A 143,197-nucleotide genomic window follows, 5' to 3' on the forward strand; every position below is an offset into this window, starting at 1 on the left:
GGACAAAAAATCAAAACTTTAGATATAGGCTGATGGTTCTGAGCTATCTGTGACAGATCAGGAGAGAGATCTTGGGGTGGTGGTGGACAGGTCGATGAAAGTGTCCACCCAACGTGCGGCGGCAGTGAAGAAGGCTAATTCTATGCTTGGGATCATTAGGAAGGGTATTGAGAACAAAACGGCTAGTATTATAATGCCGTTGTACAAATCGATGGTAAGGCCACACCTGGAGTATTGTGTCCAGTTCTGGTCGCCGCATCTCAAAAAGGACATGGTGGAAATGGAAAAGGTGCAAAAGAGAGCGACTTACAGGGCTAGGGCACCTTCCTTATGAGGAAAGGCTACGGCGTTTGGGCCTCTTCAGCCTAGAAAAGAGGCGCCTGAGGGGGGACATGATTGAGACATACAAAGTCATGCACGGGAAGGATAAAGTGGATATAGAGATGCTCTTGACACTCTCACATTACACCAGAACCAGGGGGCATCCACTAAAATTGAGTGTTGGGAGGGTTAGGACAGACAAAAGGAAATATTTCTTTACTCAACGTGTGGTCGGTGGAACTCCTTGCCGCAGGATATGGTGACGGCATCTGACCTGGATGCCTTTAAAAGGGGATTGGACACGTTTCTGGAGGAAAAATGCATTACGGGGTACAAGCCATGATGTGTATGCGCAACCTCCTGATTTTAGAAATGGGTTATGTCAGAATGCCAGATGCAAGGGAGGGCACCAGGATGAGGTCTCTTGTTATCTGGTGTGCTCCCTGGGGCATTTGGTGGGCTGCTGCGAGATACAGGAAGCTGGACTAGATGGGCCTATGGCCTGATCCAGTGGGGCTGTTCTTATGTTCTTATGTCCCTTCTCCCATACCGTTCCTTGCCTTCTAAGGTCTCCTTCCATCTCTTCCTCTTAATGCCTTGGCAGAAGCAGTGCTGCTGAAAGAGTGCCCATGGGGGGCAGTGTTTGGGGATGTGTGCTATGCTACCCTGAAAATGGACCCACAACCTGCCACCTGAAGCTGCCACTTCCCCTTGCTTCATGCGAGAGCAGGCCCTGGGCGCATGGATGCTTCTTGTCCCTTTTGCAGACACAGATCAGGGCACGGCCTGCCGTTCAACACAGTGCCGTTCTACACAAAAGTCTATTTTGAAGTGTTGATAATACATTGAAGGGCAATTGTGTTTTCCTCATACATCTTTATCAAAATTGACTTTTTGGCTTTTAGATCAGCGCGGGGGGCAGGCTGTTGCAGACTGAACGCGGCAGAGTAATTCAGAGCAATGAAGCCATGTCTGCAGTGTGTCGTGCTGGTGGGAACAGAGCTCTCAAAGTAATCCTTGACACACTAATGGGGGTGTTAACAAGCATGTTCCTATTTTAAATTCCCAAATGTCAGAGGTCGTGTCCCAGCGTCGAAAGGGATTAGCTCTAAGCATCCTTTTGTGGTGGGCAGCCCTAATTAAGAGGGCCTGCTAAAAATACACACATCCCCTGTGCCCTTCCATTAAACAAATCTTTCATTAGCTTTGATTTCATCGGTGACCGATTACCGCTTGCAGCCTTATGGAATTTGCTAATAGTTCTCAGCGGGCTGAGTGATGTTCCGAAAGCAACAGAAGCAAAGGGCATCAGTCCCTTCCTGGTGATAAGGGCTGGTTCTGCAGTCCCTCTGGAGAGACACAAGGCTGCTGACATCAAGGTACAAAACAGACAGGGCTGTTAGAAATGTTTATCAATGGTGACAACTCCATCAGTGCCACCCCAGTTAATGGGGATCAAGCAGACAACATTCCTACTACTTCTGGAATCTTCTTTAATCTGACCTTTAATGACTTCTATGGCTGGCAGTGAAGGTCTTTCTAGCACAAGCATCCTTGAGGACCTCGGAAGTAGAGACTGGAGATATCCAAATTATTTGTCACCTTGGACACCCGGCTTAATCAACTGCAGCAAATATGACCAACTTGGTTTGAATGCTGTTCCTCAACTGGGAATGCAGAGGGGGGAATAAAGCTTCCCAGGTCCCAGCAATAGAGACCTGGCTCTCACTGCAGTGCTGAACCTGAGGTTGGCCCCCGTGAGATTTCGTGTAGGTCTCAAGCGGCTGAATGTTCCTCCACACAACTGTCATGGACTAGATCATTTCTGATCCACTCAGATATAAGCCACACGGAGTTCACCCATCTGTCTCTATCATAGCAATTTTGGATACTAAAGGGAAGGCGGTGCTCTTGCAGCAGTTTGCGGCAGCAACAGGGTCCAGAGAAACCTCTCAGGGCAAGTGGTTCTTGGGCATTTGAAAAAAACAAGAGCTGAACCACATTGTGTCATTCAAAACATTTCGACACACAGCTTCAATTGCCTTCAGTTGTTGAGCTTTTTATGTGCAGATCTGAGAACACCATTCTTGCAGAAAAGAGAGGTATTTGTCATAAAAATGGGCATTCTGCCCAATGAACACTTTTACCTCCTCCTAACAGAACAATTAGAGGGACCAGATTGCAAGGTGGAAAGTTCCCCTGGACCTTTGCATCTGCCTTCAAACTGGGGCTGCACCTGTCCATTCCCTTCTCTTGGGAAGGCACACACCCCCAACTCCAACTTTTACTTGACCCCTTTTCCCTGCTGGATGTAGCAAGCAAGATTCCAGGTGGGCTGTACAGCTGGAGAGAAAGAAGCAGGTGATGGGAGGATGGGCAGAAGAAGCTGCAGCAGCTCATTCTGATGCAGGTATGGCTTGAAAGGTATTTGGGGGGATCACTGGCAACTATAAAAGCAATTCAAAGAAAAATTGATTGGAACCCCCTCTGTGAAAAAGTCCTTCGGTCTTTGCACCAGAGGCAAAAGCAGCTGCCCACACACAGAATTCCTTTTCATCTCTTATGAAGATGAAGTGCATTTTCCAAAGGGGAGGGGATTGCCAGGCTGGAAATGGGTGCCAGTGTCAGCCAGTTAAGTGTTTTCCAAAACAGCTGTTTTACAAACGCAGTGGAAAAGGAGAAGCGCCTTGCAGGCAGCTTGTCCTATTCATCAAACTGGCATCCTCATTTCCAGCCTGGCGTCCTCCTTCCAGCTCTGCCAGCAGCACTAGGCCTTTCACAGGCATAGCGGCACACTCTTCCAGGTGCTGCAATCCCTGCTTATAAATCTACAGAGACTGCCATCAGCACACACCTGTTTACTTAACGGAGCCCATGACGTGCCAGGAGAGCAAACAGTGATTAAAGGGAGCAGGCTGTAGAGGTTGCCATTTCAACAATGTTGACTGTAAGATCCTTTGGAGTGTGAGGATGTCTGCCTGCCCACTGGACCCATGCCCAGCATGGCTGATTAGATCTGCCCGGGAGGGACTGGCCGAGTGGACAGAGCAGTGGCGTCACTAAGATTCGCGTCACCCGGTGGAGGAGACCTGTGCGTCACCCCATGCAGTAGGCGGGGCAACACCCCAGGTGGTGGGCATGGTGATGTACTATCGCCCCGCCCCCACTGGTTTTTTGGCTGTACCTTTTGTTAGAACACAGAAATTTCAATGTGGTTTTTTTCATTGCATTCTGCATGAAATTACGCATTGATTGATATATAACATGATGGTCTTATTCCTCCAAACTCTGATTTTAAAAACTTGTAGAGTCACACACACACAACCCGTGTCAACTTACTAACACCTTATTGCAGCAGTTCTCAAACTTTTAGTACTGGGACCCACTTTTTAAAATGACAATCTGTCCAGGACCCATTGAAAGTGATGACATGGCCAGAAGTGACATCATCAAGCAAATTAAAATAAATAATTATAAATAATTAAATTAAAATAAAAGAAATAATTAAATAAGGGGAGCCAGTCCTGTTCCACCAAGTGAATTTTCTCTGCCTGCAATAACACCCCCCCCCCAAAAAAGAATCAGTAAGATTTTCAGCTCTCCCCAGTACCCAGTTTAAAGTTCTTCTATTTCAAGCTGATCAAGAAAAAGACCCTCCTGGCTTTGCAAGTGCAAAATAGAAAACTTTCCCCTTACCAGTTCAAGCCTCTTCTTTTGTCCTTTTTAGTGAGGGGGAGACTGCCTTCTGGAGCATTTGTTACACTCCAGTTCCATCGGATCAGGACCATTCTGGTGTCCTCACATTCCCCTTTGCCTGGCCTGATCACAAGCCAAGGCACACCTGCCTACTCGCGAGTAAATGCGACCGTGTGGCTTAGTTTCGTTTTCCATAGGGCTCAATATATTCGCAGCTGGGAGGGAGGTACCTTCTTGGTGTTTTGGGGGGCATTAATTGGATAGGCACCAATCAGGTGTCGTTGGATTCCTCTCAGCCTGCCCTTTCCAATGAACTAAGGCAAGTACAGCTACTCCCAAGTAAATGCGCGATACGGCTAGGTTTCACTTTCCATGAGGCTCCATGCATTTTTTCTTTCCATTTTTTTGGCCATAACTTTTGAAGGAAAGGAGCTATTTCACTCTGGTTTTTTGCATTGCATTGCATTGGAAATTCCACATCCAACGGTATATGGCATGAGGGGGTTGCTCCTAAAACCACAATTTTAGCACATCAGCCTCCCAGTGCGCATCACCCCCCCTTGCGTGTCACCCAGTGTGGCCCGCATCCCCCATATGCTCCTAGTGACACTACTGGGACAGAAAGGGTAGTAAATTAATTCTGGAGGGAGGGGGTGTTGCCACTGGTTTTAAAGCAGGCTGTGATTCGCCCGCTCCTGAAAAAGCGCTCTCTGGACCCTTCTATATTAGATAATTATTGACCAGTATCAAACATCTCATTTCTGGGCAAAGTCGTCGAGCGGGTGGTAGTGTCTCAGCTCCAGAGGGTCTTGGATGAAACGGACCAAGTTCTGCTAGTGCAGAAAGCACTCGTGTGGTTGCTGGAGGTCGGCGGTTTGACTCTGTCACACCGCTGATCTGGTGGCTGCACTGGCTACCGGTTTGTTTCCAGGTTCAATTTAAGGTGCTGGTTTTGACCTTTAAAGCCCTCTCGTCACCAAGTCCCATCCCTCAAAGTCTCATGGGCCCTTTTCACCCAAGACACCTCGTTCTCACTGACAGGGAACCTTTCCCTGAGTTGTGTCACTTCAGACTACAGGTGGAAGCTCGTGTTGTGAATGCTCTGTTTAAAATAAATGCCAGGCTGGCCCATCCATGAAGCCAACTAAGGCAGATTTCTCAGACAGTGAATCAGTGGGGATGCCCACCTCCATCTGCCCACCACTGCTTGTCCTTAAGCTGGTTTATAAAGTCTCTTATGCTCCACAGCCCTTGTCTTTTGCCAGTCTGGACGGTGGGCGGAGCAGAGGCTGGCACATCACCAGAAGGTCAAGGGGACACCTCTGGCACCAAGAGGTCAAATTAACACATCAGGCAGAAGCCCAGGGTGCTATTCACCCTCACATGTTTTCTCCATGGAGAACTTTTTGCCATGGAGTATTCCACGGTGTACTTTTCTCCACTGAGAGAATTTGTATCATGTTAGCACTGTTAGGACTGGTGCGCTCAGACATGAGTCTCGCCATTAACCCAAGAACCAAGTTTTCAAGTGGTCTTTGCTTTGGACTTGTGATGTGGCTGTCTGGGCAGGGCACCCCCCTTATTAGGGCAGACTAAAATATCACAATTTGTGTGAGCAAGCTGTCCAGTTTGCAAGAAATCATCTTCAGGCTGGGTGTTCTGAAACAAAACTGAGGAGGAGGAGGGAAGGTCTTTGGGTAAACCAGGCTGAAGTTTTTAGCAGAAAGAAGGATACAAGCTTGATCTGAGTAGCTGCGGCTGAATAAAAGACAGATTTCACTTTGTACTGCAGGCCACTGGGACAAAGAAACAAACAAAAAGGACTATTCCTTCATTTAAAAATATATATAATCTTGCATCTCTCTCCCTCTCTCTCTCCCTCTCTAGCACTAATAGAGCCACACAGGATCCTTGTAAGGCAAAGAACAGAAAAAAGAATAAAAGAAAAATGAGGTATTTTTTGTATTAGCAAAGTGGGTGATTAGTTTCAGATGGTGCACTAGGTCAAGAACCAATATAAGCCAAACTGGGTAGTACAGTATTACCTGGTGAGGGGGGCATATAACTACTCTTCTCCCCCCCCCCCAAGTTAAGTTCCATTTTCAATGGGTAGAAGATGTGCTTTCCTCATTTTAAGATCCTTGTCTGATCAAACCAGTTTTGATGCCCTCCAAAACCTACAGCAACAAAGAGTCTTCACAACATAGACAGTTACGCTTCTGGCAGATCTTCAGCACTCTGGCAAAAAATCTCAGTGCCTCTATCCAACACTCTGTGGGCATCTTGGGTTTCTAGCAGTCTGCAATGCGTCTGTCTCGCCACTCTTCACTTGGCACTGGGCCAGCCCTATTTTCACCTTCCCAAAGAATTCAATTCTCCTTTATCTAATTCTCAAGCCCCTGATCCCCCTTGCCTCCTTCGAAGATTCAAGACTTTACCAAGCTAAACCAGCAGCCTTATCTCATTTGATTATGCCTGTCTTTTCATCTAAGGATGGTGTTTGAAAACAGCCTTGATTACACAGGCCTACAAAATTGAGGGTCAGAAAAGTTTTTCCCAAACTTTATGGTGGGTTGATATGACTTTGGGGTGCTGATTCCAACAATGGTGTAGGCTTCCTCATGAGGAAGCTGCTTGAACCATTCACTAATGAGGCTATACTATATCTCCAAAACTAGACGCGATAGGGCAAAACGGATTCCATTTTTGGAATCAGCAACCCAAATATACCCAGGAATTGGTGTAACATTTAAGGAAGCAAAATGTGTGTCGGCCTGTGTTACCTGTGAGGCAGAAGAACACCTGTAGCAAAACATTCAACAGCAAAATTAACTTCTAGCAGTGATGTCACTATGGGGTGTAGGGGGTGCAGATTGCACGGGAAGACACTTCAGGGGAGGGTTGACACCATTAGTGGCGGAAATCTTTTGAAAAATTTGTATTTATGAAAAAACCGTCATTATATGGCATTGGAAAGGTTATTTAATGCAAAATGTAATGAAACAAACCGTGTTTATTCTGTATTCTATCAAACATTATGGCTGATTAACCTGGAAAAGAAAACACAAACTGCCTTATGTAACAAAAAGTGGTTCTCATTAATTAACCAAAATTAACCAATGAGACTAATGCTACAATCCTATCCTATCCTACAGTCCTATCCCCACTTAACCTAGAATCAAGCCCCGTTGACTATAATGGGACTTACTTCTGAGTAGACATGCATAGGCTTGGGCTCTGATTGTTCTGAGAGCCAATGAGGTGTTATTATGACACAGCAGGGAACCAATAAGGTGTTAATATGAGTCAGCTCTCATGGTCACGTATCAGAGTTAATACTAGAACTCTTATTCAGTTGTGTGATTATCATCAAGTTGGCAACTGGTTTTTTGGTTGGTTACTGATTTGTTGGATTACCTGGATTGATTGATTGATTGATTGATTGATTGATTGATTGATTGATTGATTGATTGGCTGGCTGGCTGGCTGGCTGGCTGGCAGATGTTGAGCATCATGAATAATCATTACCAGGAAATGTTGTTGGCAACCTTCAGTCTCGAAAGACTCTGGTACTGCGCTCTGAATGGTGGTTCTGGAACAGCTTCTAGTGTGGCTGAAAAGGCCGATTCGGGAGTGACAATCCCTTCCATGCTGGGAGCAAGTGCAGTCTGTCCCTGGTCTGTCTCCCTGGCTATGGGCCTTCCTTCTTTGCCTCTTAGCCTCAGACTGTTGGCCAAGTGTCTCTTCAAACTGGGAGAGGCCATGCTGCACAGCCTGCCTCCTATAAACAGAAAAGGTAAACAAAAGAATGAGTGAAAATGATGTCAAAAGGGTCAGATCAAGATATGGGATAGATAGAGAAGGAAGGAAGGAAGGAAGGAAGGAAGGAAGGAAGGAAGGAAGGATGGATGGATGGATGGATGGATGGATGGATGGATGGGGGTCATACCAACCCTAGTGATGCCCCTGCATTTAGGCTGTGCATATAATATTGTAATTTATTCTGTGTGATCTGATACAGGAGGAAATTCATCATGGGAATGACACAATAAGCTTTCACAAATCCTACTGACAATCATCACTCGGAGTTGCTCCAATCACCGACAAGTTGAGAGAAGCCCAACTTCAGTGGTACGGCCACGTTCTGGATGCCAACAGCGATACACTGCCGCAGAAGGGCCTTCAGTTGGAGGTCATTGGCAAACGACTGAAGGGCTGACCGAAACAGCGCTGGCTTGACACGCCGCACGGCGACATGAAAATCACCGGCCGACACCTGGACGAAGCCTGCGATCAAGAAAAACGGTGACTCCGATCCAAAATAGCAGACCCCGTCACCACACAGGACAAACGCTAAAGAAGAAGAAGATGCAAACCCTCGTGACACATCTGCCTCCCAGCAACTGAACAGGACATGCCCCTCATTTCTGGGCAGAGCTGCAGGCAAACTGCTCTACCCTCTTCCCAACCCTGTTTGAATTACCATTTGAATTGGGGATTGGACAGGTTTCTGGAGGAAAAATCCATTACGGGGTACAAGCCATGATGTGTATGTGCAACCTCCTGATTTTAGGAATGGGTTAAGTCAGAAGGCCAGATGCAAGGGAGGGCACCAGGATGAGGTCTCTTGTTGTCTTGTGTGCTCCCTGGGGCATTTGGTGGGCCGCTGTGAGATACAGGAAGCTGGACTAGATGGGCCTATGGCCTGATCCAGTGCGGCTGTTCTTATGTTCTTAAACTACAATTCCCAGGAGGCCTTGCAGGTCTCTTGTTATCTGGTGTGTTCCCTGGGGCATTTGGTGGGCCGCTGTGAGATACAGGATGCTGGACTAGATGGGCCTATGGCCTGATCCAGTGCGGCTGTTCTTATGTTCTTAAACTACAATTCCCAGGAGGCCTTGCAGGTCTCTTGTTATCAGGTGTGCTCCCTGGGGCATTTGGTGGGCCGCTGTGAGATACAGGAAGCTGGACTAGATGGGCCTGTGGCTGATCCAGTGGGGCTGTTCTTATGTTCTTATGTACCCCACACATGGTGTTCCCTCCTGCCATGCACTATAACTGCAGGAATTGTTTTGCAGAACCACAAACAAGACATGCTCTGCAAATTCTCCCCCTCCCCTTCAGAGTCATTGAGGTGGGGGGGGGAAGAGCAAAATGGAGGCATTTGCTGCTGGGAACGGCTCCCTTGCACACTGCGGTCAGGCTCCCTGAAAAACTTAGGGTTCAATCCTATCCTGCGCTGGAACAGGCAAGCCAAGAGGCTTGCGCTGTATCCAGCGCAGGATAGTGGCCATAAGCAACTTAACCAGCAGCAAGGGAAACTTTTTCACTTACTTCTGGATATGGGCCACTGGCCCCTATGGGTCTCCTCAGACTTACGCTGCCTCTTGAGGTGGCACAAGTCTGAGGTGAGCGGAGCGGCTTGAACCCCCGGGAACAGGGGTTGGGATCTGGCATGCCCCGCTCCCCACCCACCTGCCCCTGGGGTGGCCCACTGCCTGCCCTCCCCCACCCAGGAACGCCTCCCTCCTGCCTCCTCCCTGCCTACCTTTGCTGCTTGCATCGGCCCAGCCAGGCGGATGCAAGACTCAGCAGGTAGCCGCCACGGAGGCTGCATTTTTAGATTGTGAGCCCTTTTGGGACAGGGAGCCAGTAGTTGTTTGATTTTTTTTTTCCTGTAAACCGCTTTGGGAACTTTTTGTTGAAAAGCGGTATATAAATACTGTTGTTGTTGTTGTTGTTGTGTTCAGCCACTGTGTGTCTGCCCACCTCTGTGTGTCGACACAGCTTCCTCCTGAGGAGGCGTAAACGTGCCTTATGGCATGTTTGCAACCCTCCTGGGCCAGCACAAGGGACTTGTGACGGCCAAAGTCATTTCTAGGATTATGCCCTTAGTGCTTTGCCTCCCCTCTAGTTATGCCACTGCATGACCACACAGGTCAAGAGTTGCCCAGGCTCTGAATTTGACCTGAAGTGTCACAGCTTTATCCTTTCTCTGAAGGTCTTTAGGGCAGGGAGTAGTATCTCAGCATTTTCCAAACACAGGGCAAATCTCCAGGTTGCAACCTAGCACTCCGAAGCAGGCGCCCCACTGCATCAAAGGATTTAAAACACCCCACATCTTCTGCGAAGTAACCTGGCAATATATAATTAAGTCATGATAGGCATTGCTCATCATTAGATAAGCCTAGCCTAGAGCTTTCTTGGGAAGCCAGATTTTAATTTCCTTTTTGCTTTGTTTTGGTCTGGAACTTTTTACTCAGTTAAACTTTGAAACAAACTTGGGTTTTTTTTAACAAACCTAAAATCCGATAATTTGAGACAAGAGCAGGCCATTCTCTGTTTTCCTTTTCCAATAACATCTGGCAGCCACAAACCTGGGTCCCACAAGGATTCACTCCCCAGAGAGGCCAGCTGTTTTCATTAGGTAAGCAGTTGGCTCTGCCAGGCTGGCATCATTGCAAAATCTGTCAATCACCCAGGCAGGGATGAAAACAGCCATCATGGAAATCTTTGGGAAACAATAACCAGAAGAAGGAAAAAGGCTTCTTCTCTAGCCACCTTTCTCTCCTTGTTAAGGATGTTTCCAGCCAGGCCTCCTCACTCAGTAACAGGGACTGGGTGCAGAACTCCAAACAAAAAATGGAGGAACCAACAGTGTCCAAGAAGAGATCTCAAAGTCCTGGATGATGATGATGCTTGTCCCTCCCTCCTACTGTCACACCCTGTGGATTCCTCTGGCCCGTGCATAAGAACTGCAAGCAGGACCTACAAAACCGAGACTCATAGTTCTTGAAAGCACGTCAAGCCCATTTCCTTGAGTCCATAACTGAGACTAGATCATGTTTGAAGATAATTTATGTAAATGTACCTTGTAGCATCCTCAAGCATGATCTACAATTTAGCTTCAATTGTGTCCTCAAGGAAATGGGCTTGTAGCACCTGGCCTTGGGTGTCCCCTTCCACTACCCAGGACAACAAGGTCTCTCCCACAAGTCTGGCCTACTAGTCACTCTCCCGCATCCCTGCAACATGACCTGCTTACTAGCATTGATCTCTGCTTGGGTCTTTTGTGCCCAAGTAGCTGGGGGCTGATGTGACACACTCATTCAGCATTTTGACGCATCTTTCCAAAGCAGTTCACAGTCAAAATTCTTTTCTTAGGTCATTTCCACAAGTGACACAGAAACCCATTCTTGCATTTCTTATATAGCACTTTCAATTTGCCAAGTGCTTTACAAGCTTTATTGTTTGCCCTCACAACAACCCTGTGAGGTAGGTCACTACTAGTCCCATTGTAAAGGTGAGGAACTGAGGCTGACAAAACAGTGACTCGTCCAAGCCCTACAGAAAATTCAGGACACCAAACCCAACCTTTGACGCACAACCATCCCTACTTCCTCTCCCCATATGCATCATTCAAATGCAAGACCTACCATTGTTTAGGATGTACATTCCCTACAACATTTGCAAATCATCTGCTTTCTATCCCATAATGCATAAATACTCCTTTCCAGATTAACGACCACTTTACATGTGAGTGGAGTGCAACTGTGAGTCCAATTTCCATTTCCTTGTGTACTGGCAGTCAAACTTCCTGCCCTATATAAAAGGCTGACCCAGTCACTTGCTGAGTCAGACTTTTGGTCCACACCGACTGCCAGCAGCTCTCAGGGATTTTAAGTGGGGATTTTTCCCTGTTCAGCTCTGGAGAAGTTGCCCCAACAGGGTTGGAACCGGGGACCTCCTGCAGTACAGAGCACAAGCTCTACCACCGAGCTACAGCAACAGGTTTCCGGGCCTATTAAGACAGTTTCCTGGATCCCCTGCCTGCTTCCCCACTGATTACATTACTGTTAGCAGATCAGTGCCCACAGCTGCCCTCAGGGAATGCATGGCGGTTGGCATGGGGGGGTGGCAGAATCTGGAGGTTGCAACAGTGGCATAGCTGGAGGGCGGTGGAGCTCTCGGGCTAGCAGTGGGGCAGGCAAGCGGCCCCTCCCTTCGGAGCCATTCCCAGCGGGGGGAGCAAAACGGAGCCGTACGGCTCCGTTTTGCTCCCCCCGCCGGGAATGGCTCCGAAGGGAGGGGCCGCTTGCCCGCTTGGAGGGGCCGCTCCACCCCCTCCAGCTAAGCCACCGGGTGGCAACATGGCCTGCGCTCTTCCTGTTGTAGGAGAGGGCAGGACTGCATTTTTTAAAATATCCCTCCACATTTAAAACAACCCTTCTCACAAGTAGAAAACTAGCATGTCAGGGAGAAAGTCCAAGCTCAGCCTGGCGATAGTTTTGTAGGGAGCAGTTAATTTGGGGCAGCATTTTTTTTAAAAAGTGATTTCAACATGTGTCATCTGACTGGCATAAGACCCCACCCCATTTCGTGGCCCCATTCACAAGTTATGAAAGGGAAGGCACTATTTGAGGTCAGCAAGTTTTGCTTACCCCACCCCAAATTTACTCCCCAGCTCTCAACAACAACTGGCCGGGTGGCCTCTTTTCACAGCGCACCCCTTGAGTTTGCCTAAAAATTCTCAAAGAGCGTTGAGCTCTAAAGACATCCCATTTGACCACCTCAGAACCAAACCCGTCTGCTGCACATGGCGCAGTCCTCAGGGCGCATGTGCACAGAGGTGAATGTATGAGAACTACTTCCTCATTCCAGTGAAAGGACTGCCACCGCCTAACCTTGACGCCATGAGCAGAACCGGTGAGCGTTCAGGTCACTGCAGACCTCGTGAATGTGGCTTCAACAGCAGCGTGAACAGACTTCTGGGTTCCGCTTGTGGCAAATGAGAATTTTGGGTTGTTCACAGAAGGGAGCAGCCACAGAATGCGAATCACCAGTAGGCAGTCGTGGTCACCACCAACCCCTTTTCCATCTGCCACACTGAAATATGCAGTCTGAAAAAAGAACAGGAGGATCACCTATCAAGTTACCAACGATTACAGGTGCTGTGGATGCCCCGAATGCTCCCGTGACTGGTGGGCACTGTGAGGCCTCTGGATTGGCCAGGCCTGATATCTAAATACCAAGAGCCTGACCTATACTGACTGAGCACCACCTTCTTTCTGCGACCCTTCAGACTCCAGCTTCTCTCAGGAGCGGTGACCTGGAGAACATGTGCTCTGCATCCAGATTTGGACATGGCCGCCCACAACCCCAACAAGAGGCTGGTCATTCCAACTGATCTTCTTTCCCTGGCCAGATTGGCCTGATTACCATCGACTGGGAGCCTGGGCCAACCCCCCCCCCCGATCCTGGGACACTGTGCCAGTTTCTTGCTCTCAGCAAATATGCAGCACCTTCCTTTCTGATGCAGTGTAGCTGTTACGGGTCATATTTGACAGAAGTTACTCACTGTGGACTAGAAGTGGCTGAGCGGGTCCCCTGGATTGTCTTAGAAATGAGCTGAACTGGTCCTCCCATGCCCTATCCCTCCTTGCCTTCCACCCATTCCCCACATCCTCTCCCCTTCCAGCAAAGTTCACCCATCTAGTGGCAGTGGCTCTTCTGCAGTTGGAACAGGAAAGAAGAATGATCAGGTCTCCCCTTTTCCCTGTCCAACATGCTGTGCTAGTGCATTAGAGACAGACATAATTCTCCCAAGCCTTCCTGCTATAGCAGTGGCTCTTGGGAAAGCTGCACTTCCCAGGAGTCACTGGGGCCTTTCTCCCTCTGACTTGCAGCCCGCCAAAGACATGAGGAAGAGTTTGGTTCGCTCTCCTTTCTTGTTTCAGTGGCAGGACAGACACCACCACCAAGCCCAGATAGCCAGGTGGGTTTCACTGAAAGGAAAGGGGGGCTGGGGATCAGGGTTGAAAGACAGAGTAGTTCTCCAGCAGGTTCTAAATCCAAGCCAGAGAAATATATGGATACAAGTTCGCCTCTACTGAGCTTCACATTTGCTCCAAGGTCTTTTCTGGGCCTGAGCATAGATGCACAGTGTGCATCTCCACTGTGGACTAGAAGCCGTAAATCTGGCTGAAACGCAGAGCTCTAATCAACTTCATCCTGCTTCTGTCCTATCCATCATTATGTCCTGTCCATCATTGCCTACTCTTTACCCTCTACTTAGACCTAGGCTTATTTAAAACCAAGGGAAATTGCTTTATCCGGAAACCAATACCAGATACGGACACCAAAGGACTGCCTTCAGCCTTCCCCCACCTCTGGTTGGTGACTGTTGCCAGGCTCTGGCCTCCAAATCTTGGCCAAGTGGTCAGGATCCTGGTCTGCAGTTTACAAGGTTCATGCTTAGTGTCCTTCTCTAGTCCAGTCTCCTTCATACAGCTGTAAGGAGGATCGGAGAAAGCGCAGACCAGTTGAGAATGGTTTTGATGAGGTTCAGATGATTGTGAATACATGCACAGCGCACATCTACCAGACTAAGTAGTGAGACCTTACCAGGAAATGATGGTGAGCTCCAGCTTTAGACCCTGGAGTCTCAAACCATGTGCTGCAAGAGGAGCTGAAATATGTCACGGAGAATGAAGCCGCCATCTTGGCAAATGGCCTTGAAGATTCAGAACACGGTAATGGAAATGCCCATCGCTCTATATGGAAGCCCGAAATAACAGGGATCTCCCAGCCTGTCAATATTTGATCAAGGATGGCATCCTGGAAGAGGAAACAAGGACACATTGGGAGTCCCTGCCCCACTGTTGGCAGGTCAGAGGAGTCCTAGCAGGTGCTGCACCGCGCCATGTAAGTGGCCCCTCCCACTCGCCGTTGGAGCCGTTCCAGGCAGTGATGAAAATGTGCAGGAGACGCCTTTCAGCACATTGCCGTTGCTGCCCAGAATGGCTCTGTCAGCAAGCGGGAGAAGCCGCTTACATGGCACGTTGATGAGTAAGTCCTTACCGCACTGCTCCCCTGTAGCTACGCCGCTGGGAACTACCACCTTAGACTTGGAGCTGGTTCATAGTTACATGTCCATCACTTGATGACCTCAACACCACGTGACAGCCTGCATGTCGGAATGAGCCCTCACCGACCCCATGCCATCTACATAGCACCCCAAACACAATCTGTTTCAATGCAGACGGTTCTCGCATCTCCAACTGTGAGCACTGAACAGACAAGGGATGAACCTCCATGCAAGGGTGGCCCTTGCAAGGCCCCCAAATTGACGCATGCTCCCACAGAAGCAAGCCTCACCGAGTTGCAAGACTTGTTCCCAAGTAAGCGTACAAAGGATTTCAGCCTTAGTCTATGGATCCGGTTGGTTGCTGCTGTTTGGCTGTTCTGATAAGCAGCTCTCCACTGTAAGCTAGCATGCTTAGAGGCCCAAACTAGTTTGTTACACAGGAGGTGCGTGAACGGTCTCCAATGGGCAGCAGATGCCATAACTGAGCAGATGAAAAGCAGCATGGGGGAGAGGGAGAGCAGCTTAACCCTTTCCCCTCTGGCAAAAATCACACTCACCAAAATGGCTTTTCTCCCCAAAGGAGGATGCTGTACCATTTTTCCCCAACAGATGAGAATGTGGCTCAGGGAGGTTGCAGTACTGAGCAGAAAATTGGCAGGAAATGAAAGGGTGGTACACCTCCTCCACCGTTCTTCTCCTCCCAATCACAGCCTCCAAACTGCTTTTCAGTTTCAAAATAAAACCATTTGGGAGACGGTTCGCATGTGTCCTGCATAAGGTCTGCTTTGGCCCAAAGAGTAATATACCAGACATACTGTAGTATTAGGTCTATTGGTTATATCCAGCGTCGTGATTACGCCTGCTGATGAAGGTGGGCTGTTTAAAGTTGGCACTTCATTAATTAAACAGAGCAGCTAATTTTAGAGACTGATGAACTCCAGTTCAGGTAACGCAACATTTCCATCATAGCTCCCCAGTGGAATAAAGACAGAAATCTGGGTTGAAGACTGGCCTCCCCAGAGACTGTCACGGTAACAAGGACAGCTTGATTGCTATGGGCTGAAATGAAAATTAAAACCGAAGGATAATTATTGTCATCCAGACTGTCGTGCCCCTGCACTGTGACAACGCTGCCTATTTTGCATTTGAAGGGGGTGCAGTGCATAAAACCAAGTGGCACTATTGTAGATCTTTTAGAAAAGGGCATCATTGTGTATGACGCTTGGGCTGCAGCATGCTGTGATTGAGTTTGGGGTTTTTGAAATATTTGGAGGGGGGGCAGGAGGTGTAAACCACCACTGCCCTGTGAATGCAGCAGCTGTGATGCAGTAGAAATCCTAGCTACTCACACACTTCCCTCTGCAAAACACAAAAGCAGAAAACAGAGGAAAAGTCACCAGAGAGCACCACTTGGCACTGCAGTCTGCTTCAAAATTCATCTTCAGAGCTATCTGCTAAAAGCATCACTCGGTCTTGCATGCTGTTAAATTCTCTCTGCTAAGGGGAGGGGGAGACAGACAGACAGACAGACAGACAGACAATATCATTAGTTTCAAGGGAACAACCCCTCCTTCTTTGTTCTTCTTGATCCACTTTCCCAAAATACATTCCGCCTAGTACATTGCTGCATTTCACCCCTGGGGGAACCTCACCCCCCCCCCACACACACACAATTCCAGTTCTACTTATTACAATTTCTGATTGGGCTGGCCTGAAATGACGCAGAAATAGTATGTGTACATAAAATGGCAGCAATTTTCAACGGGTGTGTTGTGCAGACCCATGCACTTTGTGCGCCATGAAAGATCTGCAGGTGTGCCTTGGGAGTTTGGAACACAGTGGTTGAAAATTGCTGAAAAACTGGTGAAAGGCCTGGTCTGACAGGTGAGCTGGCAGAGGAAGAGGATCAAACCATTTTTATTACAGACAGTTGCCCTAGAAACAAAGCCCAGAACATGGAAGGATCTCCCAGAAGTGACGTCTCAAGAGCTGAAGACCATAGAGGTCAGTGTGCCATGAGAAGAAAAACATGCTGGCTCCTGTTTTCCTCCATGCTCTCCTCCAGACAGTGCTCCATCATGAGGAGTGATGTGAAAAGTTGGTGTCTCACAGCTGGGGGCCACTACAGCTATTTTGCCTGCCCACTTTTGCCCCTCTCCCCTCAAACTTGGTTGGTTGGCAACCTTCAGTCTCGAAAGACTACGGTATAAGCCTACAGCACCCAGTATTCCCAGGTGGTCTCCCATCCAAGTACTAACCAGGCCTGACCCTGCTTAGCTTCCAAGATCAGATGAGATTGGGCATGAGCAGGGTTGCTCTGCTTTATTTTCTTGATCACTCAACTTCAGTGATTGCTGGCGCTCAATTACAGGGTCCAAAGGGGACGACTTCCTTTTACTTTTTAACAGCTCCCATAGCAATTGTTTTTTGAAGGTTAGTGGGGGCATGACAGAGCAAAAACTGGGGGAGCTTGTTAAAGGGCCCCCATCTGGGTGTCATTACTGTTGTTTGATGTAAGCTGCTAATTGGGTAAAAGGCACTTTTTCAAGTGGGTGCTCCTTTTTTTAGCAGGGGGAGAGTAACTGGCCCACCTCACCCCAGCACTGTCTGTTCTAGTGGCTGTCTGCTGGTATTCATTTGCATCTTTTTAGATTGTGAGCCCTTTTGGGACAGGGAGCCATTTAGTTATTTGATTTTTCTCTGTAAACCGCTTTGTGAACTTTTAGTTGAAAAGCGGTATATAAATACTGTTAATAATAATAATAATAATAATAATAATAATAATAATAATAATAATAATAATAATAATAATAATAATAATAGTAAGCTGCCTTTCCATCAGGAATAAAGTGGGACAGAAAGAAAACCACCAGATCGGGGGCGGGGGGCGGTACCTTCCGCTTATGCCTTTTGAAGCCGTTCCTGCGCCTGCGGTTCATAATTTTGATGCTGTAGAGGGCACCCAGGATGAAAAGAGCTCCAGCGATGCCAACGCCCACTGGCACCAGCATGCCAGACATGTAGCCTGCCTGCAAAGGAAAGGAGAAGAAGCTATGAAGATCAACTCATGATTTTCACTATTATTTACACCATTTCTCACTTTTTTCACTATTTTTTCACTATTGTTACAACTAGTTAGAACAGCAGTTAAAAATAAATAATATACTTTCATATTTATACAAGACCACTACAAACTAACAGTACATATTTACTCAGAAGCAGGCCCCACTAATGGGACTTACCCCCAGGTAAGTACTGTACTTATAGGATTGAAGCCTAAAGTCAATCACGGCACATTCTTGTTAATTACACTGTGTTCTTGAATCAGATCATAAGGAGAGTCCTTTTGGATCAGATCCTGGAACCATCTATTCCAGCCTCCTTTTCCCCAGTGTCCAACTAGATGCCTCCAGGACTCCCAGAAAGCAGGGCATGAATGCAACAACCTTTTCCTGTTGTTTGCCAGCCAGGAATGGGTATTCAGAGGTACACTAACTCTGAACTTGAAGTTCTAAGTAGCTACCAGACCTATCTTCCACCAGTGTGTTTAATCCCTCTTTAAGACCTCTAAGCTAGCGGTCACCATCACGTGTTATTTATGTATTATGTGAAGCCTTGTTTTTCATCTGTCCTAAATCTAGTGACAATCCACTTCAGGGATGACCTTGAGTTCAAGTCCTATAAGAGAAAGACATTTTCTTTCTCCCCACTATGCGCAGTTCTACGACTCTCCATCATGTCCCCCTTCCCGTCTGCCATCTTTCTTTCTAAATTAAAAGCTCCAGGTGGAAACAGAGCCTGGTCTAATCAGCAACACTTGTACTTCTGCCCAGCTGTTGTTTCATTAACAATGCAAAAGCGATTGTACATATTGGAATTCTGTCTGCCTTTTTGTGCACCAGTGGCTTCACTAGGGTTCACGTCACCTGGTGCGGGAGGCCAGAGCGTCACCCCCCATACAGTGGGCGTGGCAACACCTCAGGCAGTGTGCGTGGTTATGTACCATCGCCCTACCCCCACTGGTTTTTTGGCTGTACCTTTTGATAGAACAAAGATAGAACACATTCTGCATGATATCACGCATTGATTGATATATAACATGATGCTCCTGTGATTTGGGTCACTAGTGATGTCACCCCTCCCCCCTCGGGTGTCAACTTACTAATACAGTATTGCAGCAGTTCTCAAACTTTTAGCACTGGGACCCACTTTTTAGAATGACAATCTGTCCAGGACCCACCAGAAGTGATGTCATGGTGGAAGTGACATCATCAAGCAAATTAAAATAAATAATTATAAATAATTAAAGTAAAACAAATAATTAAATAAACAGAAGCCAGCCCTGTCCCACCAAGTGAATTTCTTCTGTAGTCTGCCTGCAATAGTCAGCCCCCCCCCCCACAATTCAGTAAGGTTTTCAGCCCAACTTAGTGCCCACTTCAATTTAATATCTTCTTTTCAAACCAGATCACTGGCAGGATCCACCTGGTTTTGTAAGTCTAAAAATGAAAGAAGTTCACCTTACCAGTTGAAGTCTGTTTCTTTAATCCTTTTTAGTGGGGGGGGGGGCTGTCTTCTGGAGCATTTGTTGAGCTCCAGTCCGATCAGATAGGGACCATTCTGGTGGCCTCACATTCCCCTTTGCCTGACCTGTCCACGAGCCAAGGCACATTTGCTTACTGGCGAGTAAACGCAACCATGTGGCTTAGTTTAGCTTTCCACAGGGCTCAATACATTCTGCCTGGAGGGAGGGACCTCCTTCTTGGTTGTTTATGTGGAGCTACACTCATTGCATCAGGACCATTCCGGTGTTGTTGGATTCCTCTCAGCTTGCCCTTTCTGAGGGACTAAGGCACATTTGCCTACTCGCGAGCAAATACACGATATGGCTCAGCTTCACTTTCCATAGGGCTGCATACTTTTTTTTTTTTTGCTTTCTGGTTTTTTGGTCATAACTTTTGATAGAAAGGAGACATCTCACTCAGGTTTTTTGCACTGCATTCAGCTGGAACTCCCGCATCCAACGGTATATGATATGATGGTATTATTCCTAACCACCACGATTTTAGCACGTCACCTCCAGTGCGTGTCACCCCCCCGGGGCACGTGCAAAGCGGCCCCTCTAAGTTTTGCAGGCACCTGAATGCGCTGTGCAAGCGACCCCTCCCCTCCTCTTTGGAGCCATTCCAGGTGCTTCCACTGCCCGTAATGGCTCCAAGGGGGAGGGGCCACTTGCACAGCGCGTTCAGGTGCCTGCAAAACTTAGTGCTTTGCACCCCCTCTAGCTACGCCACTGCCTGACTTTATAAAACAAATGGAACAAAAATGAAGAGGTTCCTACCTTATCTTTTAGCTTTTCCATCCAGCTTCTCACTAGGAAAGCAACAACAGATGCATTAATTACAATCAAACACTCTTCAGCAAGGGACCCATGCGCAGCCCCCAAATAATCCTGTTACATGTGGAGATTCATAAACTAAAATATTATTTAAAAAGAGTCCTGTAAAGTCAATGCAATGAATTCCTCTAGGGATGTAGAGAAAGCTGGGCTGGTTCCAGGTTCCCTTGCCATTGCCCAGCCTCTTCCTCACCTCCCCTGCAGGTTCATTACTAACCACCACATCCCCTAGAGGCCTCTCTCTGGGCAGTGTGGCAGTGGAGACTGAGCTCAGCAGAGAGGGCAAGCAAGCACTGACAGCAGCAAGGAAGAGGGGAGAGAAGGAGGGAAAGCACCAATGCGGAAAGCATGGAACAGACATGCTTTCTGTTCCACTGTTTTGCCACTGTACCCTTGAACACTGTGCCCTTGAAGGAGAATCTTTTCTTGAAATGTGTGGGATTTAAAAAACAGCAGATTTCTAGCACATCACAAGGGTTGCCCTCATAAGAACATAAGAACAGCCCCACTGGATCAGGCCATAGGCCCATCTAGTCCAGCTTCCTGTATCTCACAGCGGCCCACCAAATGCCCCAGGGAGCACACCAGATAACAAGAGACCTCATCCTGGTGCCCTCCCTTGCATCTGGCATTCTGACATAACCCATTTCTAAAATCAGGAGGTTGCGCATACACATCATGGCTTGTACCCCATAATGGATTTTTCCTCCAGAAACTTGTCCAATCCCCTTTTAAAGGCGTCTAGGCTAGACGCCAGCACCACATCCTGTGGCAAGGAGTTCCACAGAACGACAACACGCTGAGTAAAGAAATATTTTCTTTTGTCTGTCCTAACCCGCCCAACACTCAATTTTAGTGGATGTCCCCTGGTTCTGGTATTATATGAGAGTGTAAAGAGCATCTCCCTATCCACTCTGTCCATTCCCTGCATAATTTTGTATGTCTCAATCATGTCCCCCCTCAGGCGTCTCTTTTCTAGGCTGAAGAGGCCCAAACACCGTAGCCTTTCCTCATAAGGAAGGTGCCCCAGCCCCGTAATCATCTTAGTCGCTCTCTTTTGCACCTTTTCCATTTCCACTATGTCTTTTTTGAGATGCGGCGACCAGAACTGGACACAATACTCCAGGTGTGGCCTTACCATCGATTTGTACAACGGCATTATAATACTAGCCGTTTTGTTCTCAATACCCTTCCTAATGATCCCAAGCATAGAATTGGCCTTCTTCACTGCCGCCGCACACTGAGTCGACACTTCCATCAAACTGTCCACCACCACCCCAAGATCTCTCTCCTGATCTGTCACAGACAGCTCAGAACCCATCAGCCTATATCTAAAGTTTTGAATTTTTTGCCCCAATGTGCATGACTTTACACTTACTGACATTGAAGCGCATGTGCCATTTTGCTGCCCATTCTGCCAGTCTGGAGAGATCCTTCTGGAGCTCCTCACAATCACTTCTGGTCTTCACCACTCGGAAAAGTTTGGTGTCGTCTGCAAACTTAGCCACCTCACTGCTCAACCCTGTCTCCAGGTCATCCACCCGACAACCATTTCTCTGCAGCAAAGCATCCTCAAGAGGAGAAGTTCTGCAGTGGAAAGGGGCTGGTGGGTGTGCTGGACAGGGGCATCAGCCGTCTCTTTTCTTCCCAATCCCACCTGACTAGTTGGCAACCTTCAGTCTCGAAAGACTATGGTATAAGCCTACAGCACCCAGTATTCCCAAGCGGTCTCCCATCCAAGTACTAACCAGGCCTGACCCTGCTTAGCTTCCGAGATCAGACGAGATCAGGCATGTGCAGGGTAACAGTTGCTGAGACAAACACAGGTCTGGAACTCAGCAGAGATGAAAAGCACTGTGGGCAGGGGTGGTACCAGCCGATATCAAGCTTTGAGTCTAGCCTGCCCCCTCGGCCCTTTACTGGCAGACACTTTTACATGGATCTCCTCAGGCAACCCACTGCATGCTGCCCCCACAGCTTACCAGGCTCTCCCTTCCATCGGATTTCTGTTAACCTCCATCTATTTCTTTTTAAACGACCAGGAGGCAGCCTGAAGGTTGCTATGAGCTGCTAAGCTTGTAGCGACCTTGTTTAAGCCAGACTCTGCAGCCGCGTGGGGTAAGTCTTTGAATTAATTAATGTGTATGGGGGATGTGCGACGTATCCACCATTTCTGGTATCTGCAGGAGGTTCTGGAACAAGATTCCGGTCTTTAGCCATAGGCACTGGGCATGAGTCTCCAGCTTGGGTCATCACTGATGCCAGCCCTGACTGTGGGAGGGCTTTGGGAGAAAGAGCTGGGCACAGGGAAGAATTACCCCCACACACTCGCCCACTCTTCATTGCAAATTGTTCCCTCCCGCTGACGCCTGGTGGCAGAGTAATGGCCACCCTTAATGTCAAATATGGCTGTATTGTTTGGCCCAAGCATCAGCCATTTTTATGGTCTTTCTGAAGTGGCAAACACTTTAGGGGCACCCAGCTTCCTCTGGCAGCAGCTGGTGCGGAACAAGGAGTTTTGAAGACTGCTCAGTCCAGGCCGTGGCAGGGCGCTCATCTGCTCCTGTTTTTTCCCCCTCTGTCAAATCACGGAGCCTTTCCAAAGCTGGGCGGCCGGAGCTGACAGCAGTAACAAGGACTTGGCAGCTATTTATAGCAGAGTGGGGGAGGCAGGGCAGTGCAAGGCCTATCTGGAGATATTTGCACAGGACCTGGTGCCTTCTAAGTTATTCATGACTTATGCGGAGTCAGGTATGAGTAACAAGGTACCTGAGCTTACAGAGGCTGCCAAATTATGCAGAACAAGTGGAGGCCACAAGAAAAAAATTGTGTGTGTGTCAAATGCATTATTCATGTCTATTCACCCTTCACCTTTCTCCACACTTCCTTCACACATACACACATTCATATCCATACCTCCTATTCATACAGCTCACCTGTAAAACTCATATATTTACCCATGACCCATGTATGTCTTTCACGCACGCCTCTCATTCACACACGCAATTGGCTGATATTTGGTCAAATCTCACTGCTCCTTTCTCAGTTGGAGCCCCTTGCACCAACAGCACACAGCCTTCTGAGAGGTTGCCATATTCATGGACGTTTCCTAACTCAGCAGCTGCAGAAAAGGACTCATTTCAGCCAACAGAAGCCAAAGCTCTCACAGCGATCAGGGTAAATTTTTGTGCTTGCCTTTATACATGCACAAGATACAGGCTTATGAGTAGTGTAAGGGGAATGAATGGGGGGGTCACCCCTTTCATACAATAGCACAGCAATTTTCAGCCACTGTGCCATGGCACACTGGTGTGCCACAAATTGTCCACAGGAGTGCCATGAGAGTTTGGGGAGGGTCATATCTTAGTAGGGCCATTGGGGGATGTGAGCACCCAGACCGCAGTATAGTGTGCCGTGCCAGTTGGCAAAAAACTGATGGTGTGCCTTGGCAATTTTAGCACCTTCTCAGCATGTCATGAGATGAAAAAGGTTGAAAAATCACTGGAACAGCAAAACCAAAATGAAATCAATTTCCAGTAGGTTCAGGAAAGATGCACACAAGATGCAATATTACTTCTAGCAAAGAAGGCTTTTAAACAAGGATTAGACAAACGTACAGCAAATATCAGCTACTTGCTCTGAAATATTAACTACTAGCTGTAACAGCTAACTAGAACAAAGATGTTCAGAGACAAGAACATGAAACTGACAAGCAATGGCAGATGGTTGCTAGCTTCGTCGGTGGTGGAACTAGGGTGGGGTCAGGGTGACCAGATACAATGGACGACACAGTTCCTATACCTTTAACCATTGTATAGAAGAGGGAATTTTGGCAGATGCAGCTCAGCCTGGAAGAGTTTTAAAAGGTGCACCTGCCAAGATGCCCACTTTTATACAATGATTAAAGGTATAGGCACTCTGTTCTCCATTGTATCTGGTCACCCTGGGTGGAGTGCTCAATATCAACAAGTTATTAATGTCAAATTGTGCAGTGTCAGGGCATGACAGCTAATCAGAAAGGGTCACAAGACAGCGCTATTCTGATTGGCTGGCCCCGGAGTGTGTGTGTGTGTGTTTGTGTACTGACTTAGACTGCCTTATCGTGACTATGCCTCTCCGTATCCCTGACTTCTGGACCGCTTGACTGACTACTCTTCTGCCTGCTCCTTTCCAATACCTGCTTCTGCAACAAACAAGCCTGAGTCTGCTTCTTTGGCTCCGTTTGGGATTGCCTGCTTCTTGTGCTGTCTCCCTGCGCTCCTGTGCCACTCTGCTATCGGGAAGGCAAGGGCTATCCTCCCCTGCTGCCCTGACATGCAGTATATTCTTTTTGGTATGGAATAATTAGGCATGTTTTCAAGATGGTGGAAGAAAAGCCAGATATAAAGCCTTGCTGAGAGGCTGAGTGAGGACAGCCAGTCAGATACAGGGGCATCACGGAATGCGTTCCTATTCATGCTTTCCTGGGAGTAAGCCCCACTGAACACCATAGGACTTACTTCTAAGTAGACATGCCTAGGATTGCACTGTTACTTGTTTAGGTTGCAGGAACCTGCATGATACACTCTGCATGCAAGAATGTCCAGTCAGGTGCCTTTAGGAAGCTCACAAAGTAATTATTAGACCCAGAAGGGAAGCTTCCATTGCTGCCATTCAAGGAGTTGTGACATGTTGTTGGTTCCCCTTTCAAGTGTACACATCATGAAAAACCTGAGATTGTTAGGTTGTAATGTGCAGGGATGCTGCTGAGGGGTAGTGGAGCTCCAACACTTCCCTGAAAGGAGAGCTCAGATGCTATCTTTGAAACTTCTTTCAAAAGACCTGAGAGGAGAAGAAGCATCAGGTTCAGTACAAGGAAAACTCAGATTGCTGCCCAAGGGCATCTGTTCAAGTCTAGAATGATCATCATCTTTCCCAAAGAGAGTATGCAGTTCATGCTACATTAAGACTATGCTCCTATACACCCCTACATTTACTTGCGAGTAAGTCCTGTTGAACACAGTGGAACTTCCTGACTAAACATGAATTGGCTAGCACTTAAAAATACTTTTTATATTGAGATAATTGTAATTCCGGTTTTTTATTTTTACCGCCTAAGCCAAGCGGTTGGAATGAAATGAGCTAGATCTTTAAATGAAGTACAATAGGTTAAAAATTAGTAGAAGTGAGTGGCAAGAGATTAAGGGCACAAGCCTAACCAGGTCTACTCAGAAGTAAGTTCTATTGTGTTCAGTGGGTCTCACTCCCAGGAAAGTGAGGTTAGGATTGCAATCTAAAACACTTTAAAGAAGAAACTGGTGTGTGACTATTGGGGATGTCATGATGAACTCTTGTCCTTTCAGGTTTACCACTATCTCACTGGTAATGTGCCCCTTGTCAGTGGTTCAGGCCTGACCACCAACTTCAGTGGCCTCTGAAGTGGGTTATGTCAGAATGCCAGATGCAAGGGAGGGCACCAGATGAGGTCTCTTGTTATCTGGTGTGCTCCCTGGGGCATTTGGTGGGCCGATGTGAGATACAGGAAGCTGGACTAGATGGGCCTATGGCCTGATCCTGTGGGGCTGTTCTTATGTTCTCTTTGTGATTTTCCTTACAGCAGAAGCGGGAGAGCTTCTCTTGCAGGAGCACCTGCTTTTCATATATTCCTTGTCACGGAGCTGCACGAAAGCAATAATTATGTTATTTCTCACACCGTTGCTTTGTAAACATGGAATGGTGTTAATGTGCAATTTCCCACCAGTGCTGTAATTAGGACTGCTGCTATTCATTAGCATTCAAAGGGATAATGAACCCAAATCATGATCGTGCAGTTGAGCTAAGGGGCCAAAATTAAAAGGAGAAAAAAGTCCCACTGTCTCCAATATCCCCTGAGTTCTTGGATGAAATTGAATTTCGTTGCTGGGAAGTGTCCCAAAGTGAGGCAGGCAAAGGGCTTCTATTTTCAGATTTACTAAACTGCAAAGGGAATCTCTGCAAAGAAAACCCAAATGGTTACTTTGAGTGGACTGAGTTGGGGCTCAGTCGGGGTTACTTTTTTTTTAGTTAGGGCTTTTCGCAGGGCACGTTGCCACAGGGCAAATGTGTATCAGGCAAATCCTGTCAAGTTTCACCTGGCAAATTCCTGCCTGCTTTTCAGCTGTCAGAAGGCATCAGAGTGCAGCCTTTCATCCCCCCCCCCCAATATTTTGCCATTCTGCCACCATTTTTATGGAGAGAGGCTCTGTGCCTTGAATAGCAAAATAACCAGAAGAAGCTCAGGAAATTAACATTCCAATCCTATGCACTTACATAGGATGCAATCCTAACCTCACTTTCCTCGGAGTAAGTTCCACTGAACACAATAGGACTTACTTCTGAGTAGACCTGCTTAGGCTTGTGCCCTATTGAAGTGAGTGGGATTTAGATCAAAATATACATACAGAATTGAGCTGCCTGTCCTTTCCCAACACTGTCAAGAAACACTGCACTTTTTCAACAGAGAGAGGTGACATTTCTTGCTTCTAATTTCCATGGTGCAATTCATAAAATGAGCAGCCTCAGGGTATGCCAGTGATGTATTCAAGTACCTAACCCCAAGTCTCTAGTCAAGTCTCAAATTGTGAGTCACTGCCTCTCGGTCCCAAGTCAAGTCAGAGTCAGTGATTGACAGGACTTAAGTCCAACTTGGAAGTGAGTTAATAATAATAATAACTCGGTATTTATATACCGCCTTTACGGTCATCGGATTGCTCCTCTGACTTTATTCAAGGTGATTTACATAGGCAAGCGTTTCTAAATCCCTCAAGGGGATTTATAGAGGTTCTCTCTTTCAAGAACCAACAACATTTCAGAATGGATCTTCCTGGTTTGGTCTCACTTCTGGCCTCCAGTTCTCCCAGGCAGGCTGACAAGCAGCTCCATCTCTCACTTGGAGGCAGCCAAGACACTTCTTGCTCACACCAAGAGCAGGTGGAATCACTCAGCTCGGCTTGACAGCTGCTTCAAGGTCTCGCCGTTCAGGGAGCTGCCAGTGTCCTTGAACTGTCAACCTTCTGATGTTATCTTTGGGCTAACTGAGTCTCTACCTTGAGTTGTGGGACTCAAGTCTACATTACTGGTGTATACTGTATATGGGTCCTAGCTCATATATATATGCTACTAGCAATCAACTGATCCCCATCTCTTAGCCTATCTGACCTCACAGAGTCACTGTTAACATAAAAGGTGTGAGCTGAAAAGCATAGGAGTTGCCCTGACCTGCTGGAGAAAGGGCAGGACACAAATCTTAATTGACAGCAGGACCTGGAACTGCCCCGTGACCCTCCAGAGATCCTGCTAGGCATCCAGTGCAAGATAAAGCAGCACCTTGTAACCCTGACTGCTTGAACGCAGTTGTAGTTTCGACAAAATCAAGACTGAAAAAGCACTAGGGCCGGCGCACACCGTCCAACATTCATGTAGATGGCTGCACAACTAGGTGGAGAAAGGTTAGGGGGTGAGCCCTCTTTATCCCCAGGCTTGGTATCCGCAGATTTGAATATCCGCAGATGGCAAGCCCGCAGCTGGAGAGCATCAGAGGACCTCCCAGCCATGGCCAGAAGTCCCTTTCAGAAGTGTCCAAGAGGTCTTCTGAGTCAAGGGAGATCACGTGCTGCCTCCCCGTGCCTCAGAAGGCCTCCCAGATGTGACTGGAACACACTTCTAGTTTGCCAGCATAAACCAGAGGTGCCTTCCAGAAGCATTTGGGAGGCTTCTGAGGAGACCAGGCAGCCCTGTGTGACTTCCGTGTGTGGGCCCCAGATCGGTATACTATAATTGCAGAACCTCACAGGCCCCTCCTGAATTTCATTATCTGTAGAATTAGGTGTCTGCAGGTGGGTCCAAGAATGGATCCCCCGTGGATAACAGGGGCCCACTATACATATCCCAAAAACCACAATCACATGTGGTTTTCATGTGTGATTTCAATCACAATCAGTGCAGTCTTGTGAGCCTATGAAGTGATCTGGCAGAGAATCCAGAGAACGGATTAGAAGCAGATGCATGTAATGAGAATCATCAATCACAAGGATGGCTGGGGATTAATAAGCCTTGTCCCCTTACCCATATTGGCAGTAAAACCTCTACTGATTCTACCTTACTAATAGGGAACTGGGAAATCATTCCTTCAGGGCTCTTCCTTGCACTTCTGAGTTCCGAAGGAGCTCTGATTTAGATTTATTAGAACTCAAAGGCAAAACCCCCTCACGAATCATATCTGCTGTATCGGTGCCCCTTGTTGATTAACACAGATTCCAAAGTCTCCGAAGACAATAGTGGCTTGAGGTGGGAAGCAATTATGTAGCTACTGGAAACCAGGAACAGCTACACTGATAGATACTCCTCTCTCTGGATCCCAAAGCAAAAATGTGATTTATTTGTTTACTAAAAGGGAGTACTTCTGCGTTGATTTCCCTTGCTCTTAAGGCAGCTTTCTTAAGAAAAAGTCCTTAAGCTTTCATGAAAAGCAAAATGGACAAATGAGGAAGACAACATCCAAATGATGGGGAAGAAGGAGTCTTGCTTTTGACAGACCGTCTGCCTTTTAAAAAAATACCACACGAACATGAATGCATTTTTCACAAAAGAACTTTTGGCTCAATATAAGCGGCTAATGGCCCAATCCTATCTGGGCCTTATGCTGCTGGAACTTGTGTTCTTTGCAGCAGCACACTGTGCGCTGCAGATGGGCAGAGGAATGGCGCACATACCAGTGGCTCCTGGAGGCTCCACCAGTCTCAGTAAGCTGGCAGCAAGGAGAGAGAGGGCAGGGGGTGGAGACAAGGCCTGAGGTGATGGATCTCAGTGGCAAACGTGCATACCATTCTACCCACCCCACCCCCCATTTTTCAACCTGCCCTGCCCCCCCTCTCTCCTTGGACTTACATCAGCTACATAGTTGATGTGGGTCTGAGGAAACACAGAGTTGGCCAGGAAGTAAGAGTTGCTTGTTTATTTCTGAATGGCCTTCTGATTGCCCCTACCACCACTGGATGTAAGCAGAGCTGTAACTGGGGCAGAGCCTGAGGGGTACCTGCCCCAGGCACTAAGCCAAGGGGGTGCATGACCAAGATTTCAGACTCAGACTTCCCTTCTGGTGGACAGGGCACTCTGCCAAATAACTCACATGCTGTAGAGAAGGAGTTTTGCTTACCAAGGCCTTGGTTTTGCTGTTCCCATTCCATTGCACTTGGAACCTGGTAAGATACTCCAGAGAGCTCTCCCACAGGGTTCTCCAGATCTTCCAACGGCTCTTGAGAGGTCTCCCCAGGAACAGTGAAGCTGGACAGGTCAACATCTCCATCCAAACTTTCATCCATGGAGTTTGTATCTTGGTCATCATCGTCATTGTCATCTTCATCTTCTTCTTCATCTGGCTCTTCCTCCTCCTCCTCCTCTTCCTCCTCTTCCTCTTCCTCTAGATAGGCCCAAAACAAATAAAAGACAATACTAGGAAAAATACAGAGGTTTCATTCACTGATATCATAAGAGTTCGTGAATCAGATCTGTGTTCCTCTCTTCTGGACCACTGGGATGCTAGAGGATTCTTTACATGCACTATTTATTATCTCTATGAATGCTGCATTGAATGTATTATTTCTCTCTGGGCATCTACTCACTAAATTTTGGAAAGTTCAAAAAGATTTAAGCTCCTGGATTCATGCAAACTGGAGTCCAGCACCCCATAACTAATATGGTGCCTGTATGAAAAGGATCTAGGTGTCTTCGGCTTCTATACACACTTTCCTGGGAGTACGTCTCACTAAATTCAGTGGGGCTTGTTTCTGAGTAGTCATGCATAGAGTTGTAGCATCAGTGGACCACAAGCTGAACACAAGCCAGCAGTATGATGCCACTGCAAAAAAGTAAGTGCAATAGTTCCACTCTCTTCTGCACTAGCCAGATCTTACTCAGAATATTGCATTCAGTTTGGGGCACCACATTTTAAGAAGGACATTGATAAGCAGGAGTGAGTTCAGAGGAGAACAATGAAGATGCTGATTGGAATCCAAGTCCTATGAGGAATAGTTAACAGAGCTTGGTACGTTTAGCGTGAGGAAGAAAAGATAGACTACGATTGTTGTCTTCAACCAAGTGTAAAGACAGTGTGGCACTCCACAGTGACAGCTGCTTCAGTCTGAGACACCCAATGGGGATGTCATCACTGGGATGCCACAGAAGAGGGGATACTGGCCAGCCTCCGTAGTTGGAGGAGGAAGTCCTTTAAAGGAGCAGGGGGAGTTCAGGAGAGTGAGATAGACAGGTAGGGGGAATGAGAATGAAGGGACAGAAGGTGAGCGAAAGGACGAGGATGTGGACGGAAGGAGAGAGGAAGAAAATGAAAGGAGGACAAGCCCTTAAGGGTCAATGTGGAAACCAGGAAGAAGGATCAGAAGAGGGAGATGAAGGATAAGGAGGAAGAAGACAAAAATTAAGGCCCAAAATGGAGGGAAAAGGAGTCCACTGAACCAGCCCAGTGGGGCAGAAAGAGAGAACCCCCTTTACCAGGCCTTGGATCATCACTGGGCAGAGGCCTCAGAGCCACTGCTCACCTGCTGGGTCCCAGGGAGACAGTGGGGAGCTCTGAGAGCAACCACCAGGTCCTGTGGGCCTTTGAAACAAAGGAATTATACCCAAGTAAAAGCATGGATGCAAAAACATGTGGATCGTGCAGGTACATTTATCAGGAAGGCTGCAGAGGTGTTCAGAATTATGGACAGAATTTAAACACATGTGCAGTTAACCGGAAACATTCCATTGTGCGCAGTATGTGGAACAGCCCAGCCTGCCGGTAAAACACCTTTTTGGTGGCGTAGCTGGAGGGGGGTGCGGAGCACTCAGTCTGGCAGGGAGCCTCAGTGCGGCGGGCAAGCAGCCCCTCCCTTCAGAGCCATTCTCGGTGGGGGGAGCAAAACGGAGAGGCCGCTTGCCCGCCGCACTGAGGCTCTCTGCCAGACTGAGTGCTCTGCACCCCCTCCAGCTACACCACTGCAATTTGTCCCATGATCTCCCACGTTAAATGCATCAACACAAGAAGCAGTAGGCAGCACTGCCACCTCTTGGTCACTAGGAGGTGGTGCAACCTCCGTGAAAGACTCACAACCAGAACGTTTTGCTGCGGAAGGAAGGAAAGTGTGACCAACACAGGAGAAAATGCATAAGAATTTATCCAATTAAATTCCGTAAGATTAAGAGCTGGGCTTCCCCCATTAACGAATAATGAATGACAAGGCCCAATGGACACCTGAGAAGATTTCCCCCAAACCCTCAGTTCAGCAAAGCATCACAATTCCTCATTCACAGAGTGTTGCAAGGGTTGAGATGGCATAGACTGGTTGGCCATCCTTGCCTTTTCAACATGGATATGCAAGTGCACACATCCCCCGCCTACAGACCAGTGATTTTCAACCAATGTGCCCCAAAAGGTCTGCAGGTGCACCAGGGAAGTTTGGAGCACAGTGGCTGAAAATCAACCGCTGTGCTCTAAACTCCGATGTGCCATAACACACCAGTTGAAAATTGCTGACCTACAGCGCTAGACTGGCACCAGAGACTGGTGGGTTGCTATCCACAAACACATCCAGCCTCCATGACTTCAGTGAACTTCAGTTTGCTTAAAAGTTTATGCTTGATCGTGACTGTCCCATTCACACGCATGCCCATGTGGAAATATATTTTGCTGAGTTCAGTGGAGCTTACTTTGATCATAGAAAGGAAAGTGCTTTTAAAATTAATTTTTTTTTTTTTTTGAAAACTCAGTCTGAAACAAGCTTAACTGCTCAGTCCAACTCCTAGGAAAGGGATGGCAGGCCAGGGGCTCTGATTTGACTTCCAAGCAAGTTAGATTGCTTGAAGAAAATCAAAAGACTTAAAGAAAAATATATATCCAGTACAAAAAAATTTAAAACTTAAGTATATTTCAGAATGTAATTCTTAGATCTTGATTATTTTTGCAGATTTTAAAAATCCAGGGTGGGGGAATTTGGCTGCAATACTATGCACACTTTCCTATGAGTAAGCCCCACTGATTTCAATGAAACTTACTTCTGAGTAGACATGCATAGGAACATGCTCTTAGAAGTGGTCTGAGCCAAACTTTTCTCGCTGAAAATTCATTTCTATTATTAATTGCATTGCAGTGATTCATCGAGTGGAGTATTTTTTTAAGCAGTTGCTGTTTCTCTTCCTTTACACGTATTCCCAAATGCAATTTGCATTGAGAAAGCAAAAAGAAGAGGGGGAAAAAGAAAAGAAAAACTAGAAGGCATCAAAACTATTTGAACAGGGTGACCAGATACAATGGAAGACAGAGTGGCTATACCTTTAACCACTGTATAGAAGAGAGTCGTGGCAGGTGCCGCTTTTTAAAACCTTCCATGTTGAGCTGCACCTGCTAGCTCTTCTGTATAGTGTTAAAGGTACAGGCACTCTGTCCTATATCTGGTCACCATGTATCTGGACCTATACCTGGTCACTGTTGAGAATCATGTAAAAAGAAAACAAATCCATGTCACACAATCACTTTTGGAATGAGTCTAGTCCTCAGTGAGGAACATCACTTTTGCTTGCTTTGAAGTACATTAAAAAAAAAAAAATGCAGTGTATCACTGGAGGATGGCCAAAGCAGTAAGTACTGCCAAAGCAGTAAGGGTTAACTACCCGGATATGGCCATCATAGGGCACAGCAGCTAGGAGTCCAGTAGCTGGAAAGTTACCAATGAGATCAATTGACTGATACCTACAAACCCTTCCCAAACCCAATTCCCCATCTCCAACAATAGACGGCACTCCACCAGGCCCTAATATATACTGCAGGATTTGGTGATGTTTCCCCCACTGTGTAGCAATAACAGAGCTGTACATTCTCTCTGCGGTCATCAGAATATTGATTGCGGCTTTTAAAAAAAACACACACACAATTGGCTTTAGTTAGAAGGCACCTAAGGCAGGCTATTGAAAGAAAAACTCAAAATGAAAGAAGGAAATACAACTGCCAGACTGTGGGGGGGGGGGGCATAAAGCATCTCCTGGTGTTCAAACCCCCTGCAGCAGCACTGACTTGTCACAACTTACTGATCCAGGACAGTAAAGGAATCATTGTGAGGCCTTGTGATGAATGCCCTGTCTTTCTCCCTATTTTTCTGCCCATTTTTCCTTAGTTTTGGACATTTCCAAACCTCTAGAACAGTGATTTTCAACCTTTTTCATCTCATGGCACACTGGCAAGGTATTAAAATGATCAAGGCACACCATCGGTTTTTTGATAATTGACAAGGCACACTGTGCTACCAATGTGGGGCTCACAATCTCAATGGCCCTACTAATAAATGACCCTCTCCCAAATTCATGCGGCACACTTGGGGACCATTCGCGGCACACCATTGTGCCACAGCACAGTGGTTGAAAATGGCTGCTCTAGAAGCTTCTGGGCAGGTTCTGGGCAGGTCTAAAAGAGGGGTGCTGGGACATCCCTCTTTAGCAATGCTGGCCCTTTGTCAAAGCACCACTATCAGCTAGCCATGCGCCTTTGTCTTAATTTGAATTGTTCTTCCCTGTCTGAAAGCAGTTAAACCTAATTGATTAGGCAGCCAAGCCTGTCTAGGTAAAGGGGTGGGATGGAGTGACCAGATAGACTTCACTCTTCCAATCAGATAGAGACATAATCAAACATAGGATACTTAACTCCAAGCATAGGGATACTTGTATGTTTCTGCCAAACATGAAATCTAATGCTGATTTGCAGAAGACACACCCATTTATTCTCCAGTACATGCAGGGACCAGGATTCTTGGACAGTGTGGGTCACTAGCAATGAGGCCTATATTTCCAGCTAGATGTGCTGGGGAACTTCTTTTGCTTCCTTTGCCATTTTCCCACTCCAAGCCAGCTTGCAAACACAGCAGCCCTGTGGGGTGTGGGGCATTAGTATTCAGCTGCCTCCCAGCCCCATCTGCTGGGTGTTACTAAGTAATGCGCATCACTTTGTTCAGAGTAAGTAGTGTATTTCAATGTGTCCGTCCAGCTGAGCTCAGGCATTTTCCATCAGCCTGCTTGTACATTTTCTACACCCACCCCTTTTGCCCCATTTGGTTTAATTCCCTTTCTTTGGGAAGTTTAATAAACTAGTTGCTCTTACCTGCCTAATCCATGTGCATGGGTAAATCACTGGATTGCCCCCTCAGATCACCCTTGCAGACACTGGTGTGGTTTTGATCTTTCATTGGAATCCTTGGGGTTCAGAACTCTCCTGGGAGGGAAGGTTTTCCCAGACACCCCCCCCCTTGCCTAGTCTCCGTAGACTGGAATGATGGTAATGGACAGAAACCACCAGATTCTTCCCATTCAGCTGCTTACCCAGTAGAAAGGGAAAGTAGGATACAGGAAAGGGTTGTGAGAGCTAACCACTAGGCACTACTCCCTTGGACAGACTGCCTTCTCCTGGTACCTTCCCTGACAGCAGGGAAGCCTTGTAGGCTGTGGCAGCTCTTAATAAAGTCACCAGGGAGCAGTGGCATAGCTACGGGGGGGGCACGGTAAGTTCTGCAGGCACTGCAATGCGCCATGTAATCAGCCTCTTCCACCTGCTATCAGATTCTGGGCAGTGAAATGCAACGCCACTGCCAGGGAAATGGCCCTCTTAAAAACAAATATCAGGGGAAGATATCCGTGGATTCCATATCCATAGATTCAGTTATCCGCAGATCGGGTCCACGGGGCACCTGCACTTGCACCCCCTCCGGAGGGTCCTCTGAGCCCAGCAGAGGCCACGGACATCCATTTGCGGCCTCTGCCAGGTTCATACTCAGCCCTAGAGGTTAAAAAAAAAAGTCACTTCCGGTTTTTCCGTGAAACCGGAAGTGACTTTGCAATGCCTTATAAGGCATTAGGAGGCCCAGGGAAGGTGCAGGGAATGAGAGTTTCTGGGCAGGGAATGGGGTAGGCAGGAGGTGGAAATGGGAGAAGGATCTCGGCAGCACTGTTGTGTTCTGGATACTACATTCCCCATCCCTTTCTCTCTCCCTTACTGTCCTTGGACTTGCACCAGCAGAAGACACTTTTCTGGCCATCACTAATGTGAAATATGACATATCATCCCAGGATGATCTTTGGTCAGATTTATGGTGTTGTGGAAGACCCAGCTTCTTACACCTGCACCCACAAGGGGGCCAGTCAACATGCCTTATGGAGACCCCAGTTTAGCCCACTTGATGCAAGTACCTTCTGATTCCAGCCTGTCCAGCCCATAGGTTGCAGCTGTGGTGATTCTGTGGGCCGCTGGGGCGGTGGGTTCCCTTGCAGGAGATGTCGAGGAAGGTGGAGCTGTAGGGGCTACCGTAGTGCCAAGAATCTCTTTGGTCTGCATTCTTAGCCCCTCCAGAGTCACGGGAGCATCTGCCACAGAAGCCACATCTTCCTGGCTCAGAGCAGCGACAGTCCCTGCAAGTTCCAGACAAAGAGGAAACTGGCATGTGCCTAACACCAGCACGACAAGTGGTTGCAAATCAGTCTTGCAGCAGCAGTAGCGTAGCCAGGGGGTGGCGCAGTAAGTACTGCAGACACCACACCATGTAAGTGGCCCCTTCCACTCACCATCTCCACCTCCCACTCACTGTCTCCCGTGCATTACCATCACTGCCTGGAATGGCTCCAACGGCAAGTAGAAGGGCCACTTACATGCACACACCCCAAGCTCTGGAGCCCAATATAACTGCTAGGCATGGAAAACATCTTTGCCTGAGATCTGCTATTGCTCATCAGGGTGGACAATATCAGGCTAGGAGGAACCCCAAATTCTGGCTCAATACAGTAGTCCCTCAGAATCCACAGGACTTTGGTTGCTCCCCCACCTCTCTCTCACAGATACTGATATTTGTGGACACTGGAATCCCCTTTTACAAACATTTAAAACTCAGTAAGGAAATCGTTTTCCCTACCTTTGCACTGCAAAATTTCACCATTTGCAGGTCTGCAGGGCAGTCTTCTCAATGATCGGAAACCATTCTGGAATGAGGTGCCTTGTGTCCTACAACCAAGAAGTGGCTTCCAAGAGCACAGTAGGCTGCCCTTCGGCCCTGCAAACAGCACAAATTTTGCACCGTTTGCAGGCGTGGAGGCACGGAAGGCTATTTTTCTTATTGATTTTTCCTTTTATAACGTTTTTAAATGGAGACCCCAGCTGATCTGCGGATGCCAGGCCTATAGATAAGGTGGGTTCACTGTAGCTCCTTTAAGGTGGGACCACTGTAGACCCTTGGGGATCTCACCTGGTCTTTCTTTGCATATCGGAGACAAAAGACAACTACTGTACTAGTTTCCCCCTTTATCATAAGATCAAAATGTACTGAAAAAAGTAAAGCAGGTGAAAACCCACAAACCTTCAGTAGTGGGTGTTTTAATGACAGGGAAATGGGTTGCAGGCAGAGCTGTAGCCACTGCAGCACCTTCCGATTCCCATAGCAGCTTGGTTGCACTGGAGATAGTTGATCTTTGGGTTGTTGGTTCTCTTCCCTCCTCCATCACTGCCCCTTCTCCTTTAGCATCCTGAGTAGTGAGATGTCCTGGTGTCACAGCAGCGCCAGTTTTATGGGTGGTGGTTGCTTCCTTTTGAGTTACATCTAGGGAGGGAACACAAAGTTGATTTTAAAAAACCATTCGGGGGGGAAAGGTCCAAAAGTATCAATCTTTGGGGGCTTCACAGAATTCTTTTAATCTGGCAAGAGGGGATGGTGGCAACATTTTGCAAGCAGGCTGGGTTATAAGAAGAAAGACTCTGCGTGACTAAGAGTGGAGTATTTATAAAGCTGAAGATGCCACACAACTGGGCCATGATTTTCAAAGCCTTCTGTTCGTTAGCGCATTAGACAGGATGAGCAGCATGTGAACAGCCGAGGCGTGCAAAATCTCTCCCTGCGGGTGTAATCCCACCTTCCCACATGCTGGCCTTTATCGGTGGATGTTGGTACAATGATCAACATCTCCACGCAGAGCCCAACTGGTATTTTGCACAATGGCAAAGCTAGAGGGGGGGATCAGCACCCATTGTCTACACTCCTGAGAAAAGCACCTCTCCCAGGGGCTGGCACTCTCCTAACCTCAATGAAATTAGCATTCTAAGCGGTCAGGCACAGCCCTGATGCTGACTCACATCCCCTTCCTTTCAATCTGGCCCTTCTAGTCTATTTGGCCAGAAAGGAACATGGAGGTGCTGGTGGGGGGGGGAGGCATACATTTGAGCAGAGTAGGCAGGAGTCCTAGTGATGGCGAAGGAGGTAAATGGGACATAAACAACAAGTTAGTCAGCTTGTGCGCATTGAGGAAACCAGGCCACCAGCATTCCACTTTGCCTATGCAGGGCCCATGAGATGGGGTAAAGGGGGTAATTTGTACCCAGGCACAGGGTTAAAAAGGGGGCAGAAATTTCTTGGGATCTTACATTTTCCAATCTCACCCAGACTCGCTGCCTGTGCAGGATGCTGAGGGCACTACCGTGGGCACATGGCAGTAACTACTGCTACAAGCCATACACACTGTGCCCAGGGATGCATATGTTCCTTGACAGTGTCAAATCTGGGAGGCAACTGGCCTGCTACAGTAGCTCTTTCGCTGATGGACCCACTTACCACAAAGCAGTGTGTAGGAGCTGTGACCCTGAGCTCCTATATACTCCTTCATGCTAAGTGGATGCTCAGGGACACAGTTGCGGGACTACAGTTGCTGCAGAAGTCCGTTTTGGTGCACTCAGGACACTTTCCTTTCTAGTGCGAGTCTCAATATGATGATGCTGATTTTCTGCAACCATTTTCTATATTTGAAAGATTTCAGAAAGATTTAGAAGTGTGTCTGGTTTTCTGTATTACTGTATCTAGCAGCCAACACTGGTAGACCTGGGCTCTCCATTGGGAAGCTGGTAGTCCTGGGCTCCAAAGACTATTCTGGCTGTCACCACTCTCCCCCTACCCTGTTTCACTCCCATTCTGCCCACCCCAATTGCTACCCTCCTCCACTCTGTTTCATCTCCTCCCCCTTTGGAAAGGGGCCCAAAAGGAACTTTGTATCCCCTAATAAAATTCCTTTCAGGAGCCCTGCTCTTCTCAGAGCCAAGCAGCTCCACTAAGTCAAGCCCCAGAAGGCTTTGGGGGAACGCAGTGGTGGTCACGGAGAACACCTTGGAATGCATCTTAGCAGCAACAATGGTGGGCGCCATATTTTTTTAGCAGGGTCTCCGGGGTTGGTCACGGACTCTTTGAGGTTCCTGGGCCGCCAGCCAGTGCCCTGGTTGGCCAACCACCGATTCAGGCCTTGCTTGGAGACAGTATTCTTGAAAGTGAGAGAAAAAAGTGGCTATGTCAAACTGAAATAAAGAAGGCCCTTTAATAATTCTGATGGAGGGGAGACATTACAAAAGAATTTTCTTTGACTTTCTGCACTTTTCCCCTTTTTTTTTCTTGTTAGATCTTGCAGTTGCTGAAACATTGATCAAAGATTCCCCTAGCTGTAGCTATCCACTGCAGGAGAATAGTGAGACTGCACTAATCTGTTTTCTTTCACAAGTCTGTGCGTCTTATACTCCAGTACATTCTCATCACACATGATCACCATCAATCATTCTGCCTCTTCTCTGGAAAGCGTGTGCAATGCAAACTGCAGGATTTTTCTCTCTGGCCCCCCAGAGTCCAGTATGACTCAGGCTCACCTCCTGAAAAGATTCTTTTTCTCTTTCATTCATTTGAGGGTAGTTTTGTCAAAACAATTTGGTTCTTGTCTGTACATGGGCCCACCCACTGCTCACTGCAGTGGCTCGGGAACAGCCAAACAAAAACTGGAGCCAGGCTGCAGAAATCTGAGCTGTCTGCAAAAATCACATGCACAGCAGCAGTCACTGCTCCAAAGCCTGAAGGTCAACGGCTTCTCCACTTCCATGCTATCAAGGCAGTATCTGTGAAGGTCACCAGCTAGAAAGGAAAGCCATTCAGGAATTTTCAAATCATGCAAAAATAGCAAACACCTTCCTCCCCCCCCCCCAGTTTTCCAGGAAAAAAACATGGAAAATTTGGAGAAAAATTAAAAAATACGCATCACTCAAACTTTATGCAGACAAGATAATCTAGATTTATGTTTCCCAAATTGTGGGTCGGGACCCGCCAGTGTGTCTCAACCTGATTGTTGGTGGGTCATGAACCCGAAACTAACAAGCTAATAGCTGACAAGGAAAATGAATTGAGCCCCATTGGAAAGAGAAACTGAGCAGCCCATGCACATTTAATTGCAAGTAGGCAAATGTGTTTCAATCTGCTTCAAAGGCTAGGCCAAGAGGAACGCAAAGGAACTTCAAAGGCCAGGCCAACGAACCCAGGCCCCCAAAAACACTCAAGAAGGAAGTTCCCCACTTCAAGCTGACAAGGAAAGATCATTGAGCCCTATGGAAAGTGAAACTGAACCGCACCTATGTTCCTTAGCTCCTTAGTTCCTTAGTTGCCTTAGCTCCTCTTGAAGGCTAGGTGAAGGGGAAAAAAACAACACCACCAGAATGGCCTCAGTCCCATGAACGTGGAGCTCAACAAATGCTCCAGAAGGTCCCCCCCCCCCCCACCATAGTAAAAAGGATAAAAACAGGAACTTGAGCGGCTGGCAAAATGAAACTTTTTCTTTTTTTAGTCTCATAATGCTGGGTGGGTTCCGAAAGAGTGTCATTTTTAAAAGTGGGTCCCAGTACAAAAAGTTTGGGAACCACTGCTGTCTAACATGAAAAGAAGGGGAAGCGTTGGAGTGCAGCCTCAACAATTCTTCCGACCTGAACGAACATTGCTAAGGTAGGGTGGGACGAGCTTCCTTTCCTCTGCCCGGAGGTGTAACTAGGGCAGAGCCTGCAGAGCACCAGTTCCAGGGAGTTCCACTGGAGGAGGTTCATGACTGCCCCCCAGGCTCCACTCTCAATGCAGAGGAGAAGCTGGCGGCCTCCGCAGGAGAAGGAACAGAGAGCAAGAAGCTGCTGCAGTGAGCACCTCTCCTCCAGGGGGAAGCCGGAAGTGACACCACGATACACGCGAGTTATGCCTCTGCCACATGTCATGGGCAAACTTTCCCCAGCTTTGTAGCCCAGCCCCATGGAAGGGCAGCTTTGCACTCTGCAAACTGATAGAGGTGGTTATGACTCGACGAGGACATGGGGATACTAAATGAAAACCTTTCCGTTTGCAAAGGTTTTGATGTTTAACCTTTCTGTTGTGTTTATTTCAAGTACCTGTTTGACTCCTTTGCTGTTTGAAAACTTAGCAGCTGTTTTTGTCTCATTATGTGTTGCAAGAGGGCGATTTTATAAAAGGTTTGAGCAACAGTCTCATCTCTTTCAGCCAGTGGCCTAGCTAGAGGGGGTGCAAAGCACTAAGTTTTGCAGGGAGCCTCACCAAGGTGTGCAAACGGCCTATCCCCTTCCTCTTTGGAGCCATTCAGGCGGGGAAGCAAAATGAAAGGGGACACCTGGCTCCAAAGGGGAGGGGCCCCTTGCACGTCACGGTAAGGCTCCCGGCAAAACTTAGTGCTTTGCACCACACCAGCTACACCACTACTTTCAGTCACAGGTCAAAACTAATTCAAATTACAAATTGCTGTGATCAATTTAAACATAAGACAAAACAATCAAAATTGTGAAAAATGCAAGAAGGCAACATCAGAAACCCCACTTATGGCCTACAACAGGGGTGCTCAATAGGTGGATCGTGATCTACCGGTAGATCGTGAGGCAAAATGAGTCGATCGCGGAGTGCCGACCCCCCCCTTCAGGTGCCTCTGGGAGGAAACGCCGGGAGTAAGCCCCATTGTACTCAATGGGGCTTACTCCCAGGTAAGTGTGGCTAGGATTGCAGCCTCACAGCCTAATCCTAGGCATGTCTACTCAGGAGTAAGTCCTGTTATACTCAGTGGGGCTCAAGGTACACCAACATACATTGTACACATAAATGTTATATGTTATGATGGCGCGAACATTGTAAAAAAAACTCTGGTAGATCTCCGGGCCTTGCTGGGTTTCAAAGTAGCTCTTGAGCCAAAAAAAGTGTGAGCACCCCTGGCCTACAACATCTCGGCTCCCTGTAGCCGCCAGGACTAACAGCTGTTGAAAGACATCCTCGAAGGCAGTGGTTCCCAAACTTTATTGCACCAAGACCCACTTTTTAAAATGACACTATCAGGATCCACCTAGGTTTACCAGACTTTTTAAAAAGGATCTAGAAAGAAATATTATTACTTATAAATAAATATTGACCAGTAAAAAACCCTCAAACATTCATCTCCCTATGTTTACACATGCTTGCAAACTGTAGGAGCTGAGCTCTTTGCAGGACAATTAACAGCTACAGTTTCTGATTTTTGAATAGCCTCAGGCAGTGGTTCTTTAACTTTTCCCCTGCTCCTTGTAGCCATTGGCCACGGCTCCCCATTACAACACCTCACCTCAGTTACCCCCAAAATGGGGATGAAGGTGTTATAATTATACACTGGAAACAAAAAAAAACAGCTGCCAGCACTCCGTGGCTGCAATCCTAACCACACTTACCTGAGAGTAAGCCCCATTGAACAAAATAGGACTTACTTCTGAGTAGACCTGGTTAGGATTGTGCCCGGAGTTTGTTAGCAGCACACCTGGAAGGTTTTGGAAAGGGAGAAAGGGATGAATTTGCTGAGGGAGGGGAAGACTTTGTTTTGTGTGCATCTGCTAATTGCAAATTGATGCAAACTGAGACCTAGAGACTGTTTGGCTGAAATCCTAACCCCACTTTCCTGGGAGTAAGTCCAGTTGAACACAATAGGACTTACTTCTGAGTACACCTAGCTAGGATTGTGCCTTTTGTCTTACAATAGCAGCCAACAGAGTATCGCCCCCCCCCCCCGCCAAAGGAAGCAGGAGGAAAAAGGGGATGGCCAAAAAGGAATGGGGATTTTTATTTTTAATCAATTTTTGGAGACAAAGCCATCAAGAGTGGCTTTTTTATCTTTTTGGGAGGGGGAGGAAAAAGAGAAAGGTGAGGATCCTGGGTTAAGCTGACACAGACCCCAAGCCTATGTAGGTCTACACAGAAGTAAGCCTCATTTGAGTCAATGGGGCTTACTCCCAGGAAAGTGTGGGAAGGATTACAGCCATAACCAGCAAGATTACAACTCACCCCCAAAGTAGATGGGGGGGGCTGCTCACACACATACACCCAGCATGCAGATGCCACCCCATTCCCCCCAGCCAAGACGGAGGGATGCAGGCTGGGGCATTTGGACACTAAGAGCAGGCTGGGCTCCCCAAGTGGAGGACTTACTCTTCCCTCCCACTTTGAAGCCCGCCAAGAGCACCCCTGTGCTGCTGAGATGCAGCACCTCCACACTCTTCTCTCCTCCAGCCTTGACCAATCCCAGGATGGCGAGGGGCACACTGGGAAATGCAGTCCTTGGGGCGAGGGTGCACATGGAGAGAGCTCCATGCTAAGATGCGGCACCTCTGCCTGCCCAGCCAGCCGTCTCTCCCACCTCCCCCCACCATGTTTCACACGCCCTCCCAGCCTCACGCTGCCCCACCCACATCGTTCACAGCTGCAGAAAAGCAGCAAGGCAACAGGTGCAGCTGAGCAGAGCAGCCCAGTCCAGCCTCTCTCCCCAAGATGCCTGGCAACACCCCTGGAGGCCAGCCACACCTCACTAGGGAGGCGGGACGCACAGATTGAATACCTCAGGCCTCAGGGCTTGAGTCAATTAGTTATCTGATCTTTCCACACCCTTTGGCGACCCACTAAAAATCAGGTTGTGGCTCCAGACCCACAGTTTGGGAACCACTTCTCCACAGATTTGTCTGATTCCCTTCTAAAGTTGTCTAAGGCAGTGGCCATCAGGCCTCAGCCAGACCTCAGGCAATGAAACTTAGTGGGATCACTTGACTCGTTCAGACCAGATCTCTAGTGGATATTTGGGACAAATCAGAACATGGCACCAAAGATGGATGGACAACGTACAAAGATGGACTCACATTAGGCCAAATTCCCTTGTACCAGTTAGCTCACTAAAAGTAAAGTAAGTAAATGCTTAAAAAGAATAACAGCAAAGGGAGCAGAGATGAGGAAAGAATTACCTCTTGGGGTTTGGAAGGCGTCTGACTTGGTCACATCAGTTGTCGTCGCAGTCTCTGGAAACAATCTGGAATGGCTCGTCACGATGCCATCTACCTCTTGGACTGCACTTCCACCAGGAGCTTTGGCCTTTACTGAGGGATCAGTGGCACGGAGAGGCTTCAGGCTAGTGGAAACTGTTAGCCAGTCTTCCCCCTGGACAGATGCCTTGTCTGACCCAAGCTGCACATCTTGCCTTTCTTTCGCTGGGGTCGCTGATAACCTCGGTGGCAGGGCCTTCTTCACGTCATCTTCTTCTTCCTCTCCTCCGGCTGCCAGATTTGGCTCCGTCATCATTTGCCGCCGATCCCCCGGCACAGGTTGCAAAGCACTCACCCGATTGGCAGACTCTAATTTTGTGTCATCCCAATCATCACTCTGCAACGACACGGCCACAGCAGCCATGGCACTGGTAGGCATGACTTTCAAGGCCTCCCGACTAGTAGAGACATCCACATTTAAGATGGCACCAGTAGGAGATAATGTGGATTTCACCATCGCACTAGTTCCTGTTGCAGTGGAGAGCCTGTCTCCAGTGGATCTTTGTCCAGCATCAATGAACTGACTATCCAGAGGCAAAGAACTTGCAGAGTGATCACAGAGGACTGTGGTAGGGAGCAAGGATGGCAAATCTTCTGTAGTCAGCTGAGGTGTGCGTGAAGGGTCAGCACTTACTTCTTTTTCTGGGGTGCTTAGCATTAAGCCACCACCACCACCACCACTCAGGATTCCTGTAGAATCAAGCTGTGGTCTACCACCATCCCCCTCTGTCGTCTCAGCTGCAGGGCCACTAAGTACATCCCCACTGATGTCCGGGATTGGAGCTGTCACAACCATGGGGAGCAGGGACTTGTGTGATGCATTTTCATCCAGCTCTTTATTGGGCCCGTTGGAAACCAGCTGCTTTTCACTATCCTCAGCCCCTGGGATGGCAGTGGTGTAAACATCCAAACTCTGGCCTCCCAGGAGACCATGAATACCCAGAAGGGTTTGTAGTGTCGCCTTAGCCAGGATGGCTGTGCTTAGTGATGCCCCTGCTGAGGCTCCATGCAGGCTTTCGGAGGCAGCGGTTTGCACAGGCAAGCCTACTTCACTCTCCGGGTTCGACAGCCTAGCGCTCTCCACTCCTTCAGAACGGCTGCCTGCCCCTGCAGCCTGCTGCAGTTGCCTTCTGTGCCTTTCCTCTGTGTTTCGCAAAGCAAAGCATTGCAGGCTGCAGGCGTTGAGCAGAACCAGGCAGATGGCAATGCACACTGGAAAGCCGGTCCGTGGGCTCATGCTGGAGGGAAGCTGCACATGGAAATGAGGAGAGCAAATGGTGCCAGTGCCCTGGAAACAAGAAGCCAAACAGAGCCATCATTTTGTTTTCCTTGCAAATTAGCACTTTGAATTGCACTGAAACATTGGATACGGTTCTATCAGCTACTGCTAGCTCCCTACCATTAGGGAAATCAGCTGTGCAGTGTGTCTTGGCTCAGGCCAGTTCTACTGGAAGTACTTACCACCAATTATCCCTTGACTTTATCTGATCAGCAGTGGAATCACTACAGGATGCAGAAGTGCGGAACGTACCAGGTGACACCCTTAGCGGGAGTGACACCACTATTTACTGTGAAAATCTTGGTATTTTCAAATAATGTCATCATGTCATATGTCCTTTGATGGGTAATTTAATGCAGAATGCAATGAAACAAACTACATCAAGATATCTGTAACCTATCAAAGGTTATAGCCAAATAACCAGAAAATGAAAACACAACTGCCTTATGTAACAAAAAGTAGATTTTTTAAAACTCAAAACTGACCAGTGAGACGGATTGTTCTGAGAGCTGGTGAGGTGTTATGACACAACAGAGAACCAATAAGGTGTTCGTATGAATCCACTTGTGTAGCTAAGGGAGGGCTGGGGGGATGTTGTGCTCCCAGGCAGCACTCTGTTGGGGATGGTGAGACAGTCCTCCGAGTGGCTGCCTGCTTTATCCGCTTTAAAAAAAAATGATGAAGATGAAGCAGGTGTGCAGCCACTCGGAATCTCCAATTTTAGAAATGAGTTATGTCAGAATGTCAGATGCAAGAGAGGGCACCAGGATGCAGGTCTCTTGCTGTCTTGTGTGCTCTCTGGGGCATTTGGTGGGCCGCTGTGAGATACAGGAAGCTGGACTAGATGGGCCTATGGCCTGATCCAGTGGGGCTGTTCTTATGTTCTTAACTACAATTCCCAGGAAGCCTTGCAGGTCTCTTGGTATCTGGTGTGCTCCCTGGGGCATTTGGTGGGCCGCTGTGAGATACAGGAAGCTGGACTAGATGGGCCTATGGCCTGATCCAGTGGGGCTGTTCTTATGTTCTTAACTACAATTCCCAGGAGGCCTTGCAGGTCTCTTGTTATCAGGTGTGCTCCCTGGGGCATTTGGTGGGCCGCTGTGAGATACAGGAGACTGGACTAGATGGGCCTATGGCCTGATCCAGCAGGGCTGTTCTTATGTTCTTAACAGCGCGCAGCCACTTGGGGCAAACGCATGCCACTCTGAGAAGCCGGCCACTTCATCTGCTTTGGAAAAAGAGCAAATCATGGATGGCCTCTCTCCCCTTCACAGCGACTAGCTCCATCTGAATGGCTGCGAGGGATTGTAATGGCGAGGAAGTAATGGCGATGATGTCATCACGTCATCACAATTATTTCCTGGTGGGGAGCAGGGTGGCAGGTGTGATCCAGAGCGGCGGGTGTGACCCAGGGTGGCAGGGTCATCAGCTATGCTGCTATACAAGTCAGCTTTCATTTCCATGTATTCAAGCTAATACTAGAACACTTATTCAGTTGCATGAGTGTCATCAAGTTGGCCACTGGTTTTCTGCTGGTTACTGACTTGTTGGGTGACCTGTACTGTTGTATATCAAAACAAATAAATTCAATCAACCCAAGTGATGCCACTGCATTTTGGCTGTACGTATGAAATTGTAATTTATTCTGTGTGGTCTGGTATGGGAGGAGGTTCATCTTGGGGGTAATGCAATGTGCTCTCACACCGGGGGACATAAACCTTAGCGACGCCTCTGCTCATTAGCCCTTAATTTTCTCTTCTCCTCAACTCTATCACTCTGCTAACAACTGGTCCCTTCAAGCCTCTGCAAGACAATCCTCTAGTCTAAACCAGCCATTTTCAACCACTGTGCCTTGGCGTACTGGTGTGCCGTGAATGGTCTGCAGGTGTGCCATGGGAGTTTGAGGAAGGGCAATTTATTAGTGGGGCCAGTGAGCCCCCCACCAACAGCATGGTGTGCCGTGTCAATTGTCAAAAAACTGATGGTGTGCCTTGACAATTTTTGTACCTTGTCAGTGTGCCGTGAGATGGAAAAGATTAAAATCACTGCTCTAAACCCTGATTTCCCCCTCCCCTTCCATATTACGTTATCTAGTTGCCGTATGGTTGGGTGGACCTGGGCTCTACCATCACCAAAGGCTACTGAAAAAACTCCACAGTCAGGGAATTAGAGGGCAGGTCCTCTCCTGGACTGAGACCTGGTTGAAGACCAGGAAACAGAGAGTGGGTGTCAATGGGCAATTTTCACAGTGGAGAAAGGTGAAAAGCAGTGTGCCCCAAGAATCTGTCCTGGGACCGGTGCTTTTCAACATCTTCATAAATGATCTGGAGACAGGGTTGAGCAGTGAGGTGGCTATGTTTGCAGACGACACCAAACTTTTCCGAGTGGTGAAGACCAGAAGTGATTGTGAGAAGCTCCAGAAGGATCTCGCCAAACTGGCAGAATGGGCAGCAAAGTGGCAGATGCATTTCAATGTAAGTAAGTGTAAAGTCATGCACATTGGGGCAAAAAATTAAAACTTTAGATATAGGCTAATGGGTTCTGAGCTGTCTGTGACAGATCAGGAGAGAGGTCTTGGGGTGGTGGTGGACAGGTCGATGAAAGTGTCGACCCAATGTGCGGCGGCAGTAAAGAAGGCCAATTCTATGCTTGGGATCATTAGAAAAGGTACTGAGAACAAAACGGCTAATATTATAATGCCGTTGTACGAATCGATGGTAAGGCCACACCTGGAGTATTGTGTCCAGTTCTGGTTGCCACATCTCAAAAAAGACATAGTGGAAATGGAGAAGGTGCAAAAGACAGCGACTAAGATGATTACGGGGCTGGGGCAGCTTCCTTATGAGGAAAGGCTACGGCGTTTGGGCCTCTTCAGCCTCGAAAAGAGACGCCTGAGGGGGGACATGATTGAGACATACAAAATTATGCATGGGAAGGATAAAGTGGATAGAGAGATGCTCTTTACTCTCTCACGTAACACCAGAACCAGGGGACATCCACTAAAATTGAGTGTTGGGAGAGTTAGAACAGACAAGAGAAAATATTTCTTTACTCAGCGTGTGGTTGGTCTGTGGAACTCCTTGCCACAGGATGTGGTGACGGCATCTGGCCTGGATGCCTTTGGACAAGTTTCTGGAGCAAAAATCCATTACAGGTTACAAGCCATGATGTGTTTGTGCAACCTCCTGATTTTAGAAATGGGCTGTGTCAGAATGCCAGATGCAAGGGAGGGCCCCAGGATGCAGGTCTCTTGTTATCAGGTGTGCTCCCTGGGGCATTTAGTGGGCCGCTGTGAGATACAGGAAGTTGGACTAGATGGGCCTTTGGCCTGATTCAGTGGGGCTGTTCTTATGTTCTTAACTACAATTCCCAGGAAGCCTTGCAGGTCTCTTGTTATCTGGTGTGCTCCCTGGTGTGCTCCATTTGGTGGGCCGCTGTGAGATACAGGAAGCTGGACTAGATGGGCCTATGGCCTGATCCAGTGGGGCTGTTCTTATGTTCTTATGCTCTGCATCAAGAAGCCTACTAGACCTGGGCGCCAAAGATTTTGAACTAATAGTCCAAAGACCACTGTGGCTGGCAGTACCCTCTCCCTGCCCAATTTTGCCCCCCCCCCAGTTCTGCCTGCGCCCATTGCTCCCCTCCCTCTTTGGGAAGGGGCCCAAAAGAAACTTTGTACCCCCTGATAAAATTCTTCTCATAGGCCCTGGATCAGACTGCTAAAATTTACTGATAAATCTGACCAAGAACGGTACCCAACAGTTTGCCTCCTTCCTCTGTAATTTGCCTGCAAACTAGGCTCACAAAACAGAGTTTGCACTTGCTTTGTGGTCAACCTTTTCTCAAATTAGGAAGTTAATGCATGAAGCCTGCAAGCCTGATCTTGTCTGATCTCAGAAGCTAAGCAGGGTCAGGCCAGGTTAGTACTTGGATGGGAGACTGCCTGGGAATACTCGGTGCTGTAGACTTACACCAGTCTTTTGAGACTGAAGGCTGCCAACCATTGGGAAGCTATGAACACTTACATGGAAATAAACCCCACTGAACACAGTGTGGCTTACTTCTGAGTAAACATGCAGATTGCACTGCATGCTGAGCACATGATGAGAGGAAGGATACAGGCCCTGATCATGGCTATGTAGCCACTACCTGGGAATAGGTCACAAGACTACCAGATCTGACTGAAGCTATTCCTGGAGACATTTCCAACAGGATGTATTGTCATTAACTGCCCAATCCTACCCCCCCCCCCCCGCTGGAACTAGTGATCCTGAGGCTGGGCATGCTTTACAGTCCTCAGAAACAGCCTTCCATGAAGCACACAGAGCCACATGCTTCTGACCTGCTACTGGAGAGGCCACAGAAGTCTTGCGCACAGTGGCAGGGACAGAAGCGCCTTCCAACAAAGCTTGGTGGTGGGGGCAGGGGGTGGGCTGTAAAGGGGTGGACCAGGGGCATGACTGGGCAGTAAGGGGGGAAGGATTGGGGGCATGGAGGTAGCAGGAGGGGGTGGTTCTGGTAGCAATGAAGCATGTCAGATTCTAACCTCTCCTTTTTGAAGCTACCCACCTCTTTTTTTCTCAGCAGATATATGCCACCAAAAATGGTGGTGACCATCCGAGAAGACCCACGGGCAACTTCCAGGTCTACTGGGAGATTACAAGTCTTTTATACTTACTGCCTGTTTGCCCTCGCTTCACCCATACGCATACCCCTTTAGATGCAGCATGCGCCTTTTGGTGCAGTTGCATCTGTGAGGCTGGCAGGAGATAAGGTTGGACTCTAAGCCAAGGAAGCCCTGTTAAAATCTCCAGGATTGCTGTCCATTGTCACCTGGAAATCAAAGCCAATCCTGCGAACCCCCAGGCCAATCCTGAAGCATAAGCAGCCCTAGTGGGCAACACAGAAGCACTGCCCTGAGCCATCTCCAAGACAAGTCCAGTACTGGTGAAAACTGCTGCAGAGATGGAGCTGGAGTGAGGATTTTGGCTGGCACAAACCCAGCTCCTGCCGACCGTGCCTATAAACAGAACTGCTGTTCATATTCCACAAAAACACCTCCATCCCTGAAGCACAGAGAACATGACATCCTGTTGGTTCACTTGATGGGAAAAGCTGTGGACAGCTGTCAGCTGCCATCTCTCAACATACTGCCCTATGGAGGGAGGCTGATTCAGAAGCACCAGAAAGGTTTGGTAATTAGGGGCTCAAACCTATCCAACCTTCCAGTGTTGATGCGGCCATGCCAACAGGACGTGCACTGCATCTGTGGTGGGGAGGCAGTCATGGAGATCTGCCCAAGGTAAGGGAGCGTTTGTTCCCTTACCTTGGGGCTGCACTGTGGCTGCATCAGCATGGGAAAGTTGGATAGGATTGGGGTCCTAAAATATCTGAATACAGTGCCTGACTAAACTACTTTCATTATTTATCCAAGGTCCGCCAATATGGATGGACAAGTAGGAAGAAAAGAAATGATTTTGTTGGATGATTCTCATTACTCCATAACACAACCTCTTTGTACATTCCTCTGCTGTCACAGGATAAAAAAGTCAGTTTCGCACATGATCTGAACATGCGTTTGGAATAAACGTGCTTATGGTTTTTTGGTGTACATGTGAAACATTTCAGGTCTGAAAAAATAAAACGTGAAATGGCCTTCAGATGCCCGAGACGAGCAACAGATATTAAATGAGTGGAAAATAACTGACTGCATAATTCCACGCTTATTCTTCCATTAATATCATCATGTATTAGGGTATGAACATTTTTCTTCTCATGGTACACTGACCACCGTAGTCTTCTCTATGGTTTTCACCTCTTGTGATGTCACTTGGGCTGCAATCCTAACTACACTTTCCTGAGAGTAAGCCCCATTGAACAAAATAGGGCTTACATCTGAGTAGACCTGGTTAGGCTTGTGCCCTTTCATGCTCTGGGACATTCTTCCAGGTTCAGCAGCTCTGTTTCTAGAGCAACTGTCTGTAGTAATGAATTCCCTGTCCCCATTCCCCCGCCAGCTCTGCCAATTCGTTACTACAGACAGTTGCCCTAGAAACAGAGCCGTGGAACCCGGAAGAGTTTTTCATCTATTTTCAACCGCTGTACTCCAAATTCCCATGGCACACCTGTGGCCCTTTCATGGCACGACAATGTGCTACAGCACACCAATTGAAAATCGCAGTGTTGGGGGCTTCAGTGTGTTTGAAAGTGTTATCACGCATGTAAAAAACAAAGTGTGAAAAGAAATTGAAACAGATCTCCCTGCACATACAAATCTATTATATTGTAGAGAAGGTAAGACTAGAAAACGTATTCCTTGAAAGATCTGCTTTCCACACACAGAGGGTTTTCTTTGCCATGGGGTTTTCTTTGCCTGCATTCTGAAGTGGTGCAGACTGAAAAGGGCTTATACCAGGCCAGTCTTCTCCACTGGTAGGAAGAACCAATGAAACACGATAGTCTCCCCTGGCTTCACAGTTCAGCAAACTCTATGCCCCAGTTTAGAGAACTGATCTGAAGGCCTTAGGAGTGGACCTCAACAAGTGGGAAACCCTGGCCTCTGAGCGGCCCGCTTGGAGACAGGCTGTGCAGCATGGCCTTTCCCAGTTTGAAGAGACACTTGGCCAACAGTCTGAGGCAAAGAGGCAAAGAAGGAAGGCCCATAGCCAGGGAGACAGACCAGGGACAGACTGCACTTGCTCCCGGTGTGGAAGGGATTGTCACTCCCGAATCGGCCTTTTCAGTCACACTAGATGCTGTTCCAGAACCACCTTTCAGAGCGCGATACCAGAGTCTTTCGAGACTGAAGGTTGCCAACTACTACTAGAGAACTGATGTACTCTATAATGAAGTTAGCAGAACAAAAGCCCCAGGTTATTCAAGAGAGAGTCAGGAAGCCAAGCACAGCTGAAGACAAACAATAGCCGGGAGAGGCACAGACCAATCCAAACACAAGGAAAAGTGTTCCCTGCCCTGGTTATTCAGAGACATATGACCCAATCCTAAAGGCACCTAGCGCCACTGAAAAAAAATGTGGCGCAAAGTGGCGCAAAGTGCTTTCTAGCTGATGCAAAAGGCCACATGCCATTGTCCACAGCCTGTCCACTGTGGCAAACGGAGTGGTTGCTTCCATGCAACAGCAGACTTCAGATGCCCACTGGCCCTAGTGAATATGCACAGAGGATGGTGGGGAAGGGGATCGTGGGGAAAAGGGCGGATTGGGACCAAAGAGGGGGTGGTTTGGGCAGCAGTGGTACACACCGAAACCTGACCCCTTTCCTGGACTCAGTCTGCCTTCCCCAGCCCACATGGACTTGCGCCAGCAATATTGAGTAGACCCCCTTGCCTTGGGGAGGCCTCTGGAGGCTGAAACCACCCTGCAGGATGCAGGGGGTGCAAAACTGGTGTTGCTACATTGCCGCATGGAGATCTTTGGCAAATTGGGCTACTAACTCTCAGGAAGTGGTGCAGATTCTTCCACAAGTTTAGGTCAGCCTGTTTTAAAGGGGTTAAACAAAAAGCAATAGGTTCAAATTTAAGATGGATTTAACAAAATGCCCTTATCCATTAAAAAAAAAACAACTGAACAGTTATTTTGGCACAACATCACCTACTGGCAAAGTTGTGGAAACCTTTTCACACAAAGTCCAGAGACCTCTGTGACATCACAGAAGCCTGTGGGGCAGGGCTGGTCCAGCCATACAGCCCCTAGAAGCAGGCTATGGTATATGGTTGGCAACCTTCAGTCTGGAAAGACTATGGTATAAGCCTACAGCACCCGGTATTCCCAGGCGGTCTCCCATCCAAGTGCTAACCAGGCCTGACCCTGCTTAGCTTCCGAGATCAGACAAGATCGGGCATGTGCAGGGTAACAGTTGCTGTCAAGCAGGCTATGTTGGTGGCAGATTGCCAGGAGTCTGAGGGGGCAGTGGATTGGGGGTTCCTTTCATTCCAAGTCTTCTGCTGCTGTCTTCCTACAAACTGCCAGTCAATCCAAGAATGATCTATTTCATGCTCACTAAAGCACAAGCACATCATTCTGTTACTCACCATGCTTCTCATAGCACTGCCTTGAATCATGGAAGTGCAGGACTTCCAGTTTCATTTACAGGGAGCATGGTAAAGGTTTGGGGTATTTTTTTAGCCCAGGGGCAGTGGACCAAGATGACTTCCAGTGGCATTCCAAGTCGCACTGCCCCTGCTTTGGGGCGTACTTCACATGTGCTAGCACAGAAGGAGATATGCAGCCTGGCCTCTTGCCCAACTCCTCAATAGGAACTAAACCCCTCCAAGTTGGAGGAAACAGAGTGCAGGGCTGCAGTGGAGCACAGGGTGGGAGAAATGATGGGGTGGAAGGGACAGGACTAAAAGGAGAGAGGGGCTCAGTCTGGCGCACCATATAGGAGCTGAGGGTGAGAGCGCTGAGAGAATCAGAAGGAGGCTGCTGACATTCAGTGAGAAGAGTGATCCCGGGTGGAGGAGAGAGAGGGTGCAGTGGACCCCCACCCCATCACTTCAGAAGCTGCAAGGGGAACGGGTGCAGGAGGCAGAGGGTGCAGTATACCACCTCCCAACTCTTCTGAGCCCCCAGGGTGAACAGGAAGGGGCCGGCCAGGGCAAAAGACTGCGTAGATGGATAGAGAGAAAGATGTCCGGGGCAGATGTTCTTTCTCCTTCCCTTCTTGTGTGCCATGAACGGAACAGGGGACCACAGCTCTCCCTGTTCCAGGGAGAGGACCACAAGAGGGCAGGGTGTGACAGCTCACAAACATTCAACTGCTGAGGGGGCAAGTTTGGTTTTGGAATATTAGTTAACAGTTTAATTGCTCTAAGGAAGTAGAAGGTCAGCTTGTGCAAAAAGAAAAAAAAGATCTCACACAGAAGCCATGGGCAGGAGGATGTGTGTGCTGCTGGAATGCTGAAGACAGTGGCATAGCTAGACGGGGTGTGAGGTTTTGCAGGGAGCCTCACCCCAGCGTTCAAGCAGCCCCTCGCCTCCCCCCGAGTCAGGCATGTGTCTCCATTTTGCTCCCAGAATGTCTCTGAAGGGGATGGGGAGGACGCTTGCACACTACGCTGAGGCTCCCTGCAAAACTTAGTGCTTTGCACCCCCTCTAGCTACCCCACTGGCTGAAGAGACAAAGTGCATGGGGAGCATGGGGCTGACGAAGTGTGAGGAAAACGGACAAAACCCTAGAGCTGTGTGCTGTTGGGAAGATGAAACACGGAAAGGCAGAGAGGACTGGATTTGCCATATTGATTGAGAGCATTCAAAAATCTCTCTGGCTTCGAATAAACAGAGCTTCAGGAACATCAGCTCATCTCACAACCATCTCCTTTAGGGATTTTTAATTGCAAAAAGATGGAGGCGCGTATATTGTATAAATTAACTACTCAATAATGCCCAGTCATATATGTCCACCTTTTCTCTAAGAATGCAGATCATTTCACCTGCCCTCTTTGGCATTTCCCAGTGAAGGATGCTTGGAGACTGGGGGTGGCTGGGGAGTCACTGTATGCTTCTAAGCGATCCACTAGGCCCAATTCATCTCCAGCTACAGAATGTTGGGCATCAATTTAGATGTCCCTACGATCACATGATTTGGGCCAGAGTGCTTGGTTTTTATACCGTAAATCTGGATTGGAACTGTGGGGGGTAGAGGGTTCAACCTCTCTCCTCCATGCCATGGTACTGATCCAGCTGCTACCTCCTGAATAAAACCAAGCCCACGAGCCCCACTCACATACCTAAAGTAATGTCTAGTAGTTGAATACCTAGCAGGGTCAGCCCATCCATAAGGCCAACTGAAGAGGTTGTCTTGGGCAGGAGATTTGCCCGGGTGCCCTTCTCCTTATCTCCACTGCTCCACCTTCTCCTTCCTGGATTGGAAAAGGAAGATGGAACCAGAGAGGAAGAGGATATGTGGAGGAGAGGAGAGTGCTGAGCTAGAGCATTGGAGAATGGGAGGAGAAGAGACTGGCACATCATTGGATAATGGCACATAATTTATTGCATACATATCTTAGCTTTCCTCCATGGAGTTTAGGAGTTACTGTATTAAAACTCACTTTCTATGTTTATGTAGTGATGCCAGCAGACATCAAGGATTCTGGAGGGTGGGTAGTAAGGGTGTTTTGATATACAAATCAACAACATTGGGAAACACATTTGAGACTTTTGCTGGCTGGTCCTGGAGATGACCACACACCGGACACCCAGAGTTGTCTACTTCCTCCTGGAGAATCCAGTTCCTCAATCCAGGAGAGAGGGTATTTAACCCTTTACCCACCACCCAGGTTGTTATTCAAAATCATGATGCCCAACTTGCTTTCCCCCTCACAGGGTTCCAGAGGCACATCTGTAATAATCACCTGGAGCCTTAGTGTCAGGGAAAACAGCATTGTAGCCAATGGGGAAAGATGTGAGCATCTCGGCTTACTCCCATCCCCTCCACTGCTTCTCAGCTCACAGACCTCCACCTCCCGTAGCTGCTTTTCAAAGAAATGTGGGGTTTTGTTACACGCATTCGAGCACAATGTGTGATTTCCCCCTAAAGGAGCAAAATGCAGGAATTGCTTCTGTTCATTCTCAGTTCCTGATGAGGATCAAAACAAAGGCAGAAAACATGAGTAGAGAGATCACGCTTTGGGCTTCTGCCTCTTGGGGCCAACTGGTCACGTGGAGGAGGGGAAGCAGTTAGCAAAAGGCCAGGGCTCCTTTTGTGACCGCCCGAAGCCACAGGAGGGAGATCTCTTTCTCAAGCAACTTTGTAGGTAAACATTAAAAGGTGCCCACAGAATAACTGGTGAACTTGGGCCAAGGAGACCTGGGTTCCAAACCGCTCACCTTGTTTTAAAGATAAAATGGGCTCACCACAGGTTTTTAGGCCAGGTCAGCATAACACTTTTATGGTTTTTAGGCCAGGTCTGCATAACGTTTGGGGCCCAATCCTATTATCTACTGGCATGTCTCTTCCACTGGCACTGACAGCCATAACACAGTCAGCACCAGTCATAAAAGGTGCTCTGGCAGCACACTCTGTTTTTACACTTCCAGGAAAGTTGGCCGGCAGGAGCCTTCCTGGTGCACCAATGGATCTGGAGTCACCCACCATCAAAAGTAAGGTGGCAGGGGAGTGTGGGGGAGGGGGAAATGGGCAGGTCAGGTCAGGTCAGGTGGCAGTTTCAGTGATGGTGGTGGCCGCCGAATCCTAACCCCCTTCCTGGACCCAATCCAGCAGCATGGCTCCACATGGACCTGCGCTACCTATTTAGCTAGCTCTGGTTGAAGTAGATCCCCCCCCCCCCGAACCTCAGAGATTTACTCCTGGGTATGGGAAAAATTGTTCCCTTACCCAGAGGAGACCTCCGCAACTGCTCCTCCACTGTAGGATGCCATGGTAGCTATTTTGTCACCACTGCATTGGCGGGGGGGGGGTGTAGGATTGGGCTCTAGGTTTCTTAAGTCATGTATGAGGACTCATACATGGGGGCTCAATCAGCTTCTCCTTTTCCCTGCCTGCCTGGGACAAAATATGACTGGAGGACTGGGTTTAGCTTCATTGGCCACAACTTAAGTGGGCCTTGTGCAGACACAGAAGGAGCGACAGGCCCAGGACATCTGCAGTTTCTGGAATCAGATCAGCAGAGGGCAGAGGTGCAAAAATATTTTTAAAGAAAGTAGCTACTGTACTTCTAAGCAAGAACTTCTCTTTTGCCCTCCCCTCCAAATTCGTTATGGGAATAAGCACACATAGCAGCCAATGACTTAAAATAGGAAATATTTTCTCTCTCTTGAAGCAATTTTGAAGCAAACCCCTTAATTTCTAGGGTATGCGTTCATTCATTCATTCATTCATTCATTCATTCATTCATTCTCTCTCTCTCTCTCCAAAATACTACCCCCAAATTTCAAAGCATCACAACACTGAAGAACAGGACACGTATTGATCATTGCACCAGTGTGGCTCTTTCTGTTAAAACAAATAAGGCGACAGCCCTAGTCAACACTGATGCACAACAACAGACAAATCATGGCAAATATCCTGAAGTTGAGTCCCCTGTTCTACTTTGTTCTCTCAATTTCACGGCTCTTTTGAACATAAAAAATCCAGCTTTGCCCAGAGAATGGGGGGTGCAAAACCAACTCACCTTCAGCCCTGTCTCTGGACAATGGTTCAATGGCCTTGGAATTCCACCAGCCAGTTGACCCACAGCCAAAGGAATGAATGGACTCAAAGCCATGAATTGAGGGAAATTTGATCTTTGGGCGACAGAGAGGAGGGGGGAGAGATGAGGAGGGGGAGAAGCACAAATCCCCAAACAAAAGGCAGAGCTGGCAGCAGCAATGGGAGGCATCCTCCACCCGCACACAAAGAAGGTTCAGCTGCAGCCTCCATGTGCTCCTCTGGTGGGATTCAGTGCTTGTAGAAAGAGGAGGGGAAAACCCTGCCACCCCAGCGAGGCCTGCCTGCGCAGGGCTCTGTGTGCACCTACTGTCCAGAGCCCAGAGCTGAGCTTGGGCTACACGACTTGGGAGAACTCTCCCCAGCCAAGTTCTCCCTGGGCCTTGGGTGCTGGTGTCACCTCCCTTGCTCAGCAAGCATCCAGGGGGCCCCCGCCCTGCTTTACCTGCACATCCACTGTCTCTTTAGCCGGGCAGCATCTTCAAGGTGCCCAGGAGGAAGAGATCTCTGCCGGTCCCCATCATCCTGCACTCAGCTGCTCTGCTACCACCACCTTCATGGCCAGGAGACTGGGAAGAGGAGGAAAGAAAGGAAGGGAGGAAAGCAGAGAGCAGCTTCCAGGCTTTTCATATTCATGAGCCACTCCTTCCCAAGCTCTCAGATTGGGCAGAGGGAGCAGCAAGACATGCCCCCCCTCCCAGCAGCCAGCCCTCCCACCTTCCCCCTGCCTTGTGCCTGTGGCAGTTGGTAGAGAGAAAAGGGTGCTGCATACTGTACACCAGCTGTCTCCCCAGCAGCAGCAATCATAAGACAAATAAATAGAAGCCTCAGTCCAGACTATGATTTTCACCCACTGCAGGTGAAAATGAACACAGCAAAACCTAAAAGATCTACCACCAGCCGCAGCCAACACTGCTGAAAACAGTCACTGTGCCTCCCTTGTTTAGCTTAGAATTGTCACAAGCTGAACCTCTTGCATTTCATGCCATCGGACCACATCATTAATAATGCTTCCCCCCCCCCCCCCGTAGTGCTATTTCACAAGCTAAAAAAGACAAGAACAGGAAGAAATGGGCCATTCCCCTGCCCCTTGCTGGTAACAGAAATTCAGGGACAATTCTAATCACTAATGCTGAACGGAAAGCAATAAGATGCAGAACTTGCAATAAGGAAGCCTTTAAATAAAGTTGCAGAGGGCCTCTGCTGAACATGACCTTCCCCTTTCCTGAATTTGAAATTTGCCCCTTGACTGTCCTATAATGCCATATGCCCTTCGCTGCTGCTGAAGTCACCCAAAGCAAGAGGCACACGACTGCATTATAGGAAACTCAGGAGGGGTAGGCACCAGCAATGCAGCTGCCACAGGGTATGGGGGAGATTGACTCTTGTTTTACCCAATGGTGTCCCCATTGTACTGTGAGTACAAGGGAGGAGCCACCCCCAAACTGGACCGGGGGGGGGGGCTCACAAAGGCATACTGAGAGAAGAAAGAAAATCTCCGTTTAAATTTAAACCACCATCTGTCACTTTCCTCTCATACTAAGTTATTTTTTCCCCCACTGTCCTAAATACTGAAATGCCCAATCGACTTGGCACAATCTTGAAAAGAATAAGGTAGATGAGGGAGGGAGGGAGGTCCCCTTAAGGCAGGAGGACCCAGGGAGACATTCACAAAGGCACCTTAGAGGGCAATGATCATGCGAATGAACAAGGCACAAGACTGTGTGGATTGCTGACTAAAATCTTGTAACTGGAAGTCACCAAATTACTAAAAGGATACTTCCAAACTGTGGGCAAAATACGAGATGTGAGTAGGGGGCCAAAGACAACCCTCTGTCTTTTAATTTCAACCAGTGCTATGAGTGCTATAGGTGGTATTTCACAGAATAGTAAATGCTACTTGGCCATGGAGTTTATCCTACATGTGTGTTAAATGCCGCTCAAAGGGGCTGAACATAAGTCTCTGACCCCACAAGAACTGGAGCTGGGTGGGGTAGCTGCATGGTAGCCTGAATTTTGCCTTTCACAAGAGGACAAATTGTGCAAGGAGAAAATGGAGACCAGGAAGCAGCTGCAACTGGAGATGCCTCTGCCTCATGGGGGGGGGGGGACAGCAAGAATTAGACCCTTTCCATTTTGTTCAGCCCTGAGCCACATCAGGATGCCTCCTCCCTCCCCCTCACATCCCACTTTGTCTTGAGAGTCCTGGGTTCTTATTTGTACCTCACCTCTCTTTGGTGGTACTCAAGACAACACCCACAGGGTTCTCAAGTGGTATCCTTTCTGGGCACTGACCAGATCCATACCTATTTAACTGCAGGGCTACAAGCTTTTGCCTTCGATTACTGCCCTGGGCACTTACTCATGCAGACACTTTCCCTTCCATTTGGTATGGGCTCTGCAAAGAAGGAAAGAAGATGATGTTAGCATCCTTCTGTCTCGGAAAACTCGGTATCGCGCTCTGAATGGTGGCTCTGAAATGCAAGAATATAAGAAGGTGATATGGGAGGCCAAGCGAGACTATGAGGAACGCATGGCCAGCAGCATTAAGGGGAATAATAAAAGCTTCTTCAAATATGTTAGAAGCAGGAAATCCGCCAGAGAAGCGGTTGGCCCTCTGGATGGTGAGGGAGGGAAAGGGGAGATAAAAGGAGACTTAGAGATGGCAGAGAAATTAAATGAGTTCTTTGCTTCTGTCTTCACGGCAGAAGACCTCGGGCAGATACCGCTGCCCGAACGGCCCCTCCTAACCCAGGAGTTAAAAGAGAGACTTAGAGGTTAAAAGAGAAGGTGTTTCAGACCTCATTGATAAATTAAAGATCAATAAGTCACTGGGCCCTGATGGCATCCACCCAAGAGTTATTAAGGAATTGAAGAATGAAGTTGCAGATCTCTTGACTAAGGTATGCAACTTGTCCCTCAAAACTGCCACGGTGCCAGAAGATTGGAGGATAGCAAATGTCACACCTATCTTTAAAAAGGGAAAGAGGGGGGACCTGGGAAACTATAGGCCGGCCAGCCTAACATCTATACCGGGTAAGATGGTGGAATGCCTCATCAAAGATAGGATCTCAAAACACATAGACAAATAGGCCTTGCTGAGGGAGAATCAGCATGGCTTCTGTAAGGGTAAGTCTTGGCTCACGAACCTTATAGAATTCTTTGAAAAGGTCAATAGGCATGTGGATGTGGGAGAACCCATGGACATTATATATCTGGACTTTCAGAAGGTGTTCGACACAGTCCCTCACCAAAGGCTACTGAAAAAACTCCACAGTCAGGGAATTAGAGGACAGGTCCTCTCATGGATTGAGAACTGATTGAAGGCCAGAAAACAGAGAGTGGGTGTCAATGGGCAATTTTCACAATGGAGAGAAGTGAAAAGCGGTGTGCCCCAAGGATCTGTCCTGGGACCGGTGCTTTTCAACCTCTTCATAAATGACCTGGAGACAGGGGTGAGCAGTGAGGTTGCAAAGTTTGCAGACGACACCAAACTTTTCCGAGTGGTGACGACCAGAAGTGATTGTGAGGAGCTCCAGAAGGATCTCTCCAGACTGGCAGAATGGGCAGATGCGCTTCAGTGTCAGTAAGTGTAAAGTTATGCACATTGGGGCAAAAAAATCAAAACTTCACATATAGGCTAATGGGTTCTGAGCTGTCTGTGACAGATCAGGAGAGAGATCTTGGGGTGGTGGTGGACAGGTCGATGAAAGTGTCGACCCAATGTGCAGCGGCAGTGAAGAAGGCCAATTCTATGCTTGGGATCATTAGGAAGGGTATTGAGAACAAAACAGCTAATATTATAATGCTGTTGTACAAATCTATGGTAAGGCCACACCTGGAGTATTAGAACATAAGAACATAAGAACAGCCCCACTGGATCAGGCCATAGGCCCATCTAGTCCAGCTTCCTGTATCTCACAGCGGCCCACCAAATGCCCCAGGGAGCACACCAGATAACAAGAGACCTCGTCCTGGTGCTCTCCCCTACATCTGGCATTCTGACTTAACCCATTCCTAAAATCAGGAGGTTGCGCATACACATCATGGCTTGTACCCCATAATGGATTTTTCCTCCAGAAACTCGTCCAATCCACTTTTAAAGGCGTCTAGGCTAGACGCCAGCACCACATCCTGTGGCAAGGAGTTCCACAGACCGACCACGCGCTGAGTAAAGAAATATTTTCTTTTGTCTGTCCTAACCCGCCCAACACTCAATTTTAGTGGATGTCCCCTGGTTCTGGTATTATGTGAGAGTGTAAAGAGCATCTCCCTATCCACTCTGTCCATCCCCTGCATAATTTTGTACGTCCCCCCTCAAGCGTCCCCCCCTATGTCTCAAAAAAGACATAGTGGAAATGGAAAAGGTGCAAAACAGAGCGACTAAGATGATTACGGGGCTGGGGCACCTTCCTTATGAGGAAAGGCTATGGCGTTTGGGCCTCTTCAGCCTAGAAAAGAGACGCCTGAGGGGGGACATGATTGAGACATACAAAATTATGCAGGGGATGGACAGAGTGGATAGGGAGATGCTCTTTACACTCTCACATAACACCAGAACCAGGGGACATCCACTAAAATTGAGTATTGGGAGAGTTAGAACAGACAAAAGAAAATATTTCTTTACTCAGTGTGTGGTTGGTCTGTGGAACTCTTTGCCACAGGATGTGGTTATGGCGACTGGCCTGGACGCCTTTAAAAGGAGATTGGACAAGTTTCTGGAGGAAAAATCCATTACGGGGTACAAGCCATGATGTGTATGCACAACCTCCTGATTTTAGAATTGGATTATGTCAGAATGCCAGATGCAAGGGAGGGCACCAGGATGAGGTCTCTTGTTATCTGGTGTGCTCCCTGGGGCATTTGGTGGGCCGCTGTGAGATACAGGAAGCTGGACTAGATGGGCCTATGACCTGATCCAGTGGGGCTGTTCTTATGTTCTCCTCGCCACGGTCCGTTAACCTCATGGGGTGCATGGGGTTTAGGGTGAAAATCGACAAGCGGATCGACAACTCTGCACCATGCAACAGAAAACAGACAGTCTGAGGCAAAGATGCAAAGAAGGAAGGCCCATAGCCAGGGAGACAGACGAAGGAACAGAATGCACTTGCTCCCAGTGTGGAAGGGATTGTCACTCCCGAATCGGCCTTTTCAGCCACACTAGACGCTGTTCCAGAACCACCATTCAGAGCGCAATACCATAGTCTTTCAAGACTGAAGGTTGCCAACACAAATGGTTCTGGAACAGAGTGTTCTCTCCAGTGCACGAAGCCTGGGTAAAGTAGATATGGAGGATAGAGTGTTTCCCATGCAGCAAATTCCCCCTCTCCACGTCGCTGAAATGGTCCAATGGAAAGGCAGAGACCAATACAGTTGATTTCAGCGGCGTCGCAGGAGTTGCCAGAACGGGACTGTGTTCAGCCATGAACTCCCTCAGGGACTCTGGCTCCAGATTTTGTCTCGAGGTTTACTCCTGAAGCCTTTCCCATAACTGGATGTAGCCACAAGGCAGTGGAGGTTTGGGATCAGAGCTTTCCTTCTCTCAGATGAGCTGCCTTCCCAGGCTGACAAGTCCCATCTACCCGGTGGCTGTTTAGTTGCCTCTTAGGACATGGACAGCCAAACCGAGGGCCTATTCTTATTCCTAGCCCCCAGGGGATAGAAGGATAGAAGAAGACATCTGCTATCTAGTTTTGGGGTTTGGAACCCGAATGGTCTGTAGCATTCCTTTTGCTTTTTTTTTTTTTTTCCATTTAGCACTCAGATCCTGTTCACCAGGAGCATCATTCCTAGCTGGATAGAGTTGTGGTTTTACAGTTGTTGATAGCTTTTCTATGGGGGACTGCTGTGATTAGACATGTAATTCTTGTGAATTAATGGTATATTTCATTGCAGAAGAAGAAGGGTCTACTGCTGCTCACATCACAATAGCTTTCATTCTCTGGTTTCCTGGACAGAGTCTGTTTTTAGAGCAGAGATTTTCAATTGATGTGCTGTGACACATTGATGTGCCACAAAAGGTCCGCAGGTGTGCCATGGGAGTTTGGGCCACAGTAACTGAAAATTGATGAAAAACTTTTCTGGGTCTGTGGATCTGTTTCTAGGGCAACTGTGTGAAGTAATGAATTGTCTATTCCTCTTCTTCCACCAGCCTAGACAAACAATTCATTACAATGGACTTAGAAAGTGGCCTTAGAAACAGAGCCGCTGAACCTGGATGAGAAGCTGGAAATGACATCATAAGAGGCGAAGACCATAGAAAAGACCATAGAGGTGACTGTTCTATGATGTTCCGCAAACTTTACATCACGTTGCAATGGAATGCCCCCTTAGAAGGTATTCTAGCTCCATGCAGGAAATACATCAACTTGAGGGTACTGCTGTCCAATGATTAAATTATTTAGAGCCCAATCCTATGCATGTCTTCTCAGAAGTAACTCCCATTAGAGTCAATGGGGCTTACTTCCAAGAAAGCGTGGATAAGATTGGGCTGTTAGATATTTGGCCATGTCTAGTCACTTAGTAACTACTCATATATAACATATAATGTAAATTTATTCATGATTTTATTCACCTTGTTTTAATAATTTATTGCTTGTTGTTTATATTAGAGAGAGAGAGAGAGAGAGAGAGAGAGAGAGTATATTGTGAATTTTATTTAATGATGCTGCATTTTGCCATAGGATTAAATAATTAAAACTGTCCTATGATAAGAAAAACATTGAAAATTGTTGTCCTGGGGGGATAACAGACTTAATTTGAGGGTCTCTCTCTCTCTCTCTCTCTCTCCCCCCCCCTCTCAATTCTGATCATACAAGTGAAGTGGTTCAACAAAAGGAGAACGTGGACAGACCACTCTAGGACATTTTAATGCGGCACATTAGTAAATATACATTCATTCATTTAAAGATATTTCATATGGCATGTGTACTTGCTGCTTTACAGATTACTTCAGAACAGGCTGCTGCTGCCCCAATCAAGAAATTATCCAAGAGATATACAACAAAGGAAGAGGGCTACGGTTAACACAGGGGAAACCATGTTTCAATCACATATACTTGGATGTAATTCCAGTAGGGGGTGGGGGAGTGAGGCTGTGTGCCATAGGCTGCTGAAAGGAGACAGGTAGCATCTCACAAGTGCTCCAGGAGGAAGCTCCAGGCAAAAGTGGCAATGGTGGGGAAATGACAGTCATCTGAGGGAGCAGGAGACCTTCTGGTGGCTGAGCAGTGCAGTTGGAAGAGGGACGCTGAATACAAAGATGTAATGGGATCTAAGAGCACAGAGTCAGGGAAGGCCATCAAGAGCTGCAAAAGTGTTGTTGCTCTTGAACTTACAAAGGCAGCGTGAGGTTCAGTACCCAGAGTGCTACGTACTAATTTAACACTCTGAGGGAAGGTATAGCAGAAAACAGCTTGTTTGTGACTGGTAACAAATCAAGGCAGCAAGAAAGCCAGTTGCCTCAGATCACGCGCAAGTGTAGCTAGCTTTTTATACTCAGTTCAACTCATAGGTGTGGCTAGCAAAGCTAAGGGGACAAGGGTCCAGCAACTTTCCACTTTCACTGCCCAGCCCCCCACCCACTGACCTACCCCTCCATCCTTTGCAATAGTGAGCTGGACAGTACTGGGAAGAACCCACAGGCACTGTGACATGAGCCTCCCCCCCATCTCTAGGACAAGATATCTGGTGTGCTCCTTGGGGCATTTGGTGGGCCGCTGTGAGATACAGGAAGCTGGACTAGATGGGCCTATGGCCTGATCCAGTGGGGCTGTTCTTATGTTCTTAACTACAATTCCCAGGAGGCCTTGCAGGTCCCTTGTTATCTGGTGTGCTCCCTGGGGCATTTGGTGGGCCGCTGTGAGATACAGGAAGCTGGACTAGATGGGCCTATGGCCTGATCCAGTGGGGCTGTTCTTATGTTCTCCTCGCCACGGTCCGTTAACCTCATGGGGTGCGTGGGGTTTAGGGTGAAAACCGAGAAGCGAATATATATATATATATATATATATATATATATATATATATATATATATGTTTTCTTTTGTGTGTCCTAACTCTCCCAACACTGAATTTTAGTGGATGTCGCCTGGTTCTGGTGTTGTGTGAGAGGGAGAACATCCTTCTATCCACTTCATCTATCAGCATATACTGTGGCAAGGAGTTCCACAGACACTCAGTGGCTGTCCCATGGCCCTGGTATGTGTGACAGCACCTCTCTCTCTCCACTGAATCTGTCACCATATCCTGTGGCAGGGAGTTCCACAGACCCTAGCGCGAGGGGCTCCGCCGTGGTCCATCTGTCTGCCCGCCCTGTCTGTCTGTCCAGGTGCTGCAGGCTCCTCCCCATACAGCGGCTGCGGCAGACTGGCAGGGCTTCCCCTGCGGGGCAGCAGCGAAGGCGCCCAGTCGGACCTCTTTGGCCGTCCAGCCGGGGAGGCTGTCTGCGCGCTGCCTGCGCGGAGCCGGAGCGGAGGCCGAGCCGCCGAGGACGCGAAGCTCAGTCCCGAGTGGGGAGCGCGAGGGGCGGCGGCGACGAGAGGCGGCTGGGACGCGGGCTTTTAATTCCCGGGTCAGGCGGCGCGCTGGACACATCGGTGCGCCGGGGCAGCGGAAGGCCCCCCTGCCCGGCCGGCCAATCCGCTGCGCGCGCCGCCCGCAAGAAAGGTCCCCGCTGCCTTGGTGGCCCGGCTGCCTCCTCCCCGTCTCTCCAACTCCGGGCGCCGTCGCGATGCCGCTCTACGAGGGCCTCGGCAGCGGCGGCGAGAAGACCGCCGTGGTCATCGACCTGGGCGCTGCCTTCACCAAGTGAGGCCCGGCAGGCCCCGGACCGCCCTCCCCTACCACAAGCCGCCCTGTTAACCTGCGGAACTCCCCGTCGCGGGTGGCGTAGCCGGAGGGGGGCGGGGCAGCGGGGCGGGCAAGCGGCCCCTCCCTTCGGAGCCATTCCCGGCGGGTGGAGCAAAACTGTATGGCTCTGTTTTGCTCCCCTCCCCGGGAATGGCTCTGAAGGGAGGGGCCGCTTGCCCGCACCGCTGCCAGCCTGAGTGCTCCCCCCTCCAGCTACGCCACCGAGGCCCTTCAAAGGGGACTGCACAGACTTCCCAGGCTACAAGCCATGACGGGTGTGATGCAGGCAGCTGCACTATGCAGGCCTGGCCCCATCCAGCAGGACTCTTCCTGTGTTCCTGTGTCGTGAACCTGTGGAACTCCTTGCCACAGGATGTGGGGCAGCATCTGGCCTGCATGCCTTTGAAGGGAGGTCAGACAGATTTATGGAGGAAATGTCTATCACAGGTTACAAGCCATGCATTTAATTAGTCTGTGGAACTCCTTGCCACAGGATGTGGTGGCTCTTTTGATGTGCTCCAGTTTAAATTAACCAACATGTATGAACAGGTGACCGTCTGACAGTTGAAATTGAGCAGAGGCAGCGCTCAATTTTTGGGACTGTCTGACAGTTGAAATTGAGCATTCAATTGAAATTGAGGAGAGCCAGTGCAGTGATGACCCACTGGAAACTTCTCTCCCCTCCCCTCCCCTGCATGAAGCCCACTGGGTGTCCACTCACTGGGTGTTTTGTTGAGAGGGAAACATGCAGGTGGAGACAGAGTTGCATATTCTTCCCTGATATTGGAGGAAGGTTCATCTTTCTAGCTATTGTCTGTGCTGACTAGCTGAGGCTCCCAGGATTTGAGGCAGGAGCTTTTCCCAGCCTTACCTGGAGATGCCAGGCATTGAACCTAGAACTTTCTGTATGCAAAGGTTGTAGCAATACAGGCTGAGCATCCCTTATCCAGGCTGAATGTGAGAAGAGCCCTGCTGGATCAGGCCCAGGGCCATCTAGTCCAGCTTCCTGTATCTCACACCATCCCACCAGATGCCTCAGGGAGCACACAAGACAACAAGATATTTGCATTGCACTTTGCTGCCTGGGACAGGAAGGGGTCTGGATTTTGGAATAATTAAATAAACATAATGGGAAATGCTTCCTTTTGCTCTTCTCATTGTTACCCATATGTTTGCTGGCTTCATTGGCTTTTTTCAACATATCAGTAAAAGGTACACACAACAGAGCATAGCATAGTGCTTACAGCCTCCACCTGCACTGTACATGAGAATGAGCTTGTGGTGTTCCCACTTCAGAAAACAATTCTTGGACAAAAATATCTGGATTTCAGAATAATTCAGATTTTGGATGTCTGTATAAGGGGTAATTAACTGTACCAGGAAGCTACAACCCTTCCCAGATCTAAAGGGCATTGGCAACTATTGCAAATATGCTTTAAAATGTGCCTAAAGATATTTTTATCCCATTTTTGGACACAGTTGGGCCCAACAATACTATCCAATAATACAATACAAAATAAAAAAACAACTATTTTTGTTAACCGGCACATTTTTCTTTTACTAATCCATTGGCCAATCTGTGCCAAATGATAGGAGGATGAAAAAAAAACAAAAACTCTTTTAATTTTCCAGATGCGGCTTTGCAGGAGAAACAGGACCAAGATGCATTATTCCTAGTGAAATAAAGAAACCTGGCATCCCAAAGGTAAGCCTGGAAAGAACAAACAAAAGTAGTTTAGGTAACATTTTGTTCAATTTGTATTAAAATGAATGAAAAAAAAAAATTGGTTCCCTGTTGTACAGTCTGAGAAAAGTCACAAAAGAAATACAAGCAAGCAGCTGCTGAAAGGTGGATTGTACTTGAGGGAATAGGAACAGTTGCTCTCCTCCTTCTAAATAGGACTACCAACACTTACAAGTTACCTTTTAGCCTAGTAGTAAGTAGGGGCAACTTGATCTGATCCATTTGTAAAGGGCAGCCATTTTCAATCTTTTTCAGCTCAAGGCACACTGACAAAAGGGGGCATGTTTTTATATGATTTCTATGTAAGCCACCTTGAGTGCCCTTTACTGGGACAGAAAGGCGGGAAATGAATAAATAAATTAAATTAAATTAAGACTAATGCATTCATTTCAGGTACTGTTGCAACAGAAGCATGAATCACATTTTTTCCACTAGATAGAACTTATTTAAACTTCTTGTTATGGAGTAAATGATACAATTGCTCATATATTTATTTTTCATGTGTTCATGAGAAAAGATCCCAGGAGCCCAGGGTGGTATGTATGGCTCTTTCCTTCCTTTTATCTTCACAATAGCCCTGTGAGGTAGGTTAGACTGAGTGATGTTAATTGGCCCACAGTCACCCAGGAACTTCATGACTGAGCAGAGGTTTGAACACCAAACCACTGCACCATCCTGGCTCTCAACACTTGGGTTCAACACTTAACATTTCATTTGGAATCTGATGGACACAATTTCTTTTTTTCTTCCTGTTTTCACAGCCTGTCAAAGTTGTACAATACAACATTAACACTGAAGAGTTGTATTCATACCTGAAGGAGTTCATCCACATGTTGTATTTCAGGTAGGTGATATTGCAAAATTGCAGGATTTTGTGCTGTATTTGTGAAGAGGCCCCAGACTCAGAGGAGCCTCTTCAAAATGGTGAGCCAAGTTATTTTTGTCGCATGGTCAGAAACTTCCTCCCCTTCCTTCACCCCTTCCTTCAGAGGCCAGAAAGAGCCTCTGATTTTACAGCCCATAAAACAACCTGATCCACAGCACAATTTGAGTTTTATGTAGCCAGACAGAAATTGCTCACTTCTGTGCTATGGGTTCTAGTTAAAATTTACACAGTTTTAATAGCAGAGATGTTTAGACAGTAAGGAAAGTTCTCTGAAAGTACCTAAAGAGCTTTCTTTTCCTATCTTGAAACAACGATGTGTTGATTACCTGCCCTGTGAACAAGGGAAGATAGGATTCCCATTGTTCCTTCCTGGGTGTGCTGGGGACCCCACTCCTGCCTTACCAACACAGTAGTCCCTCTGATCTGCCTTTGCTTGCTGATTAAGTTTATGAACGAATTATTTTTACTCTGCTGAAGTCAGAGTAAGAAATGATGGTTTTTTAATTGTCTTTCTACCCCCATGTTGGTTAACTTTCAGGCACTTGCTGGTCAACCCCCGAGACAGAAGAGTTGTGATTGTGGAATCTGTGCTGTGCCCTTCCCATTTCAGAGAGACACTCACAAAGGTCCTCTTCAAGTATTTTGAGGTGTGCACTAGCTGACTGTCTTCATCTTTGGGGTTCATTGGCTTGCTTGAAGAGAAAGAAGCTGCTGGCCTTGGGTGGGGTTTTCAGCAGCTTTTGCTATCTCAGTTATAAGACTGTCCAAAGTCTGAGTTTTGTATTTAAACTTCCTCAGTGCATATGCAGCAGAGCTGGCAAAGAGAGTGTCTCAACTCACTGTCTTAGAGGTACAAGTACTTAAAGACATGGCTTCAATATGGGGTTGAACGAAAGGGAGACTTTAACATTAAATGTCATAGAAATTCCTAGAAAGGCTTCCACTGAAGACCATCACATCATAACTGTTGTCTGCTTGTCCCCAGAACCTCTAGAATCTGAGGCTATAGTTGCTGTGACAAGGCATTGCCCCCTCTGTCTCCATTAAACCTAAGCCAAGAGATGAGTATCTTGTCAGTTTCATCCTTGCCACTTTCATCTCTTGTAGATAAAGCAGAGAACAAAATGCAAGTAAAATGGGAACTGGTTCCTAACATTTTGTTCTGGTTTTGTATGTATGTGAGGTTGAGAAAGCTCTCCTACTTTCCCTTTCTTAAATTTATGTTGGCATCCTTCAGTCTCGGAAGACTATGGTGTCGTGCTCTGAATGGTGGTTCTGGAACAGAGTGTCCTCTCCAGTGTGCGAAGCCTGGGTAAAGTAGGTATGGAGGATAGGCTGTTACCCATGCAGCAAATTCCCCCTCTCCACGTCGCTGGAATGGTCCAGTGGAAAGGCAGAGGCCAATATGGTTGGTTCCAGCGGCGTCGCAGGAGTTGCCAGAACGTGACTGTATTCAGCCATGAACTGCCTCAGGGACTCCGGCTCCTGATTTTGCCTCGAGGTTGACTCCTGAAGCCTTTTCCATAACTGGATGTAGCCACAAGGCAGTGGAGGTTTGGGATCAGAGTTTTCCTTCTCTCAGATAAGCTGCCTTCCCTGGCTGACGAGTCCTATCGACCCGGTGGCTGTTTAGTCGCCTCTTACGACAAGTACAGCCAAACTGAGGGCCTATTCTTATCCCCAGCCCCCAGGGGAAATACATTATTTCTTAAATACATTCAGTTTATCATCCTAATGAAGTGGGGAGAGGTTGTAGCTCATTGTCAGACCTGCATGCAGAAGACCATGAAAGCCTGACTGAATCAGACCAAAGGTTCAGCACTCTGTTCCCCAGAATAGCCAGCTAGGTATCCCAGAAGTGGGATGAGCACAAAAACAGCCTGCTTCTGCTCTTGCTTCCCAGTAGCCGGCATTCAGAAGCAGACTGCCCAGTGGTAGCATATAAACATTGCAACTAATGGCTGTGGACAGACTTCTCCTCCATTAATTGAACTGAACAACTCCTAAAATCTCCAGGTAGGGCTGGGAAAGACACTGCCCCCCTCTGAAATGTCATACGTCCACCTCTGTTTCCCCTCCAGGTTCCTTCAGTGCTGTTTGCTCCAAGCCACCTGATGTCTCTCCTGACTCTTGGGATTAATTCTGCGATGGTCTTAGATTGTGGCTACACAGAAAGTCTGGTGCTGCCTGTATCTTTTCTGCTTGTTTTTCCAGAATGAATAAATTAGAACAAAAACTAATCAAGAACACGTTTAGCCTGTAATGATGTTGCATTCTGGAAGGAAGCCTTTTTGTCTCATGTCCTATTTCACCTGACTTTTTGAAGAAACATGGGTGTTAATTCTCACCAATCTTGGAGGGTGATTTCTGCTCATACAGCTAAATTTTCAAGCATCCTCTTTCCTCACAGTACTTCCCCCTTCCTTTTGTCCCATTTCTTTGTCCTCCCATAAATATGTAGGTAAGAGGAATGTGCGGTGTTCTGCTTGTATCTAAAATTTATACAGATTAAGAGAGAGCATATATAAACAACTGTTAACACCAATGAAATATCCTGAGCTGCTTGCAGATCTATGAAGGAATACCAGTTCTGAACTGCTGGGGTGCCCTTCCTTTGGGAGGAAAAGCCATTCACAAGTAAGTGTTGTTGTTGTTGTTGTTGTTATTAAGGTATTTCTATACCACCTTTCTTGGTCCTCAGATTTCTCCTTAGACTTTATTCAAGGCGGTTTACATAGGCAGGCAATTTAAATCCCCGTAGGGATTTTTACAATTTGAAAGAAGGTTCTATCTTTCAAGAAACCACAACATTCAGATGTTTCTTTCTGATCTGGTTTCACATTCTGGCCTCCATCCTCCCATGCTCAGAGCAGATGGAATAGCTTGGCTCAGCTTGTCAGATGCTTCAAGGTCGCACGGTGCCGGTGGCCTCGAACTGGCGACCTTCGGATGTTATCTTCAGGCAACTGGAGGCTCAACCCTCTAGACCAGACCTCCTGTTAGTGTGATATAGTAGTATTGAACTTGGGCCAGATCTTTGCTCAACCATGATGTTTCCATGGTGACCTTGGGCCAGTTGCTACCTCTTGTCCTAATCTACTCTAGAGGGTTGTTGTGAAATTAAAAGGAGCCATGTATGCCACTCTGAGTCCATTGGCAGAAGGAAGGATAGAGTTGTGGAAAATGCCAGTGTGTATTTAGTTGATGCATTTGCACAATGGCTACTGACTGCCTGGGCATGCCCAGACTGGTTTGAAGCCCCTCCTTGTTGAATACTTACAGGAGCTGAATGTTCATCACTCTTTATAAAACTGATGATGATCAGTTGTACAGATGTATGCTGTGGGGTGAGTGCTAGAGAACAGAGATCAGTTCTTTTCTAGAGTACCTTTTCTTTTCTAAATGCTATTGCAATCTTTTAGAGAGCTGGAGTACCAGCTGCTGGAGCAGAGTGTTGTGGACACAGGAGCTACCAAAGGACAGAGTCTTCCCTCAGTGATGGGTAAGCTATCCTCATTTGACCTGTTCTGGAAGGGGTGGGTTAAATCCCCTTTGCTCCTTTTTATGCTGATAGCCTTACAAAAGCCCAATTCAGTCAATCATCTAACATTTACCATGGATAAAGTTTACCCAACTTCTGCGGCCTTCCATGTCGATCCGTGTCCGGTTCCCCCAAGGCCGGGGAGATCAAAGCTTTTTCTTTTGAGCTAACCCCAGTGTCCTCTTGTATCTGATTTGGTTTGTTAACAAATCAGGCTAGCAACATACCATTTGAGACATACAAAATTATGCAGGGGATGGGTAGAGGGATGCTCTTTACCTTCTCACACAACACCAGAACCAGGGGACATTCACTAAAATTGAGTGTTGGGAGAGGTAGGACAGTCAAAAAAAAATATTTCTTTACTCAGCGTGTAGCTGGTCTGTGGAACTCCTTACCACAGCATGTGGTGATGGCATCTGGCCTAGATGCCTTTAAAAGGGCATTGGACAAGTTTCTGAAGGAAAAAATCCATTACAGGTTACAAGCCATAATGGGTATGTGCAACCTCCTGATTTTCGAAATGGGCTACTTCAGAATGCCAGATGCAAGGGAGGGCACTAGGATGCAGGTGTCTTGTGTGCTCCCTGAGGCATTTGGTGGGCTACTGTGAGATACAGGGAGCTGGACTAGATGGGCCTTTGGCCTGATCCAGCGGGGCTGTTCTTATGTTCATTGATTGATTCTTATTTAACAACCTACACTCTCTGTATTTGGACGCTTTCAATGTCCTGTTGAAAGGGTGGAGATTCTTGGAGCAGTTGATGAAATTTAGGTAGCTCTACACTGTTCACATTACACTTCTGGGTTAAGTGCAGAGTTCCAAATGCTGTGTGTGTTTTCTAGTAGACGGGTGAAAGCAGGTGTTCATTGTTGGCTTACCTTGAAGTAGCACTTTCCTGCATACAGTATTTGTACTAATGTTCCAGTGTGTTTTGGAATTGGATTCTGCCATTTTTGTTGATGCTAGTTCCAGACATGTTGAGCTAAACCATTTCCTGTTTTTTAGGTTCTGTCCCTGAAGACATTGTAGAAGACATAAAAGGTAAATGGTCTCTCTTCGTGTGAAACTTGACTTGACTTTCTTCCAGAACTCAACATCATTAGATGTAGGTGACAATAGAGGGTGACAAAACTAAATTCTTTCCAGCACTCCATGTTTTTTTTCTGAAATGCAACACCTCTAACTCAGTAGCCTCAGATATTAGCCCAGTTCAGATGTAACAGAAAACATGTGCCTGGAAACAAGGTCCAAAAATTATTGGAAAGCCCAATCCAAGACTGCCTGAGTGCTTCTGCTGCCACACCCTGCAAGCAAGAAGTAAAGCACGTTTGCTGCACCAGGGAGTAAGCTGAGCTGGTGGGAGGAGCCTGTGCTGCCCCATTGAGATTGCAGTCGAACCCCTACCTGCAGGCAGAGACAGGGTAGGCGCAAAGCAGCACAGGGCATAGACAGGGTGGGGGGAGGCTTTCCTGGGCATGGGGGGAGCAGAATGGGTGGGACTGGCCTGGGAGGAGGGTGGGACTGGCAGAGGCCTCTTCGGCCAAATCCTGTCCCCCACCCCAGGATTGAAAAATCCAACCTGGAGCTTCTCAAGTTGGCGCTAGCAAAATAACTGGCACAGCTCCAAGAAGCCCCATTGAGCAGGCTGGGGCTTTACTCATGGTAAGGTGATGAATGTTCCCTTACTCCAAGGAGACCTCAAGCCTGCTCAAATGCAGCACAGGATACAGCGGGCGCCATTTGGCACCAATGCTCCTGTGTTGGATAGGACTGGACTGTAGAGTACATAGACAGGTAGATGAGGGAACAGGCCTTCCTTTAGGTACTTGGGTCCAAGCCATACAGGGCCTTAAGTATAAACACCAACACCTTGAATTGTGCTTTGCAATGGACCAGGAGCTAGTGGAAGTTGTTCAAGTCCCAGTGAGACGTGTTCCTGACATTAATCCAAAATATAGCTGCTAGATTCCTAATTGTAGACCAATACGAAGGATGATAATGTTAAGCCTTTCTGCCTGTCTTTAAAGTTCGCACTTGCTTTGTGAGTGACCTCCAGCGAGGGCTGAAAATCCAAGCAGCAAAGTTCAATCTGGAGGGTAGTGCTGAGGTAAGTGGAGAATGAGCCATTTCCAGTTTGATGCACGGAAACGTTAATTTTTTAAAATCTGCTTTTGCTTTTGTTTTCTGACAGTGGTTGTTTTATTTCAGCGTCCAGCCCCACCTCCGGATGTTGACTACCCACTGGATGGAGAGAAGATCTTGCACGTGAATGGAGCCATCAGGTTAGAAATGTTGCAGGTTTTGCAATGGTGTTACAAGGACAAAGGGCAGCATTGGGGATGCATTGGGAGAAGGAAATGCAAGGTGGAGTCATGGTGTGGGGAGGCACCCTACGAGGCATCCAGGTGGCAGCTTCCACTTCTGTTTTCTCACATATGCACAAAAAATGTGCCCCTTGCCAAAACCAGGAAGCCAGCTGTGCAAAGATCATCCTCTGGGGTTGTCCAGCAGGGGGCGTTGGAAGCCCATGTAACCAAGCCGGAGGCTAGTGCACCTTAAAGCATACTGTGGAGGCTGGAAGAACGCATAAGATCTCTGTGGTTGCGTCCTAAAGTCGTTCCTTGTCTCTGACAGCCCAGTTCTAACCAACGTTACAACACCAATGCAGTCACAAAGCAGTTTGTTCCCTTACCTTTAGGAGGCCTCTGGCTCCCCCCCCCCCCCCGAATGCAGCATGCCCCCTCTTGGCATGACTGTATCAGCGTGGGACAGTTGGTTAGGATTGGGATGTTGGGCAGGAATTTGTCAGCTCCTCTAACATCTTCAACATAAATGCTGCCTTATGCTGTTTGTTGCTCTACCTCCCTTTTGTGTCTTGCCAACAGGGATTCTGTGGTTGAAATACTCTTTGAGCAGGACAACGAAGAAAAATCAGTGGCCACATTAATCCTGGACTCACTTATAGAGGTATCACAGCTTATATTCATTGATGTTTTGCGGCTTCTTGTGCCTGGCCAACTTCACCAAACCCATCCAAACGTTACCTCACATTCTTGCTTGTACTTCCAAAACAAACAGTGATCTTGCGTTCTGCGTTTAGATCCTTTGTCGGTAGCCACTAATGAGCCTCCAGACAAAAGCGCAGTTTTTGCTCTGCTTTGCTAGCCCCCACTGCACTCTGTCCTGGTGCCACCTACTCTGCACACATGAGTCCCACCAAGGAGGCCAAAGAGAGAAATCTCACATCCATCCAGCAGCAATAAGGAAGACAAACGGAGATTAACTTTTCTGCTTCAGCCATGCAAAGCTGCAATTGTGTGTCTCTGTCTTAGGGGCCCAGTATATCCTTTAGCTAGCCAGACAGTGTCAGGCAATCTAAAATGCCAGTTTTGTATGGCATTGTGCATGCAGCTGGTGGCCACTGTGTCTTAGCTTTCCCACAGATACTCAAAAAGTTTCCTGTTTAACCTTTTTAAGATAGTCATTAGTCTTGTTGATGTTTTGTTCTTATTGGAGAGAGACTGCAAGTGTAAGGCACCATGGACAATTGTTATAAAAGAGTATAAATATTGAAAAGAAATGGGGGGGTGGCATTGCTACACCCAGAAGAGCAGTGCATTCCGGCTGTGTTACAAAGCAAGAAGCGACAGAGGCTGTTTCTCAGTGGAGACTAGCAGGTCTTCCCTGCTGGAGAGGCTGGTGAACTTCTCTGTGCTCAGGATTGAAAAAGAATTTTGGGAGCTCAAAAAAGCAAGAGGTGTAGTGTGCGGACGCTCACACACACATTTTTGTTTGAGAGTTTGTCAACATCACACACACCTCATCCCCATCTTTTACTTGCTCGTCTTGCAGCAGAAGAAGTAACACTGGTGAGGGCTACTGGTTTGGAAAATCATCAATTTTTTTCCCAATTTGTGGGGTAGAAATCTGAAAACTTCCAAGTTAACCCCCCCCCCCTTGTAATACTCCAAAAGACTGTGACGTGTTTGCTCTGCCTGGACAACAAGGCACACGTGTGTTTTGGTCTGCTGTATGGTGCTCTGATTTAGTAATAACTCAGTTTAAACTGACTATTTTTCCTCCCCTCTTCCCTGCCAGTGTCCTATAGATACCAGGAAGCAGCTGGCTGAGAACTTGGTGGTGATTGGTGGCACCACAATGTTGCCAGGATTCTTGCACAGGCTGATGGCAGAAATACGGTACCTGGTGGAGAAGCCCAAGTACAAGGAGGCGTTGGCGGCCAAGACCTTCCGAGTGCACACCCCACCAGCCAAGCCAAACTGCGTGGCCTGGCTGGGAGGTAAGTCTGTAACATTAGAGTGTTGACTGACTTTGAAAAGATTTGCAGCTCTACAGTTTCTAAAGGATCCCTTCTGTGGTGACCCTTGCTCTAGAGCAGTGGTTCTGTAATCTGTGTTGAGACAGATCCAGAGGGATGACGGGTCCCAAGTTCAGGGGAAGTGGAAGGAGACTCCTGGATTACAGCACAGAGCATTGGGCCTGGAATCTGACGCCTGTGACTCTGAATGCCTTGCAGCCTGAGTACCTGAATTACTCAGCGTGACTGATACCCTTGGCTTCTCCCTATCCCCTTTGAGTTGTCGAAAGGGATGTGGTAAGGCTGAGTGGCCTTGGAGGGTAAGGCTCCAAGCCAAGGTCCTAGGCCGATCCACTGAAATAGGCCTGCGCGATTTATAAACAGAGGCCTAATATGCTGGTGCATATTCTCAGTGGAGACTAGCAAGTCTCCACCAGCATATTAGGCTTCTGTTTAGCTCTTCATCTTGGTTGTAGTAAATGAGATTCTCATCCTGCTGCGTATGAGATTCTCTGACTCCGATCCAACCCTGTCCTTGTCCTACTTGCCCACGACCCTTCATTCTGCCATAAAAATAAGAAGCTGCACTGCATGGGGAAGGCTTTTTCTAAACGCCAGATCCAGTCCACCGGCTGTAGTTTGGAGCCTGCTAGACTAGACCTTCAAATCACCTTTTCTTCTTTGCATTAGCTTCAGACATTGCCAGGTTTAAGTTCACTGGAGGCAACCCCACCTCACCTAATGATTCTGTTTTCAGAATGAGGCCTCTTGACACTAGTTGTAGTGCACGGGCAGTGCTACCGGTTTTGTGCAAGTGTTGGCGTTAGGCTGAGATTCCAGAGGGAAGAAGGGGTGCTCTGCTTTTGTTGAGAGGAAGGGAGAGCGAGCACTTGTGTTGCATGCAGAAGGTCCCAGGTTCAATCCTGTCATCTCCAGGCTGGGCTAAGGAGAGCCTTTTCTGAAATCCTGGAGAACTGCTGCCCATCAGTGTGGACTATAAGCTCAGAAGGAGGCAGTTTTCTGTGATTAGCATGTATGGTTATGGATGTTAGGTCAGTGATTTTCAGTGCTTTTCTTCTTAGGGCACACTTGCCTCTGTGGTCTTTACCTCTTGCGATGTCACTTCCTGCTGGTGGAGGAAGAGGCACAGACAATATGTTCCTACTTATAGTTGACCTAGAATCAGAACTGCAGAACTCAAAAGAGCTTTTCAGCGATTTTTCAGCTGCTGTGCTCCAAACTCTTGCAGCACACCTGTGGACCTTTAGTGGCACACCAATGTGCCACAGCCTACCAGTTAAAAATAGCTGTTTTGTGGTTTTCCACATCAGTCTGTTTGTTGGGAAACTCCTGCGTGGCTGTTGTTGGATTCTGGGGTGCATTCGAGTGCATCAGGCCAACTCCTATGGAGCACTGGCCATGCCTTGCCCATGCCAATTGGGGCCTAACCCTAGAACAAACTGATCACTACTTTGACCGCACTTTTGTTCTAAACTACACAGGAGCCATTTTTGGAGCTCTCCAGGACATCCTTGGGAGCCGTTCAGTATCGAAGGATTACTATAACCAGATGGGCCGCATTCCAGACTGGTGTTGCCTCAACAATCCTCCTTTGGAAATGATGTTTGATGTAGGAAAAACACCTCCGCCACCAATGAAAAGGGCCTTTTCCACAGAGAAATAGGAACCAACTGGAGCATCAGTTCTGTTCATACTGTGGTACCCCCTTCGCCGCTCCCTTTCTTGGTGGCAGTGACTGATGGAGCTGAAAGAGACAGAACGAAAGGTGGGATTTTGGGACAGTGTTTTGGCACCTTCCATTGTTCTTGTGTCTGTGCTGGCTTCTATGTACGTTTGTGTGAATAATAATTACACGTGCCCAAGAACTCAACATTTAATTATTATTATTTAAAGACTTTAGCTGGTATTTTAAAAGGCATGCTTGGAACATGAAATTAAATATGCACATTTCTCTGCTAATCTCAGTGTTTTATTTCACATTAGTCCTTGGATTAAACGTTAAATCTGGCCTTCACAGTGTGTGGAGGGTGTTCAGACACAAACATGCATAACTCAGCGGGAAGATTTCAGACTCTGCCTATGTTGAAGTAAGATTAGTGACACCTTCAATACCTGTGGGCTACCTGTCTTGTCCATGAGAGAAGTTAGTCCTTCACCTAATGGAGCTGTTGTAAATCAGCCAGGACACAAATGGTGAACTTGCATTCAAAATAGCCTGAAGTTCAATTTTCAGCAAAAATCACCACAGAAATTGTGATGAAATTCATGTCTCCGGTATTGGCCAGAGAGGGGTTCCCTAATGAACTTGTTACGGATACTGGGGTTCAGCTAACCTCCAACAGTTCAATGTGGCTTTCTTCACAAATGGGCCACAACTCATTAGCAGAGCATCTGTTTGGCTTCAGAGAAGCCCAGGCTTCAGAGAGGCTCAGGCCTCTCCAGTGAAAAGTTCTCAAGGGGCAAGCCCTGGGAAAGCCTAACCATTCTTTCTTGCTGCCTGAACCCCTCGAGGGCAGTCACAGCAGAGAACACTGGGGTAAGAGGACCGTTGGGATGAATCAGCACATGACCACTTGTTCAATTAATTTGTTTTTAGTGAAGCTTGAGGTGTTCATGTTGAAATCTAGGCTTTTGCAACATGAGATAAAAAGAGACCTTGACAAACCCTGCCTACTGTCAAGAGAAGGTTGTGCTCATCCCACCCAGCCAATTACTTTCTGTTACTGTCTGTGACAGACATTCAAGAGCTTCATTCCAGGACATTTAAAATAATACCAAACACATGGTCATTTTGGATTGATCAATTTCTTTATAAACACGCAAAGCTATTGTGTGTTGTATGAAGGTATAAATATTTCAATCAATTGCTGTATACTCAAGAGATTTAATACATAATGAAAATTTGTGCCAGAGTCAATGGCTTAGCCCAGCTGGGGCTCAAAGGGCACTGAAGATTGCAGAGTTTATTTTTAAAAAAGGTGTGTATGTGTCATGAATAGAGGTACTTGTTTCTAGTGAGTAAGATAGGTTTACAACCCAAGTCTTATGAAACACAGTGGGCTTACTTCTGAGTAAGATAAATAACACTATTTTCTAACACCTCTAGTAATGGAATAACCCCTGAAAGAGATGCCACGACCTCCAGAATTATTCAGCACTTGCTGAATTCTCAAATATGACAAGCATTTTACAGGGCAAGGAATGAGGAAGAGCAAAAGTGACACTGGAAATACACGTCTCAGGATTCCATGATGTTATTTTCCATGTCCGATGTTTATTTGATTTATGTCTCTCCTTTGACCCTGACGGTGGCTTACAATAGTAATAGTATTAAAATGCATCTGCAGGAGGGATCTGAAGGCCTTAGGAGTGGACCTCAACAGGTGGGAAACCCTGGCCTCTGAGCGGCCCGCTTGGAAGCAGGCTGTGCAGCATGGCCTTTCCCAGTTTGAAGAGACACTTGGCCAACAGTCTGAGGCAAAGAAGGAAGGCCCACAGCCAGGGAGACAGACCAGGGACAAACTACACTTGCTCCCAGTGTGGAAGGGATTGTCACTCCTGAATCGGCCTTTTCAGCCACACTAGACACTGTGCCAGAACCACCATCCAGAGCGCGATACCAGAGTCTTCCAAGACTGAAGGTTGCCAACAACAATAATAAAAACTATAAAATACATTATAGACATACACATGCAAAAAATGCAATATGATTATCCCACTCTTTTGGCAGCCCTGAATCCAGGCCCGTGATGCAGATTTCTCCAGCTCCTCCTTCCCACCCCCAGCCCAAACAACAGACAACATGTAGTTTTGTCCACTGTGATGTCACAAGCTGAGAGCAAGTGAATGATAGGAAGATGCGTGGCAGAATCTTACAAGCAGCGTTGGCTGGTGAGAGGGGGTAGTCAAAGCTTTTGCAAAAGGAAGCAGGGTGGCAGGTGTCTGAGTGAGCCATGAGGGTGGAAACTGGTAAATGTGCAAGCCAGCCATGGGGCCTGTTCAACGAATGAGACAGCCTTGTTCTGCTTGCATAGATAGCCCTGCATCTCCCTGGGTCAGGGTCAGTTCAACGTTACATAATCAAGGCAGCATCACAAACAGCCGCCAAAACTCACTATCAGTCATTTTGGATAATAAGTAACTCTCAGTAGGGCAATGATAGCATGCAAGACCACAAGGAACCCCCCCCCCACACACACACACCTCCCCCACCACACCCCAAGTTTTCTTCCAGATTGTATTCAATGCTAAGATGAAGTTTAAAACATTCAAATTCAGATCTGAATTTAGTTTCCTGCTTCATGAAGCACAGCGGTTGAGTTGAAGCTATTCAGATAGCTCTCATCTGGCCTTCGCTCCCAGGATATTGTGAGGCCAAAGCAAACCACCACATGATGCCATCTCAGGGCTATCACTCCTGCACTCTGACCCCACCCCTCCACCTTTACCATGTTCCTCACATGATGCAATTAAACCAAGATGAGCAAGTCTTCCAGTTTAATTTACAGCAGCAATTTTCAGTGTTTCTCTTCTCATGGTGTGCTGACCTTTGATTTTCCTCTATGAGCTTTGTCTCTTGAGATGGCACTTCTGGCTTCCAGGAGACACTTCCAGGTTCCGCGGCTCTAAAGCAACTGTAGTAACAAATGGTCTGTCCCTCTTTCTCTACAGCTCCACTTCCTCTGCTGGCTTCCTCTACTTGCTCTGGTGACAGAGGAAGAGGGACAGGGCAATTTGTTGCTAGGAACAGCCACAGAACCCAGAAGAGTTTTTTTCCAGCTATTTTCAACCTCTAGGCTCCGAACTTTGTTGCTGCACACTGGTTGAAAATTGTTGATTTACAGGGTCTCTGCGTTCGCACATCTGGGTTTGACATCCCTGTGCAGTGACCCAGGTTTGGAAAAAAAAACCCAAAACCTCTGTTTGCTGCCTTGTGCACTATAGCAGAAGGATGGGATGAGTTTTGCCTTCCTTCCAGAAATGAAGCAGCAACCTGACCTTGATTCACCTGCTAAAGAGTATTTTCAGCTCTTCTGGGAATTAAAGGTCAATGTTTCAGTCAGTCTGTAGATTCAACAAAGCTGAACAGAGGAGAGAGAGATGGGAAAGTGGTAATTCCAAGTATATTAGATGTCTCGGCTCAGCCCAGCAGTGTTGTTTGAGCAGCCTAATATTGACACGGCTTTTTATTTTTCAACCTTCATATTTTGCTGTTTTCTTAAAGAGTTAGGGGGCCCTCTGGCTGGATGTACAAAACAAAGCATTTTTTTCCTCCTGAGGATTTTTTCTATTCAGAGAAAATTAAAAATGAAAGTCTGTTTTGAGGACAGAGAAAAAACAGAAGGCACCATGAGAAAAAGTTCATTGGGCAATGATGGTGGGGGGTGAGGAGGGGTCAGGCACTGCAGTTTGAAAAGGGCACCCCCTTGATGCAGCCGTTTTGATGTGACTAAGCGGAGCTTTCGGACTTTTAGTCATGAAAAGAAAATCAAGAACTCCCTGGTCTGTTTATCAATCAAGCCTCCTCCAGTCTTACACACCTGGTCTGTACTACTAACTAAATAAATAGCAACACCAAAACCCTTACTGTGCTCCTTGCACACTGCCATGAAACCAGGATGTACAGGACTTCCATGTTTCATGGCAGCATGAAAGGAGCACAGTAAGGCGGGGGGGAAATCTCGTTTGAGCGGTTTGCATCATTAGCAGGTTAGAGGTAGGCGGCCTTGGAGTGAAAGGCACTTTGAACCCTCCACCCGGTTAGAATCTAACACTGATGTAAGGAGTGGCTTCAAGGAAGGACCAGTAGTGTCTGTGAAGCTCAACAGACCATCACTGATGGTGTTTCACTACCTGATTAAAAAAAAATGGTTTTATTTGTCATGCTTCCATCTAGAGACCCAAAACCCTTAGACTTTTTTTCTCCCTAACAATTGCCAATTGGTTTTGCTCCTTGTTGATGTCATTTCTTTATTGCATCATGTATATTGAACTGTTAGCCAGCTCAGAGACCCCATCGCTGGGACAGATAGTAAGGGATATGCATATTTTAACAAATAAAGTGGCCCGGGCCAGAACTCCACTCACAAATCATACAAATGAGAGTCTCCAAAAATGACCAATAATATATTTTAATATTTTAAATAGATCCAAGTTTCACTCGGTAGAACAGACTAGACAGACTGGGTACACTTCACACATACATTTCTATACACCAGGTTCAGTGAAGGGATTTAAGTATCAAGTGACATAGTGTTCACAAAAGCAAGAAGTCAGACATAATAAAAATAATGTTCACCAAGCCATACAAAATATCTGAACAAATTCTAAGGCCACAAAGGGCACAAGCATTTAGAGGTTCAAGCTCCGTGGAAAGAATGAGAGCTGTGTATGTGCGCTCCAGTTGCGCATCTCCCATTCACTTCTACGCAACCTGACACAGGAGACATTTCCAGGAGGAGCTTGCATCCAGGTGCCAAGGAAGAGGTATGTCAGCAGGACTGTCAATCACAGTGAATGAAAGAACAAGGAGGGCTGGTCAGTCATGATACAGTCTCTGTCCTAATAAAAACATGACACTTCAGTGACTGCCCTCTTCGAGCAAGGAAGGTTGTGTCACTGCTTTGCTTTCAAGGAAATGGGCAAAAGTAAACCGCTGTGTCAAACCCTTGTGCTATTTAAGGCTTTTAAACACTGGAGCACATCTGCAAAGAGAGCTGAAGGGAGGTAGTGGTAAAGCTGACTTGGAACAGGTGGCCTGAATTCAAATTGCGACTCAGTCAACGATGATTAGATGACCTTGCATGAGTATGCATTTCCCCACCTTCCTGGAGATAGACAGACACCCCAGGGACACCACCCTGAGCTCCTTGGAGGAGGAGAAAGATACAAACATGACTGATGAACAAGGCTAGTCAACAAGCTTGTAGTTTTGCAAATTACAAATCATACACCCAGACACACAAGAGGAAGCCTGCAAGAACAAACCCACACTTCCATCTAGTCCAGCATCTTGCTTCCCACAACCACTGGCCAGGTGCCTCTGAAGTCCCAGAGGACTAGAGAAATACTCCTCCACTGCAGTTGCCCTCCCCCCCAACAACTAGTATTCTGAGGTATACTGCTAGAACATGGAGGTTTCACATCCCAACAAAAGCCTGGTGCTCTCTCAATTGAATCTTAGTGCGTCAGACCAAGAGCATGTGATTCAGCTCAAACCTTTGGTTCCCATTAGCATCCCATCTTGCTCAAATTAAACAATGTTCTGAAACGTCCCACAGTATGTTTTCTTCTCAGAGTGCAATTATTTAGATTGGCCCCAGTAAACTGCTTTTCATGAGGACAGCCCGGTTATGCAAGAAGCGGGGGGGGGGGTGACTTTGCTATGCACAGAAAAGTATCTCCTTGCAGAAGACAGCACTGATTCCACGGCTAAGTCACACTTCCACTAGTTGTGAAGTCCACTTTTCATCTTAGGGCCCAATCCTATCCAATTTTCCAGCACCGGTGCAGTCGCAATGCAGCCCCAAGGTAAGATGTTCCCATACCTTAAGGAGGCCTCTGGGACTGCTGCCCCACTACAAGATGCAGTGCATGCCCCATTGGCACAGCTGCACAGGCACTGGAAAATTGGATAGGACTGGGCTGCCATCTTACAACTTACTGACTCTACATCAAATGTACAAACTGCCTCCATTCCAGAACAACTTACTAAGATTTCTCTTCTTAAGGGGGCACCTAGAAATAAAGTGCAAGAATGAGACAACACACACATCTCATACAAATATGCCCATTAAGAAGCCAGGACTGGGTGCTGTATGTTGAACATGCATTATGTGATGACCCTGAGGTTGCTCCCATAAAACATGAGGCAGGGCCCTGAAAGACATACAGGTTGCAGAATTCAGGATTGTGAGAACCTCAAGACAGATTTTTAAAGGCTTGAAAGTTGGTGGTAGTGGTTGGTAGCATCCCAGGCACCCAGAGGAGGTGAATTTCTCAGAAATAGGATTGTCAGTGCGCTGCATGGCTCTTCGCCTCTTTCCGTGCCTAACAGAACACTTTATGCAATTTGCCTTAATTGGCAAAATGCGTACAGGCCCCGGAATTTTGCTTTAGCTGGTACAGAATGTTGCTTACTATTAAGCAACAGAGTGTACTGAGCCAGAGGCAATCTGAGGTGACCAGGGGACATTCGCTACAACTGAGTGTTGGGAGAGTGAGGACAGACAAAAGGAAATATTTCTTTACTCAGCGTGTGGTTGGTCTGTGGAACTCCTTGCCACAGGATGTGCTGATGGCATTGGGCCTAGACGCCTTTAAAAGGGGATTGGACGGGTTTCTGGAGGAAAAATCCATTATGGGGTACAAGCCATGATGTGTATGCGCAACCTCCTGATTTTAGAAATGGGCTATGTCAGAATGCCAGATTCAAGGGAGGGCACCAGGATGCTGGTCTCTTGTTGTCTTGTGTGCTCCCTGAGGCATTTGGTGGGCCACTGTGAGATACAGGAATCTGGACTAGATAGCTCTATGGCCTGATCCTGTGAGGCTATTCTTATATTCTTATGTCTTGTGAATCCATGGAGCTGTTTCCACACTTTGGATTTCCACAGTTCAGACAGTCAAGTTGACCTTTCAGCGTCAGGGCCAGCCTTACGAGCTGTGAGACCAAATGCAAAATATTGGGGGGGGGGGGAATGCTGCAAGGGCCCCTTCCTTACTCACCAGGGTGAGTGGCACTGGCGTGGCATTCAGCAGCAGTGTCGCCACCAACTGCTACTGGGGGGTGTGAATTTTCATGCCAATTGGACACAGGGCAGGAGGGAGGGCTGTCCAGTGGCAGTGCTCCACCGGCATGCTCTCCTCATACCTTGGCGTGGAAGACTCCATGCCAGGGAATCAGCAACAAACTCAGGTGTTTCCTGCTGCCTAAGTGCAGGGCCCCTTCAGGCACAATTGCCAAATTGCCCGAAGGCCGGCCAGCCAGCCCTGCGTGCCAGGGTCCCCTTTGGAAGCAACTTGGACTGCAGTCTGCCTGATGCAGCTTTGCTGCCCAAGCCGTGGGAGCACCCAAGCCCCCAGAGGGGACCAGCTGCTAGGCTTGCCTAAGAAACTGCCAGCCTTCCACTCTAGCGACACAGCATTTACATTACGTTTTACTGGGATACGGAAGTGGAGATAGGCAGAGAGCCCTGGAACGTGTAAACCAAAAGTGAAAGCTTGAAGGCGGTTAAGGCAATTCTCCTCCTCCTGTAGCCTTTCAATATTCCCCCATCCCTTGCTGGAAGAACTGAACACACTGAAAAACATTTCCACTTTTCACCAGCAATGTCAGCATGAAGATGCAGATCTCACATCCCAGGTGTACACTGAAATTGGCACCAGGTTGTTGCTGTAAACAGTGGAGTGCAGACACAAAGATGGCAGCCCTGGAAATGTCCATCAGGGGGTCACAGAGCATCTGTGGCGCTGACACGCAGCCATTGCGCATGCTGGAGCTGTTCTAAAGGTGATTCTCTCCATGGCTTGTCCGCAGGAATGTTTCAAGCAGCCCCAAGATAGCAAAGCGCCTTGCTGCACAGGAGCTACTGCCTTGTTCCCCTGTGTACATCACCCCTGTAGCAATTCCACCTAGAACACACTGACTCCAAGGATCAAACTAGACAATACTTTAAGTGTGCAATCAGAGCTTGCATGCTTGCTTTCTATTCCATAAATAGCAGCCATGATGCAAAGGGGTGTGCTACGGCTGGGGACTGAGATGGGGGCAAGGATCCTTCGTAGGCATGAGCGCAAAGTCCACCTTGGTGGAAAGCATCGTGAAACCACCTTTTTTCTGTAGCCTATTTCCACAGTGATGCTGCTTGCGGGAACTGCATTTCTGCAGAGCTGTAACTAGGGTGAAGCCCGAGAGTTAGGGGATGGATAGAGTGGATAGAGAGATGTTCTTTTCCCCCGCTCACACAACACCAGAACTAAAACTGAGTGTTGGGAGAGTTCAGTCAGACAAAATAAAATATTTCTTTACCCAGCATGTAGTCTATAGAACTCCTTGCCACAGGAAGTGGTAATGGTATCTTGCCTAGATGCCTTTAAGAGAGAATTGGACAAATTTCTGGAGGACAAGTCCATCACGGGTTACAAGTCATGATAGGTATGTGCAATCTCCTGATTTTAGAAGTGAGTTACCTCAGAATGCCAGACGCAGCAGAGGGAACCAAGACACAGGTTGTGTCTTGTTGTCTTGTGAGCTCCCTGAAGCATGTGGTGGGCCACTGGGAGATACAAGAAGCTGGACTAGATGGGCTTTGCCTTGATCCAGTGGGCTCTTCTTATGATAGGCACCTGCCCTGGCGTGCTCCACCAAGCAGGGGCGCATGACTGCCCCCAGGATCCACCCTAGTTACCGAGGAGATGCTGGCAGCTTCATGCGACCCGTTCCTTCTCTCCAGAGGAGAAGGAGTGGGGCACATAAAGCTGCCTATGCCGCCTCTTCTGGGGAGAACCTGGAAGTGACTGCCTTTCACTTCTTGCATCACAAGGGACTCACTTCCAGGTTCTCCCCAGAGGAGGCAGCGCTGGTGGCTTCAGGCGCCCCGCTCCTTCTTCTCTGGAGGTTCCCAGGCCCCTTCTCCAGGGAGAATGTCTCACGGCTTTGTGACATCACTGCCACTGGGTACCAGGGCAGTTCATTATGGCTATGCATTTTCGTGTCTTAAATCTGCAACTCCCCTTATCACAACTTCGCCAGGGAGCAGCGTTGCTAAAGTTCTTGGGCTTCCATCTCTTACACCTCTATATTACCGAAGAATTCTTCCCCAGCTGGGAAGAGGCAGTGCGTTTTGGGGGGAGAGAACTTTGGCTCAGCATTATAACTCTTAAGAAGGACAATGTAGGAAGAGAATCTCCCCCAGCAACTACAGGGCTTCCTCAAAAAGGCCAACAAAAACGTGTTCATCTCTCCATCTCTTTTCCATCCTGTCTATCCCCTCAACCATCTTTCTCTCCACATCCTGAGGGGGGGGGGGCAATTTTGTGGGCTTGGGAGAAACAAATTTGGAGGAATGTTGCTTTGCTCTTCCTCAATCTGCAGGGACTTTTTTCTTAAAGCACTTTAAGGTGCCTCAAAAAAAGCACTATCGTTTTAGAAAACCTTCTAAGTCCACCCACAGCACACCCGCCATGTGAGAATTGGTCCTGCACACCACATTTGGATCTCACAGAACAAGTGGCATAGCTAGAGGGGGTGCAAAGCGCTTTGTTTTGCAGCATGCAAAAGTGCCCCTCCTCCCTCCCAGGCATGAGCCTCTGTTTTCGCTCCCCCTGCCTGGAACGGCTCCAAAAGGGAGGGGCCGCTTGCATGCTACGGTGAGGCTCCCTGCAAAACTTAGCCGTCTGCAACCCCTCTGGCTACACCACTGCACAGAACACAGCTTGGGGAGGGACTGTGGCAGCAAATAAAGGACATGTTTGACTTACCAGAAAGGCCTTTTAACAGAACTGACTGCAAACTAAAACAAGAGGATAGAAAATGGTGGCTACTTTAAAAAGCAAGAGATGTGAACCAGAAGCAGCAACGGACAAACACCGACACCGGGTTAAAGACAATGCGGAGGGTGTCCAGGGAGGAGCGGCCCAGTTTTAGCTGCGGATGAGGGTCAAGAACTCTTCCCGTGTCTTTGGGTCTTCCCGGAACACTCCGAGCATCGTGCTGGTAACACTTTTACTGTTCATCTTCTGTACCCCTCTCATCACCATGCACATGTGTCTATGGGAAGCAGAAAAAAGAAGACGGAAAGCATCAGTCGAGGGAATCTTTTTTTTCCCAGAGCTGAAATTTTAACTCCACACCAACAACCCAAACTTGGTACAACCCTTTCTCGACAATAAGAAAGGCGCAGGTTCTAAGGGAACCACACTCTTTGCAAGTAATGTAGAGGAATGCACGCCCTACATTTCTCCACTCAGGGAAAGAGCCACCACAGCTGCTAGAAGAAAGTGCCATTAGCAGAGCAATTTTTCCCAGCAAATTAATATGGCATAATTGGGATGGTGTGTGGTGCCACTTCGCAAGCAGTTCCTAGAATGCCCCTCTGATGTCATGAGCAAAGGAAGCGAGGGATTGAAGATCGTACACAACACAACCCCATTTTTCCATGGGAATTTCCAAGGCCGATCGCTTGCACAAGCTGGTAAATTTTTTCCATGCCTAGCACGTTATACGAGGGAGAGGAGGCGGCCTTAAAAAATTTTTTTTAAACTGGGAATAAAGTTTTCAAACCTGGACAAGTTCTGGTCAGCTACTCATTGACTTCTTAATCCCACTGAATGTCCTGAAACGAGCATTGCTCTAAGCACATGCCCTGAAAAAATCTGAGCTCAGAATATTTTGCTGTTCTCGTGGAGAGTCAAGGAAGAGACCGTGAAATGATTATCTTGAACTTAGTAGCAAAGTCAAAGGGGGAGCATCATGGTAAATACAGCAGGCACCAGATCTTGCCATGTAAACAGCCTCTCCCACTGGAGTCATTTAGGGCAGCAATGGCAATGGGTCCAGAAAGGGTATTTGGATTTGGGAGGTACCACTGCCACCAAACCTGCCCCCCTCCTAGAACCGATTCGCCCTCCTCCCCCACCCCGACACCATCCCATTGTACCCACCCCCACCCCTGTTCTGCCCTCCCCAACCCCATTCTGCCTCCCCCACTGGCTTACAGAGTGGATAGAGAGATGCTCTTTACACTCTCGCATAATACCAGAACCAGGGGACATCCGCTAAAATTGAGTGTTGGGAGAGTTAGGACAGACAAAAGGAAATATTTCTTTACTCAGCGCGTGGTTGGTCTGTGGAACTCCTTGCCACAGGATGTGGTGACGGCGTCTGGCCTGGATGCCTTTAAAAGGGGATTGGACAAGTTTCTGGAGGAAAAATCCATTATGGGTTACAAGCCATGATGTGCATGTGCAACCTCCTGATTTTAGAAATGGGTTATGTCAGAATGCCAGATGCAAGGGAGGGCACCAGGATGAGGTCTCTTGTTATCTGGTGTGCTCCCTGGGCATTTGGTGGGCCGCTGTGAGATACAGGAAGCTGGACTAGATGGGCCTATGGCCTTATCCAGTGGGGCTGTTTTTATGTTCTTATGGCAGGCCTTTGACGATATATCGCCACACGGAGGACTGTTCTGCTGGAGGAACAGTCTTTCTACCAGCAGAACAGCCCAATAGGGTTGGGCTGTTAGTTTCATATTTAGGGCCAGTTTCGTAACAACAGACATAATAGGTCACTCTCACCCTACGTCCTATCATGCTCTCCAATCCAAACCAAGAGCTCCCACTGAATGATTTATTTGATTGATTGATTGATTGATTGATTGATCATCCACATTTCTCCCAGGAAGGGCACATGCCAATTCCATACATCCCATTTGGGAAATGGCCAGGGTTTGCACATAGCAGCTCACGGTGGCCCACACTCAACTATGGAAGCTCAGCAAAACCAGCGTGAACTTACGTTGCTTCGACAACCACCCCGACTCCAGCAGGCTGCAAGGCTTCTGTGATGGCCACTGCGATCTGTTTTGTAAGACGCTCCTGGACTGCAGCAAGAGGAGGGAAAGATTAATGATCGGAGCCCCACAAGTCTAGTCTGCCCAGAAGAAATCTTTCCACAAGTGCAGAAGTGAAAACTGCTTTATATACGGTGCTGGGGTCCAAGGCGTTTAACAAGGAACCCTTCACCCAGGCTACACTCTCCTTCTGCTGTACTATCAGAAAGGCACCTTGTGTAGGCTTAGAGCTCACCCTATCCTGAAGACAACAAAAACAAACCATTCCCCCCCAAAACAAAACAAAACTTGGGCAAATCAACTGAAATGTTCCCACCCTTTCCTAGCTCAACCTTGAGCCCAAAAGCCCTGCTCACACACATGGGTGCCAGTGCTCTGAGCCCCTGAAGTGTGGAAGGCAGGTGTCCTTCTGAGGGCAAGTGGGCAGACACACAGTGCCATCTGGTTTCCTCCCAGGGTTCCAGGAAAGAGTGTCCAGGGCAAGCTTCCCTTCCTACTATGCTATGCTAGTCAAAGCCTAGCCAGCTTCAAGTCAGCTCTGTTGGAACCCATCTGTTCAGAACCTTGCCTAGTAAAGTCCTTGTAAGGTTTTGATGAAGGAGCTGAATTTCACCCAGGGAAGATTCATTATCGCTCGACGAGATCCATCCCTTCCATCTCAGCAGGACAGGAGAAGCGTACCTGTCCTCTCTTCTTCACTCTCTTTCCTCCCCTTCCTGCCTCAGTCTTGCTCCCCCACCCCGCTCTGTGTTCAGCCCAAGTTTTGCTTTCCCTGCAAGTGGCTTGACAGAGAGCTTCATCCGCCCCTTCACAGATACTGTCTTCAACTCCTTTCAGCCAAAATCCAGTATTTTCTGCCACATTGCTGGGTTTGCATTTCAATAAAACTCTCCTGTGGACACCTCCTGGCCTTCTGACTCTGTTTGCCTTTCTGCAGATGCCCTGCTGTTCAGGCCAATGACCAAAAGGTTACACAAATTTGCAGATTTGACATTAGTTCGTCTAGGCTTGCTCTACCTAGTGAATAGCTGTCTGCTTCTCCAGCTGCTTCAGTTGCCTGCATATTCAAGGAATCCACCCAGCTTGAAGAGCAATTCCCCCAGAATTGATTTGTTGTCCTCTACAAATATGCACAAGGGTGCACACATGTACCAGTGACCTGGGGTTCCAACAAATGTGGTAACAACAGAAAGTATGCAATTTGAAACTTTTAAAAAAAATTGTTGACTAGTAGAAAGGCAGGACTGCAGGGAGGGTGAGAAGGTTTTAACTTCCTGCAAAACTTAATGCTTTGCACCTCTTCTAGCTATGCTACTGGTCCTGAATACAGCTGTGGCAGAGGGCTCATTCCTTGGAGTGCAGGAAGGAGCTCTAATTTTTCTCGGAGCAACTTCAAAAGGCAGTTCTGCAAAACTGAGTCTCGATATGATCACTTACAACTGCAGAGAAAAAACCTTGTTCATGATTTTGTTTCATCCAGTTTGTTCAGCCAGTTTCATCGATCCCTAAAAAGTGCCCAAATATCCCCCTCCCAATTTAATTACCTAATTCACAGCCCTACTAATTTATGAGCAAGCAGGTCACCACTTGTGGGATGGTCTCATTATACTAATAGGGCAGAAACAGTCTTCTCTAGGTAAAGAAAAAAAGGAGATTGCTTACCCTGTAATCTTCTGCTATATATTTCAACAATCCTAGGAAGGACGAAAAAGGCATTATTGTTAACAGCACTTTCTGGGTACAGATTCAATAGGTACATTCAAAGAGTAGAAATGTATAACACAGTGTTTCTCAAAGTGTGGGTCGGGACCCACTAGGCGGGTCATGAGCTAATTTCAGGTAGGTTCCCCATTCATCTCAATATTTAATTTTATACATATATTCGACTGGATGCTTCTGCATTTGGGGAAATGTTACAGATTTGTATTTTTAACAGGCTACAATGTATATGCTTTTAACAATGATTGTAAATAGGACTTACTCCTGGGTAAGTGTGGATAGGATGGCAGCCTAGAATTGCTAAAAATGTTCCTGCTATGATGTCACGACATCAGTTCTGGTGGGTCCTGAACGATACTCATTCTAAAAAGTGAGTCCTGGTGCTAAAAGTTTGAGGACCACTGGTATAACGTTCACAATCCTACTTCTCCACCCCAATAATATGTAAAACCCTCCTCACACAAGAACATGAGAAGCAATGAAACATCACAGCCCTCCTGGAGCACAATGATTTCAGCAGGTGCCAAACCTCTATGCTCCCTTCTGTGAGGACTCACCAGCATTGCAAGGTGGGCTTGTTTTGACCAGCTCTCAGCATCCAGGGTTCCCTTTTAAACTCCAACTGGGTTTGGGTTAGGATATGACCACAGATAGCAAGAATAGCTTGCAGATCAGGGTGTGCCTGGAGAGGGGTGAGTTACTGGCTAGCTGAAGTGTGCAAGAGAACCGCACATGGCCAATAATGTCACAGCAGAAGCACGGCTGGTTGAAAACCAGCAGTGGGTGAAAAATACACGGAAGTCATCAAGGGGATCCCTCCCAACTGTGTACAACTGCTCAGCACACATGCAGACTCTTCTTAACCTTAGGAGAGCAGCAGTGAAAGATTCTGTCCCTTTCATCGACAGAGACAGAGGGCGGAAAGTGTGGGCTACAAGCTACACCGCCACGCAGAGTGGAACAGGATGTTATGAAGCAGGTTAGGGTTCCCATTTCACAGCCTCATTTGCAGGTGACAAATCTGGGGGACAATTATGCCAAATGATGATTGAAATGCACAGCTTCCTCCTGAAGGGCCGTTCACATGCGCTGGAATTAAAAATGACCATCCAAATGCCTTAGATTCTGGGCAGTGTGTTGGCTGCACCTGGTTGTTAGGGGCCACCCAGAACAGCCCAACAGTGGCCTCAAAACAAAAAGCCTACAAGGAATCAGTGCAGCTCAGTGGCCACCCCAATAAAGCTGGTGTTTCTCACTGGCAACATTCAGCCAAGCCTGCTGAGGTTTGTTCACTGTTAAATGCATGTGCTGCTTTTCAACCCAAAAAGTGCCCTCAAAGTAGTGAAAGAAAGGGAAAGGGGAAAGTTAGTTCTCTGTGGGAGTTGGGACAGAAGCTCAGATTACAGTGACTTCCAAGCAGCACCAGTTGAATAGAGCAAAATGCTGGCTGCTGGGAAAATGCCACATGCTTCGCAAGAAAAGCTTCTGACCCAACTGTCAGGGTCAAATAGTCACTAGAGCAGTCTTCTGCAGCCTGCTGGCCACACTACCCAGTGAAGGCTCAACACACACTTCAGCCTCCATTCTTAAAATAAGGCTTTCAAACTGAAGCAAAAAGAAGTCTACCCCCAACACAGTTTTGGAGAGAAAACAGTCGCAATCTCTTCTAGCAGACTCCTTCGTGAGCTACTTGGTTGCAGGCTGGGTCAGTGGCGTAGCTAGAAGGGGTGCAAAGCACGAAGTTTTGCAGGGAGCCTCCATTTTGCACCCACAACCCGGAATGCCCCTTATGTTCTTAAGAGGGGGCACTTGCACGCCATGGTGAGGCTCCCTAAAAACTTAGTGCTTTGCATCCTTTCTAGCTAGTTACAGCACTGGGCTGGATTCTGCTGTTTGCTGCTGAGATTAACCTCCTTTCAAGCTAATGCAAGACTTTTTTCTTTAAGAAAACCTGTCTCAGGTGCTGCTTGGGTTTTGTGCAGAATGGAGCCAGACGTGGCAAGTGACAAACTGTGGCTTGAGTCCATTACAGCTCCAAAGCTCCCCCACGGACAAATGTGTTGGTTTACTGTGCAGGGGTCATGCCCCCAGTATACAAACCTCAAGGATTAAAGAAATCCTATTAGGAGAGATTAGAGTACTACTGTACCAAGAGCTTGGCAAACCAGAGTCTGAGCTGCAAGTGGCCTCACACGAAACAGGGCAAGGTAAATATGTACTACGGGGCATTTCTATTTGGGCCTTCTCTCCCTTCATCTCTACATATGGTTTTTAAAATTGTATTTTATTGTTTGTAAGGTACTCTGGGCATACTAAGAGAAAAAGTGGCATAGAAATAGCCTAACATGTATGCACTGCTGAAACAGAGACGCCTACGTTGGCTCGGTCATGTCGTGAGAATGGATGATGGCCGGATCTCAAAGGATCTCCTCTATGGAGAACTCGTGCAAGGAAAGTGCCCTACAGGTAGACCACAGCTGCGATACAAGGACATCTGCAAGAGGGATCTGAAGGCCTTAGGAGTGGACCTCAACAGGTGGGAAACCCTGGCCTCTGAGCGGCCCGCTTGGAGGCAGGCTGTGCAGCATGGCCTTTCCCAGTTTGAAGAGACACTTGGCCAACAGTCTGAGGCTAAGAGGCAAAGAAGGAAGGCCCATAGCCAGGGAGACAGACCAGGGACAGACTGCACTTGCTCCCGGTGTGGAAGGGATTGTCACTCCCAAATCGGCCTTTTCAGCCACACTAGACGCTGTTCCAGAACCACCTTTCAGAGCGCGATACCAGAGTCTTTCGAGACTGAAGGTTGCCAACAAAAAATAAACCACATACATACTTGTGAAGTCACAGCCCATTTTGGGCATTTAGGGGGTGGAGATTATTTGCCTAATGCCCTCTCTGCCCATTACTGAGGATGAGAGGACCAGTCACTCCCAAAGTGACCTGCAATCTATAATTTAAAACAGAGAGTCAACAGAAGATGGGAAGGGACATGAATCTGGCTCCTGGATCCAGACTACTAGTAGGAGTGGAACCGGAGACCCTCCTTCACCAGGAGACATGTGCACCCTGGTTCCCACTGACCAACTCAACAAGCAGGAACTGACAGAGGGGCAACAGAGAGCTCAGCTCCAGGTCCCTGGACCAGAGCCTCTGAGAGGAATTTTGTCAGGGGGTACAAAGTTTCTTTTGGGCCCCTTTGCAAGGGGGCAGGAGTAAAACAGAGTGAGCAGAATAGGGGCAGGGAGGGGCGAAGCAGGGTGACAGGAGGGTAGACACAGCTGGAAAAGTCTTAGGAGCCCAGGTCTACCCACCCATGTGGCATCAGTAGTGTACCCAGCATCCCATACGGGCAACAAGTTTGAGTAGATAGGAAAATGTCAGATCCCAGGAAATTTCTGGGCCCCTCCTTAGCTCCTGGGCCCCCCTTTTGACCCTGGGCCCGGGTACAAATTAACCCCTTTCCTGGGCCCTGCCCTGGACTACCCCTTTATTCCCCAGCCATCTGTGACCAAGAACAGGGATAAAAATGTGCTGAAACATTTCCAGAGACTGTCCAAGGTCCTGAAACTAAAGGATGCCTTCCCTCGAGGCCAGCAATTTTCAATCTTTTTCATCTCATGGCACACCGACAAGGCACTAAAATGGTCAAAGTACACCATCAGGTTTTTGACAATTCACAAGCCACACCGTGCTGCCAGTGGAAGGCTCACATTCCCCCACTGGTCCTACTAATAAATGACCTTTCCCCAGATTCCTGTGGCATACCTGTGGACCACTCACGGCACACCAGTGTGCCACAGCACAATGGTTGAAAATGGTTGCTATAGGCCCAGAACCTTGGACTGCCTTCTGCCTACCTGCGTATTGCAGTTGGTTGTTCTCACCCTCTGGGGTTTTTATTCTGGATCAGACCTCAACTGCCTCACTGGTTCCAGTTCTCACCATATGACATGGTCTTGGATTGCAACTGAGCTGCTGTGGTTCAAAAGAGTTCACAATCCTTCATGCCTGCATGGCACAGTGCTGAAGTTCCCAAATTCTCCCAGCAGTAAGTCTTTTGGGAGAGGGGGGACTGCAGCGACGTAATCCCCAGGATCATGTTGCTGCCAAGGACACAAGGGGCTTTCTCTTACTTACAGCAAGGAGCAGCAACCTCCCAGGGGTGCAGGGAGCCCCACAGAAGCTTCCACAGGGCTCCCCAAGCTGCAGAAAATGTCAAAGTAACAATCGTGACCCACTTCTGGTTTCACGATTGAGGCCTCTCCGGGTCTCCAAAGGCACTCCCTGACACCCCCCAGGCATGGCACCCAGGAAGATTGACCCCTGATGCCCTCTTAGCTATGCCACTGCCTCCAATAACAGAAATTTCCTTGGCAACACCAGAATGAAACCAGCTGCTTGAGAAGACTCAGCCAGCCACATTCTGGACCACTTAAGTGATTTATTGATCAGGAAGAGATGGAAAGAAAATTACATGTTTTCAGTGACATGATTAGCAGCTACAAAGAGATGCGAGTGACAATTCTAGCTGATAGTCCTTTCTGCGCCTCTGCCATTTAGGGATAATTGTGGGTGAGCCATATCAATACACACCCATCAATTGCTCTGGGCCACATTGTCTGGGTCAATGAAGAAGCCGAAATGAATGTCTTTAGGATGAAAAAAAAAAAAATGCTACCAGGTGGGCGAGATGCAAGAGATTGCCTGACATTTCCTCACACCCAGACCAATGAAACTCGTGATTAGGCAAGCTGCCCTCCAAGTTCCTCTGCCCAAAAGTCAATCATCGCCAAGACAGTGAATCACCAGTTGCCACACATTGCAAGATTTCCACTGATGTAAGAGCCAAGGAGGAGGCGGAAAAAGCAAGAGGCTGCAAAAGCAAGAGGTCAGAAGGTTCAGAGAGCCTAAGAATGGTCCTAGGAAAAGCCCATCTGGTCCACTATCCCATTTCCGACAGTGGCGAATCCGATGCCTCTGGGGAGGCTGCAACCCTGCAGTGCTCCAGCAACACAACACTGCCTTTCATGACTCAGAGCAACTGCCAGGCTTCCTCCATGAATGCAGTTCATCTCCTTGCAAAACCATCCAATCCTCTGGTTGTCACCAGACCTTGTGGCAGTGAATTTCATAACCTGATGATGTAGGTGTTTTGTGAAGACAAACTTCCTTTTGACTGTCCTAAATCAACTGGGCATCCGCCCCATTGGGTGGCTTCCCAGAACCAGCCCACCTCTCTTCCATTCAGCCTAGCAAGGCAACCATTCCACATCCTTTCTTCTTCCACTTCTAGCACTGACTCCAAAGCCTAGTAGTTTGACGAGGCAGGAATGAAAGCACCACTCTTTCCACAACGCACAGTATTTTAGAAACCGGCACTGTGTGCTCCATCCCTGTAGAACTGAACTAGACATGCCTTTCATCACACTGTTGACCCACCTCTGCTTGTTTTTCATGTGTGTCAATAGTGCACAAAGAAGAACAACTGGTCAATAGGGACTCAGAGGGCCACCTCCCCCATGTGCAGGCCTGCCAAGGCCTATGGTGTGGGGAGTGGATGGACCAAGTAGCCACTTTCCTGAACTAAGCAGCCCAAATGCTTTGGCCTTTCCACCTAGGGAAAATGCTTCCATCCCTCATTCATTCTGATTTCCCTTTCCCATAGAAGGATTTCTATGCTATCCTTCTTGAGATATGGAACAGTATTTCAAATGCTCTCACAGCATAGACTGATTTAAAGACTACTGCATTTATATGTTGAAGATCAGGATACAAATCTTCTCCCCTCACAAGAACAAGCTTCTTCACTTCTGGCAGTAGTGTAGCTAGAGGGGGTGCAAAGCACTAAGTTTTGCAGGTGCCTGAATGAGCCGTGCAAGGGCCACCTCCCCTTTGGAGCCATTCCCGGGAGTGATTGCCTCCATTTTGCTCTCACCACTGAGAATGGTTCCAAAGGGGACGGGCTCCTTGCATGGCGCATTCAGGCACCTGCAAAACTTAGTGCTTTGCACCCCCTCTAGCTACGCTACCAACTTCTGGAATGACAGGCTTCAAGGTCATCCATGCAGGATTTGCAATTTTTACCACCATCTCAAATGACATCATCTCTCTAAAATGTCAGCTTTCCTACATGCTACGTTGGCAACCTTCAGTCTCGAAAGACTCTGGTATCGCGCTCTGAAAGGTGGTTCTGGAACAGCATCTAGTGTGGCTGAAAAGGCCAATTCGGGAGTGGCAATCCCTTCCACACTGGGAGCAAGTGCAGTCTGTCCCTGGTCTGTCTCCCTGGCTATGGGCCTTCCTTCTTTGCCTCTTTGCCTCAGTCTGTTGGCCAAGTGTCTCTTCAAACTGGGAAAGGCCATGCTGCACAGCCTGCCTCCAAGCAGGCCGCTCAGAGGCCAGGGTTTCTCACTTGTTGAGGTCCACTCCTAACATGTAGCTTTCCTACAGAGAGTCCAACATTCTGGTTACACCACCTCCCAGCACAGTGCCAGTTGTGAAACAGATAACAAAAGTTTTCAGAGCGACTCATAATTTATTTTTTATTTTTCACATTTTTATACCGCCCTTCCTCCAAAGAGCTCAGGGCGGTTTACACAGCTGCTCCTCCCCTCCTTCTTGTTCTCACAACAACCCTGTGAGGTCGGTGAGGCTGAGAGAAAGTGACTAGCCCAAGGTCACCCAGGAAGCTTTGTGGCTGAGGGGGGATTTGAACCTGGATCATCCAGGTCTAAGTCCACCTCCCAAACCACTACACCACCCTGGCTCTAACACTTTGAATCTAGTACCCATAAACAGGGCTTGATCCCTGCAAGTTACAAAGGAACATCAAAAGTCAGATTTAACTGAGCAGCCGACTGAACCAAAAGGTCAGTGCAGAGCCCGCATAATGAGCTGAGATGTTAATTCAAATTGGGAATGGAAGGCTTCCTATTTGAACAGGGGCAGCTATGGCAACAAGTTCCAGCCTCTCTTCTATGCACAACTTTGAAATTGTTCTTACAGTTGGGATATTTTTCCTTATTACATGTATAAGTCGCTTGTCTTCCACTGAGCTCATAAATGGGACTCATCCCTTTTCACAAGATGTACTTTGCTGGATCACTCCGGAGCATCCCCATTTCCAACTGCAGACAGCCAGAAGCCTCTGGTGCTCACAAGCAGGAAGTGACCAACTTTCCCCATTTTGCCCTATTATCTAGCATTTCAAGGTATAGTGCTTTTGGCTATGGAGGTTCCACTAAGCAAACATGATGGAGAACAGATCTTACCGTCATTATCTTGTACGGTATAATCCTATTTTTTTTTTTAAGCCTCTTAAGATACTAACGCCATCAAAACACCCTTTGGCAGCACATCATAACACAGATTGGTTTCATTGGGTGAGCCTCTCCCTCCAGCATCTACAATTGTTACAAAGGGGGGAAATTTTCACTTCCCCTCCTTCCCCACCCTATTCATAAATACTGTAGCCCTTGTTACATCTCTCATTTCAGTCTGCTTCAGGCCGTGTGTGTGTGTGTGTGTGTGTGTGTGTGTGAGAGAGAGAGAGAGAGAGAGAGAGAGAGAGAGCGAGAGAGTGAGTGGATCAGGTACACAGTATACAGAGAAGGGGTTCCAAGCCTGACCTAAATTGCCCCCAATAGCTATTAGCCACAAAGGGGACAATTTAAAGGACTGAATTCTATTCCCCTCCAGGGTTAGTAGCAGGTTTGGGGGGAATGATCTGGATTGGGGCTTTGCACAGGGGAGAAAAGATTGAGTTAGCCCTCCCCCACAGCACAAGTAGACAGTTATGTTGAGTGTGCCAATTTCAGAGCTCCAGCACAACATGGCCTTAAGCTCTACTTCTGCCAAGAACTAATGGTGGCCCTGGGAGCAAATTGCTCTCTTAGTTTCAGCTTCTGGCAGGTGTGTCTTACCACAGTCCAGGAGGCTTAGAAATAAGTGTGCAGCTTCCTGGAATGCAGAGAGAGTCAATTCACTGAAGGGTTGGGATCAACCTCAGTAATCTGCATTACACTAAGAACCTGTAGCTCTTACCTGGCAAGCTTGCTGAGTCCGAGTACTTGTTTGTTAGGAAGGTAACCTATGTGCACCTAAGGAGGAAGGAGAAAGAAAAAGCCATGAGATGGAGCACACAAGTCTGTTCCCACAAGCCTGGAAGATTCATGCATGTGCATTTGTGCCACAGCAAACATGACTCAGAAGTGTGCTGGCAGAATGGGCAGAAAAATGGTAGATGCGTTTCAATGTCAGTAAGTGTAAGATCATGCACATTGGGGCAAAAAATCAAAATTTTAGATATAGGCTGATGGGTTCTGAGCTGTCTGTGACAGATCAGGAGAGAGATCTTGGGGTGGTGGTGGACAGGTCGATGAAAGTGTCCACCCAATGTGCGGCGGCAGTGAAGAAGGCCAATTCTATGCTTAGGATCATTAGAAAAGATATTGAGAACAAAACGGCTACTATTATAACACTGTTGTACTAATCGATGGTAAGGCCACACCTGGAATATTGTGTCCAGTTCCGGTCACAGCATCTCAAAAAACACATAGTGGAAATGGAAAAGGTGCAAAAGAGAGCGACTAAGATGATTATGGGGCTGGGGCACCTTCCTTATGAGGAAAGGCGACAGCGTTTGGGCCTCTTCAGCCTAGAAAAGAGGCGCCTGAGAAGGGACATGATTGAGACATACAAAATCATGCATGGGAAGGATAAAGTGGATAGAGAGATGCTCTTTAAACTCTCACCAGAACCAGGGGGCATCCACTAAAATTGAGTGTTGGGAGAGTTAGAACAGACAAAAGAAAATATTTCTTTACTCAGCGTGTGGTTGGTCTGTGGAACTCCTTGCCACAGGATGTGGTGACGGCATCTGGCCTGGATGCCTTTAAAAGGGGATTGGACAAGTTTCTGGAGGAAAAATCCATTACGGGTTACAAGCCATGATGTGCAACCTCCTGATTTTAGAAATGGGCTATGTCAGATGCAAGGGAGGGCACCAGGATGCAGGTCTCTTGTTATCTGGTGTGCTCCCTGGGGCATTTGGTGGGCCGCTGTGAGATACAGGAAGCTGGAGTAGATGGGCCTATGGCCTGATCCAGTGGGGCTGCTCTTATGTGCTTTTCAGTGTGTGGGAGGAACAATGGCCATGCAGTTGCACACACTTAAAAGGCCAAGAACAAGCAGCAATTCAACATGCTTGGTGAACTCACTTCCCATGTTTTTCTCCTTCCTATAAATAAGGGAAGAGGCAGTCAGAAATATTTCTGCTTTGAAGTTTATTAAATGTATACCAAGTTTAAGAGAGAAACTAGCTGTGTGTGGCTGCCAACCAGGTCATTAGCCAACTGTGCATTTTTATGTCTTTCTTTGTGAAATCAATGCAAGAGCCCTGCTCAGGATTGGGACCACAGGACCCAATTCCTCCTACAGCTCAGTGGCTCAGTGTCTTTTGCTGATCTAGGCTGGGCATCGTAGAGGCAGAAAAAATGTATCTTGCCAGCCCTGTAACATCACAAGGGATTACAGGGTCTGTTGAGCTGGAATGCTGGCTGGACCGGAAACAACAAGGAATCATGAACTCTTCCCAGCCTGGTGCACATTTTGCGAATTGCACTGCCCTAAGGAAGGTCCACTTCATCCTATCTGGAAAGCAAAGCAAAGAAAAACCCCAAATTCTCCTTCCACGGGTTCTACAGCAGGAGTTGGCAACTGCCCGGTCCTGGATAAAGTGGTAATCAGGAAATTAGAACTGGGTTTTGTGACATTTGGAAGAAGAGGGCGGTGCCAAAAGGACCATAAAACACCCTCCAGCACACACAGATTCTTCCTCAGACTTGGATGCCACAGACGTCTTTATGGAACAGAGAGGGTAACACAGTGGCATAGCTAAGAGGCGCATGGGGTTCATTGCCCTGAGTAACATGCCTTTAGGAAATGCCAACATGCACACACACACACACACACACACACACACACCCCTATGGCTGACCCAAGGTGAAAAAAGTGGTCTAAGGGCTCCTGGAGGCCTTAGAAAGGCACTTTTTTAAAGGGATCTGGCACCTGGTTGTGTGTGTTAAAATGAGAGTTGTTAAAAAAATTTTTGCCCTGGGTGCCAGATGACTTAGGTATGCCATTGGGGTAGCAAGATGATATGATGCAGGGGATGGACAGAGTGGCTAGGGAGATGCTCTTTACACTCTCACATAACACCAGAACCAGGGGACATCCACTCAAATTGAGTGTTGGGAGAGTTAGAACAGACAAAAGAAAATATTTCTTTACTCAGCGTGTGGTTGGTCTGTGGAACTCTTTGCCACAGGATGTGGTGATGGCGACTGCTGGACCCCTTTAAAAGGGGATTGGACAAGTTTCTGGAGGAAAAATCCATTCCGGGTTACAAGCCATGATGTGTATGTGCAACCTCCTGATTTTAGAAATGGACTATGTCAGAATGCCAATGCAAGGGAGGGCACCAGGATGAGGTCTCTTGTTATCTGGTGTGCTCCCTGGGGCATTTGGTGGGCCGCTGTGAGATACAGGAAGCTGGACTAGATGGGCCTATGGCCTGATCCAGTGGGGCTGTGCTTATGTTCTTAACTACAATTCCCAGGAAGCCTTGCAGGTCTCTTGTTATCTGGTGTGCTCCTTGGGGCATTTGGTGGGCCGCTGTGAGATACAGGAAGCTGGACTAGATGGGCCTTTGGCCTGATCCAATGGGGCTGTTCTTATGTTCTTAACTACAATTCCCAGGAAGCCTTGCAGGTCTCTTGTTATCTGGTGTGCTCCTTGGGGCATTTGGTGGGCCGCTGTGAGATACAGGAAGCTGGACTAGATGGGCCTATGGCCTGATCCAGTGGGGCTAGTCTTATGTTCTTAACTACAATTCCCAGGAAGCCTTGCAGGTCTCTTGTTATCTGGTGTGCTCCTTGGGGCATTTGGTGGGCCGCTGTGAGATACAGGAAGCTGGACTAGATGGGCCTATGGCCTGATCCAGTGGGGCTGTTCTTATGTTCTTAACTACAATTCCCAGGAAGCCTTGCAGGTCTCTTGTTATCTGGTGTGCTCCTTGGGGCATTTGGTGGGCCGCTGTGAGATACAGGAAGCTGGACTAGATGGGCCTATGGCCTGATCCAGTGGGGCTATTCTTATGTTCTTAACTACAATTCCCAGGAGGCCTTGCAGGTCTCTTGTTATCTGGTGTGCTCCCTGGGGCATTTGGTGGGCTGCTGTGAGATACAGGAAGCTGGACTAGATGGGCCTATGGCCTGATCCAGTGGGGCTGTTCTTATGTTCTTATGTTGTAGACAAGCCCAACTGCAGATTCTGCCCAAAATGTTCCAGACTTTGCTTGTGGAGTTACCAGAGACGGTTGAGATCACCCTTCTGTCCCATTCTCTGTTCTCCTACAGGGAGCGGGAGAGAAGAGGAGAACAGAGCTCTCTAATATGTGGGGAGACTGGAAGGAAGGGATCCTCTTCCTATGGAAGGATGACAAGAGGGAGAGGGAGGCACGGCTGAAGTCTCTGCATCCAACACTCCATACATCTAGAATCTTTGGGAAAAGGTTTCGTCTTAACAGAAAGAAAAAGACTAAGTTGAGCCTGATAAAAAAAACCGGTTCAGAGGAGGAAGTTGTGAGCCACACTGTGCCTCCGGCAGTCTTCCCAGATGATTCTCATGATCTGGAAGAGATCAACGCTTACGTCCAGGGTGATCAGGTTTGAAAATCAAAGACGCCAGACCCAGAGGCAAGCCGCTGGTGCAGCCGCACGAAGGGCTTTGAGATGAAATGTCAGAACCCATTACAAGGGAGAGAGGGGCCAGGCAGAAAGACCGCGCACAGCATTTCAAGAGGGAGGGCATAGGAAGACTCAGGGTTAAAGGGTCTCTTGCAACATCACCAGCAGACGTTACCACCAGGAGCCCTCTGCCCCCACCACATTCTACTCATATTTTAAAAGCACAGCTCCTTAAAGCACAAGAAATAAGCTATACTCCCAGTCCAGACTCAATTTCTGTCCCCTCTTCCCTTTTTGTTAACCATGTGAACCAATAAAATTCCAGTTCTTTTGAAAACCAGAATTCTTGAAGCAGGTGAAATAACACTAAGGGCGCAATCCTATCCTGCGTTAGAACAGGCAAGCCAAGAGGCTTGCGCTGTATCTAGCGCAGGATAGGTGCCCAAAGTGGCTCCAGGTAAGCCACCCTTGCACCTATGGGTCTCTTTGGACTTGTGCCACCTCCTGAGGTGGCACAAGTCCAAGGAGAGTGGAGCGGCTTGAAGCCACTCCAAGCTCCCCGGGAACGGGGGTTGGGATCTAGCATAACTGCCCCGCCTCCCACTCCCCACTTGCCCACCCCAGGGCCATCCACTGCCACGCCTCCCTCCCGCCTCCTCCCCGCCCACCCCAGAGTCTTGCGTTGGCTAAGCTCAGCCGATTCAAGGCTCGCAGCCTCTGTTGGCGTGGAGGCTTACTCCTTATGGCATGCTTGCGACCCTCCTGGGCCTGCGCAAGGGACTTGCACCGGCCCAAGTGCAGCTCAGGATTGTGCTGCACAATATTAAGCATTTGCTTAAAAAATTAAGCAAGCACATAATTTATTCAGGCAAAATAATTTCAGTTTCACAAATCCTTAATTTGAATTTTTACTAGTGCACAATATACCCAGTACTGTATGTGGTTTCCAGCAACACTGAGATCTACAGATACCAGCATGTGCATGCAAGAGTCACCCTATATGGAGAACCCATTTGGAAACATGGAAAAATGGGGATTCAAGTGGAAGGGAAGCATGGAAATTTGTGTAAAGAACGATGGGCTAGGGCAGGGGTGCCCAAACCCCAGCCCTGGGGCCACTTGCAGCCCTCAAGGCCTCTCAATGCACCCCTCAGGGAGCCCCTAGTCTCCAATGAGCCTCTGGCCCTCCAGAGATTTGTTGGAGCCCACACTGGCCCAACACAGCATGAGGGCGACTGTTTGACCTCTCGCATGAGCTGTGGGACGAGGGCTCCCTCCACTGCTTGTTGTTTCACGTCTGTGATGCAGCAGTGGCAGCAAAGGAAAGGTTGGCCTTGCTTTGTGAAGGCCTTTTATAGGCCTTGAGCTATTGCAAGACCTTCATTCGTTCATATAAATTCATCTTTAATATATTCATTTATGTAAACTTATGTAAATTTATTCAAATTTTAAAGATAAATTAATTCTTTTTTTCCCCTGGCCCCCAACACAGTGTCAGAGAGACGATGTGGCCCTCCTGCCAAAAACTTTGGACCCCCTGGGCTATGGTAAGGATTGGGCTGTTAATATTCCTTGCCCCTCCAGCCATAATGTGTCACTCTAACTGACCAGAAAAGACCTGAGTTGGTTTGTTCCTTTTCCTTTATCAAATATACAGAAATCACCAAGAAAGCTTCCTATGACAAGGAATTAAAACATAGTCATGGGCTGATTGTTATGCTCTATATTTAGAGCTCCCGGTCTTTCTCCCATCCCAAAAAACAGCTGGAGGGAGTAATTTTGATCAGGACTGCTATATGGAGGGGGAGGGGGGAGGGGGGAGTCTAATACTCCCCCCCCGGTGCCAATTCCCCAAGTCAGTGGCATAGCTAGAGGGGGTGCAAAGCACTAAGTTTTGCGGAAACCTCACCGCAGCGTGCAAGCAGCCAATCCCCTCCGGAGCCATTCTAGGCAGTGGGAGCAAAACAGAGGCAAACTGACTCCAAAGGGGAAGGGGGAGGCCACTTGCATTCTGCACGGAGGCTCCCTGCAAAACCTAGTGCTTTGCAACCCCTCTAGCTACACCACTGCCCCAACTGAAATTGCCCACATCCCCAAATCTGTTATTAGCTGCAGTTGGATGCACCTCCCATCCCCCATAGTCAGCTGTGTGGACACAATCTAAAACTGCCCTTTCATCTGTCCACTTTCCGGTCTAGATGGTCCCTTCCAATGACCTCTTGCCCCCCCCAAGTCACTTCTGATACCAACGTGACCAAACCCTAACGGACTCTGTGAGTGAAATATTTAGAACTGCTTATCTACCACTACTACAATTTATATGCCACGCTTTTCAACAAAAAAGTTCATTAAGATGTTCACAGAGAAAATGAAGCCACTAAATGGCCTACTCCAGTGGCATCACTGTGGAGGGGATGCAGGCCACACCAGGTGATGAACACAGGGGGGTGACACCATTGCTGGCCCAAATTTTTAAAATCTTGGTATTTTTGAATAATACCATCATGTTATATATCATTTGATGCATAGTTTCATGCAAAAATCAAAGAAACAAACCACGTTGAAATCTCTATTCTATCAAAAGTTATATCCAAAAAAGGTTATATCCCCTGGGGGCTGGGGATAAGAATAGGCCCTCAGTTTGGCTGTACTTGTCGTAAGAGGCGACTAAACAGCCACCGGGTAGATGAGACTTGTCAGCCTGGGAAGGCAGCTCATCTGAGAGAAGGAAAGCTCTGATCCCAAACCTCCACTGCCTTGTGGCTACATCCAGTTACGGAAAAGACTTCAGGAGTCAACCTTGAGGCAAAATCCGGAGCCGGAGTCCCTGAGGCAGTTCATGGCTGAACACAGTCCTGTTCTGGCAACTCCTGCAACGCCGCTGGAACCAACCATATTGGCTTCTGCCTTTCCATTGGACCATTTCAGCGACATGGAGAGGGGGGATTTGCTGCATAGGTAACAGTCTATCCTCCATATCTACCTTACCCAGGCTTCGCGCACTGGAGAGGAGGACACTCCATTCCAGAACACTATTCAGAGCACAATACCATAGTCTTCCGAGACTGAAGGATGCCAACAGCATCCAAAAAAACAAGTGGGGGTGGGGCAAAGGTGCATCACCATGCCCACTGCCCAGGGAATTGTCCACCCATGGCACATCTATCATAGGGGTGACGCACTGGCCTCCCATACCGGGGGTCGCAAACCCTAGTGACCCCATTGGCCTACTCATTCAACTCACGAAAGGATGGAAAAAAGTGAACAATACCTTCCCAATGAACGGGACCAAGTGGTGCTCACACATGGAGAACATGTCTATGTCCTTCACAATCACCATTTCATCATGGTCTTCATCAAATATGGCATCATTTAGGACATCTGAAATCAAACAAGTCACATTAGCAAATTATAATAAGCAATTATTCTTTGTTAGCTCCTTTCCAACCCCACCTCTATCTAGACCAATTAGAACTATTCTCATGGCAAACTGGTATTCCAAAAACAACAACGAGAACAGCAGCAGAAACAGGCCAAGCAATAATCTCAGGCAAATCCTCACTGGGCACAATTCTATACTACAAGGATGTGTACGCTGCACAGCCAGAATTTTGTGATAGATGCAACAAATCTTCCGAAGATATTCAGCTTTTTTCCGCTTGTGTGTCACAAACACACATGGATGAATAATAATAATAATAGCCAGGTATTTATATACTGCCTTTCTGGTCATCGGATTACTCCTCTGACTTTATTCAAGGCAGTTTACATAGGCAGGTGTGTCTAAATCCCTCAAGGGGAATTTTACAGTCATAGAGGTTCTCTCTTTCAAGAACCAACAACATTTCAGAATGGATCTTCCTGGTTTGGTCTCACTTCTGGCCTCCAGTTCTCCCAGGCAGACTGACAAGCAGCTCCATCTCTCACATGGAGGGCAGCCGAGACGCTTCTTGCTCACACCAAGAGCAGGTGGAATCACTCAGCTGGGCTTGTCAGCTGCTTCAAGGTCTTGCCATTCTCAGCCGTTTGGGGAGCTGCCGGTGTCCTCGAACTGGCGACCTTCTGATGTTATCTTTGGGCTAACAGAGGCTCTACCCTCTAGGCCAGACCTCCTGCCCAGATGAAGTCAGAAGCACCAGTGGAGGCCTCTGTGTGCGGAGTTCAACTTGGACACTAACATTTTAGTGAATGCCCCAGCTGTGCTGTAACCTTACAGTGTGACTGCAAGGCAAATGATCTCCATCCAAGTTGTCCATCTGCAGTGGCATAGCTAGAGGGGGTGCAAAGCATTAAGTTTTGCAGGGAACCTCCCTGCAGCGTGCAAGTGGCCCCTCCACCTTTCCGGGTGGTGGGAGCAAAATGGAGACATTCGCCTCCCTGCATTCGCCTCCGTTTTGCTCCTACGACCTGGAATGGCTCTGAAGGGGAGGGGCTGCTTGCACGTTGTGGTAATGCTTCCTGCAAAACGTATCGCTTGGCACCACTCTAGTTATGCTACTGCCCGTCTGTAAAATGGGAATAAGGACACAACTTGCAGTGATGATTGTAAGGACAAAGAAAAAGACAACAGCCTGATTTGAAGACCAATCACTGGCATCAGCATAACACATTTTCAGAGACTTGGGGTTTTTCTGGTCCTGGTTACTTGCCCCAAACCCTCAGAATAAAAATAAAAGGGAAGAGGGAGGAGGGAAGGCTATAAATAAAGATGTGGCATAACCTCATTTTATACTGTTTACAGTTCCGGGAGACCTGACAGAGAGCCAGTCTGAATGACAATAAAGGCCTTGGGGGCAGTCGCTGCCAGGCCTTATCAAAAGCGAGCTCCTTTCTGATCTCCAAGTGACTAAGAAGCTAATATCCAAAGCCAACAGCTGGGCTGCTGCCTTTTCTTTTATAGCTTCCTCTGACACGCAGAGCCCCCCCCCCGCCCCAATACAGACCCAGCATTTATACCTAGGCACTGCCGTTTGGAGCCAGAAGCGATATGCTATCATGGGTGGTTTTAATTTCCTGTGCGCTGCCAGACCGACGCAGGTAACCCTGGTGACTGCTGCTGGAAGGACGCAGCTGCTCTGTTGTGTTGTTCCAGCACCAGGAAGGGTCTGGCTGGGGGGTGGGGAGGGGGGAGAGACGAAGAGACAACACAAGCCAGAAAGATGCCAAAGGACAGCCGTAATTCATCCATCACTCAACACTTCCCATAAGCCACTAGTCTCCGGTCAATCATCAAAACCCGTTCCCTAAACCCACTCTCAAGCACAAGTGGGAAAAGCCCCTGGTCACCTCGATTTGGCCCTTGAGTGTCAATACAGAAGACTGAAGTATTGCAAACTCTGCCCAGAGAGTTTCGTCTCCATGAAGCAGGTAGGATGGGCAGGACAGCGTGAATTAGGTATTACTGGAAGAGCAAGCAAATTGAATTCCCAGGGAATTCCCCCTGGGAATTCAGAGCAAACCACCATGCTGGCTCTAGTCTTTTGAGCTTCCTACAAAAAAATGGTGGTTGGCTGATCCCCGGAAAGGTCAGGGCTACCTGACACCAACAAGCTGTCCAGTGTTGTCACTGGAGGCAAACACTCAGATCATGGCATAGACAAACCACAGAGTGATTTTAAAGAGCAGCTAGTGGAGCTCAGAGAGGAAATGCTAAAGATGAGCTCAACCCCATAGTAAGTAGGGCAGATGCCCTGGTGACACACCAGATTCTCCCATTATGGTTAGGACAGTAAAACAGCTCTAGGAAGAAATCACATAATTGGGCCAACCTGGATGTCAGGGAAAAGCCAGAGGCTGACTGAGGGGAGCAGCAGGGTTAGAGCTACATGCAAGCCTTCCTGCTGTCTGCTTCTCAGATACACTGCAGTGACAGCTATATCTGCTGCCACTATCTTAGGTGGCAGAGGGATACTGTCTGGGAAAAACCACCCCTTCTAGGACAGCTCAGAACCCAGGAGCTTCTGTTTAAAATCAAATCATGGTAGCACACATCCCCAGAGGGCACAAGATTTGTGTCCAAGCCTATTAAGTCCAGGGGATAATACGAAGATTTGGAGCACAGAATCTTGGTTTCCAACTGGAGCTCATCAAGGAGCACCTTGCTGGGAAATGTTGCATTCACTCAGATTCAGTTCTACCTGTATAAAATGAAGCTACAAAAGGTGTACCTCATGCAGTTGCTGGGAGAGTAAGTGAGGATCACAAGATACCCTAGAACAGTAGTTCCCAACCTTTAGGAGCCTGCGGACCACTTTGGCAAAAACTGGAACTGTTGTGGACCACATGCAATGCCAGCTGTGGGCAGTATGTTCCCCACCCTCTCTGGTGGTCTGTGGGGAAGCATCTCTCAAGTGAGCACTCCCGCACCGACCGCCAGAGAGGGTAGAAAACGGACCACCTACTGCCGCAGTCTTCAGTTTCTCCACCTTCTCTAGTAGTCCGTGGGGAAGCATCTCTCATGTGAGCACTCCCCCAAAGACCACCAGAGAGGGCAGAGAATGAACCACCTGCAGCCTGCACTTCAGTGCCAGCTGTGGACTGTCCATTCTCCGCCCTTTCCGATGGTCTGTTAGGAAACGCTTGCTCAGCAAGACGCTGGAATGATCAAAGGTGGTTTTATTCCTGTGACCTCACGGACAACTTCTCAGGTTCTTACAGACCACCTGTGGTCCACAGACCAGACTGGGAACCAGCACCCTAGAAAAAGGTGTGATAGAAATCACAAATTTGTGCAGATTAAAATGCTTGGTTTTTGTTTTTAAAAAGGTGCCTCTAAAGCTCAACCAAGGGGTTGGTCAGATTGATCTCTTGAGCCCCCCAGTATTGGCCTGTCACCACAGATCCCCCCCATTCGCCAGTGGGGTATGTGGAATGAACTGCCACCTGCTACTTCACTGCCTGTGACCTGGCAGCTTGGGTGATCTCGTGCAGGACTCTGCTTGCTGGGACTTCAGCAACCAAGCACCAGCACAGATTCCAACTGAATGTCCTATTCATAGAATGTCCTGCCCTGCATGGTTTCTCTTTGTTCAGGAGCACCTCCAAGGGTGCCCAGGCCAGATCAGCCTGCTCCTGGGAGCTGTCAATTGCCTGAAAGGGAAGCAACCATTGACATCTATGGGAGCTCTCCCTTAGACAAATAGTGGCCAGTTACCTCCCCACATGGATACATCAGAGTCGAGCAAGCTTAACACACAGCCTGGCCCTTAGGAACAGAGTCAATGGGAGTAGTGAAGAACAACATATCTTGTAAAGGCCACAATACAGGGAAAGTTCAACTCTCCCTAATGGGGCTCAGATGCATGTTACATTGGTTGGATCTACCCAAGGCCTTCCAAAGGCTTCCAGGGTCAACTTCTCCAGTGACCTGTTTGTGCCCAGTCTCTGCTTACAGCTGCCACATTTGGAGATGGCACAGGGAATGTGCAAATCCCAACCAACGGAAGTGACGCTGAGTAACAGCAAAGCGCACAGCAGAGGAAAAAAGAGCAAGGAAGATAAGATCAGGAAGAGAGAAGACAGGCACCAACAATTCTGAGATTCTGCGTCAGAGGTGAGAGGACCTGTTGCTATAGAAACCGTCTTTATGGGCTTTAATGTCATGCTGGAGCAAACAAGGCAAGTTCTGAGAACCGATTGTGACAGCCAGATGTAGACAGGCAGGTCAGCAGGAGACACAACGAATAAGACTGAAAAGGTCTCCAACCCTTGACGTCCTCAGCCAATTCCTTCAACCAGAGCCATGGTCCCAAAACCATGCAAGTTTCATCTAGCTTCTGTTTCCAACTCATCATGAACTCCTACACAGCGGTACAGCTCGGGCCTTTGGCACCCAGGGGCACATAAATCTTTGGCACCCCCTCATAACCCCTGTATTCCCCCCCAGTACTCAGATTGCCTCCTGGACGTCTCAGAAAGGCACTTCTGGTTTTTGCCCAAAACCAAAAGCAACTTTTGGAGGCCTCCAGGAGGCTGCAGAGAGGCCTGCCTCAGAATCCACTTGCCATGGGTGCAGCCACCTTGAGCACTCCCTCAAGGCATGGTACCAGTAACAGACTTGGCCCTATGACACCCAAGGCCAGGTCTGCATCATGCTGCCAACCCCCCTGCATCACACTATCACCTCAGAAGATACGTACCAAACCGCAGAGAGTCTCGCATCACGCTCCAACAGACTTGAGAAGCCTTCTGAGGCTTCTGGTGCACTCTTAACGAGTTTTTCCAGTTTCCCAAAGAAACCAGAAGAACTCTTTAAGAGTGAGCCAGAAGCTCAGAAGGTCTCTCTAGTCCACTGGAGCATCGCACAGGGCTTGGCCTACCTGCATAATGGCCCCAACAGGCAGGCAGAGGCAGTGCGGAGGTGGCGGCAGTAGCAGCGGTGGGGGCGTGGCGGGGGCACAGCGTCTGGGGCTTTTGCACCCCTGCCCTCCCCAGACCTGCTACTGCATGGCACCCAGGGCAATGTACCCCCTGTCCCCGCCAGCTATGCCACTGCTCTCACACATTTTCCATAGGCTGAACTCCATATTTCTCTAACCTGACAACATTTTCAGAGCCCCAAACTGGGATTTTCCTTAGCGCACAGCCTGGGGCTTGTCAGTACTGCAAGTGGATCTTAAGGATCCATCATGCAATTAACCAGACAAAAACAGTGCACACTCGTGCTAAATCTGAATTCTTTTCAAATGATTCTAATCCAGCGAGCTTGCACCTGTTCGTTTAGTTACACGAGGCAATGAGTCGTGAAAGCTATTCAGGTCTGCCCAAATCCTACCATCATGCTTCTTGTTTTAGAGATTTTGCTGGCCGTTTATATCCCACCTTATCTTCTGAACCATAATGTCATACTCTTGCAGTGGGCGCAGTTATGGAGAAGGGTGACTCGTTAAGCACTGCAGGCCCCATAATGCGCCATGTAAGTGGCCCTTCCCACTCACCTTTGGAGCCAGCGGCTTAGGTAGAGGGGGTACAAATCTCTACGTTTTGCAGGGAGTCACACTGCAGCGTGCAAGTGGTCCCTCCCATTCGGAGCCAGGCGTTTGCCTCCATTTTGCTCTCACCACCTGCATGCTGCGGTGAGGCTCCCCGCAAAACTTAAGAGAGTTGCACCCCCTCTAGCTATGCCACTGGCTGGAGCTATATTGGGCAGCAACAGCAATGCACAGGAGCACAGGGCGCTCCTCTGCCCAGTTGCTATCACTGCCCGGAATGGCTCCAATGGCGAGTGGGAGAGGCCACTCAGCCTGCACATTGTGGCATCTGCGGTACTTACTGCACTGTTTTGCCACTATTTATTCGCAACTGTGTTTGATACACCACTGATTTTGTTTTTTTTGTTGGTTTACATCACTTCTGAGTACACAGGATAATAATATGTAATTAAATAAATAAAAACCACTGCTTTACAATGACAAAATTAAGAAGAATCTGACTGGCTGTTGGGCTCCTTAGCTAACGCGGTATGCTAGTGGGCACTCAGGCAGCCTGCAGGATATTAGGAAAATGTTCTACTTATGCCCTGGTAGACTGCATGAGCAGCAATGGGTCTCCTCTGACATACACCACTTCTTTTGGTAGTATAGGCCCGAGGAGAGAAAAGGGGCAAGGAGGTTTGAAAAGGAAGGGATAGGATCCAGCGTGTGCCATTGATCTTGTCTGATCTCGGAAGCTAAGCAGGGTCAGGCCTGGTTAGTACTTGGATGGGTGACCGGCTGGGAATACCGGGTGCTGTAGGCTTATACCATGATCTGGGAAGCTAAGCAGGGTCAGGCCTGGTTGGTACTTGGATGGGAGACCGCCTGGGAATACTGGGTGCTGTAGGCTTATACCATAGTCTTTCGAGACTGGAGGTTGCCAAACATTGCCATCGGATCCTCCCCTTCCAACCTCCTCCCCGTCCACAGTTCACCCCCTTCTATGGCAAAAAAAACAAACCCCGGACCCTCCCACTCTCTCCTCCATTCCTCCCACCATCTGCGCCCACTGCCCATCAGCTACTATATTCCTGCTTTTAAATTCTGTTACAAATTGCCTTGGGCACCTCCTGACTGGGGGAAGGGTGGAATATAACTATATTTAAAATAAGTAGCTTGAAAAATGCTTATGACATACAGGAGAGAATGTGCCTCTCCTCTTCTTCCTCCCCAAATGTGATTGTGTGGAATAGTAGAAATTGTGCGGATGCCAAGGCAGAAATTAGAATTAATTCTGTATTCTGAAGAGTGACTTTAGTTGAGTATTCAGGCTGAAGGCACCTTCCCAACACGCTGACAGGGTAACCAGAGTGAAAGCCTGACAGATGGCAAGACAAACAGAGAGGCCATCGGAGGATTTCGGAGAGACACCTGCCCCAAACGGCTCCCTCTGCTTCGTATACCTGCCAAAATAGGATTGAAGAGAAGGGCGACATACAAGGGCCAACAACAAGGTTTGGTTCTGTCATTGCGGCCCCTAATAATGAGTCCTGGATCAGCCAGATTAGAAGCAACTTCTCAGAACGCATCTGCTCAGATCTCCTTCAACAATAGAGGGAAAATAAGGGATAACTGAATACATACTCTGTTGGCTCCCCTCTAAATTTCTCTCCCCTCTTAATTTCTCTATCCCGCTAAAGTATGGGCAAATGGCTCCTTATCTGAGTATTCTGATCAACCCCTCTGAACATCGTGCAATCTCTTTGGCAAGATTCAATGTGTTTCCATCCAAGGTCACAGAAGGCAGATATAGGCAAATACCATATAAAGAACGCCTCTGCCCTTGTAATTTGGGAAATGTTGAATCAATCATACACATTCTTTTTTATTGTCCTCGGCACACTAGATCCCGCCACACTTACATGACTCCACTTCTCGGCAAAATGAATGGGCTTTCGGATGAGGCAAAACTGAAGTGTCTCCTAAATGACTGCTCCCCAGATGTGCTAGAGGGAATTTCTAAATTTTTACTTTCGGTGATTTCTAAGCCTTCTTAACGTAATTTGTCAAAAATGTTGATATTTTATGTTGAACTGTAAATGTTTTATTAGTAATTTAGTATCTTAACTCCATTTTTGATAAACGGGATTAGGACTAATTATGTTTGCTTTTATGATTTCTCTATCTATGCCTAATAAAGGTTTATTCATACTACTATACTCTTTTGGGTTGAAACAGGAAGAAGATTGCCATTTTCAAGACAGCCCTGCATGCTGTCTCTTTTCTCTTTTGTTATTCAAACTCCTGCTGCAGGAGAGTTCAGGCCAGGCCAAAGCTGCAATGCCCTCAGTCTCCCCACCCCAGGGGGCTTCCATGCAGTAGCATAGACATATCACATTCCTGTGACCGACTGTACGCTAAGCACGATCTACACTGATGGGAATGCAAAGAATTTGTCCGCACTGTGAGCAACTGTCCCATGATTACCTCCCAAGAGCAAAGCACAGTCTCAACATTTCACAGCAGTATCAATACATTTAAAGTTTTCGAAGTCTTGCTCCTAACAAAGGTGGATCCAATGTTTGCATTTGGGGGGGGGAGGGCCATGAGCACTACCAACTCCAGAGCCCAGGTCAACCAGGTAGGCAGATCTGGGCTCCAGGTTGAACTTGATGTCCTGCCAGGTAGACCTGGGTCCCATTCCACCTCTTCCACGTGGGTAGACCTGGGCTCCCTGCAGTGACCTGGGCTGTTTCCTGTCTCAGTAGATCTCCTCTGGCATCAGTTTGGGGAAGGCCACATGCCCATGGACCCCCCACCCCTTGGGTCTGCCCTGGTTCCTAACAGGCAAGGGGGTAGGATTACTGAGTTAGGCAGAGAAATCTCAGAATCTACAGGTTGATCTCTGAAGAGTTTTCAAATGCGGTTTATGAAGGCAAAACAATGGGGGCCGTAGTAGGCTTCCTTGACTGATTTGCAGGCAAGCTGAGTCTCTCTCACCTCCGTGATTATCAGCCTTAGAATGGGATTTTAGGTTGATCCAAGTGGTTGCTCCTTAAAATTCTACTTTAAAGTATTTTTAAAATTTGCTATAGTTAGCTAATCAATCCCTCACCTCTCAACCTGACTTACAGACCAGGGCTGTTAACTGTCTTTAACCAGTTTTTGTGCAACTTCATTGTCCAGACTGTGCGCACTGCGTGCTAGAATCCCTGAACTTCAGCAACTGAGAGGCACACTAGATGCACCCTTCATCATGCCATAGCCTGGTGAGCTTGCTTTTTCCCCCTGTCAACAACATGCAAGGATGCAGGAGGGGATCTAGCCCAGGTGAGGACAAGAGCAGGGGTAGAGCTTAAGTCCTCCTGGCAGGAGGAGGTGATTTGCTGGCAGAAGGTCCCTCTCTTTGGAACCCCCCCCCCCCGAGCTGCTGTCAGGCAGTGGTAAGAATGCCTAGTTGGTGGACCAGAACTCCTGACTCAATCTAAAGCAGCTTCATTGAGCATTAATGTCATCTTCTGAGTCTTCTTAAATCAAGCAGCAGGCCAATTTTCTGAAGCAGAACATAAGAACATAAGAACAGCCCCACTGGATCAGGCCATAGGCCCATCTAGTCCATCAGAAGTATCAGAAGCCCATCAGAAGTATTTTAAAGACACAGAATGAGAATTAGATGCTTGTGAACTTGGGAGATGCTGGAGTAACAGGTGCACAGCAACAAATGTCAACAAGTGGAGCCTTCCCAGCACGAAAAACCTTCAGAATGCTGTACCTGTTGAATTTTGGTCTGATGCACTCCTGTTAGAGTTGCCTTGGCAACTTGACACAGAAGAATACCACTAATTTCATTTCCCCCTACTGTAGAAGTAGAGCAAGGAGGGGGTAGAGAAGTTTAGACATGACGTTTCAGGACAAAAGAGCATCAAGCTGGTTTTCTTGCTGCCAGCCACTGTGGAAGTTCTACTGAAGTCCACACAATACTGCTTTTAAACAAAGGGACATGAGTAGCAACTGCCTTGCGCCACTTTAGAGAACAACCTACTGTAACAGGAGTTTCTCTACCATCAGATGCACAAAGTGCATGCAGAAAAGTCAAAAGGTGGAAAGAGAGGGGGAGGAGAAGTGGGACAAGAACAAAACCTAAACAACAAGGAATCCTACAGGTTTTAAACGAAATGCTGTGTTTAAGTACTGCACGTCTATCAACTGGTCTTTTGCCTCTGCACCCATATGGGCAAAGGAAGAGAAAGTTCACTTGGCAACTGGTCACAGCCTGCTTCATTTTTCCTTAGTCAATGGAAACCACTGGAGGGTGTGTATAATCCAGATCAGGGTCACAGTGCAGTGGGGGGGGGGGGCTTTAACTCTCCAAAAAAGGATCTGCCCCTCCACACTTGCTATTTGCCCCAGGAAGAAAGCTCCTGTTGGGCAAACAGCAGCCATATAGGCATGGGGGGGGAAGGGTTTGATCTGTGTTCAGAATTTCAGTCTCTCCCCTCTACAATGTGGTCCCAAGTCACAACATGGATTGAGAAACTCACAACTCCCATGGGGGGGGGGAGAGAGAGAGAGAAACACACCAAGGTCAACAACTCATTACAGTACATTAAATGTGCTTAGGTCATGCAGTGGGGTCCTGCTCCACCCCCAGCACCTGCAGGGAGCTATAGACTAGGATGCTCAGTCTCACAGCCTTGAAGCAGCAACACACCATCAGTGACCGGGAATGGCTCAGGAAGGAGAGGGATCGCTTGCAAGGGAGAATTCAGGCACCTGCAAAACTCAGTACTTTGCCCACCCTCTAGCTATACCGCTGCTGGCGTCTGCAAAACTCAGCTTTGCCCCCCTTCTGGCTACGCCACTGGTGGTGCCTGCAAAACTCAGTGCTTTGCCCCCCCTCTGGCTACGCCACTGCTGGCGCCTGCAAAACTCAGTGCTTTGCCCCCCTCTGCCTACGCCACTGCACTCCAGCCCACCTTGCAAGGCTGCTACTAAGGGACGCCCACCTCTAGAGCATCATCACGACGGGGGAATTCCCGGGTCCGGCTTGGCCAAGCTGCCCCCCGGCGCCTCCTCGCCGGCCTGCCCCCGCCCGCTTCCAGAACCCCGGGCGCGCCTGGCGGGCGCTGCAGGCTGGCCCACGTGCGGAGCGGGCGGCGCGCACCTGCGATGGTCTCCTGGTAGCCCTTGGTGAAGAACTGCATGGCGGTGGCGGCCCTCCAGGGGGTCTTGAGCAGCCCCTGGCGCTGCGGGTCCTCGCCCAGGGCGCGCAGGATGGTGGCGTAGGCGGCGGCCAGGCCGGGCAGGCTGGCCTCGTTGTCCTCCTCGCTGCGCGTCCGCTCCTCCTGCCAGCTCTCCAGCGCGGCGCGGCGGGGGCCCGGCGCGGGCGGCTCCGCGGAGTGGCCCGGCTTCTCCGCCGGCGCGTAGCCGTTGCAGCGGGGCGCCGCCCGCGCCTTCGGCGGCTCCATCGGGGCGCCCGAGCGCCCGGCTGCCGTCGGGGTGCCCGGATCGCGCCCGCGGGCGGGGAGGCTGCGAGGGCGATCGGCCGCGAGAGCCCCCACCCAGCCGGGCTCCCCCCGCGCGCAGCAAGCGAGGTGCCGAGGAGGCGCGGTCGGGGATCGGGGCACCAGGAAGGCGCTGCTGCCTCCGCCCCGCGGGCCGCCCGACTTTATAGCGCAGCCGGGCGGCCCCTGCCCTGCCCGGCGCCTCTGCCATTGGGCGCCCCGCCCGTGCGTCACCCGGCCCGGCGGCGCGGAAGGCACCGCCCGCTGCCTGGACGGCGCGCGGCAGCCCTGGGGGTCTCCTGTCCTGGCTGGAGTGCCAGGAAGGCGCCCCCCTTCCAGTCTCGCCTGGCCAGAACCGGTTCGGGCAGAGGGTCAGTCCGTGTGATGAGCCTGTGGAACTCCTTGCCACAGGTGGCATTTGGTCTGGGTGCCTGGAAAAGGGAATTAGAGGGCAGGTCCTCTCCTGGGCTGAGACCTGGTTGAAGACCAGCAAACAGAGAGTGGGTTTCTTCTCTCTGAAAATGGGCAATTTTCACAATAGAGAGAAGTGAAAAGCGGTGTGCCCCAAGGATCTGTCCTGAGACCGGTGCTTTTCAACCTCTTCATAAATGACCTGGAGACAGGGGTGAGCAGTGAAGTGGCTAAGTTTGCAGACGACACCAAACTTTTCCGAGTGGTGAAGACCAGAAGTGATTGTGAGGAGCTCCAGAAGGATCTCTCCAGACTGGCAGAATGGGCAGCAAAATGGCAGATGCGCTTCAATGTCAGTAAGTGTAAAGTCATGCACATTGGGGCAAAAAATCAAAACTTTAGATATAGGCTGATGGGTTCTGAGCTGTCTGTGACAGATCAGGAGAGAGATCTTCGGGTGGTGGTGGACAGGTCGATGAAAGTGTCAACCCAATGTGCGGCGGCAGTGAAGAAGGCCAATTCTATGCTTGGGATCATTAGGAAGGGTATTGAGAACAAAACGGTTAGTATTATAATGCCGTTGTACAAATCGATGGTAAGGCCACACCTGGAGTATTGTGTCCAGTTCTGGTCGCCGCATCTCAAAAAAGACATAGTGGAAATGGAAAAGGTGCAAAAGAGAGCGACTAAGATGATTACAGGGCTGGGGCACCTTCCTTATGAGGAAAGGCTACGGCGTTTGGGCCTCTTCAGCCTAGAAAAGAGGCACATGAGGGGGACATGATTGAGACATACAAAATTATGCACGGGAAGGATAAAGTGGATAGAGAGATGCTCTTTACACTCTCACATAACACCAGAACCAGGGGACATCCACTCAGATTGAGTGTTGGGAGAGTTAGGACAGATAAAAGAAAATATTTCTTTACTCAGCGTGTGGTTGGTCTGTGGAACTCCTTGCCACAGGATGTGGTGATGGCATCTGGCCTGGATGCCTTTAAAAGGGGATTGGACAAGTTTCTGGAAGAAAAAACCATTATGGGTTACAAGCCATGATGTGTATGTGCAACCTCCTGATTTTAGAAATGGGCTATGTCCGAATGCCAGATGCAAGGGAGGGCACCAGGATGCAGGTCTCTTGTTATCAGGTGTGCTCCCTGAGGCATTTGGTGGGCCGCTGTGAGATACAGGAATCTGGACTAGATGGGCCTATGGCCTGATCCAGTGGGGCTGTTCTTATGGGGCTTATGGGGGTTGGAGAACTTTATGGAGGAAAAGTTCGTCACAGGTGACAAGCTGCAGTGGGTATAGCAACCTCCTGATTTTAGAAGTAGGATATATCAGAAATCCAGATGCAAGGGAGTGCACCAGGATGCATGTCTCTTGTTGACTTGTGTGCTCCCTGCAGCATCTGTTGGGCCACTGTGAGATACAGGAGGCTGGACTAGATGGGCCTCTGGCCTGATCCAACCTGGCCTTTCTTATGTTCCTGTAGTCTCTCCCTCCCCATAGCTCATGCCCCGCCCCAGCATGCAAGAAGATACATCTTGGGTAATGGTGCACATAGGGACCAGCGTCAGATCCATACTCACTAGGAGCGCCATCACTCAGCCTGCTCTACAAGGTTGTTGTAAGGTTAGAAAGAGACCATCATTTTATCTGCTGCTGCCCCTCCTGAACTCTTTTGAAGAGGATTACAGGGTTGTTAGTTTCACATGGTCCTACCTTACAGGGTTGTAGTTGCAAGGACCAATGAGATTTTGTACATGGAATACTAGACGTGTTCATCCAGGCAGCTCCAAGGCTTAGAGAAAAGAAGTCTAGAATATGTGGGGATCATCTGGTGAAACTGAGCGACGGGCAGTTTTGGACTGGCAACAAAAGTCCTGCACATGATTAATTTGGCGAATGTGGTGTCCAAAATGCAGAGACAGGCCAAAATGTACGTCACGTTCATAATGTGTTTTTTGACCCTGCCTCTTTGCGTTTTGTTGAAGTGAAGCAGCAGCCGTGGGGAGATCAGGAAGGAGGCAACATGCATTGGGGATATCTTGGAATGGGGACACAGTGCCTTCTTCTGACCCCTGGGAGATGGCACTGCACTCCAGGTCCTCAGGTCCCCAGGTCTTGGACTCGCAAAAGTTTTTAGCCTTTGATCTAGTGAGCCAGTTGAGAAACTACTTTCTGCCTGTTCTCCTCTACACGCACCATCACCATGTGCTGCCCAGAAGTGAGGAAATTGTAGTCTGCCACCAAGATAAAGGCAGGGTTAGGGAAGCACGTTACAATGTGACTCATTTCCATCCCACCCCTATATAAAAACAAAAGAGAAAATAGCTGTGCTGGACAAGGAGCAGAAGGTCAGAGCACCTTCCTGACAGAAGAAAGCTGTGGCTTTTTTTACTTGGGAAATAAAGGTATTCTATGTTGGCAACCTTCAGTCTCGAAAGACTCTGGTATCGCGCTCTGAATGGTGGTTCTGGAACAGCGTCTAGTGTGGCTGAAGAGGCCGATTCGGGAGTGACAATCCCTTCCATGCTGGGAGCAAGTGCAGTCTGTCCCTGGTCTGTCTCCCTGGCTATGGGCCTTCCTTCTTTGCCTCTTAGCCTCAGACTGTTGGCCAAGTGTCTCTTCAAACTGGGAAAGGCCATGCTGCACAGCCTGCCTCCAAGGGGGCCGCTCAGAGGCCAGGGTTTCCCACCTGTTGAGGTCCACTCCTAAGGCCTTCAGATCCCTCTTGCAGATGTCCTTGTATCACAGCTGTGGTCCACCTGTAGGGCGCATTCCTTGCACGAGTTCTCCATAGAGGAGATCCTTTGGGATCCGCCCATCATCCATTCTCACGACATGACCGAGCCAACGCAGGCGTCTCTGTTTCAGCAGTGCATACATGCTAGGGATTCCAGCACGTTCCAGGACTGTATTGTTTGGAACTTTGTCCTGCCAGGTGATGCAGAAATAAAGGTAATGAAGGGGGGAACATGACTGAGACTTAAGAGCCCAATTCTATGCATGTCTACTCAGAAAACTTAGCACCTTGCACCCCCTGTAGCTAAGCTGCTGCCTGCAAGTACCAGTGGTGGGGAAGAAGTTTGCCTTCCTTTCCAGGTTGTGGGCTTCCTAGAGGCAGCTGGTGGGCCACTGTGGGAAAGTGTGTACCAGGCTAGATGTGGTCCTGATTGGCTGGAACTAGCAAGGCTCTTCTTATGTTCAGGATAGCCTCATAGAAGTTCTGCTGCAGACAGAGCTGCTCTGGGGAAGATGACAAGAAAAGCCTTGCTGGATTGCAGCTCTCAAGACTGGGGCACAGATGTCTACAGAGAAAATCCTCAAGGGAAATCTTCAAACTCCTTCCCCCCCCCCCCCAACACACACACACACACCTTGAAGTAGTACAACCGAGCAAAATCTTTGCAGCTTGATTCTGCAGGCTGCAATACCCCAGCCCTCTGAGCGCATTGCAGAGGACTGGTGTAGTCACACAACACCCCTTCCCACAAGATCCTGACATAAGCCTTGCTCACACTGCGTTTTATTCTGGGAGAGACCGGTTACTGGTTGTCCAACTTTGTGTTTGTGGAGGCAGGGAAAGAGTGCATGCAACCAGTGGCTACTGATTCGATCTGGGAGTGACGGGACGTTAACTCCTTTCTCTTATGTCACTGCCCTGTTCTGAAACCCCCCCTCCACTGGCAAAACAAAACAAAAAACCTGATGCTTTGATCATGCCTGTACTTCCCGCTATGAATCGAGTATTGTAGGCAGTCAGAAAGTGCCATGGGAAATTCCAGTCTCTCATACTCTTTCCCTGATCTCATGAGCCCTCCTGTGGCTGAATGTAGTCTGCTTCTTTAAGTCAGATCAAGCATGGATCTTCTAGTGCAGCGATTTTCAATGTTTCTCTACTCATGGCACCTCTATGGTCTTCTCTATGTCTTTGCCTCTTGTAATGTCACTTCTGGCTTCCAGGAGATTCTTCCCGGTTCTGCAGCTGTCTTTCTAGGGCAACTGTCTGTAGTAATGGATTGTAGTAGTAATTGGTTACTACTCTTAGGGTGCAATCCTAACCCCTTTTCCAGCACTGACATAAGGGCAATGCAGCTCTGAGGTCAGGGAACAAACATTCCCTTAGTTTGAGGAGTCCTCCGTGAGTGACACCCAACTGCAGGATGCAGCACACATCCCATTGGCACCACTGTGCCAGTGCTGGAAAGCACTGACATAAGGGGTTAGGACTGTACCCTTAGTGCTTTGCACTGCTTCTAGCTATGCCACTGGTGCTATATATCCAGGCTTCTAGGTGCTGACACATACAGAACCAAGTCCTTATCGCTTGCGCCAACGGTTTCTCACATACAACAGCAAACGCAATAATGAATTATTTTGTTTCCAAACATGCTTTTCAGTAATCTAACTTTTTTCACCAAAACCCTCTTGGTTTTCAGACATCCACCATAAATAATTATCACGTCCTTTCGACTTGAGACATTTGGGACCGTAATTACTTTTGTCTTATTTATTGAATCACTGAATGCCCAACAGGGGCAAGATTTGAACTGGCTCACAGCTCACTCTTAGATTAGCAAACCAACCTTGCTTTCAGAATGGCCACCTTCTCAAGCAAGAAAGTGGGTTAAGTTTTGCTGTGTGGCCCAGAGGCACTAACACATTTGTGCTCCTGCATCTCTTGAGTCACTTACCTTCAGCCATCATTATCCTGAGATCAATGATGCAATTTATATCCAAATACAGGTATCTGCAATAAACATCTTGAACCACCTCAGTCTAACAGGATCTAGCAGCACTGAGTGACTCTCATCATCTTGGTGGATATTGACAGTTGGGTTGCTGCAGGCCAAAATAGTGGTGCTCCATAGGTCCAGAGTTTTTCATCTTAAGGGCACAAAATACTGAGAACAGAGCTGGCGGGCAAGAGGGGAAAATATTCCTCTTTATTCAGCATATGAATATGCCCTATAGGGTGTTCAATCTGGATGAATATTGTGTACATTCTCACCTGATGTACTGTGGCACATTGGTGCTCTGAGAAAGGTCCACAGGTGTGCTGCAGGAGTTTGGAGCACAGAAGTTGAAAATCAGTGAAAAATTCTTCTGGGTTCTGCCGTTCTGTTTCTAGGGCAATTGTCTGTAGTAACAAATTGTTACGGCCAGCGGAGGAAGAGGGACAGACAATTCATTACTACAAACAGGTCCCGTAGAAACAGAGCAGCAAAACCTAGAAGAGTCTCCAGAAGCTGGAAGTGACATCACAAGAAGCAAAGACCATAAAGAAGACCACAGAGGTCAGTGTGGCATGATAAGGAAAACATTGAAAATCTTGTTGTTGGCAACCTTCAGTCTCGAAAGACTATGGTATCGCGCTCTGAATGGTGGTTCTGGAACAGCATGTAGTGTGGCTGAAAAGGCCGATGCGGGAGTGACAATCCCTTCCTGGTAGTGGCTGTCCAGGGTTTCAGATGGGTCTCTTCCTAAGATTGCAGGAAAATATACTGTCATAAATTCGCACATGAAAATTGCCCACATGGAAAAATGCCCACATCATCTACCACTGGCACAACTATGCCAGTGCTGGAAAGTTGGTTAGGATTTGGGCCATAGATTGTACAAAACATAAGTAATTCCTAACCCTAATAATAAAACGTACAACTAACAACGAATGGCCACAATTGCCATCCCACACATGGAAACACAGGTACACACCATGCAGGCCAAGTGAGAATCTTACATAATAAGTCTAAGGCTAGATACTGGGAACAACTAAAATGCAAATGCTCACATAACAGGATGTATGGGACTAGTGGTTACATCATAGCGAAAGCAGGTAGGAAGAGGCACATTGTGATACTTAAACAGATAATATGCAGATGTTTTACAGTATAACAGGTAAAATGTAGAGATGGCATTCAGTTGGGGTGGGGAGAGGCAAATACAAAGCAGGAGGTGACCTAAGGAAACAAAGGAAGTTACATTTCATGAGGACAGTACAGAAAGGATGTCACGCAAATTGGAATATCTTCGTCCTTCTAGGGCCGGGGTCTCCAAACTTTTTGGCCAGAGGGCCGCATCAAATATCTGGTGTGGTGTGGATATATAAAATTTAAATATAACTTAAATATAAATTTATAAATTTAAACCGTTGGCTCGGACAGCTGCGATACAAGGACATCTGCAAGAGGGATCTGAAGGCCTTAGGAGCGGACCTCAACAGGTGGGAAACCCTGGCCTCTGAGCGGCCCCCTTGGAGGCAGGCTGTGCAGCATGGCCTTTCCCAGTTTGAAGAGACACTTTGCCAACAGTCTGAGGCTAAGAGGCAAAGAAGGAAGGCCCATAGCCAGGGAGACAGACCAGGGACAGACTGCACTTGCTCCCAGTGTGGAAGGGATTGTCACTCCCGAATCGGCCTTTTCAGCCACACTAGACGCTGTTCCAGAACCACCTTTCAGAGCGCAATACCAGAGTCTTTCGAGACTGAAGGTTGCCAACAACAAATTTAAATTTATAAATTTAAAATTTAAATAAATAAATTAGAGCTGGAACTTGAATGAGTGAATAAATGAATGAATGGGCTCATTCATTCAACGTCTCTGGCCCTCAGAACACCCTCCAGACACAATCAGAGCACAGTTCTGGTCATGTTCAGTTGAGTGGGCCAGAGACTTTCAGGGGACAAGAGGTTGGCCACGGGCCAGAAAGAGGCTTGCTGCGGGCCCCATCTGGCCCCCGGGCTGGGGTTTGGAGACCCCTGTTCTAGGGTGTGACTAGAAGGAACAGCACAGTCTGAGGGTCTTGAGGTTTGACCAGAGTTCTTCAAGACTTAGCCTGTGGCTCAGAAAGGCAGTGTCCTGTTCATTCTCATAAATATGCCTATTCGTTGTATGCACTCAGACTTTCGTGGTCAAAGTTCAACTGCTTGTAATCACACACTTCCAAGGTTCTACTACCACTTTCCTATGTAGGTGTGATCTTCCTGACATTTCAGCGTCACCAAAATTATCAAAGGTAAAAAGAAAAGAAGTTAAAAGCTGGTCAACACTAAAACCCACAGGACCTAAAATAAGCCCTAAAATAGAAGGCTAAAACCTACTAAATGAAGGTTAGTAGCGTACTCCTACATCAGAGAGAAACTACCAGCCAGAGCTTCAAGCAGGAAGAAATAAACTAGGCAAGTTCCTGCTCAATTCATAGCACAGCCTCCAATCAAATAATCTTAATCATATGATCCATCAACTTCACACACCTATCCCATGCTCAGCTATGTTAAAGGGGTATACCCACCTACTTATTTCATACAATTTAATTTGACACTTCACCTTCTGCTTAAATGGGAGAAGGTGTGGCCACAAATTTTCTGCGTGGGCATATATGACAGTGGGGCTTCTCTTGTGGGAAGTTTACTTGTGGACAATTTCCTGGTTACCCTTTTCCTAGACCTACCCAGAGATGCTATCAAGGACTGAACCTCATTCCATCGACGTGCAAATCAAGGGTTTGCTGTGGAGCTAAGCCTCTCTCCATAAGCAGTGACAATTGTGAAATTAGCACAGAACTGAGCAGTGATGATTCTTGGTGCAAAGGACAGAATACCAAAGAGGAGCCAAAGGTCACAGGAGTATGCTATGTATACTCTGTTTACTATGTAGTATACATAGTATGTAGTATACATAGTATACTGTGTATACTCTGATGTAGGAGTATGCTACTAACCTTCATTTAGTAGGTTTTAGCCTTCTATTTTAGGGCTTATTTTAGGTCCTGGGGGTTTTAGTGTTGACCAGCTTTTAATTTTAGAGGACCCAAAGGTCCTCTAAACTGAAATGGTTAGGCCTAAGGGTTAGCACACACACACCTCCTCCTGCTCTCTTACTTCCAGAAGCTAAAAGTGAGGGCAAGGTAGGTAGATCTAACCGCTGCCAGCATCCTAAGGAGACCAGACTGGGGGGGACCCATCTGGGGAAAACCGTCCCAGAAGAGCACAGAACTCTAGAGATTCTTGTGAAAAAATCAACTTGCAGTACTGCAGGTACTGCAATCATGTGACAATCCAGTGAGATACCCATGAACGTGGACTAGGTAGGCAGGGAATCAAAATATAACCAGTTTATTAAAATCCCCAAAGTAAACGGAATTAAACTGGGAAGAGGCAGTAAAGAGAAGTGCAATAAGCAGACTGCTGGAAGGTGCCTAGATAGACACAGACATGGCATGACTGAATTGAATCTGCAGTATTAATGTCCACCAGAGGGAGCCAGGAAGCTACCTAAGAGCAAAGAACACAACATCTCAGGTGTGCAGGCTGCCTTGGAGTAGAAAGAGCAAGCATAACGTTAATTTCCTAAACCTGTCTCACCAGTGTTATAAACATCCTCTTTTCCCCAACACATGGGCGGTCTGACCTAGCTCCATTTGGTAGTTAGGCAGGACTTTGTTCAGCAAAGGGTGAGATCAAACCAGACTCTTAGGAGCAGTAGTGTCACTAGGATTCGTGTCACCCGATGCGGGAGGCCTGCGCATCACCCCATGTAGTGGGCGGGGCAACGCCCCAGGCGGTGGGCATGGTGATGTACCATCACCCCACCCCCACTGGTTTTTTGGATGTACCTTTTGTTAGAACACAGATATTTCAATGTGGTCTGTTTCATTGCATTCTGCATGAAATTACGAATTGATTGATATATAACATGATGGTCTTAGCTGCCTTGGGTGCCCTTTGGGGAGAAAGGCGGAATACAAATCCAATAAATAAATAAATAATAAATAATTCCTCCAGATTTCTGTGATTTTGAAAACTTGTAGAGTCACACACACACACACACGCCTGTGTCAACTTACTAACACAGGGGTCTCCAAACTTTTTGGCCAGAGGGCTGCATCAAATATCTGGCATGCTGTGGAGGGCCAGAAAAAAATTTAAATATAAAATTTAAATAAATAAATTAGAGCTGGAATTTAGATGAGTGAATAAAGGAATGAATGGGCTCATTCATTCAACCTCTCTGGCCCTCAGAACACTCTCCAGACACAATCAGAGCACAGTTCTGGCCATGTTCAGTTGAATGGACCAGAGGCTTTCAGGGGACAAGAGGTTGGCCACGGGCCGGGAAGAAGCTTGCTGTGGGCCGCATCTGGGCCCCGGGCCGGGGTTTGGAGACCCCTGGTTTAGGTTATGCTCCAAGCCCTTTAGCTACTTTTTATGGAGAGTTGTACTGGAGCCATGATATGGCGAAAGGGGGAGAACACAGTAAGAGAATGGATTCCAGCAGCAAGGCCTGTCGAGCCCGTGCTGGCTGAGAATTTGCATTCAGTTAAGGGAATGGAGCACATTGTACAAAAAAAGATTGCTAAAGAGGTGGAAGCGGGCAGGGTGGTTGGACCTTTTCCGACCCTGCCTATTCGCAACCTGCGGGTTTCCCCTTTGGAGGTGGTTCCCGAGAAAGCCCCAGGGGAGTTTAGGCTAATTCACCATCTTTCCTTCCCGGTGGGCAGCTCTATGAACGATAGTATCTCTAGTGACCTGTGTTCCGTCAGGTATACTTCTTTGGACCAAGTAGTAGGGCGACTGCGGTCAAGTAGCGCAGAGCATCTTCCTATACACTCTGTCCATCCCCTGCATAATTTTGTATGTCTCAATCATGTCCCCCCTCAGGCGCCTCTTTTCTAGGCTGAAGAGGCCCAAACGCCGTAGCCTTTCCTCATAAGGAAGGTGCCCCAGCCCAGTAATCATCTTAGTTGCTCTCTTTTGCACCTTTCCCATTTCCACTATATCCTTTTTGAGATGCAGTGACCAGAACTGGATCCAGAATACTCCAGGTGTGGCCTTACCATCGATTTGTACAACGGCATTATAATATTAGCCATTTTGTTCTCAATACCTTTTCTAATTATCCCAAGCATAGAATTGGCCTTCTTTACTGCTGCCGCACATTGGGTCGACACTTTCATCGACCTGTCCACCACCACCCCAAGATCTCTCTCCTGATCTGTCACAGACAGCTTAGAACCCATCAGCCTATATGTGAAGTTTTGATTTCTTTGCCCCAATGTGCATGACTTTACACTTACTGACATTGAAATGCATCTGCCATTTTGCTGCCCATTCTGCCAGTTTGGAGAGATTCTTTTGGAGCTCCTCACAATCACTTCTGGTCTTCACCACTTGGAAAAGTTTGGTGTCATCTGCAAACTTAGCCACCTCACTGCTCACCCCTGTCTCCAGGTCATTTATGAAGAGGTTGAAGAGCTTCCTGTATTTCACAGCAGCCCACCAAATGCCTCAGGGAACACACAAGACACCTGTATCCCATACTCCCTTGCACCTGGCATTCTGAAGAGCTGGTCAGCAGCTGCAGGATCATGCGCCTCTCACCTCTCTCTGGGAGCTGGTGAGGGAGCGCACAATCAGTCCTTGTGCTCCTGCACCTGCTGGCTAGTTTTGCCATGCTGCCCAGGACCCCGTTTGCCTTCAGGCCACCCAAGATCACACCAGAGCTTGTGTGAGAACCAACCCTTGGAAGAAATTGCTGCACAGGCACAGCCCAGAAGGGGTGGGGGCAACCAAAGGCTGCACTGGGTGTCATGCCCCCTCAGGACAACTCTGCCCTCATGTCCCTTTTGTGTGTGTGGGTTCTGGGTGAAACAATTCATTGTGCCAGACAGGCATGCAGATGTGTTGGCATGTAACGCTGGTGCTTCTGGTAACAACTTTTCTACTGGCAGCCAAACATGGCTGACTAGGTGAAGAGGTTGGATGGGAAGGCCAGCTTGTCTCCCCTACTCTAAGCGAGAGCCTCTATGACACGGTCAACTTTATGACATCATGAAACCGATGTGACCTCGTTTGAGCACAGGGATGCTCAGGGGTGTCTCTGCCAGAAGGTGGAGACCACATGGAGGAGAGGAGGCAGCAGGAGTGATGTCTGAGCGGTGGCTGGAGAGAGAAGGCCAGTTCATGTGTGAACTTGCAGACTGAGGGGCAAGGAAGTGGCCTGAAGCAGGCGGCTATCCATGCCTGAAGCTGGCGGGCATCGACCAGCTGACCTGGTGGAAGCTGGCAGACGTGAGTGGACAGGAGCTGGTGGCCATCTGCTTTCAGAAGCCAAGTGTGAATATGTGGCCTGAGTTGCGACAAAGCGGGTGGATGTTAGCGAAGGAAAACTGGTAGAAGTCTGCCCACTGAAGCCTGCTGGTAAAAGCCATTGGATATCTGTGGATTGAAACCGGGGAGTGTGTGTGTGTGTGTGAATGGAGGATGAAAGGGAGAGTCAGTGGGGGTTGGTTGGATGCTCCAGCATGCCAACATCTTGTGATTGTGTGTGTGCACCTTTAGAAGCAGGGCGTCTGGCCCTGAGGGAAAGATCTAAGCCCTTCTTATTGGTTTGCAGGACCGCCTTAGGTTCCTCCTAAGAGGCAAGATGGGACAAAATGCCCCAAAACAGCTTGCTCAGGTCTGTCTCCAAAAGCCCTAGGTGAATATCGAGATCTCAGGGGGAGGGAGAGCGCAGGAGGAAATTCTGTCTCTACTCATTTCCAAACTGTGTATACTGTGGTCAGGCGAGGAGGACACTTAGAATGCCCATTGCTCCTTCTGTTCACATGTGATGCTGCCTTCTGGACAAAACAGTGATTTATTTTAGAGATAAGGCTGTAAGTAACCCCCTCAGAAATATAAAAGTTGTATTCTAGGAATTCACTTGGCTTTCCTTGAACGTTCTTGGCATTTCTCCATGAAATTCACCTTAATTTTCAGTTTGTGTGAAATTTCAGTGGTAACCCTATTATGACATAAGAGCTTTGTGTAATGGAGGCTACGCTTCCTACCTCACAAGGGCTGCTCATGAACACAAAGGTGTTCATGGAGACACCAATGAAATGCTCTCAGCTTGTGTCAGGAGAGTGCCAGATAAGGAGATTCTGTAGAAAAGCCGGCTAAATTGTTTCAATTGCCCTCTTTTTAAAAGAGCTATGATGCTCACACCACTGAAACCGCAATCGATGGGAATTGGAGGCATGTCGGCTGGAATGGTGGAGCACCTCTGGATTTCTCCTCCTCTCAGCTTGACAAGATGGCAATACTGAATATGCCAGTTCAGATGCAAGCAGAGGGGGTCCAAACACTTTGTCAGAAGGCAGAGCAGTCCTCTAGCAATGTGCTTCTTGTCAAGATTTGACAGCGTTGTGAAATAAATGACCTCCAAAAGAGCAACGCTTTCTCGGGTGGTTGGTAAACAACTCCTTTCCTTCAAGAGTTGCTAATGGTCACACCCAGATCTTGTAGCATTTGGCCAAAACAGTCTATTGGCAAACAAGGAGACAAACAACTCTTGGCTCTTGTCTTTTACCAGACCGGCAGGAAGCTTTCAAAACATAGAGAAGATGTACTATAAGATGGAAAGAACATTCACAGGACAACACCAGAAAAATCAAATATAATACTTGAGTTTACAGGCAAAGAAAAGAAAGCCAGTTTTTAACTCAACAGTCCATGCACAAAGTTCCACTTAGAAGAAACCAGCCTCTCCTCCACTGGAGAGGCTGCCTGGCTTACACAGTTGAACCTCCTCTTTACACCAAGTCCCTGCCACCCTGACCTTTTGATGAGGGACTTGGGGTTTGGGTTTCTCTGATTTCACAGTCCCTTTGCCTCTTGGGCAATGGAAAGGTGCTATCAGAGCTTCCTAACTGCAGGATGGCAGGAGAAGCATGAGGTCAAAAGAGAGATGGACAACTTGCAGCTGAGCTGAAATCTTAAACAAGGCATCCTCCCGTGGTTGGTTGGCCAGCTAGGGGCTGGGACCAGAACTTAGCATATGTCCCTCTGGACAGTTGCGAGTATATTTAGTTCTCTGCCAAAATGAATTTCTTAGGGCTGCTGGGAGGATATCATGGAACTGGAATTAGAACCTGTCACATCTTCAGCAGTTGGTGTGGAACTGTGTCTGATGGACAAGAGCATTCTGAGGCAGTTGGGAGTGTCAGGGAAGAGGAGTCAGAAGAAGGTGGGGCAGCAAAGTAGTCCCTTGAAACAGGGACTTTTCATTTGCTTGTGTTACCTTGCAATTTACTCTGAGTGTATATTATGTTAGTTGTTAACAGGGAATTCAGAGAGGTTACTGCTAGTGACCCTTCAGACTATTCGGGATGATGAAATTATTAGGGCTGACTCCATTAGAGCTGACTCAGTTGATCAGTTCCATGCAAAGCAAAGTTGAGTCTGAGATTATTTTAAGATAACAAGAAAACGGCAGGTATTGTTACACAGCCTGTAATACAAACAGGAATCCAAAAGCTGACAAGGAGGTTAATTAGATCTAGGAAGGGAAGCAACCAACCCATTCTAACCAACTAACAAGAGAGGTTACGGACAACAAATCATACCCTTTGTAACTCAACCTTGGTGTATCTACTCACCTGCTGTCACTTCTCCCACAGAAGTCTCAAGCTGACTGCAATGAGCTCTGGCGAACCTCTCCAGGCCGGATGAATGGTCAACAAAATGACCAAGAAGGTTCATTGTGAGTAAGTTGAAACTGGGGTAGTAAATTCAAACTCTCTACATGAGCACTGATGGGGTCCAAACTGGGGATGACTGTGGAAGAAAAATAATTTGGGGTCGTGGTGGATATCTCAAAGGCCATTTTGATCCTGTACGAGGGCTGCTGTGAAGAAGGCACATTCCATGCTGGGGATTTGTGAGGAAAATAATTGAAAACAAAACTGCCAATATTGCAATACCCTTACACAGATTATGATGCAGCTCTGTTTGGAACGCAGTGTAGTGTTCTGGTCAGCGCATCTTACAAAGGATAATTGTAGACTTGGGGGAAGATGCAGAAAAGGGCAAATAAAATAACCAAGGGGTTGGAGCACCTTGTCTCTGAGGAAATCAAGATGTTTAGGATCTCTTAATGTAAAAAAAAAGATCCTGCATATAGAGAGAACATGACTGAGGTCTTTAAAATTATGCTTACTGTCAAGGAAGAAGAGGGGAGTCCCCAAGGGACAACAGGCTGACCCAGGGACACAGAGTCTTGTGATTAGCATGATCACTCCCTTCCCGTACCTTTCTTTTCCATTTTGGACAGGCAGCTGAATAGGGAAAAGTCCTGGTAGAGTGCATCTGGTGTGCGACCACTAGCCCAGACTATCAAACTGGGCAGAGGGGGGCCCCTGGCAAATACCCACTAGCAGAATACCGAACCTCAGGGGTTCCTAACACAATCACTCTCACAGCAGTGCCTGCAGAAGAGGGAATGTGACAATCCATTGCGCTTCCTATACCCAGGTGCCAGGCAGACCAAGGGTTAAAATGTAACCAGTTTTATTAAAAGATGAAATGAGAAAACAAAATAGATAAAAAGGCAATGAGATAAAAATATGTGATATGAAAGATGAATGGAAGGTCACTGCAAATGGCCTGCAGAAGGAGACCAGTTACTAATCTGCTTGCCTCATTTAGAAATGTTCTGTAAACCAATGGAAAAATCAAACTGCAATGAAACAGATTCTCTCTGCTAGACTGTGCCCCTGTCCTAATTACCTGAAAGATGGAACTCCCAGACTACTTTCTCTTGCTGCCCTGCAATTCCCTCCGGGACCCATGGAGTGGGCTCTTGGGCTATTGGAATGAAGGCCACTCAAGTTTTGGCTGCTGTGATGTCACTGGTTTACCTGTGTAGTGGAAAGGGATTACCTGGATACTTGTCTGCCTCCCCCCCCCCCCCGCTTGGGGTAGGACAAATGGGAATGTGAGCCAATTAGCTGGCACATCCCTGTCCTTGGCAGGAACTCTGACCCAAACAGAAGAGAAGGCAGTTATGATGCTTTCAAAACAAAGGGATGGAAGCTACCTGTGATGCTCTCAGCAGCTGAATGCAGAGAAGCTGCTGGTGAATTCAGTTTGCCCCAAATATGGGGAAACAGACTAAAAGGTGCAGAAAAGAAGTGGGGACCCCAGGGAATCTCAGGAATCATCACACTTGCTATGGAGAAAGTGGCTAGAGTCTTCCTCCATCTCCTATAATGCTGGGTGACACAATGAAGTTGATGGACATTGATTCAGAAGGAGTTATTCACACAACATATAATGTCTTTTTGGCACTAACCAAAGACCATTATGCTCCCAGACTTATTGTTGAGAGAATAATTATGTACATTATTTTACATTAAATAGTGCTCAATGTACAGTAGCTTGTTTTTTAGTGTGTTGCCAACTGTTCTGAGGATTTGTACTAAAGGTCAGTATAGAAGGCAATGAAAGTAACAGGTAACACAATCAAAAGACAAGGAAAAAAAATACTTCTGGAATTTGCTGCTACAAAAAGCGGCAATGGCTACCGGTTTTATGGCTTTAAAAGGACAGGAGATAATTTCATGGAAAAGAGGCAAATCGATTGCCAAGTGGAATCTCTTAGTTCAGAGGCCACAACGCCACTTGCTTCTGAACTCCCCAGAAGCCTTTGACTAGTCACTGTGCAAAACAGTGTATGCTAGAGCAATGGACCTGCTGTGACAAGACCAACTTTCCAAGTTTCTTTGGCCACTCTGGTCCTTAAAAGCTGTACTTGCTTTGCCCTGTGTAGTAATAAACATCCTCACTGCTTCTAGAATGGTTGTGGAAGCTGCTCCCTTCTTGAAGCAGTATGTGAGGCATTCAGATATGTTGGCATGTAAAACTGGTGATTCTGGTGGCAACTTTTCTACTGGCAGCCAGACATGGCTGACTAGGTGAAGAGGTTGGATGGGAAGGCCAGTTTGTCTCCACTACTCTAAGCAAGTACCTCTATGACATGCTCAACTTTATGACATCATGAAACCAATGTGACCTCATTTGAGCACAGGGATGCTCAGGGGTGTCTCTGCCAGAAGGTGGAGACCACATGGAGGAGGGGAGGCAGCAGGAGTGATATCTGAGCGGTGGCTGGAGAGAGAAGGCAAGTTCGTGTGTGAACTTGCTGAGTGAGGAGCAAGAAAGTGGCCTGAAGCAGGTGGTTATCCATGCCTGAAGCTGGTGGGCATCAACCAGCTGACGTGGTGGAAACTGGCGGGTGTGAGCCGACCGAAGCTGGTGGCCATCTGCTTTCAGAAGCCAAGTGGGGATATGTTGCCTGAGTCGCGACAAAGCGATTGGATGTTAGCGGAGAAAAACTGGTGAAGTCTGCCCATTGAAATCTGCTGGTAAAAGCCACTGGATATCTGTGGATTGAAACTGGGGATTGTGTATGCGTGAATGGAGGGTAAAAGGGAGCGTGAACGGGGGTTGGTTTGATGCTCCAGCATCGCCGACTTTGTGCAATTGTGTGTGTGCACCTTTAGAAGCAGGGCGTCTGGCACCAGTGGAAAGATCCAAGCCCTTCTTATTGGTTTGCAGCACTTCCTTAGGTTCCTCCTAAGAGGGAAGATGGGACAAAATGCCCCAAAACAGCTTGCTCAGGTATACCCCCAAGACCAAAAGCCCTAGGTGAATATCTTTGTCTCGGGGGGGGGGAAGCACAGGAGGAAATTCTGTCTCTTCTCATTTGGGGGGAACTGAACTGTGGATATTGTAGTTGGGGACCAGGACCCTTAGAATGTCCATTGCTCCTTCTGTTCACCTGTGATGCTGCCTTCTGGACAAAACAGCGATTTATTTTAGAGATAAGGCTGTAAGTAACCTCCTCAGAAGTATAAAAGTTGTATTCTAGGAATTCACTTGGCTTTCCTTGAACATTCTTGACATTTCTCCATGAAATTCACCTTAATTTTCAGTTTGTGTGAAATGTCAGTGGTAACCCTTTTATGACAAAAGTCTCAGATTTTTCGATGTAACAGAGGCCACACTTCCTACCTCACAAAGGCTGCTCATGAACACAAAGGTGTTCATGGAGACACCAATGAAATGACCTCAGCTCCTGTCAGGAGAGTACCAGATGAGGACAGTAAGATTCATTTAAAAAGCTGGCTAAATTGTTTCAATTGGTGTCTTTTTAGAAGAGCTATGTATATTTAGTTCTCGGCCAAAATGTATTTCCTAGGGCTGCTGGGAGGATATCATGGAATTAGAACCTGTCGCATCTTCAGCAGTTGGTGTGGAACTGTGTCTGATGGACAGGAGCATTCTGAGGCAGTTGGGAGTGTCAGGGAAGAGGAGTCAGTTAGAAGCAGGTGAGGCAGCAAAGCAGTCCCTTGAAACAGGGACTTTTCATTTGCTTGTATTATCTTGCAATTTACTGTTAACAACATGAGTTTATATTATGTTAATTGTTAACCCTACAGATTATTTGGGATGATGAAATTGTTAGGGCTGACTCCATTAGTGCTGACTCAGTTGATCAGTTCCACACAAAGCAAAGTTGAGTTTGAGATTATTTTAAGATAACAAGAAAACTGCAGGTATTTTTACACAGCTTGTAATACAAACAGGAAACCAAAAGCTGACAAGGAGGTTGATTGATTGATTGATTGATTGATTGATTGATTGATTGATTGATTGATTGATTGATTGATTGATTGATTGATACCTTTATTGGCATAAAACAATTTCCAGGAGATAGAACCCACTCCATGGGTCTCAGAGGGAAGTGTAGGGCAGCAAGAGAAAGTAGTCTGGGAGTTCCATCTTTCAGGTAATTAGGACAGGGGCACAGTCTAGCATTGAATTCACAAACATTAAATAGTGTTCAATGTACAGTAGCTTGTTTTTTAGTGTGTTGCCAACTGTTCTGAGGATTTGTACTAAAGGTCAGTATAGAAGGCAATAAAAGTAACAGGTAACACAAACAAAATACAAGGAAAAAATTTACTTCTGGAATTTGCTGCTACAAAAAGCGGCAATGGCTACCGGTTTTATGGCTTTAAAAGGACAGGAGATAATTTCATGGAAAAGAGGCATATCAAGATTGCCAAGTGGAACCTCTTAGTTCAGAGGCCACAACACCACTTGCTTCTGAACTCCCCAGAAGCCTTTGACTAGTCACTGTGCAAAACGGTATGCTAGAGCAATGGACCCGCTGTGACAAGACCAACTTTCCAAGTTTCTTTGGCCACTCTGGTCCTTAAAAGCTGTACTTGCTTTGCCTTGTGTAGTAATAAACATCCTCACTGCTTCTAGAATGGTTGTGGAAGCTGCTCCCTTCTTGAAGCAGTATGTGAGGCATTCAGATATGTTGGCATGTAAAACTGGTGATTCTGGTGGCAACTTTTATACTGGCAGCCAGACATGGCTGACTAGGTGAAGAGGTTGGATGGGAAAGCCAGTTTGTCTCCACTACTCTAAGCAAGTGCCTCTATGACATGGTCAACTTTATGACATCATGAAACCAATGTGACCTCATTTGAGCACAGGGATGCTCAGGGGTGTCTCTGCCAGAAGGTGGAGACCACATGGAGGAGGGGAGGCAGCAGGAGTGATATCTGAGCGGTGGCTGGAGAGAGAAGGCAAGTTCGTGTGTGAACTTGCAGAGTGAGGGGCAAGAAAGTGGCCTGAAGCAGGCGGCTATCCATGCCTGAAGCTGGTGGGCATCAACCAGCTGATGTGGTGGAAGCTGGCGAGTTTGAGCCTACCGAAGCTGGTGGCCATCTGCTTTCAGAAGCCAAGTGCAGATATGTTGCCTGACTCGCGATGAAGCAGGTGAAAGATCCAAGCCCTTCTTATTGGTTTGCCGAATGGTATTTGGTTCCTACTAAGAGGCAAGATGGGACAAAATGCCCCGAAAGCCCTAGGTGAATATCTTGGTCTCAGGGGAGGGAGGGCACAGGAGGAAATTCTGTCTCTACTCATTCGGGGGGATCCAAACTGTGGATACTGTAGTTGGGGAACCAGGACCCTTAAAATGTCCATTGCTCCTTCTGTTCACCTCTAACGCTGTCTTTTGAACAAAACTGTGATTAACTATAGAGATAAAGGTGTGAGTAACCCCCTCAGAAACATAAGTTGTATTCTAGGAATTCGCTTGGCTTTCCTTGAACATTCTTGGTATTTCTCCATGAAATTCACTTTAATTTTCAGTTTGTGTGAAATGTCAGTGGTAACCCTTTTATGACATAAGTCTCAGCATTCTCTATGTAATGGAGGCCACACTTCTTACCTCACAAAGGCTGCCCATGAACACAAATGTGTTCATGGAGACACCAGTGAAATGCTCTCAGCTCGTGTCAGGAGAGTGCCAGATGAGGACAGTAAGGAGATTCCTTAGAAAAGCCGGCTAAATTGTTTCAATTGCCCTCTTTTTAAAAGAGCTATGATGCTCACACCACTGAAACCCCAATGGATGGGAATTGGTGACATGTCAGCTGGAATGGTGGAGCACCTCTGAATGTTTCCTCTTCTCAGCTTGACAAGATGGCAATACTGAATATGCCAATTCAGATACAAGCAGAGGGGGTCCAAACACTTAATCAGAAGGCACGAACAGTCCTCTAGCAATGTGCTTCTTGTCAAGATTTGACAGCATTGTGAAATAAATGATCTCCAAAACAGCAATGCCTTCTTGGGTGGATGGTGGATGGTGAACAACTCCTTCAGGAGATGCGAATCATCACACTCAGATCTTGTAGCATTTGGCCAAAACAGTCTATTGCAGGGGTGCTCGCACTTTTTTGGCTCGAGAGCTACTTTGAAACCCAGCAAGGCCCGGAGATCTACCAGAGTTTTTTTTACAATGTTCACGCCATCATAACATATAACATTTATGTGTACAATGTATGTTGGTGTGCCTTGAGCCCCACTGAGTATAACAGGACTTACTCCTGAGTAGACATGCCTAGGATTAGGCTGTGAGGCTGCAATCCTAGCCACACTTACCTGGGAGTAAGCCCCATTGAGTACAATGGGCCTTACTCCCGGCGTTTCCTCCCAGAGGCACCTGAAGGGGGGGGTCGGCACTCCGCGATCTACTCATTTTGCCTCGCGATCTACCGGTAGATCGCGATCCACCTGTTGAGCACCCCTGGTCTATTGGCAAACAAGGAGACAAATAGCTCTTGGCTCTTGTCTTTTACCAGACAGGCAGGAAGCTTTCAAAATATAGAGTAGATGTACTATAAGATAGAAAGAGCATGCATAGGACAACAACAGAAAAATCAAACATAATACTTGAGTTTACAGGCAAAGAAAAGAAAGCTGGTTTTTAACTCAACAGTCCCAGCAAAATGTTCCACTTAGAAGAAACCTCCATTGGAGAGGCTGCCTGGCTTACACAGTTGAACCTCTTTATACAAAGACCCTGCCACCCTGACCTTTTGATGAGGGACTTGGGGATTGGGTTTCTGTGATTTCACAGTCCCTTTGCCTGTTGGGCAATGGAAAGGTGCTTCAGAGCTTCCTAACTGCAGGATGGCAGAGGAATCATGAGGTCAAAAGAGAGATGGACAACTTGCAGCTGAGCTGAGATCTTAAACAAGGCATCCTACAGCGGTTGGTTGGCCAGCTAGGGGCTGGGGCCAGAACTTAGCATATGTCCCTCTAGACAGTTGCGTGTATATTTAGTTCTCTGCCAAAATGAATTTCTTAGGGCTGCTGGGAGGATATCATGGAACTGGAATTAGAACCTGTCACATCTTCAGCAGTTGGTGTGGAACTGTGTCTGATGGACAAGAGCATTCTGAGGCAGTTGGGAGTGGCAGGGAAGAGGAGTCAGTTAGAAGCAGGTGAGGCAGCAAAGCAGACCCTTGAAACAGGGACTTTTCATTTGCTTGTGTTACCTAGCAATTTACTGTAAGTGTATATTATGTTAGTTGGTAACAGGGAATTCAGAGAGGTTACTGCGAGTGACCCTTCAGACTATTCGGGATGATGAAATTGTTAGGGCTGACTCAAATTAGAGCTGACTCAGTTGATCAGTTCCATGCAAAGCAAAGTTGAGTTTGAGATTATTTTAAGATAACAAGAAAATGGCAGGTATTGTCACACAGCTTGTAATACAAACAGGAATCCAAAAGCTGAAAAGGAGGTTAATTAGATCTAGGAAGGGAAGCTACCAACACATTCTAACCAACTAACAAGACAGGTTACAAACAACAAATCATAACCTTTGTAACTATACCTTGGTGTATCTACTCACATGCTGTCACTTCTCCCACAGAAGTCTCAAGCTGACTGCAATGAGCTCTGACAAACATCTCCAGACCGGGTGAAAGGTCAACAAAATGGCCAAGAAGGTTCATTGTGAGTAAGTCCAGTGACTGACATTGGGGCAGTAAATCCAAGCTCTCTGCATGAGCACTGATGGGGTCCAAACTGGGGATGACTATGGAAGAAAAATAATTTGGGATCCTGGTGGATATCTCAATGACCCTTTTGATCCTGTACGAGGGCTGCTGTGAAGAAGGCACATTCCATGCTGGGGATTTGTTAGGAAAATGATTGAAAACAAAACTGCCAATATTGCAATACCCTTACACAGATTATGGTGCAGTTCTGTTTGGAACACAGTATAGTGTTCTGGTCACCACATCTCACAAAGGATAATTGTAGACTTGGGGGAAGATGCAGAGAAGGGCAAATAAAATAACCAAGGGGTTGGAGCACCTTATCTCTGAGGAAATCAAGATGTTTAGGATCTCTTAATTTAAAAAAAAAGATCCTGCGTATAGAGAGAACATGACTGAGGTCTTTAAAATTATGCTTACTGTCAAGGAAGAAGAGGGGAGTCCCCAAGGGACTGCAGGCTGATCCAGGGACGCAGAGTCTAGCGATTAGCGCACACCCTCCTTTCCCGTACCTTTCTTTTCCTTTTTGGACAGGCAGCTGAATAGGGAAAAGTCCTGGTAGAATGTATCTGCTGTGCGACCACCAGCCCAGACTATCAAACAGGGCAGAGGGGGCCATCTGGCAAATACCCCCCCCCCAGCAGAATACTGAACCTCAGGGGTTCCTAACACAATCACTCTCACAGCAGTGCCTGCAGAAGAGGGAATGTGACAATCCACTGCGCTTCCCAAACCCAGGGACCAGACCGACCAAGGCTTCAAATGTAGCCAGTTTTATTAAAAGATTAAATAAGAGGAGAAAACAAAGTAGAAAAAAGATGAACGCAATAAAAATATGTGATATAAGAGATTAATGGAAGGTCACTGCAAATGGCCTGCAGAAGGAGACCAGTTGTTTTAAGTTTTGGCTCTTGTGATGTCACTGGTTTACCTGATTAGTGGAAAGGGATTACCTAGATACCTGTCTACCCCCCTTGGAGTAAGACAGATGGGAATGTGAGCCAATTAGCTGGCACATCCCTGTCCTTGGCAGGAACTCTGACCCAAACAGAAGAGAAGGCACTTATGGTGCTTACAAAACAAAGGGATGGAAGCTACCTGTGATGCTCTCAGCAGCTGAATGCACAGAAGCTGCTGGTGAATTCCGTTTGCCCCAAATATGGAGAAACAGACTAAAAGGCACAGAAAAGAAGTGGGGAACCCAGAGAATCTCAGGAATCATCACACATGCTATGGAGAAAGTGGCTAGAGTCTTCCTCCATTTCCTATAATGCTGAGTGACACAATGAAGTTGATGGACATTGATTCAAAAGAGAGGAGTTAATCACACATTATATATAATGTCTTTTTGGCACTAGCCAAAGACTTCATTGCTGGGAGAACAATAATGTACATTAAATAATGTTCAATGTACAGCAGCTTGTGTTTTAGTGTGTTGCCAACTGTCCTGATGATTTGTACTAAAGGTCAGTATACAAGGCAATGAAAGTAACAGGTAACACAAACAAAAGACAAGGAACAAAATTAACTTCTGGAATTTGCTGCTACAAAAAGCGGCGATGGCTACTAATTTTATGACTTTAAAAGGACAGGAGACAATTTCATGGAGGAGAGGCCTATCAAGATTGCCAAGTGGAACCTCTTAGTTCAGAGGCCCCTGGACACCACTTGCTTCTGAAATCCCCAGAAGACTTTGACTAGTCACTGTGCAAAACAGGGGATGCTAGAGTAATGTGTTTGCATTATGCAGGGGTTTCCTGGTAGCATGATGGCCTTCTTGTGACATCACATTCTGACATCATAATCCCTTGGTTCAACTGTCAGTTGGTCAGAACATTGCTCTCACCAGACCAGAAAGACCAGACCAGTAAGTCTTTCTTGGTTTACTCTAATTTCACATTTTTCATTTTTACTATTATAAAGAGATTGAGAGAGGAAGAGGAAGGGATGAAGAGAGTATTATTAATCTTATTGGTTATTATAACGTATTAGTAATGAATGGTTGATTCTAACTGTAACAATTAGTAATGTTGGTTCTAATGATCAGGAGTGCATTTTGGTGTTCCTGGGCGAGGGGGGGCAGGCGGGTGGGGAGCAAGAGGCGGGGCTGGAATCCGACGGTTATGACAGATCCCAATCCCCATTCCTGGGCAATTCGGAGCGGCTTTAAGCTGCTCCTCTCTCTTTGGATTTGTGCCACCTCAAGAGGTGGCCCAAGTCTGAGGAGACCCATAGGGGCCAGCAGCCCTTACCCAAGTTTCCCCTTGCCTCTGGCTAAGCCGCTGGCTAAGCCTCTTGGAATGCCTCCAGGACATTCTTGGGAGAGAAAAGGAGGATGATTATTGATTGCATTTTATAATCCACAGCACCGCCCCGTAGAAGAGAAGCCAAGTCTGAAATTGCAGCCATAGGAAGGGAGCATGCAGCCATTTCTAACAAAACTGCTGAACCTGATTTCAAAAACATTAAACAGATCCTGTGGAGAGGTAATTCCTGTTCTGAGTTGTCACTAACAAAGAGCCAGTGAATTGTGACATTTAGAGGAAAGAAAAGTGTGGGAGGGGGGCTGGACAGACCCTGTTGGACTTCACTGGACACCAACTCTCATCTTCTCTGTCTTGCCCCTTGATCTCTCTCAGGCAGTGATGAAAGACGCCCTTCGCAGATCTGAGTTGCACCCGCCATCCTGGCTGCAAGGATCATCAAATATGAACAGAGGTGAAATATCTCTTTTAAAGCAGCTGGGGAGCAGTTCGTTATTTTTAGCTTTATCCCTGCCCTTTGATCAAAATTATCCCTGAGGCAGCTTATAAGAACACAAAGCAAGCCAGGAGCCTCTTAGACCTCTGTCCAATGACAGAGGCCAGATCTTATGGCTCTGTCGCATTCCCCTTGCCAGTCACAGGGCAATTGGAAGTAAGAGCAGAGTTCTTTTCAGGTAGAGGAGGATGAGTTGCCTGCAGCTGGAACATTATCTGGCCACCGGAGGAGGGGACACAGCTGGCCTGCCCTGTACCATGATGTTCATCCTGAGTGGTCTGAGTGCAGCCTCTCAGGGGCTCTAAGCCCCTATTGAATATCTCTTCACAGGAAATTAGGCATTATCAGGATGCACGAAAGGAAGAACCAGCATAGGAATGCTTCATTGTGCAGCCAAGCAAAAGAACAGTTCAAGCCATGGGAAAAGGCCTGGAGGAAGCTAGCACCCCATAAGAAAAGAAGGGCTGTCTCATTGCCCTGGCCCCTATACAGCCAGTTCAATCAAGGGTGCAATCCTAACCAATGTTCTCACTGGCAGAGCTGGGACAGTGGGGCAGGTGCTGCATCCTGAGTTGGAGGGCAGTCACAGAGGCCTCCTCAAGGGAAGGCAATGTTTGTTCTCTTACTTGGAGTTGCATTGCCCTTGGAAAGCTGGTGAGGACTGCACCCTAAGTAATGATAATAGTGAAAAGAATTGGGAAATGCTGGTTTTGAGAGGGGTAAGAGATAAGCATTTAAGTTCTCCCGCTCCTGAGCAGCTAAGAATCCAACATGGTTCCCTTTTCATCAGCAGGGAATCCTCAGCAATGGAAGAAGCTTCACTGCTGATCTAACCACTTGTTGGAGTTTGGAACCTAAAGGTCTGTACCGAAGGGTAGCCTTCCTGCTGGTGGGGTTTCACAGTCCCCTGACACAACTGGATGTACTAGCCCCTGGATTGCCATCCCTCCTCACATAGTGTTCTCTTTTTCCTTCCATCCAGCCTTCCCTCAAATGGGAACAGAACTTGCACTCCTCGGACCGACTCTAAGGATGCGCCTTCCTGTTCTCTCAAGACCC

General features: G+C 47.8%; 3 protein-coding genes and 3 pseudogenes across 3 annotated transcripts; 1 reads left to right on the plus strand and 5 right to left on the minus strand.

Moving 5' to 3' along the window:
- Nucleotides 1-16,306: 16,306 nt before the first annotated feature.
- ARMH4 (armadillo like helical domain containing 4) lies at nucleotides 16,307-65,544 on the minus strand. Its single transcript, XM_066624305.1, has 7 exons — nucleotides 65,302-65,544; nucleotides 43,408-44,773; nucleotides 35,520-35,738; nucleotides 29,455-29,718; nucleotides 20,226-20,257; nucleotides 17,779-17,913; nucleotides 16,307-16,381 (listed from the first exon to the last, which is right to left on the minus strand). The coding sequence occupies exons 1-7, from the start codon at nucleotides 65,542-65,544 to the stop codon at nucleotides 16,313-16,315; spliced, it is 2,328 nt and encodes a 775-aa protein (XP_066480402.1). The 3' UTR covers nucleotides 16,307-16,312.
- Nucleotides 17,094-17,212, minus strand: LOC136637521 (5S ribosomal RNA; annotated as a pseudogene).
- On the minus strand, nucleotides 21,982-22,100 carry LOC136637365 (5S ribosomal RNA; annotated as a pseudogene).
- On the minus strand, nucleotides 52,530-52,646 carry LOC136637708 (5S ribosomal RNA; annotated as a pseudogene).
- A 64-nt stretch (nucleotides 65,545-65,608) lies between the features above and the next one.
- ACTR10 (actin related protein 10) lies at nucleotides 65,609-78,272 on the plus strand. The gene is made up of 13 exons (XM_066624245.1): nucleotides 65,609-65,757; nucleotides 67,432-67,504; nucleotides 68,305-68,387; nucleotides 68,968-69,076; nucleotides 70,511-70,618; nucleotides 70,999-71,066; nucleotides 71,852-71,931; nucleotides 72,980-73,015; nucleotides 74,002-74,081; nucleotides 74,183-74,256; nucleotides 74,860-74,941; nucleotides 76,073-76,274; nucleotides 77,795-78,272. The coding sequence occupies exons 1-13, from the start codon at nucleotides 65,681-65,683 to the stop codon at nucleotides 77,974-77,976; spliced, it is 1,254 nt and encodes a 417-aa protein (XP_066480342.1). The 5' UTR covers nucleotides 65,609-65,680; the 3' UTR covers nucleotides 77,977-78,272.
- A 9,226-nt stretch (nucleotides 78,273-87,498) lies between these two features.
- Nucleotides 87,499-119,781, minus strand: GCH1 (GTP cyclohydrolase 1). Its single transcript, XM_066624319.1, has 7 exons — nucleotides 119,770-119,781; nucleotides 117,427-118,111; nucleotides 106,622-106,731; nucleotides 99,647-99,702; nucleotides 91,547-91,578; nucleotides 89,830-89,914; nucleotides 87,499-88,083 (listed from the first exon to the last, which is right to left on the minus strand). Exons 1-7 carry the CDS (start codon nucleotides 119,779-119,781, stop codon nucleotides 87,957-87,959), a joined length of 1,107 nt encoding a protein of 368 aa, XP_066480416.1. The 3' UTR covers nucleotides 87,499-87,956.
- Nucleotides 119,782-143,197: the final 23,416 nt, after the last annotated feature.

This window comes from Tiliqua scincoides, chromosome 1, assembly GCF_035046505.1.
Source record: "Tiliqua scincoides isolate rTilSci1 chromosome 1, rTilSci1.hap2, whole genome shotgun sequence".
In the NCBI taxonomy this organism is placed as follows: domain Eukaryota; kingdom Metazoa; phylum Chordata; class Lepidosauria; order Squamata; family Scincidae; genus Tiliqua; species Tiliqua scincoides.

Excerpts from the sequence above, each read along its gene's own strand:
- ARMH4 (XM_066624305.1), bottom strand. The coding sequence starts at position 65,544 with ATGTGTCCAGCGCGCCGCCTGACCCGGGAATTAAAAGCCCGCGTCCCA. Across the intron at positions 20,258-29,454 it reads ACAGCAAAACCAAGGCCTTG|TGAGAAGCTGGATGGAAAAG; the intron begins GTAAGCAAAACT and ends TTGCTTTCCTAG. Across the intron at positions 17,914-20,225 it reads TGGAAAAGCTAAAAGATAAG|GCAGGCTACATGTCTGGCAT; the intron begins GTAGGAACCTCT and ends TTTCCTTTGCAG.
- GCH1 (XM_066624319.1), bottom strand. Across the intron at positions 99,703-106,621 it reads TGGTCCCGTTCATTGGGAAG|GTGCACATAGGTTACCTTCC; the intron begins GTATTGTTCACT and ends CTTCCTCCTTAG. Across the intron at positions 89,915-91,546 it reads ATATAGCAGAAGATTACAGG|TCCAGGAGCGTCTTACAAAA; the intron begins GTAAGCAATCTC and ends CTCTTGCTGCAG.
- ACTR10 (XM_066624245.1), top strand. The coding sequence starts at position 65,681 with ATGCCGCTCTACGAGGGCCTCGGCAGCGGCGGCGAGAAGACCGCCGTG. Across the intron at positions 71,932-72,979 it reads GAGTCTTCCCTCAGTGATGG|GTTCTGTCCCTGAAGACATT; the intron begins GTAAGCTATCCT and ends CCTGTTTTTTAG. Across the intron at positions 74,257-74,859 it reads CACGTGAATGGAGCCATCAG|GGATTCTGTGGTTGAAATAC; the intron begins GTTAGAAATGTT and ends TCTTGCCAACAG.